Source organism: Cyprinus carpio, chromosome B16 (genome assembly GCF_018340385.1).
Source record: "Cyprinus carpio isolate SPL01 chromosome B16, ASM1834038v1, whole genome shotgun sequence".
NCBI classification, from domain to species: Eukaryota; Metazoa; Chordata; class Actinopteri; order Cypriniformes; family Cyprinidae; genus Cyprinus; species Cyprinus carpio.
This window is the reverse complement of record NC_056612.1, coordinates 14,778,932-14,901,450: the sequence shown is the minus strand read 5'-3', so window position 1 is coordinate 14,901,450 and position 122,519 is coordinate 14,778,932. Positions and strand designations below refer to the sequence as shown.

The 122,519-nt window shown below is 37.9% G+C and overlaps 11 protein-coding genes across 16 annotated transcripts; 6 read left to right on the top strand and 5 right to left on the bottom strand.

Moving 5' to 3' along the window:
* The first annotated feature begins 3,025 nt into the window (after positions 1-3,025).
* On the top strand, positions 3,026-10,143 carry LOC109074224 (maternal B9.15 protein-like). Its single transcript, XM_019090298.2, has 5 exons — positions 3,026-3,204; positions 6,250-6,430; positions 7,620-7,757; positions 7,901-8,198; positions 8,374-10,143. Exons 2-5 carry the CDS (start codon positions 6,258-6,260, stop codon positions 8,566-8,568), a joined length of 804 nt encoding a protein of 267 aa, XP_018945843.1. The 5' UTR covers positions 3,026-3,204; positions 6,250-6,257; the 3' UTR covers positions 8,569-10,143.
* An 805-nt stretch (positions 10,144-10,948) lies between these two features.
* Positions 10,949-38,254, top strand: LOC109074210 (intermediate conductance calcium-activated potassium channel protein 4-like). Its single transcript, XM_019090269.2, has 9 exons — positions 10,949-11,851; positions 15,130-15,225; positions 18,211-18,665; positions 19,052-19,187; positions 23,227-23,337; positions 32,875-32,996; positions 35,916-35,985; positions 36,328-36,494; positions 36,570-38,254. Exons 1-9 carry the CDS (start codon positions 11,567-11,569, stop codon positions 36,571-36,573), a joined length of 1,446 nt encoding a protein of 481 aa, XP_018945814.1. The 5' UTR covers positions 10,949-11,566; the 3' UTR covers positions 36,574-38,254.
* Positions 38,255-39,724: 1,470 nt separating this feature from the next.
* LOC109074217 (histone-lysine N-methyltransferase PRDM16-like) lies at positions 39,725-47,975 on the bottom strand. 2 transcript variants are annotated; one of them, XR_006156702.1, is made up of 3 exons: positions 47,568-47,875; positions 47,347-47,462; positions 39,725-40,706 (listed from the first exon to the last, which is right to left on the bottom strand). XR_006156702.1 is itself a non-coding variant. In XM_042740970.1 (3 exons), the coding sequence occupies exons 2-3, from the start codon at positions 47,434-47,436 to the stop codon at positions 40,299-40,301; spliced, it is 498 nt and encodes a 165-aa protein (XP_042596904.1). In that variant the 5' UTR covers positions 47,437-47,462; positions 47,917-47,975; the 3' UTR covers positions 39,725-40,298. The 2 variants fall into 2 exon arrangements, 1 of the variants encoding a protein (XP_042596904.1); XM_042740970.1 differs by lacking the exon at positions 47,568-47,875 and adding an exon at positions 47,917-47,975.
* A 7,396-nt stretch (positions 47,976-55,371) lies between these two features.
* Positions 55,372-65,829, bottom strand: LOC109074206. 2 transcript variants are annotated; one of them, XM_042740968.1, is made up of 6 exons: positions 65,717-65,829; positions 65,096-65,287; positions 64,757-64,880; positions 64,538-64,653; positions 62,592-63,398; positions 55,372-58,062 (listed from the first exon to the last, which is right to left on the bottom strand). In XM_042740968.1, the coding sequence occupies exons 4-6, from the start codon at positions 64,625-64,627 to the stop codon at positions 55,747-55,749; spliced, it is 3,213 nt and encodes a 1,070-aa protein (XP_042596902.1). In that variant the 5' UTR covers positions 64,628-64,653; positions 64,757-64,880; positions 65,096-65,287; positions 65,717-65,829; the 3' UTR covers positions 55,372-55,746. The 2 variants fall into 2 exon arrangements, with proteins under 2 accessions (XP_042596902.1, XP_042596903.1); XM_042740969.1 differs by lacking the exon at positions 64,757-64,880.
* Positions 65,830-66,358: 529 nt separating this feature from the next.
* Positions 66,359-71,433, bottom strand: smg9 (SMG9 nonsense mediated mRNA decay factor). Its single transcript, XM_019090248.2, has 13 exons — positions 70,915-71,433; positions 70,295-70,369; positions 69,946-70,174; positions 69,079-69,176; positions 68,879-68,991; positions 68,669-68,780; positions 68,496-68,591; positions 68,172-68,257; positions 67,715-67,821; positions 67,475-67,582; positions 67,272-67,397; positions 66,985-67,126; positions 66,359-66,825 (listed from the first exon to the last, which is right to left on the bottom strand). Exons 1-13 carry the CDS (start codon positions 71,056-71,058, stop codon positions 66,747-66,749), a joined length of 1,515 nt encoding a protein of 504 aa, XP_018945793.2. The 5' UTR covers positions 71,059-71,433; the 3' UTR covers positions 66,359-66,746.
* A 1,740-nt stretch (positions 71,434-73,173) lies between these two features.
* Positions 73,174-75,257, top strand: LOC122139922 (urokinase plasminogen activator surface receptor-like). Its single transcript, XM_042740277.1, has 4 exons — positions 73,174-73,222; positions 73,915-74,061; positions 74,159-74,272; positions 74,408-75,257. The coding sequence occupies exons 1-4, from the start codon at positions 73,174-73,176 to the stop codon at positions 74,614-74,616; spliced, it is 519 nt and encodes a 172-aa protein (XP_042596211.1). The 3' UTR covers positions 74,617-75,257.
* Positions 75,258-76,724: 1,467 nt separating this feature from the next.
* On the top strand, positions 76,725-78,743 carry negaly6 (neuromast-expressed gpi-anchored lymphocyte antigen 6). Its single transcript, XM_042740967.1, has 5 exons — positions 76,725-76,815; positions 77,015-77,128; positions 77,206-77,352; positions 77,455-77,565; positions 78,251-78,743. The coding sequence occupies exons 1-5, from the start codon at positions 76,767-76,769 to the stop codon at positions 78,460-78,462; spliced, it is 633 nt and encodes a 210-aa protein (XP_042596901.1). The 5' UTR covers positions 76,725-76,766; the 3' UTR covers positions 78,463-78,743.
* Positions 78,744-79,549: 806 nt separating this feature from the next.
* Positions 79,550-94,044, bottom strand: ywhabl (tyrosine 3-monooxygenase/tryptophan 5-monooxygenase activation protein, beta polypeptide like). Its single transcript, XM_019090238.2, has 6 exons — positions 93,886-94,044; positions 91,505-91,810; positions 87,611-87,734; positions 84,202-84,365; positions 83,957-84,052; positions 79,550-80,624 (listed from the first exon to the last, which is right to left on the bottom strand). The coding sequence occupies exons 2-6, from the start codon at positions 91,796-91,798 to the stop codon at positions 80,565-80,567; spliced, it is 738 nt and encodes a 245-aa protein (XP_018945783.1). The 5' UTR covers positions 91,799-91,810; positions 93,886-94,044; the 3' UTR covers positions 79,550-80,564.
* A 5,155-nt stretch (positions 94,045-99,199) lies between these two features.
* Positions 99,200-101,699, top strand: LOC122139980 (serum paraoxonase/arylesterase 2-like). The gene is made up of 9 exons (XM_042740954.1): positions 99,200-99,359; positions 99,530-99,600; positions 99,865-99,920; positions 100,045-100,210; positions 100,379-100,505; positions 100,597-100,797; positions 100,913-100,994; positions 101,205-101,333; positions 101,491-101,699. Exons 1-9 carry the CDS (start codon positions 99,283-99,285, stop codon positions 101,650-101,652), a joined length of 1,071 nt encoding a protein of 356 aa, XP_042596888.1. The 5' UTR covers positions 99,200-99,282; the 3' UTR covers positions 101,653-101,699.
* Positions 101,700-102,727: 1,028 nt separating this feature from the next.
* On the top strand, positions 102,728-105,912 carry LOC109074161 (serum paraoxonase/arylesterase 2-like). Its single transcript, XM_019090219.2, has 9 exons — positions 102,728-102,879; positions 103,104-103,174; positions 103,459-103,514; positions 103,644-103,809; positions 103,998-104,124; positions 104,210-104,410; positions 104,543-104,624; positions 104,816-104,944; positions 105,116-105,912. The coding sequence occupies exons 1-9, from the start codon at positions 102,803-102,805 to the stop codon at positions 105,278-105,280; spliced, it is 1,074 nt and encodes a 357-aa protein (XP_018945764.1). The 5' UTR covers positions 102,728-102,802; the 3' UTR covers positions 105,281-105,912.
* Positions 105,913-110,831: 4,919 nt separating this feature from the next.
* si:dkey-56f14.7 (engulfment and cell motility protein 1) lies at positions 110,832-121,699 on the bottom strand. 4 transcript variants are annotated; one of them, XM_019090183.2, is made up of 8 exons: positions 121,561-121,699; positions 118,664-118,679; positions 115,485-115,609; positions 114,398-114,510; positions 113,465-113,572; positions 113,157-113,236; positions 111,937-112,014; positions 110,832-111,552 (listed from the first exon to the last, which is right to left on the bottom strand). In XM_019090183.2, exons 2-8 carry the CDS (start codon positions 118,667-118,669, stop codon positions 111,340-111,342), a joined length of 723 nt encoding a protein of 240 aa, XP_018945728.1. In that variant the 5' UTR covers positions 118,670-118,679; positions 121,561-121,699; the 3' UTR covers positions 110,832-111,339. The 4 variants fall into 4 exon arrangements, with proteins under 4 accessions (XP_018945728.1, XP_018945734.1, XP_042596889.1 ...); XM_019090189.2 differs by lacking the exons at positions 118,664-118,679; positions 121,561-121,699 and adding an exon at positions 117,426-117,947; XM_042740955.1 differs by lacking the exons at positions 118,664-118,679; positions 121,561-121,699 and adding an exon at positions 117,271-117,397.
* Between the last annotated feature and the right edge of the window lie 820 nt (positions 121,700-122,519).

Sequence of the window (122,519 nt, the reverse complement as noted above, 5' to 3'; positions counted from 1 at the left end):
GAAATCTCCACTCCTCACCACAGCTACTCTCAAAACTCCAACATAACAGAACTAATTATAAATTCCAATATAACACAAAAGTAAACAAAAAAGTCACCCTATATAAAAACCCATGGGTCCGGGCCCATGCAAAGGATGCTTGGAACTAGAAATTAGAAAAGTTTTTGTTAGCCTAATGCCAGCAAAAAATATTAATATAGTCCCAACATAGTTAAATTTAATTTTATAAATTTAAGTGGACTGCAAGTAAATAACAAAATGTTGCATTGGTTATTTTTAATATTGTGCTGTTCTGTCATTTGATCTGGGATTTGCTGTTTCACAACCCCTCTCACCACTGGAACTGACCTGTGACATTTTTTTTCTCACCACTACCTGTACCCAGAACATAACAATGTATAATTATTACAAGCAGTTTCACAAAATATTCTCATTTAAGCACATGTAGCTCATTACAGTTCTTCTGTAAATACACAATGTTAAGACCAAAAGAGCTTTATATTGTGTTGATAACACTGAGCAACCCTTCAAAAGTAATAAAAATCACAGTCTCACCTCTTTGATTGCCCTCACCCAGAGTAACAAGGACAGATCACACCTGCACACATTATCGCCACATAACCAACGAGGCAGATCTTTGAGCACACTGCAAACATAAACAACTATCGATCTTCTTCAGAATTGGTGAGAGCTGAGGTGGGATGAAAGGCGGTGAAAAGACAGATAACAGAGATAACAGAGGTCAAAGAGAAGTGTGCTGCAATCTCTTTCACCTTCATTACAGAACCAAACTGGCCCTTCAAACATAACATCATTACCAAAGTGGGAGAACAATCCCATTAGGAACACTTCACTCCTAATGTAGACAAACTGTTCTTTTGCCCAAGGACAATCATTACCTGGGGGTGTGAGGGGCATACACAGGGAGAGTGTGTGTGGCTGTGAAGAGGTAACTGTGCATGAGAGGATGGTATGCTTATACTGGTGCCGATCTTGAAAGGCCATCGCTATCGATTGCATTAAGCTTGCTGGGAGCCCGAGAAATCAATACATTTTTAAAGGCGAAGCAACTAGCAGAGAGCATTTGTTTTTGTGTGTTTCAGTAATATAAATTGATTCCAAAGTGGCTATTTTTAAGAAATAAAACTACACATAATCAAATAAATATTATTAAAATTCTACATAAAAATATAATTTAAAATGCATTTTACAATTAAAAAAAATTAAATGTTTTTGTCTGAAATTATTTATTTTTATATATATTAAAAAAAATAAAATAAAAAAAAGTTATACACTGCTTTCAGATTTGATGTCCCAGTGCAGAAATCTTATATTGCCACAAAGCTCAGCCTGGGCAACCAAAAATAGCCATGTGTACAAGCCCTCATCCATAACTTCCTCTTGATCCTTTCCCATGGCTGAGAAAAACCGTTTTGAATATGAGGTTATATGAGTTTGTTTGCCTTGGTAGTGATAAGTTAAAGAAAAAAAGCTCAAACTACTTTTCAACCACAATTGTTGTGGATAATAAGCCAAGGACTTGTGGACAGCTGGGAGAGCAAGAAAAAAAAAAAAAAAAAAAAAAAGTACCAGATATTAAAGGTAAAATGTGTCATTTCTTCGGCATGTTGCCAAACTGGCACAAATTCTGACCAAACTGAAGTATTATTTGCTAAATTTGCAAAAAATTATGACCAAACACTCCCTGTGTCTGCCATTAGTCAGTCATGCAGATAGCCCTGCCCCAAACTCATTCCATTGGCCGAGCCACTGTTGCTGGGCTGGTTGGGATGCACAAACAAACAAAATGTTTTGATAGCGCCACAGTGTTTAGACTTTGGGGAAATCAACCTACGAATGGCCAAAATGTGACATTCAAGACACATTTCTGTATTGAAGAAAAATTTATCAAATGCAAATGAACCAAGTGCACAGGTTTTCTTCATTTATGATTCACATAACACCAACCTCTCAAGGGCTGAGGTGCCAGGTCAAAGGAATGCATCACACTCTTAATTTAAGAGGGACGCCAAATCACCCATGGCTCTTTGACCAAATTAATTGCTTGTTCAAAGGCATCCGGGAAAAATCCAATCAGTCTACCAGCTGAGGACCGGAATTACCCCCTGACAAGGAATCTGGAGCCAAGAGGAAAAGACAATGGAAGGAGGAGAAAATGAGGAGAAATCACACTGTTTAACAATTTTGTTCTTAAATTCCTGTTACAAGCAGAGGCAGAATGATTATTCCCCTGGCGGCACTGTCAGTAGAAACTGAATATTGGTAATGGCCTTCTGATCTATCTACTTTCTCTATTTAAATCTGTGTCCACCCCTCTTTCTTTTAGCCATAATTTCCTCTTGATTTAGCATCTGGGACATGCTGTAGCCTGTGATCTGTCTGTGACTTTTGTTTGAACTTAAACTGACTGACTGTGACTGCAAAGGAGTGCCTAGAAAACGGAGTGTAACGTTTATCTCATGCTGTTTTCTAGGCTGTTCTTTAGAATTCAAATCATCAGGACATTTTCCATTTTCTATATAAGCAAGCTGAGCTAACACTTACAGGTTGATGAACATGCTCTTACATCAGATTCTCACCCAGAGAGCAACAGAAAAGCAGCATAAATGAGGAAAAAAGAAAGAGCAGGGATCAATTCTGCCATCTGCTGTACATCAGATGAAGTTCACCCTCATATACATACATGTACAGTAGCCTATATATTATTCACAGCCTTTCAACCAGTATTTTAAATAACCTTTTATTATTATTAAACTAATCTAGACTCTCACAGACGTAGCACACATAACGTAGCATGTGTTCTTACGACGTCTTCTTAAAATCCTGGCTAATTGGATTATTATATTTTACACTTACTTCCTAGTACACTAGCTCTGACCATATTTGGGCTTTCAGTGACTCAGCGTCATAATAACAGACATGACTGCTTGTAGTCGAAACAATGTAAACTGTACTTTATGGACACGGAAGTGAGTCATATGCGAATCGCTGACGGTAAAATGACGTGTTTGTAGGTCGACCGTGCCCAACGCGAATGAAGAAACGTGGAACACTAGTGTACTACTACAACAAGGAAGCAACGTGCTTACTCGGGTTATTAGTCTGTTCGGATATAACAGTTTTGAGGAAATATAACTGAAGAGAACGAAAACATCCAGTCGTTTTAAAATCAGCCGTATATCGGTAAGAAATTACTTTAAGAACTGTAGTAGATACATTATAGACAATAACAGTTAAAGTTTTTCTTATTTTTTTTTGGAGGTACATGAATTAAGTTGTTAAAGTGTCAAAACATAAATGTGATGTATGTAAAATGTTAAAGTCCGAGTATCACGATCGTACTTGTTACTGTAGTTGGATAACACCGTTATTACCATTATATTATATTAAAGAAATACATTATGTTTGGAGACACCATATTAGTTTTATTACTCTGTATGTATTAGCAATGTTTAGTAAATATATATATCTATAATATATAGGCCTATGTGTAATAGTGAGTACAGGCCGTTTGTGTTTGTACATTTTCTTTAGTGTGATGCTAATTTTCCCAATAGTTTTAAACATGGTTTAAATGTTTTATTGTACTTTATGTTTAAAAAGAAAGAGTGTTTTGTGCATTTATTAAATTAATTTATTTTCGCTTGGCATAGCCTACCAGCGTGATGACGTCATCGCACGCATCTCATAGTAGCCCGCGCGCCAGTGATGCTCATTCGTAGTAAATGCAGAAACGAGAAGCCATCACAAATGCGTTCTTCTCTTCATTGTCTTGTTACTTACAGGTAACTGCAAAGTATAATGCAAAACACATTTTCGATTTAAGCATAAACATTGTTAATAATAGGAGAACGAGTTGTGTGTGTGTGTTAACGCAGCTGTTTCATTATATGAATAGTGAGTCATGAGTTCTTCGTGTTGAGCACATGGTTAGCATAAGTGCCCCGCGATTAGCGCAAAAGTCCTTTATAACTGGTTAAAGTATAAATACTATTTGAATCTATAAGAGATAATATTGTTTCACGTTATGAATTATCTCTAATTTACATACGTGGTCATTATTTGGCAGTGATGTCTGTAAACTGTGTGTTATGCGTTACAGTTGAGTGAATGTAGATGAGCGAATTTCATATGTCTCGTCATTCAATGTAATACATAAGATAACAAACGGAGTGTATGTTCTTTACTGAGAATATGGATTAGATGCTGAATATATTTTACATCATCATTCTCATGTTATTATTTTAGATAAAGGGTAAAGTCTAGTGGAAGTGTAATATATATAAATGATCAATTAGAGTGTCACGTTAGCAATTGTAAATGCTGAATATGCAAAATGTTAAAGTTGTGATGTTTATATTCAGGCATTACTATGAAAAAGTTGTATGTGTATTGACAATGAAGTGTCTTGAACAGTTGTAATATGCATAGTTTTTTTTTGAGAGATTCGTAGTAAATGCAGAAACGAGAAGCCATCACAAATGCGTTCTTCTCTTCATTGTCTTGTTACTTACAGGAGTACTACATATACATACAGTATGATTTGGGAGTTTCTTATTAGGAATTTCCGATGATGCACTTTCCCAACCGCTTGCTTGAAAATCTTCAGTATTGCGTGTGGTGCGCGTGTAGCACGTGACCGTGTTCTTGAGTGGGTTGCGCTTTTTACTCCTTTACACAGTAGTTTTGCTCAGGTTTTTTAATAGACCTATCAGTGTCACCAGACTAAAATAATAGAGTAGAATATTTGATTATTGTTAACATTATCCCACGACCAGGACAAGCGATTTGGAAAATAAATACATAGACAGATATATTGTCTGGAAAATTGCTTTTTGCCCAAAAAGGTCCATACTGATTCATGCTATATAGACATATATAATGGAGTGACATCCGTTCAGAGTCCATTTATAGAATATGCCATTTATTTATTTATATCTCCTTTTATCATGCATACTTCAAATACAACCTCTCCTCTTCAAAATAAATTGTCATACATATCATACAGTATGATGTTTGTGTGATGTGTCTACCATTAATTACACAATTAGTCATAGCCTAGACAAAACTTTCAACATCTGTTGACCTGCTCACTTTATACACAAGTCAGTGGCTATTTGCAGTCCATCTCAACCCGTGCTTATGACATTCTGCTTTACGTAATTTGCAGATTCTGTCACAAGTAGCTCAAAAGTTTGACATGTAGGTGGAAAATAGATTTGATCTGAGCTCTGTTTGAGCCCTTTGTGCATTGTTAAAGAGACTTACTCTTGAATGAGTTATTATTGTGTGACTCAAATCAGCACTCTGACTAATGCTTGAGTACATTCACAGCATGTTGCTCAAAGGTTGCCTAATGCAACAATCTCAGTCTCATGTTTGGAGTGGCAGATACTTGCTTATGGTTTAATTAGTGTTATATAATTTTTATCGGTTAACCTGATTTTTTTTTCTTGGAATTAACAAAGACTTGTTAATGAGCTCAACTGTCATGTTTAGACTAACATGATTCACAAGGTAAAAACCAAAGTTTAACTTGAACAGTAACTGTTGTTAATTGTAGAATAAAACATTTATTAAAAATATCTTCTTTGTGGTTTTATTAACTAAAAAAAAAATAATAAAATAATAAATTCAGTTCATGTCATGATCATTCTTTAAATTCCTTCAATATAAAATCCTTCAATTCATAAAAAGTTAAAGAGTGGCCTTAGTCAGGTATATCTTGTTCAGCAATATAGCATTATGATAATACTAATTTGATAATACAACCTTCAATGTGAGTCTGAAGGATGCATGTTTATTTACACTTTTATGTGTCTAAATTTGCAACTGTAAACCTTATTTAGCAATATGCTGTTGGAAAAAGAGTGACTCTTTTTCCTAATTTGTATCTTATTTGCCTATAATGCAAATTAGGCTGTGGCATTCTATCAGTATAACACGTCTTCACACGTGGAGTTCAGTAACAGCTGACACAGCTTCAACAGGTGTCAGAGGAAAGAGAAAACAGTGCTCAGGGAAGTTCCTCTATCACAGATGCCAATAGAGATGACCTATAAAAGTGTAGGTGTTTTAGGTGTGGTTACGCATGAGATTTTTTTTTTGTGTGTGTGTGTGTGTGTGTGTTAATATTTTTGGTAGGTGACTAGAAACTAATAGGTATCCTTTTTATTTGTTTATTTGAATGTAAAAGAAGCCTAGAAGAACACATTTTTTTCTTTACAGTGGTGAGAATGAAGAAGGAAGTGAGTGCTGGAGTGAACTTTCTGAAAGGTTTGGTAGTGGAGCGTGGAGGTGTGGATCAAATTAAAGCCAAACTTTTCGCTGCTAAATTACAAGAGCTTCTGCTTAAAAAGTTCACAGGCCACTGGTACCCAGACAATCCTTGCAAAGGACAGGCGTACAGGTAAATGAAGAGCATTTACTGATTTAGTATAACTTATTATACTATTTTATAGGAAAGTTATATATTCTAGTTATAAGTTATATGTGACCCTGGACCATAAAAACCAGTCTTAAGTGTGAATTTTTCGAAATTGAGATTTATACATCATCTGAAAGCTGATTTTTTTAATTTATACATTTTTTTTGGTTTGTTAGGATAGGATAATATTTGGCCGAGATACAACTATTTGAATATCTGCAATCTGAGAGTGCAAAAAAATAAATACTGAGAAAATCGTCTTTGAAGTTGTCCAAATGAAGTTCTTAGCAATGCGTATTACTAATCCAAAATTAAGTTTTGATATATTTATGTTAGGAAATTTATAAAATATCTTCATGGACCATGGTATTTACTTATATCCTAATGATTTTTGGCATAAAAGAAAAATCGATCATTTTGACCCATACAATGTTTCTTTGGCTGTTGCTAAAAATATACCCCAGTGACTTAAGACTGGTTTTGTGGTCCAGGGTCACATATATTAAAAGAGTATTGTTTTGAATTATGATGTGTAATGCACTGATTAACACAATATTAAATAAATCTTTAAAAAATAAAATTTTCTCAGTAAATATACACTACTGTTTAAAATATTAGGGTCAAGGTTGCATTTTTTTTTTAAATACAAAAAAAAAAAACAGTAAAAATAATAATATTGCAAAGTATTATTACAATTTAAAGTAACTGTTTCCAAATTGAACTTGTTTTAAAAAAAATTTATATTTCTGTGATCGCAAAGCTGAATTTTCAGCATTCATTACCCCAGTCTTCAGCATCCCATGATCCTTCAGAAATCGTTCTAATTTGCTGATTAGGAAATCAAGAAACATATTTTTTTTTATTATCAAACAGTTGTACTTCTTAATATTTTTTAAATTGAAAGTGTGATTAATGTTTCAAGAATTCTTTGATTATTAGAAAGTTCGAAAGAACAGAATTTTGTTAATGGAAATCTGTAACATTGTAAAAGTCTTTTACTTTTGATCAATTTAATGCATCCTTGCTGAATAAAACATTAATTTCTTTAAAAATCTGACAGTTTAATTTGTTGTATAAGTGGAAATTCATACTCTACGTGAGGTAATATCTGAAAGATACAAACATACATAGCAGTCATTCACAATATGACCCTTTTTTATTCCCTACTCAGATGCATCAGAATAAATGACAGAATTTCCTGTGATGAATCAGTATCACAAGCGTGCATGGAGAGCGGCTTAAAGCCAAGTGAGTTAGGCTTTCCTCGGGAGATCACCATCTGGATCGATCCATTGGAGGTGTGTGTGCGGTAAGTAGAATATTTCTGTGAAAGGCTTGTTATTTGATCAATTAAAAAAGACTGTTCTGGCCTTTTTATGAATGATTATACTTGACACGTTCTGTGAGAACTTATCACTAAAAGTAATGGTTCACATTAATATGTTCCTGCAGGTCTGGAGAGAATGGCAGATATTTTACAGTAGCTCAGTTTACTGATGTGGAGAATGAGGAACGGGACTTGAATAAGGATGATACTTCTAGCCAAGTGGATTCTGTGAATCTGGATACCTCTGACTACCACTCAGCAACCTCATCTGACTGCGGCTCAGCAGTCTCAAGTGATACAGAAGAGGAGGTGAAAGAGAACAAAATGAAAAAAGTAGAGGAGAGAAAAGTGAAGAATACAATTCATACAGCAAGATCTAAAGCAAGGGAGCCTAAAGGGCCATGCAAGTTTACTCCAGCTCAGGTAAATACCATTATGCGTTGCTTAAAGGGATAGTTCAACTTCAGTTGCTACTGAAGGTCCCTTTAAAGTTCACTTCAGCAAATTACACTCAGTAAAAAAGGTAGAAAAAAGGGCAACTTCTGCAATTAAAAAAGTAATTAAACTAACATTGTTAAACATTTTCTGTCATTAACAGATCCCTGGCCCGACGTACTTTTATAACCCTGCACCGATGTGGCCCCAGTACAAGAAGAAGAGAGGCATGTTCTTCACGACTGTATGCGCACCGGCACCTTCTCCATTGTTTGCTTACTATGTCGTACCCAAAGCCCCTCCTCAGTTCATTGTGCCTCACGCTACCCTCCAAACCTGGGGGACAGTGAAAGGGTAACCAAAACCAGTGTATCTATAATGTAAGACATATCTGCCAGTCTGCAGGGAACTTTATAGCTTATTAGAATGAAATCATAAACTTGAAATATAGTGTCTAGCATGTCAACTATTTAACTTTTCACTGATTTTGGGCTTATAAATTCAAATGAACTTTAAGCTTTTCATTTGACCTATTCTGCCATTATTTATTTTTTCTTTGTGTTTTTAGCTTTAGCTTTTTATGTGCTAAAATTGGTCAATCAATATGTTTAAACTTCTCTTGCAAAAAACACTGGCTCTGTTATTATTTGATCACAAACTGTACAGACATTATTTCTCAACTTTGCCAAAGTTGGATTACAGCATACTTGAATTTTTTTAGTCAAAGATATGGAAATCAAAACTTTTCCAGTAGCTTCTATAGTGAGTTTTTTATTGTTTTGTTAACTTTTTATTCATAGAACACTTGAGTGATATTTAATGGAATAGAATTGTTTTGAGTGAATGTAAATATTCACTGAAATACTCAATGGACGCACATTCCCAAATATTACCAGCAGCTCAGGTGTAATAGTTTATGAAGTTACCTCTAAAACAACAAGCATCCTATACCTTTTTTATTAAAAATAATCTCATATACTGAAGCCAAAGAGTGCTGTGCGGGTGAGGGTTCAAATTAGTTGCTGCTTATAAAGTTCCTGACTAATGGGAATTCACCTTTAAGAATAATCTTATCTGCTCAAGATGTAGAGAGGACTGCATTAAATGATGATAATTGTACTGTAATGTTTTCCAATACCACTAGGTGGTAGTATACATTGCCTCAAGCCATAATTTCATTACAAGCCATATTTCCACATTTCATTATCTTAATATTTAGATTGTACATAACAGATTTTCTTCTTGTAGTATTTTTTTTTTTGTAAACACTGCATGTAAAAGTGTACAGTGTCATCTCACAATTGCTGTCTGGGTACCAGCAGAAATGTTTTAATAATCTGCCTTTTTAGATTTGACCTTTGCTATATCATTATTATTATATAATTTAATTGTCTGCAGTTTTGTATGTTAAACTTATAACCTGTGCTATGTTTACAAAATGTTGCCTTTTTTGTCTTTAAATGCATATTTAATGCTTTCTTTCCCTGTAATCTTTAAAATGATGTTTTGCATTCATGCAATCACTGTAAATATTGTTTCTGCTTTAGCAAAAAAGTAATGAGATATGTCCAACGGATGTTACAAATATATATTTTATTACTAAAACAGTAACAGTTTTATTTTTTTATTTGATTATGGAAAAGTATAAAATTGTTCCTGAAGTTTATCGATTTTGCTGATTCTGGATGTAACCTATTCCTGAATTGTGCAATTCACAGTATTCTTCATAGACTGAAAATGAACAAACACTGACTTTTAAACCTTTTGTTGAATCTTTTCATACTCTTTATGGCCTGATTGAAGAATGAGGAGTTTGGGGATTCTCAAGAAGGCCTACTGTGAAGGCTAAAGGTTATAGGATGTCTGTAAGTTTTTTAAAAACATTCTAACCTCTGAAATTAAGCCAAATATATGATGGAGACATCCTAATGTACATGGGCTCCTAGACTGAATTGGACTAAACACTTATTGGGGTGGTTATTGTAGTTTCTGTGCTACAGGATGCCCTGGCGGAAGGATCCACATGGGGCTAGTGCGTCACATGGCCCAAGGTCATTACGTCATTCCTAGAGGAAGACAAGCAAGGATTTGCACATAGAAATAGAATCTGCTTCAGTTCATTGGCTTTGAAGAAGGTGGATTGTAAACGAAGAGGAGAGAGCAACAAACCTCGTGGCCACTCATGTTTAGTTTCTGAGTTCCTGTCCCTCTAGAGTTCATTATGGAAGTGACAGTTTAATATTTCATTTTCTGAATGGTCTACTGTATATAGGAATCTAGTTATCAAATGCTTTAAATTAGCTGTCAGTGTTAAACTAACAAACAAATATAAGCCTATATCAACTGTGGTGGGCAGTGCAGTAGTTGTTGAGGTCCACCTGCAAGCAAAGTATGGTCTGACTATGGTTTTTAAGACTTTGAGTCTTAAAATATATATTCCTTTTATATACACGTATATAGTTTAACTGGTGTTTTGAAATGTTTCGATAGGCTAGTAGAGGTAAACATAGCACAATAAGCTATTATCATTCCAATTCAATGGGCGGTGCACTAACATGACTAATGCCGTCAGTATTTATCACTAACCTAAAAGAAATATGTTTTGTGTACAAAGACTAGTATAGTAACATCACGCGGGAACAGATCGTTCCTTAAAAAAACATATAAGACATTTTTTTTTTTAATTCAACCATAATTGGAGCACTGGACCTACAGTATAAACAATTAACTAAACCGTTAGTCTTGCACTAAACGGGACTCCCACTAGAGGTACCCCCCTGGACAGATTTGCCAGTGTCTATATTGACTGTATTTTGTAGCTCAAACGTGCTGAGAGCGCAAATATGAGCTATTAAACACTAAGTTCGAACACTCGTATCGTTAAATGTTTGGAACTTCACTCTGCCATATAACTTTTCAGATCAGCATTTCCACTGATCTTGGACTGTAATTTTTTTAGAACACATTGCCAAAAGTTTGAACGATAGTTTCCTGAAAGAAACATTAGCTAATGACAACAAACGAAGAAAAAATGTATGCCACAATCATCATATGAGGCGACACCACTTTTAAAGAAGTTGATCCAGTCCATCCACAGCATACGTAAGAGCGCTACTTCAGAGTGAATAGTTTCAGAGCGCCTACCCTCAGACACAAGTCAAATGCTGAGGCGCGTAACCCTGTAAGTGGAAGCTCGCAGGTAGGAGAGCGCATTTCGGTCTTCACTCTGTGCTTTGAAATAGCTACTTCTTGATTTCAGCGTGCTATGCCTTCCGAGATTTTGGTTGGAGAGGGGGAAGTACAGGATGGAGAACAAGGCGACTGATGTCTGTATGGGCTGAAGACAAGAGCGCGCTATGGAGATGACCGCTCGCCTTGCGCACTTTGACACCAAGGTGGATGGCAGAAACTGTGATGGACTTATCAACCACAACGGGGAAACGATGGAGATAAGAGTCCCGCTGTCTCACACGGTCAAGAGACTCAGTCCGATCGAGGGGGGAAATCTTTACAGACTGCGTGACAGAAAGTTTCTTTTGGAGGACAAGAAGCGCCTCTGCGCGTGGGCACTGGGAACCGCGACGTTAGGCATTCTGCTGATGGTATTACATGCTGAGCTGTGCCCAGTAGTGTATCACCCAGTAAGTAGATCTATAGCTATAATGAAATACTGAAAAAATTGCGCTTGAGACAACCGAGTGGTGAATATAATGGATGGAGCATCAGTTTTGAGTTCTAGAGAGTAAAATGGTATTCAATAGAGAGAAATATCACCCAAATTTAGAAGAAAAGACAAAAAGATTAATTAAACGTTCCAAAATTACGCCTGGTTGAAATATTCATAGCTAATTTTAATTTTAATTTAGTCGTTGCTGAAATAAGCAAAATCTTAACTGTTTTGTTACACTGTAAAAAGTGGATACATGCACTATTGCTACTTGATTTAACCCTTGAAATGACTTTCAAATTAAAATTAGGCTGATTAAGTGATCTATTAAATAATGTTTCACTTTTAAAACAATGTTTCATTTAGGGAGCTCGAGGACCCATACGGGATTGGCCGAACTTATACGGAAAAACACGAGATACTCTTCGTTAACTTTCACCAATCAAAAAACCCTCGGGAACTTATTCTGAGGTCACTGCGGGTCGTGATACACACAAATGCCTTTATACATCAATAGAGTTCCGTTCGTTTCGTTCGAACCCATGACCTTGATGTTGCTAGCACCTTGCTCTACTGTTTTATGTATGAAACAGTTACGTATATTTGGGATTTTATTTAATAATAATAAAAAGGGTTAATATATCCCTGGAGCCAGTTTCACAAAAAAATTATTAGGAATACAATTTTTATTAACTGCCATTTTTATATTTTGTTACATAAGTTTGTCATAAAAAAAACAACAAGAAGGAAACAAGAATTACCCTCAGGAACATTCTTACCAACGCCTTGGAATTTATCTAAAGATAATTCCTAAACTTTTTTCTTTAGAACCTTTTTTTTTTTTCTTTAATCCGGCCCTTAGAAAGCCTGTCATCTTTTTTGTAAGGAAAAAAAAAAACAGATTTTCTTAAGAAAATATTTGAGAAATCAGAGAGAAAAAAAATGTACTTAGGAACATTCTTACAAACTTTTTGGAATTTATTTTTAGAAATTTCTTAACTTCATTTTTCAGATTTTTTTCACTTATCTGGCCCCTGCTCTGATTTCCATTTTATAAATGTATGAAAACATTAATTTGAAGACCTCAATAAATGTATGTTATATTATTATGAAAGGAATCTGAATGCATCAGCTGTTTTTAAACTCTCTACCCATATTTACAATGGTTACATGAGTGTGATAGAAAATCATTACTATTTAAATTCATTAACAAAAGCTTTTACATCTTCTACATTTAGACCTTTATAAAATGCATTACTATTCGTTTTTGCAGCCTCACCCTGTATAACAGTCAACACGGGTGACTACAGAGTTTTAACTTCTTCACTGTCAACTAATCAGTGTTTTCATCTCTGTTTTCTTGATTCGCTCTAACAAGTTTCCTCCAATTATTTTTGGACATATTGCTTAAAAGTTTTTTTTATTTTATTATACCACTTCAGACAATTTAGAGAAAGAATTAATTTACGCCTCCACAGCATACTGCAACCATGACAGTGTATTTAAACTTACCATTCTCATGGAAACCAAGTTATACAGGAAAAGCAGCTATTTATGCAAGTTTTTCCACATTTGTCCCCCTCCCTTTGTGCTGCTCAGACTGCCTATTGCATCTTTCCACACCATTTAGTGCATAATTAGCGCCTGTTTGAATAATGGATTTGAGTGTTGACCTCAAACAGGACATAAGCACCATGCTGATTTTCACGTGCTGTCCTGTCCACATACCATGGCGATTGAAGTGGGCAAAACAAACTTTAGCACTACCCCCTGTAAATTGTACTTACTGTTTCCTTAATGTTGGTGTGTTGCATTCACAAACTTCAGGATGGACACAAAATTATTTTTTGAAACCAATATTTGTGAGATACTGCATATGCAATTCAAATCAACAATGCAACAATATAGTATCACTATAAATGGTTTCTATAGATGCTTTAGACTTTGGATTTAAAGGGATTGTTCACCCAAAAATGAAAATTCTGACACAAAAGAAGATATTATAAAGAATGTTGGTAACCAAATGGTCGATGGTCTGCAGTATTGGGGGGGGGGGGGTCTATGAAAGTCAATGGCTACGAGCAACTGTTTGTTTCCCAAATTTCTTCAAACTATCTTTTTTTGTGTTCAACAGATAAAAGACACATATACGGGTTTGGCACAACTTAAGGGTGATGACAGATTATTCATTTTAGGGTGAACTATCGCTTAAGAATAAATTGAACAGAACTGTACATGAAGTTGCCAAGTCTTTATACAGCCCAAAGCATGCATTGATTGGGTGTTTAACCTATGCAATGGAAGTTTCCTCCCTAAGTGCACCTGGTCTTATTAAACAACTTTCGTTATGCCAGATTTCACTCTATGAAATGTGGTCTTTCAAGTTGTTAAATTTACCATTGATGTCTTTATGAAAATACATGGCCAAGCAGTTCGATCTTCTTCAAAAGGTCAGACTCATCTTTAGTGCATAGAATGATATGTTGGCCACAGAGGGGTTTCACAGAATTCCAACTGATGCAGGACACCTTGCTTAAAACCAATACTAACAAGGAACCTGATCCATGAAACTATCATACTATCATTTTATCAGAATATAATTTTTGCCCATTTTTGCTCATGAAGTTGCATAGCAATGCATATATTTGTTTTATATTATTTTCATTGCATTGGCATGGAAAAGGAACACATGCTAACAGAACGATCTTCCAGGCACGATAATTCATTTAAGCTTACCATTCTCTTGGAAAACAGGTTATGCAGGAAAATTGGCTATTTATGCAAGTTTTTCCACATTTTGTCTCCCTCCCCTTTGTGTTGTTCACACTGCCTACGGTCATATTGCATCTTTCCACATCATTTAGTGCATAATTAGCGCCCGTTTGAATAATGGATTTGAGTTTTGACCTCTAATGGCATATAAGCTTGATGCAGATTTTCATGCGCTATATCCTCCCCACATAACACGGTCAGTGGAGTGAGCAAAAGCAATCTTAAATAGGATTCTAAAAATGTTAAATTGCTCATTGCGTTCCATATCTTTCAAAAGAAATCACCTGCCTTACTTTATTTAAACCAAATGTTATAATTAAACAGAGGAAATTACAGTGTAATACTGTAACTTTAGACTATTAATTGTTTATCAGTTGTATTAACTAGCATTTTTCAGTTCTTACATTGAAAATTAGTATGACACTGTCACCTTTTTGTATAATTCACTCTCATTCTCTTTGTTTTGTCTGTTCTCTCCAGGGATCCATATATGCCCTTTCCATAAATGGTCTCATCAGTTTCTCCACGGGGTGTTTGCTCATTCTCATCATCGCCTTCCATTATAAAGACATCAGAGTAAGTGTTTTTGTCCAATCTGAATCCACTGACTCACCTCTTTTTAATGTATGAAGAAATTACTCGTAAAGGTACAGTTCACCAAAAAATGACAATTCTGTAATCATTCACTCACTCTCATGTCGTTCCAAACTTCTATGACTTTATTCCTTCTGTGTAACACAAACAAAGATATTTTTGCCCATACAATGAAAGTTGACTTTGATTGCACAGTCATAAACAATTGAAATATTCTTTCAAATATTTCGCTAGTAAAACAATCTCGCAATTAACATTTTTCAGTGAACTATATATAGAAATTCTTGAAGGCGTTTAAAATGATTTGGTACAATTGTTGGTTTTGTTTCTTCTAGTTCTTTGTTTAAATGACACACTAATTACAATGGAATGTCATTTGTTGTCATCTGTGTTAACAACTACAAAAGAAAACAAATACAAGTACACATTGACATGTGTGAAGTCATGTCCTTATGAGAGGCGTTAAATAGTGTAGCTCAGTACACTGGAAGATTCCTACCCTTAACAATTACTAACTCAACTTCTTTAGTAATTTATACTGGAAAATATTAACTGTAGTTACAAACTGTAATACAAACTGTAGTATATGTTGCCTTGGGGTTAAGCAAGAAAGAATAATTACTAAATAGAAAATTTAATGATGCCAGTGAAAGAAACCTGACTAAATTTGAACAGCATCAAATTCAGGAAATGTTTCATAGCGGTGTATATGTGAGTTATGTATATAGGTAAGGAGGAAGTGTTGTGAGCAGATGGGGCTTATCTGAACTCCTCACAGATTTAGAAATATGGGGCTAAGGGGACTTCAAGTAAAAAAAAAAGTTGGTCAGTTACACTCCACTTTAGTTACACTTCAATTGATCTATTCCAGAATTGCACGCAAACTGCATTGCAATCATTTCCCAAAATGTCATTCGTGTGGAATTTTTTATGAGGTCTGTAAAGAGGAGAAAATACTGTATCAGTCAGATCAAGCTCACTGTTGGTGATGCTCGAAATATAGGAAGACAAATATGTGGGTGTTTATATGAATGTATCTCTGAGAGGAGCTGACCATCTTCAGAAATGTTTCAGTGGGATTTACTTTTCATCTTACCGCCGTATAAAACATAATAAAGTAGTGTTTATCAGCACAGCTGCTTTGTTTACAGCGGTAACCAAGGAAATGCTGTATCACTGCCGTTCCATAAGCACCACCTGCTGTCAGAGAATAAATCTGCATTTTCATTCAGTCCGTCTGCTGTTTTTGTTTTGTGCAGGTGTCTTATGTAGCCTAATTTCACAAATCTAAAGTCAGACCATTCTGTTTTTGTTTTAAATCTTGAAATTATACAATCTAATTCAAATAAAAAACATCTGACCATGCTACATGTATGTAGCACTACTGTCTTTTCCAAAAAAAAAAAAAACATTTCCTGTTGTACCAAAATTTTATCGAACCATGACCCAAAAACCGAGGTACGTACCGAATCGATTTCTGTGTACCGTTACACCCCTAGTATATATTTATATGTAAGTGTGTTTAATGTAAATGTTTGTTGTCTAAAATCTGGTGTACTTTGAGAAAGCATGACATTTTGCCAAAATCCCCCACCAGTCTTAAGTACCTCAGCACATGTCTCCATCGGCCCACTCCGCCAAGACATCACCTGCTTTTACATGGTCTCACATCTCTCTCAGGTCAGCCCAACCCCCACCCTATTCCCTGTGCCCGACGAAGCCTCAACTGTGTTCCCATTGGACTCATATTGCACCCCTCACTGTAAGGCCTCATTCAAGGGACAAAATCTCTGACTGCCTGCAGCTGGATTAATAGCATAACTCCTATCAAAGTAAATAAATGTAAGATTTCATATGGGCTGATATATTCAGTGTTGTACACTATACTCCAGATTAAGGGCAATGCTAGTCTTGCGTTGATTAAGGTCACTTTTGAGTATTAGTTGTTTCAGTTGTGATTCCTATCAAATCGGGAATTTATGCAACCACATGTTCTCAGTAGCAAATTCATGCATTATAAAGACTTTCCACCAGTGCAAGTGCATTTCTAAGAAGAAAAGTCTTAATTGTGAGATATAAATTCAAAGTTACAAGAAAAATATCAGAAAAATCACAATAACATTTTTCTTTTTTAACCTTTATTTTTTCTTTAATCAAGATTGTATATATTAATATATTGACTCGTCTAATATTTTTATTTTTAATGTTTTTTGTTTTATGGCTTTAACGAAGCAAAAGCAAAACCTTACTAACACTACTACATTTCTATTGTGATTAGATTATAGTATGATATGGTTAATTATGTTAAAGTTTAGAGTTAGTGTATTTTGTGCAGTTTAAGTATTATGAATTTTCCTCTCTAAACCATGTCTTTTTGCCACAGTAAAGGTCTGTTAATTTAAAATGCTTAAATGTTTGATAAAAGTACCTAGAATTCCATGTCTTGACATCACAGCGAATGACCTCATGGATGAAGAAATGTTTGCAGTGCAGAGTGACAAACGTTTTCAGATTATGCAGCAGCTGGAAATGGTACAATAAGTGTAGCAGGAAAATGTAAGCAACAATCACAATTACAACCGAAATCTGGTCCATGTACTTTTCAAACCGTCTGTTGTAATCCAAGACGACTGTTGATTTATATGGTGTTACTCATTTTCAGCTCTAAGTCATGTTTAATATTTTTTGTGTCATGTAATTAATGAGCCATGTATTTGTGATTTATGGTTTCGAGTAGTTTCACTGACACGCTTGTCCTTCACAAGCAAAACAGTTTACAGCTGGACGTCCTATCAGGGAGGGCAGGGCTGTGTTTGTTTTGGCCCCGTTCTTACAGTGAATCAAGAACGTCTTGCTCACTCTCTCGTCTCTGCCATACTTTGTTAATCATTGCTTCCTTACGAGATCAATCAAGTGATTCTCTTGTTGATACACATGCTGCCTCTGTTTTTCTTTCCTTTCTTCAAGCTTTTCATCATTGACCACAACCAGGTGGACTGGCGCATTGCCATGACCAGTAACCGGGTGCTTGCCATCTCCCTGGAGCTCGTTGTCTGTGCTATCCATCCCGTGGCTATCTACCTGAGGCCTGATATGGAGGACAGACTCGGGGGAAAGCCGGAGCAAAATTCCTCCACCCCCCTCTGCTTGTCTTCCAGTCACAAAGAAGTCATGCTGGATGTGGAGCTGCTGCTGTCGGCCCTCATGTTCCTCCGACTTTATCTCGTGCACAGAGCCGTCCTGCTACACAGCAAGGTGCTCCTCAGCGCCTCGTACAGGAGCATCGGCTCCCTCAACAACATCAACTTCACCTTCCGCTTTGTGCTCAAGGTGCTAATGAACAAGTATCCGGCCCGCACGCTGCTGGTCTTCATTATGTTCTTCTGGCTCTCCGCGGCTTGGATGCTGCGACTGTGTGAAAGGTACAGAATGTACAATTATTTGTAGAGAAACACAAACACTTATGCAACAATATTTATTATGCTTTTTCCATTCGCTCATTAGAAACAGCTCATTGAGTGTTATCATGCTTCTTCTGATGTTGATGGTCAATTTGAGTTGTGGTCATACGGTTCTTACCAATAGATTTATTTCAGGAGCAAACAAATTGCTCTTCAGCACCAGCTCATTACTGACTGTCAAAATTTGAACAATACATTCTAGTTCACTTGTCACGGCAAGGATGAGTCATTCATTAGCACTGTTGTCTTTTCTGCAACAATTTGTTTGAAAGTTTCAATCAGTTGAAGTTTTGCACAATACATGTCTTTCGTATATTTACATAGCCGCTCTCTGTCTCCACCTATAGGCAGCAGCAGGTAGAGACAGGTGGCATGGACACCGCACTGTGGCTCATAGCCATCACCTTCCTCACAGTGGGATATGGAGATGTGTCCCCTCACACCAGCTGTGGCAAGGTGGTGTGTCTCTTCACAGGTGTCATGGTAAATATAACTTTCTTTGGTTTAGTAAAGAATTAAAATATGTTAAGCATTATCATTTGACGTTGTAACTCATATGTATCATTTAGGTACTAAAATGTACACTTGAGATACTAATATGCACCTTTTAGTGGTAAATAAAGTACAAAGGTGTACCTTTTGAAAAGGTAATTCCCCAGTTACAGCTTTTGTAAAAAAAAAAAAATTCTGAGGGTGATATGCATCGGTAGTTCCTGACTATTACTGAAATAGTTGCAGATGCAATGAGAATTTAGCCTGAAAACTGTGTGTGTGTGTGTGTGTGTGTGTGTGGTTTAGTCAGCTATATTGGTGTACAATATGTATGCAATATATAATCACAACAAGAAACATAGTGTGAGCCATTATGTCTGGTTCGTTTTAATAAGTGAGTCAAAAAGATTCACAAAACAGATTCAGACTCGCTCGTGAGCTGGTGCCTTAAATCAGAGTCACTTAGTCAGTGAATCGATCAGAGTCGTTACTGAGCTCACAACTGACTCCCTCATGAGCCATTTTCCAGCTTTGTCCTGTTAGACATTAACTGTAACTGTGCAGCATACCTTAGATGAACATTTTACTGACCTGTTGATCACATGATAACGTGTAATTAAAGATACATAATCACAGCATAGTTCAATCAATCAATAACAATCTTAGCAAGTGTGTATTTGGCTTGTAAGTCATTTGTCTCCTAAATGGCACCCACCTGCACTGGTGTATTAGTGTCTGCAGTTGCTGCAGCTTCTGCTTCATCACATTTAAAGCATTGTGACTGAGTTATTAGATCCACGTCCATCTGGACACACTTTTTGTACAGTTGCAGCTGTTCTTCCACCCTTCCTGACAGCGACTCTGGAGTCCAAAGGGATTTCAGTGATGCTCTGCTGGCAGGCGCACTGATTAAGGATAAAGATTATAATTTCAATAGAATCACAGTCTGTGACATCTTTCGGCTGTGTAGTCACACGATTAATATACAAGGTCGTCTGAATTACTAATAAAATATGCATCAAATAATTTTTTGTTTGTCATACATTGTACACTGAAATCATATCTTTAAGGCATTGTGAACATATTTTAAAAATGCTTTAAATATGGACCCTCAGGCTTTGTGTGTGTGTGTGTCTGGGTGTATCTGAGCACAGAGTTCAGTAAGTGAAGAAGGGAGGGAATGATTTAGCAATATGATACACAGATTGTTTTGTCTGTAAACGAAGTACTTTGGTTACACCCGTACAAGATCATTTCATACTGAATGATTGAAAATAGCCTATAGTCGATACATATAAATTTAATGGCAAAAGTTCATAACAAGAAGCTTTATTAAACATTATTATTTTATATTTTATATTATTATATTTTAATGAAATATATTATTATATTATATTAATATAAATATTAAAATATATTAGTTCTAAGTGTCAAATGGCAGTTTTTATTTTATAATAAATTAAATATTTGTATTAAAATTATATAATAAAAGTGTTTGGTAACACTTTATAATAAGGTCCCATTGCTAACGCATTTACTAACATTAACTAACAATGAGCAATACATTTGTTGAGGTATCTATTCATCTTTGTAAACGTTAGTGTACAGCTTTTGAATTCAATAATGTATTTTTAAACGTGGAACATAAAACATTAACTGAGATTTATGAATGCTTTAGTAGTATTTTTCATTGTTAGTTGATGATAACTATTGTAGCTAGCAAACAAATGTTTACAGTGACAGTAAGAGCGCATGTCAATGCGTGTTGTGCCATATGTTCCTGAGGGTTAAGTTTCCAGCCTCTCTCTGACTCAGGCAGCTGCATCGGCACCGGACTGTCCACCCTTCTCTTCTCTCCATCCCTCATTTCCGATCAGGACAGATAAGCCGGCAGGATAGGAGCATGGGGCTCACACGACAGGAGCATGGGGCTAAAGCCAAACCCAGACACCTCCCTGACACAGTGGAAAATAATCCTTCACTCCTCTTTCTCTCCCTCGCTCAGTGTTTTTATAAGCTTTCCCCGTTTTTTTAGGGAAAACTTTCCACCATTGCCATTTTTAGGTGGTTTATAGCATTTGGCGCCACTAGATCAGGAGGGTGTGCCAACCTGTGCCTAAGACTTGGAAAACCAGAAAAAAGTTTCCTAATCCAGTTGGAACAGTAAAGGGGTGTTCATTAGTGTGGGATAGCCCTCTCACCTGTAGCTCGTTCAGTGGGAGCGTTCAGCATGCCTGGCTTCCCATGTCAATGCCTCCTACCACTTTCTCCATATAAAGATGAGACTTTAATGACTTTCCAGTGTCAGGATCAGCTTCCATTATCACCTGTTACCTATCAAGTGGAAGTGTGATGGAGCGTCTGTGTGTTTGTCTTGCATCCAACACCTGCTCTGCAAAAATGTATATTCTTTATTAGTAATTTTCTCTTGTTGCCCAAAAAGATAAATATAATTGAGTAACTGAGGGAGAAAACTGTTATAAACAGGGTTATTTTAACTAAAACTAAAACCATAAAACATTTTTTTTTTACTTAATGCTTAATTGAAATAAAACATAATAATATTAAAAGATTTTAAAACAAAAACATAAACTTATTTTATTTCAGATACATTGATGTATTAAAATAACTAAAACTGAAATAAAAAAAATGAATAAAAATGACATAATTAAAAACCTAAGTACTAATTACTAAAGTACTAATTATATTATTACATAATACAATTTTGTAATAAAATTTTACCAAAAACTTTATAATTAAAATTAAAATATATACTAATTCAAAATATGAATAAAAACTATAATAGTATCTCAATCATACTAAAATAACCCTGGTTATAAATGAGAAATAGTTTGCTTTAAGCTTAAACCTTATTAAATTTCATAAAAAAGAAAAAAGGAACAAACAATTAGATAATTGGCAATTGTATAAGAAACTTAATTCAAGCTAAATTCTCTGAAAACATTTGTTAATAGCTTCAAGTCTAGTCAAGTTTAATTATAATACACATTGTTTCATTGCAGCTACAAAACACTACGATGTAAACTTTAATCTCTTTATGCCTTTATTGTTGCTTTTATCAGATGCTTGCCAATAAAATAGTTTGCATTTTGTGACGATAGAAGCAATCAAGATGTTGGGATATGCTATTGAATATTGTTTTTTCCATGATTATGTTGTATATATGCAAATGCATTTGGGCATAATTATATCCAGTTTTATAATAAAGAGTATATACTGTTTTGCCTCCCAAGTAATTTGGTTTAAGTATGCTTGAATATTTATAGTGCTTATGGGGTGTGGACAGTTCAAAAGATGAATGCGTATCTCCAATTATTAGATTATAACACAGAGGAATTCACACTGTCTGCCAACAGAATAAAAGAACATTTGGGAGAATTATGGTAGTATTACAGATTTTGCCCTTTGAATTGATTAATTCTTGCTTACTAAGATGACCGACTAAGGGAAGTTCTGTAATTAAACTTCAACATTTTCCTTGACTGCTGTAAATAATCAACTAGGGAAAAACTGTAAGCCTTCGTGTTTTCAGAACTTTTAGTTAATACCATGAAGAAACCTTAAAGCGATGCTAACTATACTTTCTCTCCATAACAACTAACTGGCTCTCTCTTTGTCTCCCTTTCTTTATCTCTCAATCATTTTTTTCCTCTAATGCAACAAATTAAGGAGTTCAGGTAAATGAACTGTTTAGTGTAAAATTACATGGAAACATTCTTCATAGAGACATACACTTTCTTCAGTATAATACTTTATTTTATTAATGGTTTAAATTGGTATGTTTTTTCTTTTGGAAAAGCTTTCCTAATTTTGAAACTGATTTGAATCAAATAAATGCAATTGTATTTCATTCCCTCAAAAAATGATTCATACACTTGCTACGAAGAATCTTTGTGGAATTCTGTGTACTCTCTTAATATCATTAACTCGGAATACTTTATGTCTGAGTACATGTTTGTGATAATGAGACAGATGGTAACCATGCTCGTGTCTATGTGTTTGTTGTCAGGGTGTGGCATGTACTGCTATGTTGGTAGCCGTCATGACTAAGAAATTGGCGCTTAACAAAGGGGAGAAACATGTGCATTTCTTCATGATGGACATTCAGATCTCCAAACGGGTGAGCAAGACAGACCACCACATAAAACACCCCATAAATGGCACCCTTTCAATTCTTCATTGTCTTTTTGTCAACACCTATGTGTGCTGGGTTATTTCCTTAAGACCGATTTCATAGTCATAAAAAAGATACGTTAATGATAATCAGACTTAGCTTAGCCATTTGGGAATACTTAACTTAATCTTTAAAAATATGCCTCCGTTTCGGATGAGAAACATAAAAAGCAGTGACCCGAAGGATGCAAACGCATGGATGGAAGCAGCGTTATTTTCCACATCGCACGCGTGTTATGATTTCGGAGGCTTTTTAGCATATCATTTTTTCCTTAAATAGGGAATTCCAAATAGCAGCACAGTGTGGGAAAATGCTTAGGATGGCCAGGCAGAGACGGCCGCTGAGCTCTTAATAGCCGACAGAAGGCGTCAAAGGGAGGAAACAATCAGGTCCCTGTCAGGAAAACTTGTGTCAGTCCATGAGAAGTTTAACTCAGGCAGGAAATAAGATGCACTGATGTGTGTCCGTTAGCATGTGCACTGGAAAAGAGTGAAGGAGAGAAGGTGCTGAGGGTCGGATCTTGATGCAGAGATGGGTAGGCGGGCCTCTAACAGGATCCATCTGTTTTCTTATCAGAGGAGATACCTCAAAATAAATGCATAGAGGAAGATGGTAGATGCTTAGAGTTTCCACAAATGGAAATTAAATCAGACTGCTTTGAGAGATCAACAACTGACAGGTGTTTCTGAAAATATATTTACATTTGATTAATTCCCAGCACTGAAAATATACGTTTTCAGAGTAATATTCCAGGTTTTAAGCTTGTCGACAGCATATTTAACATAATATTTCAGCAAATATTATGGTAACACTTTACTTAAAGCCTTTATGTATAATGCATTATAAAAGTATTTGTAATGCATTAGACAATCTCATGAATAACTGTAATTACAGTTAATACATATAACACTTTTAAGATAAACACTGAACAAAATTATAAAAGCAACACTTTTGTTTTTGCCCCCATTTTTCATGAGCTGAACTCAAAGATCTAAGACATTTTCTATGTACACAAAAGGCATATTTCTCTCAAATAATCTGTCTAAATCTGTGTTAGTGAGCACTTCTCCTTTGCCGAGATAATCCATCCACCTCACAGGTGTGGCATATCAAGATGCTTAGACAGCATGATTATTGCACAGGTGTGCCTTAGGCTGGCCACAATAAAAGGCCACTCTAAAATGTGCAGTTTTATCACACAGCACAATGCCACAGATGTCGCAAGTTTTGAGGTGGCATGCAATTGGCATGCTGACTGCAGGAATGTCCACCAGAGCTGTTGCCCGTGAATTGAATGTTAATTTTTCTACCATAAGCCATCTCCAAAAGTGTTTCAGAGAATTTGGCAGTACATCCAAATGGACTCACAACCGCAGACCACATGTTCCCTTTCAGTCGGTCACGTTCGAAAAGTGTTTCAGAGAATTTGGCAGTACATCCAAATGGACTCACAATGCATCGCGAATCGCCCTTCGAGTGGTACAAACGCGAGCAACTGGTACGCGGAAAGTACCTTGGTATCTGCGGGATTTGCATCGGCGCGAGCTCCGCCCCGCACAGGCCGATTTGCGTCTTTTGAAAAGATTTCTTTCACAAAAAGATTTCGGGCCGATTTGCGCTTTTTTTCATTTGGGGTGCGGTCGATACATCGCTCCTCGTGACGGTCACGATCGCTGTGTCACGTGTCTGGGCTTTCAGCACGCTGAGACTGCGTTCGTGGATGGCTCATGTTTTCTCATTGCGGGGACATGACCATCTCGGCGTTGAGATCGAGACTCGATTACCTTAAAAGGTATAGAGTCCCCTCTGCCACACCCCGTTCTAGCTCTTCTCGTAAGAGGGCTACTTCGGCTGGTGGCCAGGGTGATCTGAGGGTTACGGTGTGGGCTTCCCCGACGAGCCAACCTCCTCGGACCACACCCCCCTCACATACGCCGCAGCCGGTTGAGTTTCTGGATGAGTTTGCTGGACCCTCTCAGGCTCCTGACATCTCATTCGGGGCTCGCGAAGAGGACCGTATGTCGATTGCCGCATCACAAGGCGGGCTTGAGTCCTCGGGAGATGAGGGTTCGGTTGCGTTGCCTCCCTCGGGAGTGCCAGCGTTGTCCGAGTCCGATCCCGAGCTGATGGCCGTGCTTTCCCGGGCAGCGGAGAGCATCGGACTTGAGTGGAATCCTCCGCCCTGTCCCGAGCGCTCGAGGCTGGATGATTGGTTCCTGGGGGCTGCTCGTGCGGATCGCCAGCACCCCCCTCTGGTTCCTTTCTTCCCGGAAGTGCACCAGGAAGTAACCAGTTCATGGAAGGCACCGTTAACTGCCCGAAACCGTTCTGGTACTTCCTCCGCCTTCACTGCCCTAGATGGTGGGGCGGCCAAGGGGTATGCTGGGATTCCCCCGGTGGAGCGTTCTGTTGCGATGCAACTGTGTCCACAGAGCGCCTCCGCTTGGCGTGGGGGTCCCAAGCTGCCCTCCAAGGCCTGTAAGTTCTCATCCACTCTTGTGGCCAAGGCTTACAGAGCTGCGGGCCAGGCCGCCTCTGCCTTGCATGCCATGGCCTCACTTCAGGTCTATCAGGCCAAGCTGCTCCGGCAGCTGCACGAGGGCAGTGCTGACCCAGGGGTTTTGCAGGAGGCGCGCACTGCTACCGACCTCGCTCTCCGGGTGACGAAGGTCACTGCGCGCTCCTTGGGTCAGGTGATGTCCACTTTGGTGGTCCAGGAGCGCCACCTATGGCTGAACCTGGCAGATATGAGGGAGTCTGATCGGGCTCAGCTCCTCAACTCCCCGGTCTCCCAGGATGGCCTCTTCGGCGACTCGGTAGAGAGCTTTGCCCAGCAGTTCTCTGCCGCCCAGAAGCAGTCTGAGGCCATCAGACACATCCTGCCCCGGCGGCCCACTGCTGCTTTTCACCCCGCCGCCGGCGCAGCCGCCGCAGCCTGCTCGTCGCCGAGGGCGCCCCCCTGTGGCCTCCTCCACTCCCGCTCGGCCACAGCAGCAGCAGCTTTCACCCCGGCCGCAGCGAGGAGATGGCCGCAGAAGGGCGGCGCAACCCGTCTCTGCCCCTAAGCCTGCCAAACGCCAGGCCAAGCGGCGTTCCTGAGACGGGCGACCCGGAGTTGGAGACGTCAGCTCGTCAGGAGATGGTAGCAGGACCACTCCTTCCCCCGGAGGAGGGCCGGGGGAGAATCCTTTGTTCTCATTTTCATTTTGTTCCGCCACTGGCCCTTCGGCCGGTGGTACCCAAACCTTCACTAAAAGAGCTGTTTCCTCTACCTCCGGGTCCCAAGAGGCCACGAACGACAGTTGGCGACGTGCTTCCTCGCCGCTCTCGTTCTCCTCTCCCCTTGCCAGTTTCCATGCAAAGCCGGTTCGAGAACGCTTCGCCTTCTCATGCCCTCTTTGCTGCTTGGAGTCAGACGAGTGCCCGCACTCCGCCCCCGCTAAGGGACGCTATGCCTCCCATGCTGGGGCTGTCTGCTCCACCACGCTGCCCCACCGTGGGTACGCCTGTAGTCCCCTTGACCCCGCTGGTTCGGTTTCTGGGAGCCTGGCTAGAGCTCCCCAGGCCTTCCCGCTGGCTCATCCGGACGCTCAGGCTCGGCTACGCGATTCAGTTCGCCCGGCGTCCCCCCAGGTTTCGGGGTGTCCCGCGCGACGATGGTGGGCAAGGATGCACCTGTCATGCGCGCGGAGGTCGCGACCCTGCTGGCAAAGGGCGCGATAGAGCCGGTCCCTCCAGCCGACATGAAGTCCGGCTTTTACAGCCCTTACTTCATAGTACCCAAGAAGACAGGTGGGTTACGGCCAATCCTGGACTTGCGTGTTTTGAACCGAGCTCTGCACAGACTCCCGTTCAAGATGCTAACGCCCAAGCGCATTTTCGAATGCATTCGTCCGATGGATTGGTTTGCAGCGATCGACCTGAAGGACGCGTACTTTCATGTCTCCATTCTTCCTCGACACAGACCGTTTCTTCGGTTTGCTTTCGAGGGGCAGGCATATCAGTACAAGGTTCTCCCATTCGGGTTGGCCCTGTCTCCCCGCGTCTTTACGAAGGTGGCGGAGGGAGCCCTGGCTCCTCTCAGGGAACAAGGTGTCCGTATCCTCAACTACCTCGACGACTGGCTGATCCTAGCTCACTCTCGAGAACGGTTGTGCGAGCACAGGGATCTGGTGCTCAGACACCTTGCCCGACTGGGTCTTCAGGTCAGCTGGGAAAAGAGCAAGCTCTCCCCTGTGCAGAGGATCTCTTTTCTCGGTATGGAAATAGACTCGGTCGCCATGTTCGCGCAGCTTACAGACGAGCGCACGCAGTCACTGCTGAATTGCCTGAGACAATTCGAGGGCAAGAGAGCGGTTCCACTGAAACTGTTTCAGAAGCTCCTGGGGCATATGGCGTCCGTGGTGGCAGTCATACCGCTCGGGTTACTCCATATGAGACCACTTCAGCACTGGCTTCACGACCGAGTCCCGAGATGGGCATGGCAACGGGGCACGCTCCGAGTGACCATCACTCCGGCCTGCCGCCGAAACTTCACCCCGTGGTTGGACCCCTTGTTTCTACGGGCCGGCGTGCCCCTACAACCGGTGTCCAGACATGTTGTTGTGTCAACAGATGCGCTCTGCCACGGGCTGGGGTGCCATGTGCAACGGGCATGCTGCATTGGGCTCCTGGACAGGACCCCGACTTCAGTGGCATGTCAATTGCCTCGAGTTGCTAGCAGTACGTCTTGCTCTGCACCGCTTCAGGGGTGTGATGTGGGACGGGCATGTTGTGTTGGGTACGGACAACACTGCGACCGTAGCGTACATCAACCGTCAGGGTGGTCTACGCTCCCGCCGCATGTCGCAACTCGCTTGCCATCTCCTCTTGTGGAGTCACAAGCATCTGAGGTCGCTTCGTGCCATTCACATCCCAGGCAGGCTCAATCGTGCAGCCGACGAGCTCTCACAGCAGCAGTCTCGCCCCGGGGAATGGAGACTCCACCCCCAGTCGGTTCAGCTGATTTGGGTACACTTCGGAGACGCTCAGGTAGACCTGTTTGCCTCTCCAGAAAATTCCCACTGCCAGTTGTTTTACTCCCTGACCGAGGGCACCCTCGGCACGGACGCCCTGGCACACAGCTGGCCGCTGGGCCTGCGCAAGTATGCGTTTCCCCCAGTGAGCCTTCTTGCACAGACGTTGTGCAAGATCAGGGAGGACGAGGAGCAGGTCCTCGTGGTTGCGCCTTTTTGGCCCGGCCGGACCTGGTTCCCCGAACTTGTACTCCTCGCGACAGCCCCTCCCTGGCCAATTCCTCTGAGGAAGGACCTTCTTTCTCAGAGACGGGGCACCCTCTGGCACCCACGTCCCGATCTGTGGAACCTACATGTGTGGGTTCTGGACGGGTCACGGAAGGTTTAGGTACCTTGCCACCACAGGTGGTAGCTACCATCACTTCAGCTAGAGCCATGTCCACCAGACACGCCTATGCTTTGAAGTGGAACCTCTTCGTCACTTGGTGTTCTTCACGGCGTGAGGACCCCTGGAAATGTCCGATTGGGTCAGTGCTTTCCTTTCTTCAGGAGGGGTTGGAACGAAGGCTGTCTCCTTCCACCCTCAAAGTCTATGTGGCCGCCATTTCGGCTCACCATGACCCTGTTGAAGGTAAGTCTCTTGGGAGGCACGATCTGATCATCAGGTTCCTGAGAGGAGCAAGGAGGCTTAACCCGCCTCGCCCTCAGCAAGTCCCCTCTTGGGACCTCGCAGTGGTTCTATCAGCACTGCAGAGAGCTCCCTTCGAACCCTTGCTCTCAGTAGAGCTAAAGTTTTTATCTTTGAAAACTGCTCTCCTGACGGCTTTGGCTTCGGTGAAGAGGGTCGGGGACCTGCAGGCATTTTCATTTGACGAAGCGTGCCTGGAATTCGGGCCGGCTAACTCTCATGTTATCCTGAGACCCCGGCCTGGGTACGTGCCCAAAGTTCCCACCACTCCTTTTAGGGATCAGGTGGTGAACTTGCAAGCGCTGCCCCTGGAGGAGGCAGACCCAGCCTTGGCACTGCTCTGTCCAGTACGTGCGCTTCGCACCTATGTGGACAGAACTCGGTGCCTTAGGACCTCAGACCAGCTCTTTGTCTGTTACGGAGGCCAGCAGAAGGGAAAGGCTGTCTCCAAGCAGAGGTTATCCCACTGGATAGTGGATGCCATTGTCCTGGCTTATCAGGCTCAAGACCTGCCATGCCCCCTAGGGGTGAGAGCTCACTCAACTAGGAGCGTAGCTTCCTCCTGGGCGCTGGCGCATGGCGCCTCGCTAGCAGACATCTGTAGAGCTGCGGGCTGGGCGACACCTAACACATTCGCGAGATTTTATAATCTCCGTGTAGAGCCCGTGTCCTCCCGGGTACTCGCCCCTTCGGGCCAGTAAGGACCTGCTCGGTGTCAATCCGCTTGCTGCGCCATTCCACTCCACGGACTGGATGCGTGCGCTATTCCCCTCAGGTGAGTTCCTCAGTCGGAACCCTGGGTTCCTCCAGCACTGTTGATGTCCAACACTTGCGTACATGCCCTTTGGTCAGCCCTGTGTGGGACTAGGTGCCTCCATGTGTTGTGATTCCCCTCTTCTGGGTAATCCCACGTGTGTATCTCCACAGTAAGTCTCTCTGCAGCATGTGTCTTTCCCTTGGCAAGCCCCTTGCCAGCTCTGTCGTTGAAACTTCCACCCTGCGGGCTGGGTACCTCAGAGTTCTTATGTATCACCGCCTTGGTAGATACCTGCCTTCGGTAAGTCCTCCCACGGGCAGGCGGCCTGCTAGCATACATCCAGCTGGAATATGCTACCCAGTGTATTCTGTACGAGCTATAGGCCGTCACTCGTGCTGGCCTCACGACAGGGTGCTATCACTCACAAGGGTCGCTGGAAGACAGCCATGTGGCGTTTTGTAAGGGACCCCATTCGTAACGTCGAACGTGACCGACTGAAAGGGAACGTCTTGGTTACGTATGTAACCCTCGTTCCCTGAGGGAGGGAACGGAGACGTTACGTCCCCTTGCCACATCGCTGTTCCGCTGAATGGCCGGTTTTCTGGCTCGGCTCCTCAGCGAAGAATTGAATGCGAGTTGCTCGCGTTGCTCCTTTTATACCCGCTTTGCGGGGCGGAGCTCGCGATGCAAATCCCGCAGACCAAGGTACTTTGCGTACCATTGGCTCGTTTTGTACCACTCGAAGGTGATTGGGCTCTCGGGCGAGATCCCATTCGTAACGTCTCCGTTCCCTCCCTCAGGGAACGAGGGTTACATACGTAACCAAGACGTTACCACACCATCCCAGGAACTCCACATCCCCGCATCCTTACCTCCAAGATCGTACAGGGCAGATGGCAGACAGTGTGTATGGCGTCGTGTGGGTGAGCAGTTTGCTGATGTCAACGTTGTGGATCAAGTGGCCCATGGTGGTGGTGGGGTTATGGTATGGGCAGGCGTATGTCATGGACAATGAACACAGGTGCATTTTATTGATGACATTTTGAATGCACAGAGATACTGTGACGAGATCCTGAGGCCCATTGTTGTGCCATTCATCCACGACCATCACCTCATGTTGCAGCATGATAATGCACGGCCCCTTGTTGCAAGGATCTGTACACAATTCCTGGAGGCTGAAAACATCCCAGTTCTTGCATGGCCAGCATACTCACCGGACATGTCATCCATTGAGCATGTTTGGAATGCTCTGGATCGGCGTATACGACAGCGTGTTCCAGTTCCTGCCAATATCCAGCAACTTCACACAGCCATTGAAGAGAAGTGGACCAACATTCCACAGGCCACAATCAACAACCTGATCAACTCTATTCAAAGGAGATATGTTGCACTTTGTGAGGCAAATTGTGGTCACACCAGATACTGACTGGTTTTCGGACCCCTCGTACCCCCCACTACAGTAAAACTGCACATTTTAGAGTGGCCTTTTATTGTGGCCAGCCTAAGGCACACCTGTGCAATAATCATGCTGTCTAATCAGCATCTTGCTATGCCACACCTGTGAGGTGGATGGATTATCTCAGCAAAGGAGAAGTGCTCACTAACACAGATTAAGACAGATTATTTGAGCGAAATAGGCCTTTTCTGTACATAGAAAAAGTCGTCGAACTTTGAGTTCAGCTCATGAAAAATGGGGGCAAAAACAAAAGTGTTACGTTTTTTTTTTTTTCATTGTATTACAACTCACATTATGATTAATAATAATGTCCTTTTATAATAACCCTTTATAATGCATTATACACAAATGCTTTAAGTAAAGTGTTACAAAAATAACTTTTCTTTGTCCATCATTTTCGGAATTACCTGTATAGGATCTGTGGAAAGCTGACACAAATACTTTTGGACAATTTTTATTTAATTAATATTATTTTAATAATTCAGTTAATTTATTAAATCATTTTAATATTTAATTTATGATAAAAAATAATTTAAATGTACAGTTTATATACAAGCTAAATGTAAATACATATATTATTTAAATTATTTTTTCTTTTTATTATGATGATGAACTTCAAATTGAAGTGAATGTGGCCCAGTTTTGCCTCACTTACTTTTATTGTGTTTGTCTTACTGTAGACCAGCTTTTGATTTGATGTTTTTAAGAGGGGCAAGTGGAAATAGTTTTTGTGGTAATCAACATTATGACTCTAAATGTGTTGATTGAGTTTAACTTGAACTGAGCCCAGAATATTCCTTTTATTCATGAAGGTCTGAACTTATGTTTTTAACTTGGCAAAAGCCATATCCTGTCACAGGGTGTGTGTGTGTGTGTGTGTGTGTGTGTGTGTGTGTGTGTGTGTGTGTGTGTGTGTGTGTGTGTGCATGCCACGGGTCCTACTCATCAGGCCCTGTGATGATTTACCTTGATGATACTTTAAAGGAAGACATCTGGACACAGTTGGACACTCTATTAATAACCACAAATACACAAAATTGCCAGGGAGCTGGTGACATCATTATGAGCAGGTCTTCAACAGGAAGACACACAGACAATAATAGAATCAAAGAAAGCAGAGAAATGTGTGATTAAAAAAAGCCCTTGACTGTCCATAACCCACATCTTCATGATTGCTATTCTCATCCTCAAATCACACTCAAAATAACCATTACATTTCCTTTCCGTTCCCGTCTTTCCATTTTTATTTTCATCAAGGCCGCCCCCTTAATAAACTGCAAGTTTCCTTACATCCTGTCCAAATTTTCTAGTAATACTCTGCTGTGTTGTAATTTGTCATTTACCCAATCACATCACAGTCATTGTTGATTATAGTTAAAGAGTGTAGTTAAACAGACAGCAACTTGTACAGTATAGTTTAAGACAGTGTTTGATCAGCCATCTTCTGAACAATGTAAACATGCAACTATTTACTTAAGGAATGTCCTACAGACTGTCAATAGACTATCATTGTAGAGTTATGATGGATGGATTACTTATTACTCTAATCAAATTCTCTGTGACACAGATCCGGCACGCAGCAGCCAACGTGCTAAGAGAATGTTGGCTACTGCATCGCACCACCCAGACAAAAGACAACAGCGGAGAGCATCGTCACCACCAGAGATGCCTGCTGGAGGCCATCCGTGTGTGAGTGATCCATTACAGCCAGCACTCAACCATTACACATCATCCTTAGAGATTCTCTAGCAGAGAAAGACAGAGGATCTGTGGATAGCTGACAAAAAAAAAAAAAAATGAGCAGTTGAAAAACAATTAAAAAAAAAACAAATATATAATTAAATATTTTTTTAAAAATTACTATTATTTTAAATTATAATGTAGATAGACAGATAGATAGATAGATAGACTGTTCCTTAAATATAATCAATTTAACACCTTTTAAATGTATTAATATATAGCCTATAATTTAATAATTATATATATGTGTGTGTGTGTGTGTGTGTGTGTGTATTTATTTTATTTAAAAATACACCATTAAGCAAACATATAATTTAACACATTTAAAAATTATTATATTGAATTAATTAATTAATTAAAAAATAATTAATTTTGCTGTATATTTATTATGTATAGCATTATACATATTTTTTAAATATAATTTTATTATTGTGACTTGTTAAAAATATAAAAATATATAAACATAAAATAAAAATATGCAGTATATATATATATATATATATATATATATTCAGCATATAATTTTTATATATTTTATATATTCATTTTTATATATTTATATATTCATTTTAATTAAAATATTTTATAAAGTTTCATATATATATATTTAGATAAAATATGTATTTTATGCAGATTTTATGGAATTTTATGTATTGGACTTTAGAGGAATAAAAGATTTTTAATTCCATATGTGGACTTTTTAATAATTATTAACAAAACAGAAGTCTATATGTTTTCTTAATTTTTTTTCAGGTATAAATTTATATGTATGATAAAGTACACATTCAGATGCTAACTGTACGTCAAGCAGCTCATCAAAACCATTTTGTGTAAATAAATATATGTAGAGGAAATGCTTAATGTGTTTGATATATTAAACATGAGATATGACAATAAGCAAACTCATGCAACAGTTAACCAATTAAACATCTGGCCCATCACCTGCTGGAATATTTTATTATTTAAGCACATGGTGATAGGACACTGATCATATTCCACTTGGTCATCATGACTTGTCAGTTCCACAGAGGTCACTTTATGCAGTGCGAAGCAGCTTGGATACAATGTGGTCTTGTGATTGTTTATCTTGTGGTCATTGCGAGAATGGCAGTTTCCCCATCTCTCAGCTGATTGTTGACCGCAATTTTGTTTACAGTAAGTCCTGACATCTTCCTGCAGATAAGGGACTGATTTTGGGGAGAGCGGTTCAGCTGGCTGCAGTTCCTTTATGACCAGTGAATAGGAAGTGGCGATGTGTGAATTTACACAGCAGCATTTAACATTGTTAATGACTACAGGAATCTGGCTCTTAGAATGTTCCATGTGTATGTGTATGAGATCCGTTAGTAACCGTGGATGGCCGTAAGGGTGGAGGGATTCTGACTTCCTTTTTTACAGTTAGCAGAACCACCAAAAATGCTCTGGAAAGAAAGTGGGTGCCACAGTGACAGCTAAAACAGCATGCCAGCAAGCAGACCGCCAAATTTAGGAGGTCATTCTGGTTTGTGATTTTTGGTCTGTTCCCTTTTTGCTCCCATGACACATGGACACTGGTCATTTCTGCATGCTTCAGCAGTTGCTGATGGTTCCCCTGCAATAACCGGTTTCCGTTTTGGTTTTTTGGGACTTTATTCAAAGACATCAGCAAGTAGGCCTACTGCAAAAAATACACAAATGCTAAAACTTACATTACGAGAGGTCACAAAATTCAGAATTTAACTGAAATGACCTTAAATGGCCTACTTGAATGCAAAAATGTTCCAATAATATTCATTTGTTCATTACCATAAAAAATTCAGTTGATCTAATTACATATAGAACTAATGTGTGTCTATGTGAGAAATGTTTGCATGCATGGATGTACAAAAGAGGCCTATCCAGTGATAAAATCACTTTTTTGAAAAAGCTAGAAAATGATAATTACAAATAATAATAATATCTATAATCATGTCACAAATTACATTTCTGACAAATACAGGGAGTGTCACTGAATTGAATAATACTGTAGATAAAACTATTTAAAATTTAATTGTTGATTAAAATAAAGTAAAATAAAACAAATATTCACTGAAAAACTTCCAAATAAAATCTTAAATAAAAATGTGAAATGTTGCCTTGGCAACTAACTGAAATAAAATGATGTGACATACAGCCAAGTATGGTGACCCATATTCAGAATTTGTGCTCTGCATTTAACCCATCCAAAGTGCACACACACCGTGAACATGCACCTAGAGCAGTGGGCAGCCATTTATGCTGCGGCGCCCGGGGAGCAGTTAGGGGTTCGGTGCCTTGGTCAAGGGCACCTCAGTCGTGGTATTGCTGGTCTGAGACTCGAACCCACAACCCTAGGGTTAGGAGTCCACCTCTCTAACCACTAGGCCACAACTTCCCCACATGAGAGTACTAAAATGAGAGTACTAAGAAATTTTAAAGCAAAACTGTAATAAAACAAGTTAAAAAAAAAAAAAAAAATCTAAATGACAAAAGCATGTAACAAAATTAACAAATAAATAGATAATTCAAATACAATAATTACTCTAATATTATCTAATTATACTAAAATAACACTGTTTTGACACTCATTAAGAACAGTTGCTAAAAATATTATTTTTATATGGCCAGCAAATATAAATGACATTGCTGATTTATGTGAGATTTATGAAGACTACATGGAATATTAAGTAATTAAAGGATTATGGGGTGGAAATATTACACAAAAAACACACCTTTAATCTTTTTTTTTTTTTTTGCATTCTGGGATATCTAAAGACTGACATCTCCAACATATAGGAGAAACCAAGCTGACTAGAGTTCTGTTAAAACTGTTTTACCAGAATGCAATGCATTTTTTCCTGTCTCAACTAGATTTCGTCACCTGCGATTAAAGCAGAGGAAGATAAGGGATTATGCCAGTGAGATGGTGGATCTCTCGAAGGTAAATCAGACACACATCAGACTCATGTCTAGGTCTGTTTGCCTGAAAAAAGAAGTATTCGCCTAACCCAGACATATAAATGTTCAGTGAAACCATAAAATCTCTGTAAAAACTACCTTAAGTCTGACAGCATCTTGTGTGATACTTATAGCTGTGCGCATAAAAAGAAAAACAAGACTGTGATGTTTCAGAAGCTATATCTCCAAAATATTTTGAGTGAGAAATATGACCAAATTTTGAATGTGTTGTGATACTGTTTAATATGGGGGGGGGGCATCTTACACTCACAAAATACAGCTAAGACCAGGATATTATCTGAAAATGGCCTTTGTCTTCAAACAGATGCAGATGATCATGTGTGATCTGAGTGAAAACTGGAACAGCTCTTACCATGAGCTTGAGCAGCGAATCATCTCTATGGAGCAGAAGCTGGACGAGCTGGGACGCTCCTTCCAAATCACCTCTGAGCTGCTCACACAGGCGCTACATTGCCGCAGACTGGACCACAGGTAATGCCGTCAAAAGTTTTATGTGCTGGACCTAATCGAATAGGTTTATAAAAGTCTGGATCTAATTCTATACAGGTGACCTGTGACATCTCTCTTGAAGGCTAATATAGTCTTCATCTTCTGAGTGTTCTTCAATCAAGCCTCTTGAACTGATGGAGGAACTTTATGATGGGGATTAACTTCAAAGGGATTAAGAGCAGCAACAACCATAGGAGACATCCTTTTATTTTGAACAGACTTTCTGTCATGTGTATTTATGAACACTTCCTCAATGCTACAGACATGAACTTATGAAAAGGCTATTTTGATTATTTTAAACTTTTGAGTTTCAGTTTATGATTGATACCGAAACTATGAAATGGAGATTCTGGTGTTACATTAAGGAACACATTAAGATTACTTGTAACTCAATCGCACAGGCCTCGGTGTGATTTATGTCAGTGTGGTCACAGAAGGAACGTGAAACTGAAAAAATGTGAAGAAGAAATTACCAGTCTTTCTATAGTTCCTGTTCCTAGGTGAGACTGGGGAAGTTAGTCTTAATCAAACTGAAGAAAACACCTTAACTTCAGAAGTTCATCTCAGAATTGGGAAGTATGAATCATGCTGAGCAACTTGATAATAACTTTATGACTCTAATTTGATACACTATTTTTCAGTTATGTGCGTACAACCTGGTAATGACACATTGATGAACGTCTTGTAACTTGCTGGCAACTTTTTCAAAGGTAAGTCAGATAAATTGTCGTTATTAAATTGTCAAGGATAAGCCAGACTTCCTCACAGACTATTGCCCTTGTACACTGATATTTTTAGAACAACCCTAATTGAACCAGAACCACCTGCACCCACAGCACCCCAATAAAAAAAATCTGGGAATGACTTGAATTTCCATCAGCCCTTTAACCTGACAGGGCATCTGTTGAATTACGGCATGTGGTGGCTCTAATGACACCATGAAAAGGTTTTGCGTAGTATGGTATCCAGAATATGGGTGTAACAGAAAAATCTTTATTGCTCAAGCCTGTAGTAAAGTTCATTAAGACCAGAGGCTGTCAGTCCTCTCTGGTATCTCCTCCTGGTGGACAAAAGTATGTGTTACATGTTTGGCCATCATCCCTGTGCTTGTCCTGTATCGTTTGTGATGAATAATTTCAAAAGAGACTCAATACTTAGATGTGTTTGCAGTATAATGATGATATGATGGCAATGGGAATAAGAAAAGAGGTCAGGTCTGTTCTATTTAGGTTTTTATAAACAAACAGGAACTTCGTCTTAGTTTTACTGGTGTCTTCGCATATTTGAAACTGCTGGTATGAGGGAAGCATATGAATGGCACATGACTCATTATTTCACCAATCAATAACTGTTGCTGCTTATTCAGGAACATAGTGAAGCAAACCAGAACTTTTTTATCGCTTTAGAATCAAGATAAGTTGATCAGGAATTCAGTTTTGCATGTATTGTGAAATATACATAAAAAATGTCAGGAGATAATGACGGATAAACGTTTACAGCATTATTTTTGCACATTTTAATAAAGCCATCTCATGTTAACATAATTTTGTGTTTTTCCAACTACATGATGAAGAAAACGCTTTTAAAAAACCACACAGAACACTTTGTGTATTTATGTAAAAAATGTTTTATTACAAATGGGTTAGAATGAATCATTGCCTTACAATACAAAACCCCTATAAAAAATTTAAAAAGTGTATTTGTTTGGTCATTAATAAATGAGAGCTTGCTTAAAATACTCCCACTAAGCATTCTTTCAGTAGTCACATCCATCTTATGATGATAGAGAAAAAAAAATCTATATCTATATAAATTATAAAGTTAAATTATACCAGTGCTCACATCATATTTCTTATGATATAAAACGTATCTTTAGGGTTAAAATGTTACTATTTGTGCTATTATGGATTTGGACTTAAAGATGCACCACTGTTGACCACATAATAATACAGAAAAATCAATTAGGGCCAAAGAAGAACACAATTTGCAGTTGATTGAAAGGAGAGTTTTCAATCGTATGTGCGTCTCATTTACACAAACAATTCAAACAGCGAGTTTTTTCGAGTGGGTTTTGAAAGTTTCGAGTTTTTAAGCATATGCCACAACAGTGCAGATTTTTCCCTTCGAATGTATTTCCGCACCGTGCACAAACAAATCGGACTGACTCCGCATGCTGGACCTGGTGTCTCAGCAAATGCAGCTGCCTTTGGAACGACCTTCCGCACTGACATCTGTACAATTTTGACCCACGGTGTAAGTAGTGGTGACACACCTTCAGAGATGGTTGTCTTGAGATGGCACCACAGTGGCAGCAGGGGAAGATGGTTTTGAAGTGCCAGCTCTGCTCAAGTCGCTTCTGCAGAGCCAAATCCCTGCTTTGGTTCACAAACATGGCCACTATTTGTAACGGAGCCTGAACCTTGGCAGGAGGGATCTGTGGCTGGTTGTGTTCAGTAAGAGCACTGACCAGGGTGGGACAAGTGACTGAGGTCATCAGCGGGACGTTTACAGGTAGGGGCCTAATATTAGCCAGAGGCGTTTGTCTCAGAACAGGCCTGTTGGCTGAAACTAGACAGGGTGCTGAGACATTCACTGTGGGTGAGAAGGATACAACGACTTGACTTGGAAAAGGTGGATTGGAAGGGGAAGGGATACGAAGAGTCATCCTGGCCAGATTTGGAATCAAGGGATGCACTACTGAAGGTATATGGACAGGAACTTTTGGATGAGCGACACAAGAACTTTGAGGGAAATGGGGCCTGATAAGAGTTTGTGGCACAGCCACAAATTGTGGAACAAAATCATCTTAGCAGGAACAAAGGAGTTGTCTGAAGCAATTGCTGCAGCGTCAAATGTGGAGGATCAGGGGCTGGGGAAATTTTATTCACTGTCTGAGCTATTTTGATCATTTTAATAGAGTTTTGAATGGTGTATAAAGCAGGAGCAGAAGGTCTTATTTGACCGGATAAAGGTAATTGGGTTACGAGGGTGGCTGGCAAGTTCATGCCGCCTGTTGGTCTTCTCAAACAGACATGATTTTTGAAACTGTCCAGTCTAGGAAAAACACTGTGGCAATATGCACAGATATACCCAGCTGCGGGGTGTTTTTCAGTCGTGTGCTTCAGCAGCAACTCTTCATTCTCACATACCATGTTGCACAGACAACAAGCAAACCTCAGTTTGTTCCTGCAATCATCCATGTCCTTCTCCAAATTAGCGAATTTGGCGATTTCTCTGCTGTGTCAACTGACTCTAGATTCCTATTTGCAGGTCTTTTACTGTCGGGAGTCTGTTTCTTTCGTCTCTTTTTCTTTCGGTAACGGCTATAGGAGCTGCTTCTTGAGTCACTGTCATCAGTTTCTGAGCTGAAGTCCTCATCCGGGTTGTGCGCCGTGTCACCAGGGGGTAGTGAATCAGTGTTGACATCGTCATCAGTGTCAGTACTTTCGTCATCCTCCATCAGTCCAATTTCCTCCTCTGTAGCCACCTCACAAGCAGCAGTTTATCCAAGCCCAACCTCATCCTCATTCTCTTCCTTCAGTTTAAAGCTTAAATGCTCTTGCTCTGATTGATTCAAAGGGCATGAGGAAAAGCTGAAGCTATTGCTTTGTTTATCAATAATAGGCAATCTTTTGGTTTGTGTTTTGATGTGTGACACTTGATTTGTGGAGTTTGTATCATTGTCGATGCGTTTCTGGATGGCATTGCAAGTGTCATTTGTAAGTGCTTGATCTGAGACACAATATGAATGATCCCTCAAGGTTATTTTTCTCATATCAGTGTATCTTATGTTCTCTTTGATGCTGATTTCTTCTGTCTGTTCCATTTAACCACAGGTTTTACCTCCATTGCGTCTTTCCGATGCTTTTCCATATGTCCATTCAGATTCCACGTGCACCTAAAGAGAGTTCTGCAGATTCCACACATGAAACTTTTCCTTGGATGGGCATTTTTTAAGTGTAATGCCAGTGACATAACACTTCCAAACTTTGTCCAACACAGGTGGCAAGACACCTCAGCTGTGTGCGTCTTGAAGTGCTCTATCAATTTATTCAGTAAGGGGATGTTTTCACCACAAACGCAGCACACAGAGCCTTCCTCACTTTTAGGTGCCAGTGGTGCCATGTGGTCATCCTCATCACTGGAGTCTTCTGAGAAACCTTGTAGTGGTGTAGAGATGATGTTGTAATAGCCCTAAAAACAAAGAAAACAATCCTGTGAAAACTGGTAGTTTATGGAGTGTACATTTCATAAAACAGCATAAAACAAGGAGGGGTTTCACTTTAATATAATATTAATATATTCCCTAGGGATGTAAAGATTACTGGTTTGACGATAAATTACGATAAAATTCCCCACAGTTAGTATTACAGTTTCATATTTTTATTAGGGGCGAAGCACCGAAGGTGCGTAGACACCTATTGTATCCGTCGGCGTTCTTATTCTCGTACCGTTTCCGTTTCTTCTGCTATTGAGTCTATGGCAGCCCATAGAACCACTTGTGGGAAAGTTGTGAAATTTGGCACTCTGATAGAGGACAGTCTCAACATTAACCACAGTAAATTTGGAGTTTCTAACTCAAACTCTCTAGCACCACCACTTGTCCGGAGATTAACACATGTTTATGCTAATAACTTTTGAACCGTAAGGCACAGAAGGAAAATATTTTTTCCTCTGAATCCTTGGCTTATGCCGAGTTGAAAGAGCTCCAATATTTTAAAGTCATAAGGTTTTAGTTTTTTTCACTAATTTTAACTTTGTAAAAACCTACTTTTTCGTACTCGTCCTAAACAGTTTGTCCGATTATCAACAAAAATTGGCTCAGATCATCTTCAGACCATGGTGGCAAAAAGTTATGGAATTCAAGTTGATTAGTCAAACCATTCTCGAATAACGCGCAAACGAATTTGACGAAAAGCATGCAAAAATGGATCTGAGGCTGTATCTCTGCAACGGTTTGGCGTATTGTGACCAAACCTGGTGTGTGTTATAACAAGCATGACCTGAGAACACCTGCAGTGTTTTGAGATATGAAAGGGTTTTTACAGTGTTTTGAGATATGAAAAATGCATATTTTTGCTTATACCTTCTGAAGGGTTCGGCCAAAAATCACAAAACTATATTTTACGAACGCATTGACGTATTGTTACGAAACTTGGTATGGGTCATCAGCACGATGCCCTGAAGGAGCCTGAGATGTTTCAAGCCAGCGCCACCTAGTGGTAAAATCAAATATTCACATGCTTATAACTTTGGGTGTGGTCGACTTATTTTCACTGGAGTCACCTTTTGAGACTCGTGAATCCTTGTCATGTCCAGTGATACCAAACATGGCAGGTTTTGCCTTTGGCCGGTGACACACTGGCTGCGTGGCGTGAGCGTCGCGTGTCTGAAGCGTCCCAGAAGCGTGGTGGCTGCCTCGCGTTTTCTGTGTCTTTACACACCAGAACCGTGCCTGGCGCGGCGCTGGCGCGCTGCTGCTGTAGAGGGAGACCGTTGACAGACCAGGCTCTGTCTTCATGACAACAATATCAACTTTTTTTTACACACCTACACCTACGCCTACTGATAAAGGATTATGTTTGACAGGTGCAATATTTGAAAATCGATAATTATTTATTTATTTTTTAAATTACATTTATATCTGAATTTATGTCAACCTATAGACTTTCAAATATCAAAATATAATGAATTCATATGTATTTGTGTACAAAATGACATATAAACACATTTTCCTACTATATTTTGCCTGGAAACGCTTCCAACACGTGCGCGTGTCGCGGTAAAAATAGGCGTCGGTTCTATTTCTAGCATGCACGCATTTTCCGCGCGTCTCACGCAGGCGGTCTGTAAGCTCTAACCTGTTAACATGGGAGCCGAATTAAAAACCAACACGCGACGCGGCTGAGACGCTTGCGCCACGCATCCAGTGTGTCGCCGGCCTTAAGGCCCGTTCACACCAAGGACGATAACTATAAAGATAACGATAAAGATATAGTTCTAAAAATCGTTTTCAGTATTAAAGAACAGCAGAGTCCACACCACAACTATAACGATAAAGACAAAGAAAAACGATATCGTTGGAATCACTTTTAAAACTATTTTTTTTTCCAGCTGATAAACGATAAAAAATTGACAGCCAATCAGAATCCATCCTGCTGTAATGAGCTCGAGAATTTAAAGCGACAGAAGAGCGTGCGCTTAGAATAAACAGAAGATATCGTTCGCTGGTGTGGACGCTAATATCGTTATCTTTATAGTTATCTTTATAGTTATCGTTCTTGGTGTGAACGGGCCTTTATGGTTTGTGCAACGTTGCATTTTAGCACTTTAAAAACATTTGGCAATATCTTAGAAACCATTACTCCAATTGACACGAAACCACAGTAGGATATTCGGAAACATAGCTTGCCAGCAATATAACAACTTCCACTTGCCAAAATTTTGATAGTAAGTGGCAAAAAAATTAAAACAAAGTCAGCCATCAATTATTTTTTCTGTTCTCATATATAAAAATATCTATAACTCCAAAACAAAATTAGATATTTTCATCAAATGTGACATACATATGTATGGGTATCCTCTATGGACACATAAAAAATTTGGTGGGGTTGTGCCTCTTGGTGGCACTATAATTGAACAAAACATGAAATTGCTATTGACTACAATAGAGTATTATGATATATATGCTATATTTTACGAAAACATTGGTGTACCATTACGAAACTTTGTATGTACCATCGAGACAATAACCTGAAAGTACTGAAAGTTATAATGAAATTTCAAGTAAATGCTAATAGCTTTCTGTGAATTTTGCCTATTGTCATGAGACTGGTATTAATAGATTCCTTGGGTCATGCTGAGAACAGTGATACCAATGTTGCCATAGTCAGTCAAACTTCCTGTCTGCCATTTAGATTTTCTTTGAAAACCTACTTTTTTTTTAACTCCTCCTTGACTGTTGGTCTGATTTTCACCAAAATTGAATCATATTTCATCTTCAGACCATGCTGACAAAATAATGGATTTTGTGTTAATAGACAAAACTGTTTTCCCATAACACAACAACGAATTTGAGGCATGATGCCAAAATGACACTTGAGGCTGTATCTCTGCAATGCCTTGGCATACTGACACCAAACTTTGTGTGTGCCATTGTAAACTCACAAAGAACCCACCACATCCATTTGTTAAAGGGGTCATATGACGTTGCTAAAAATAACATTATTTTGTTTATTTGGTGTAATGCAATGTGTTTATGTGGTTTAAGGTTAAAAAAACACATTATTTTCCATATAATGTACATTATTGTTTGTCCTCTATGCCCCGCCTTTCTGAAACGCCAAGCGCTACTCTACACTGCTCAAAACTCGTGTTTGAATCATCATTGGCAAATTATTTAAATATAAAAAACGTACTTACAGGCTGTTAGTCAAAAGCACGAGACTGTCCTTGCAAAGTTGGAATTGCCCCACTTTATAGAAACAGCCTTTGTGCCACAGACGCATTTTAGGCTAGTCTGCAGGTTCAGGAAACAGTCCTCATCCTCCATAAAATGCGCAGCACACATCTGAATGTTTGGGTTGAACTGTTCTGGAACGGTGTTGTAAATACAACTTAACCACTGATTTGTAGTTGTGTCCTCTTTTGGACCAAGAGCTTGTAACACTCCAAAGAGAAAGGAAAAATTTAAATCTCATCATATGACCCCCTTTATCAACGCCACCTATTGGTCAAACATGATAAGCCAATAAATCATGTTACTAGAGGTTATATTTATGATTTTTCAGCCATTTTGACTAAAATCATCCTAAAATTGCTCAATTACTTATTTCTGCTGTTGGTCTGATGCTTGGTTCCTTAGTGCTAGGCCCCGTAATTTCTGCTTGCAGCTATATTTATAATTATAACCATAACAGATTACAGCGATTTGAACAACTGAGGATAAATAAATACTGTCCAGCATTAAGCAAAGTTTTATGTAACAGTCTCACATGTGCACAGCACGCAGAATTGTTTCGTTTTGTGTGAAAACCTTTTTTTACAGTCTATGGTGAAAACACTGCGGAAAAGCTGGGAGGTTCTAAAAGAGTGCTAAGGGAATTATACAAATGAATATATGAATGAACTAATCATATGAATGTACCTATGAATACACCTCTGAAGGTACTGACTGTCTTCAGAAAATATTCAATGGAATTTTGTTTTCATCTTCGCTCTATGTAATAGTAGTGTTCTTAATCGCACTGCTGCATTGACCACGAAGTTTACGGAAAAAGCTGTAATTCAGCTTTTCCATAAGCGCCACCTGCTGTCAGAGAGTGGATTTACAGAGACTTTCATTTACATTCAGCCTGTGTACAGTTTTTTTTTCTGGCCAAAAAACGGACCGAATTTGCATGTCCTGCTGTAAATTTTGACCGGTTGATGAAAAACAAGCTTATGTGGATTCTACACATTTACACAATTCAGACAAGTTATCTAGAATTATTTATGGAGCAGAAAAAAATACATAAAATAATTTATTAATCAATTATCATTTTGATTTAACCCTTTTCTTCATTTAAAGAAAAAAAGTTGGTCACTATAATCGTGATAAGAAATTTTCATTCTATTACATCCCTAATATTAGGGGGGATGGCGTTGACATCGTCATCAGTGTCGGTACTTTCGTCATCCTCCATCAGTCCAGTTTCCTCTTCTGTAACCACCTCAAACAAGCTGCAGTTTCTCTGAGCCCAACCTCATCCTCATTCTCTTCCTTCAGTTTAAAGCTTAAACGCTCTTGCTCTGATCAATTCGAAGGGCATGAGGAAAAGCTCAAGGTATTGCCTTGTTTATCAATAATAGACAATCTTTTGGTTTGTGTTTTGATGTGAGACACTTGATTTGTGGAGTTTGTATCATTGGTGATGCGTTTCTGGATGGCATTGCAAGTGTCATTTATAACTGCTTGATCTGAGACACAATATGAATGATCCCTCAAGGTTATTTTTCTCATATCAGTGTATCTTATGTTCTCTTTGATGCTGATTTCTTCTGTCTGTTCCATTTTAACCACAGGTTTTACCTCCATTGCGTCTTTCCTATGCTTTTCCATATGTCCATTCAGATTCCAGTGAAAGTGACGTGACATACAGCCAAGTATGGGGACCCATACTCGGAATTCGTGCTCTGCTTTTAACCCATCCAAAGTGCACACACACAGCAGTGAACAAACACACACCGTGAACACACACCCGGAGCAGTGGGCACCCATTTATGCTGCGGCGCCCGGGGACCAGTTGGGGGTTCAGTGCCTTGCTCAAGGGCACCTCAGTCATGGTATTGAGGGTGGAGAGAGCACTGTACATGCACTCCCCCCACCTACAATTCCTGCCGGCCCGAGACTCGAACTCACAACCCTTGAATTGCGAGTCCAACTCTCTAACCATTAGGCCACGACTTCCCCCATATTCCACATTCCACGTGCACCTAAAGAGAGTTCTGCAGATTCCACACATGAACCTTTTCCTTGGATGGGCATTTTTTAAGTATAACGCCAGCAACATAACACTTCCAAACTTTGTCCGACACAGATGGCAAGACACCTCAGCTGTGTGCGTCTTGAAGTGCTCTATCAGTTTATTCAGTAAGGGGATGTTTTCACCACAAACACAGCACACAGAGCCTTCCTCACTTTTAGGTGCCAGTGGTGCCATGTAGTCATCCTCATCACTGGAGTCTTCTGAGAAACCTTGTAGTGGTGTAGAGAAGATGTTGTAATAGCCCTAAAAACAAAGAAAACAATCATGATGGGGGGGGGGTGCATAATGTAAAGGTTTCACTCTAATATAATATTAATATATATTACCGTTTAAATTTGGGGGATGGTAAGTCTCTTTTTTTCATGTTTTTGAAAGTTGCTTATCCTCGCCTTGAGTGCATTTATCAAAAATACGACAATACAATACAATACAATAATATAACATTAATATTTTGAAATATTCCTCTGATGGCAAAGCATAATTTTCAGCAGCCATACTCCAGTCTTCAGTGTCACATGATCTTTCAGAAATCATTATAATATGCTGATTTGCTACTCAAGAAAAATATTTTTCAACATTGATGATAATAAGATGTGCTGCTTAATATTTAATAAAAAGCTCAAAAGAACAGTAATAGAATTTGTTTTGCAACAATGTAAAAGCCTTTTGATCAATTTAATGCAAACTTCTGAATAAAATTATTTTATATATATATATATATATATATATATATATGTAAAATTGACCCAAAACTTTTGAATGGTAGAGTATATATATTCAGCAATATTTGTATTTTTTGTCATCTCGTTTCCTAGTGAAAATGATATGCATGTAAAACAGAGTCACCCAGTTGTAATGATAATCTCTCTGGAGCAACAGGTCTAAATATTTAGTTTGAGGGCACAATGGCACAAAGAGCAAGATAGTAACCATAGCAACCATCTTTTTGACTGTGCATTCCAACAGAAATATATGAACAGATCCCTAAACTTGTATAAATAACACTTCTGACATACCACTACCGAGAAAACCAATATAAAAATGGTTTCAGAACAAGGTGAGTAAATGCCAGTCCTATTTTGCTTTTTGTTTTTGTGCATGACTGAGATGGTCAGCAGATGTCAAGCATGTCATTCAGTTGCAATTCAGAAAGTCTTTTGCTAGAAAAACACTTTTTATACAGCAAGTAACTGCTTAGTACAAATGAGAGCGTCAAACCAGAATCTGTGTGTTTCACTGCAAGCTCACTGAAAGAGATGTGTTTTTAGACGTTTCCCCATGTAGGGGTAATTCACTGCACCACTTACATGCTGTTGAATACCAGTGACACCACCTTGCTGCAGCTGTACTTTGGCTCCAGCAACACGCTCCACCTCCTCGAATGGTAAGATTTCCATGACAACTTTTGTGCACCTACGTCAGGCTGAAACAGTAAGAAAAAACTATAGGTAACCAGCACACACACACACACAAAAAAGGTGCAACAATATTGCACTCTACCTATACATTACATATACACCTGCATTACCGTATCATGTACAACTTATTAGTGTCTTTTCCTGAAATATAAAATCAGTTTGAATCTTGTTCCAGAAACTTTAGAGGGTGTGGTCTGTGGTTGTGCAGTTAGACATTTTTTCAGTTTTTTTTTATTTTTTATTTTTGTCAAAGTAAAACAGTGACGTTATGTCAGGCAGATATCACAATTTATTAAATAATAAATGAACTCTCTTAACCTGTATAAACAACCTGACATTTAAAAGGACAAGATACAAGCTAGTGCCAGACCTTTCATTGTAGCATGTTTCTCACACCTTTTATAGTATGTAAAATTAGCTGAAAACGAGAGAGACCTACATATAAACGCGTATACTTACAATATAATGAGTTCATTAATAATTTTCGTGTTTTGTTGCTGGCTCCTCCCACAAACATGTACGCACGTGCGAGACCGTCTTCTAAATTCATCCGGACAACAAGTCTATGTACTGTGCATGCGCAATAAATTTATTTTCCCTTTTACACGTTGTTTTGTTGTTGATGTGAAGTCATGGTGTGGGAACACCTCTCGGTGTGACGAATGTCTGAAGCCCTATACCATCCCGCCAATCCTATTGGCCAAATAGCGCTTGGCACCGCCCTACGCATGCGTACGCATCGTATACCTGAGTGCCGCGCGCTATTTTGCTCAGATTTCATTTCCTTCAGGAAAGCAAATCATCTGTGCCCTAGGAATCATCTCACGTTCTCAGCGGTTTTCTTCGAGCAGTGTTAACTCCTCTTCGCGGACACGATGAATTTTCGGAAGTGTAAGGAACCGTGTACCAGGTTCATCACGAAGGGAGACACTCATGAAAGGTGCGTAGTGTGCTTGGGCTTACATCACGCACAGGCAGCGCTTAGTGGCCTTAGTGGATTTACAGCCCACCCAGGAGGCATATGATGCTATCTCCTTCGGTTGTGGACAGTATGACGACGACGTCTTATCCACCGTGGCCTCGGAGTCTGAGGACTTCATGGCTGACGCTTGCAGCCCTCTCCCTCCTAGCAGACAGGAGAAGTGTGTTTCCCCCTCCTACAGCGAGCTGTTGGACGTGGTTTCTCGCGCGGTGGGTAAGCTGGGACTGGATTGGGAGGTTGAGAAGGCCGAGGCCCAACCTTCATTGAAGCTGGACGACCGTTTTCTGACTAGTCGTACACCTGCGCAGCCCCGAAGGCCCTTGCCTTTTTTCCCAGACCTCCACCAGGAGGTTTCGAGGTCCTGGAAACAGCCTTACTCGGCGCGCATTACTAACGCTGCGGCTGTGGATTTCGCCACCATTTCTGACATGGCGAAGTTTGGGATTTGTGCTTCGCGTGTGGTTGTAGAGACTGTCGCGTAACATCTCGAGCCTAATTCGGCCACGGCATGGAAGTCTCGTCCCCTTCTTCCTTCTAAGGCATGTCGAGTCACGTCCAGCCTTGTCGGGAAATCCTCGCATCGCTCCACTCTATGGCGGTCCTCCAGGCCTACCAAGCGGAGCTCTTAAAGGAACTCGACGAGGGGGAGGGTATCACACCCGAGGCTGTGAAAGAGCTGCGGCGAGCAACGGATTTGGCGCTACGCGCTACCAAACATACTGCTCGAGCAGTGGGCCGTTCTATGGCTGGATTGATAACGGTTGAGCGCCATCTCTGGCTTAATCTCACCGACATCAAAGAAAAGGACAAATCTTTTCTTATGGACGCCCCTGTTTCTAAGGACGGTTTGTTTGGAGAGGCAGTCACTTCGGTGGTGGATAAATTTAGGGCAGCGAAACAGCAATCAGCCGCCTTCCGCCAGCTGATTCCTCGCAGGCCCAGGGAGATTGAACGGCGGCACCGCCAACGAGTTGCCTCACGAGAAGAGCCTTCACCTATGGCGCCCCCTCGTAAGGATTGGGGTCCTAAGGTTTTTCCACCGGCTCGCCAGCGACAGCGAAAAAGGTTAGACCTGAGCTCGTTCGTGGGCCCCTAATAGCAGCTCCTGATATTCTCGCTGCTTGCCAGGGACTGTGCCCTCCACTAGAGAGCGCTGTTGGACCGTTTTTGTGCATCCAACCCTCTCTCTGCAGTCCCCACGCTCAAACTTTGACTGTCTCGCCGCAAAAGGTGCCTCGAGCAGCATTGGATTGAGCTACCATGTCGAGCATTCCCTCAGACACTCTGTGCAATTCAGCCTTCAGAATCCGAGGGACGGTTCAAGGGTCTGGCAAAGACGGCCCGTTTATGACGGCTCACACAGCCGCCGCTTTTTCGCTAGCGGCAGAGCCCGATGTTCATCTTGTTGGATTAATTCCTGCCGTGCACACGCTTCAGGATTATACACAACGAGACGCAACGACTTTGACGCATGCGCTTCCCCTGCTTACGGACACTGCGAGCCTTCCGTGCCCGGACATTTTAACGTGTATGAAAACGTTGCAGAAGGCGGAAATCTTGAAACCACTGACGTTATTTCGGGCCGCGTGGGAACGCTTGCCTGGCATTTCACAATGGGTGTTACACACAATTCGTCACGGATACACCATTCAGTTTCGAAAAGGCCCGCCTCCTTCGCGGAATTCTTCCCACGGTTGTGAAGCCAAAGGAAATCGCGGTGCTGCGGCAAGAGATGTCAGCTCTGCTGAGCAAAGGGGCTATAGAAGAAGTACACCCCTCTCAGATGGAGTCAGGTTTTTACAGCCGCTATTTTGTTGTACCAAAAAAAGGCGGCGGTTTGCGACCCATTTTGGATCTACGCCATTTGAATCTTGCACTCAGGACGAGCAAATTCAAGATGTTAACGGTAAAGTCTATTTTGTCTCAGATTCAACCAAACAACTGGTTTGTCACGATCGATCTGAAGGATGCATATTTTCATATTCAGATCATCAAGAGACACAGGAAGTTCCTCAGATTCGCTTTAGAGAGCAAAGTGTATCAATACCGCATTCTCCCCTTTGGCTTAGCCCTGGCTCCCCGAACTTTTTCGAAACGCATGGACACAACTCTGGCCCCGTTGCAGCTCCAGGGTGTTCACTTGTTGAATTACTTAGACGATTGGCTGGTGTTAGCACAATCGCAGACTCAAGCACACTCTCACCGGGATCTTGTGCTGAATCATCTAAACAGCCTGGGCTTATGCACGAATTTCCAGAAGAGTGTTTTAATTCCCTCTCAACGGATAAACTTTCTGGGAATAGACTTGGACTCTCGCGCGATGACAGCAAGACTATCTCTCCCGCGCGCTCAGTCTCTCGCGTCATGCGTGCGTCACTTCAGTGTAGGTCGCACAGTGACGGTGAGTTTGTGCCTCAGACTTTTAGGTCTAATGGCAGCGGCATCCCCTGTAATCCATCTGGGCTTACTTCATATGCGCCCATTTCAGTGGTGGACGAAAAGCCGGAACATTTCACCCCGTTGTCTTCCGCATCGGACGATTTCGGTGACACGGAGGTGTGTTATGTCAATAAGACAATGGATGTCAACCGAATTCCTTCTAGCTGGAGTTCGGCTGGGGATTTGTGCTTCCCGAGAGACTGTCACGACGGACGCGTCTTTGACCGGTTGGGGAGCTGTTTGTCAAGGGCGCCCAGCTCACGGAGTATGGACGGAGACACAACGCAGTTGGCATATAAACAGGTTGGAATTACTGGCGGTTTTTCTAGCTCTCCATTATTTCTCGAATCTGCTGATCAGCCATCATGTACTACTCAGGTCAGACAACATAGCGGTTGTGTCGTATCTGAATCATCAATGAGGATTACGCTCTCGCCCCCTGTGCGCTGGTGAGAAATATTCTTCTTTGGTCTCAGAACAGATTTCTGTCGATCCGAGCGGTTCATGTACCCGGACGTTTGAACTTCGGAGCGGATTTGCTATCCAGGCAGACTCTAGAGCAGGGGGAATGGAGGTTGCCATATTAAGCCTTTTATTGTTTGTATTTGGAGGAGTGGGATTGTTCTTGTTGGGGTTGAGTATGAATTTGCATTTGTGGTTTTTGGTTTTCCCTCCATCGCCCCTAGGCTTGGATGCGTTAGCTCACAATTGGCCCAGAACCAGCTTGTATGCTTTTCCCCCGATTCGTCTAATTCCAGCTGTGTTATCCAAGATACGGCTGGACAGAGTGGAGCAGCTGCTGCTGGTGGCTCCGTGGTGGCCCACAAAGCCGTGGTTTGCGGATCTGGTCAGTCTGTTAGCGGGCTCTCCATGGGAGATTCCCCTCAGACAGGACTTACTATCGCAAGCACAGGGAATGATTTGGCACCCAAGGCCAGATCTATGGAAGCTGTGGGCGTGGCCTCTAAGCGGAGTGAGTTAATATGTCCCGGTCTTTCTGTTGAAACCACCGAGACTATAATGAATTCTAGGGCAGTTTCTACGAGACGCTTATATGCTTTCAAATGGAAACTGTTTACGGCCTGGTGTGGAATTCGTAATATGGATCCGGTTTACTGCCCAGTGGCTTCAGTACTGGAATTCCTTCTAGACCGTTTCTCTGATGGAGTAACGCCAGACACTCTGAAAGTTTACGTGGCAGCCATTTCAGCTAACCACATATATATAGATGGTGCTTCAGTGGGCCGTCATCCGCTGGTCTCTTGTTTTATACAGGGTGCGCGACGGCTGAGGCCTTTCCGCCCTGTGTGAGTTCCTTCATGGGATTTATCCATTGTGTTGCAAGGTTTATCAGGGCATCCGTTTGAGCCCTTGGAAACTATACCAGATAAAATCCTGACTTTAAAGACAGTTCTTCTTGTGGCTTTATCCTCCCTCAAGAGAGTTGGGGATTTACAGGCTCTTTCTGTTTCGCCCTTGTGCATGGATTTTGCACCAGGCTCTGTGAAAGTATTGCTGCAACCGAGGCCTAGTTATGTCCCTAAGGTCGCTTCGAACCCTTTTCACTTTCAACAAGTGGTCTTGGAGGCTTTACCCCCTGCAGAGGTGGGGTCAGGAGAGCTGAGTCTTTGCCCTGTCAGAGCGCTGAAGACTTATGTTGATCGAACAGCCCCATGGCGTGAGTCTGACCAGCTGTTTGTCTGTTTCGGACACAAGAATAGAGGCCATGCTGTCACAAAGCAACGCATGTCCCATTGGTTGGTGGAGGCAATATCTTTAGCCTATGAAGCGCGCGGACTCGCTTCGCCCTTAGGAGTTAGAGCTCATTCCATGAGAGCAGTGACTTCTTCACAGGCTTTTCTCAGTGGATCTTCTATGGATGATATCTGTGCTGCGGCAGGATGGTCCTCACCGAGCACTTTTATCAAGTTTTACAGTCTGGATGTGAGGACGGCTCCTGGCTCCCGGGTTCTCTCTGCTTGAGCAGATGCTTCCTTGGATCCCAGCTATCAGGTACGTCAGGCGTTATGGTATAGGGTTCCCATACGGTGATGTCACCGCAGCATCGAAGTGACCTATGAAAGGGAACATCTCGGTTACGTATGTAACCACGGTTCCCTGAATAGGGAACGAGATGCTGCGGTCCTGGCCGTTCCATACCTTGATAGCGTTCTTCTTCAGTTCATGAAATCTGAGCGAAATAGCACGCGGCACTCAGGTATACGATGCATACGCATGCGTAGGGCGGTGCCAAGTGCTATTTGGCCAATAGGATTGGCGGGATGGTATAGGGCTTCAGACATTCGTCACACCGAGAGGTGTTCCCATACGGTGACGTCACCGCAGCATCTCGTTCCCTATTCAGGGAACCGTGGTTACATACGTAACCAAGATTTTTTTTTTTTCCTCCATATAGCTTTCTGGTTACAGGTGTCTTTTGTTAGTCTAGAATACGAATTTATATATTTAATAAACAATACTTTTATATAAACCAACAATTAATCACAACTTATTTTTCTAGTATTTTTTCCCCTATATCATACATTTCAGTGTACAGTGAATGTTATCTTGTAATTATAATATCTCAGTAATAATATCTGATAATAAACAATATTTTCTCAAAAAAAAAATAGTATGGACCAAAATTAAATTTACATTTAATCATTTAGCAGACGCTTTTATCCAAAGCGACTTACAAATGAAGAAAAGAAGCAATCAGACCAACGAGAGAACAACAGTGTACAAGTGCCATGACAAGTCTCAGTTAGTCTAGCACAGAACCCGTAGCAAGGTTGTTTTTTCAAGAATAGGATAGACAAGAAAAGGTGAGTGCTAGTATTAGTTGGTCAGGTGCTGGCGAAAAAGATGAGTCTTTAGATGTTTTTTGAAAATGGGTAAAGACTCGGCTGTTCGAATTGATATTGGGAGGTCATTCCACCAGCTGGGCACAGTCCAGGAAAGGGTCTGTGAGAGTGATTTTGAACCACATTGGGATGGCACCACGAGGCGCCGTTCACTTGCAGAGCACAAACTTCTGGAGGGCGCATAAGTTTGAACTAGTGAGTTTAGGTATATTGGTGCCGTGCCAGTGGTCGTCTTGTAGGCAAGCATCAGTACCTTGATGCGAGCGGCTACTGGTAGCCAGTGTAACCTGATGAGGAGAGGAGTAACGTGAGCTGTTTTTGGCTCATTGAAGACAACCCTCGCTGCTGCATTCTGGATCAGTTGTAGAGGCTTGATAGTACATGCAGGAAGGCCTGCCAGGAGAGCATTACAAAAGTCCAGTCTGGAGAGAACAAGAGCTTGGACAAGAAATAGTTGGGTGGCTTGCTCTGACAGGAAGGTTCTAATCTTCCTAATGTTGTATAAGGCAAATCTGCAGGACCGGGTAGTTGTAGCAATATGGTCTGTGAAGCTTAACTGATGATCCATCACAACTCCTAGGTTTCTGGCTGTCCTGGAAGCAATATTGATCAAACTCTGATTAAACCACCTAGCAAATAAAGATGGGTCTGACTACATCTTTTATTATTTAAAATTTCATTAAACACAAAATTCATGCTGTAATTGCATCTAAGTTACAAGTTTTTGTTCAAACACATATCTGAAAAGCAACGTGTGCTGTCATACCATTTTATTTACATAAGCCGAATACAATATGAAAATCAAAGGCTTCTGCACATTTTTACTGTATAAAGAAAATGTTTACATCACTGAATCTTTGCATATTATCTTTTGTAATAACAATGAGTTTAACACAAGACTGGATGGACCCTGGCAGGCACCTACTAATTTTCATAGAACAACCAATGCATGCACAAAACCACAAAGGACTCCGCTGCTGTGATCCAGACCTCACAGGAGAAGATGGTTAAACCTCACTCAGCGCTACTGCTTTTCTGTGGCCCAGTCTTCTCTTTGGGAACTGCCTCTTGTCTGAAATCATCTGAGCAGGAGCCCAGTCCTCTTTAACAATTAACTCACAGGTATTGTGAGACCATCGTGACTATGACAGTAGTCAGCTATATTCAGAGAGCGCAGATGATTTCTTAACACCATCTGTTCTGTTGTATGTAGTTTTTTATAAACAAACAGGAACTTTGTCTTAGTTTTACTGGTGTCTTTGCATATTTGAAACTGCTGGTATGAGGGAAGTATATGAATGGCACGTGACTCATTATTTCACCAATCATTAACTGTTGCTGCTTATTCAGGATCATCAGGAAGCAAACCAAAACATTTTTATTGCTTTAGAATCAAGATAAGTTGATCAGGAATTCAGTTTTGCATGTTGTATTGTGAAATTTATATAAAGAAAATGACGGATAAACGTTACAGCATTATTTTTGCACATTTTAATAAAGCCATCTCATGTTAACATAATTTTGTGTTTTTCCAACTACATGATGACAGAACACTTTGTGTACTTATGTAAAAAAAAAAAAAAAAATTATTAAATTTTTTTTAGTGTGTATTTTTGTTTCTAGAAGAAAAATCCATATTTTTTTTTTTTTTTAAAGTGTGTTCTTTTGGTCACTAATAAATGAGAGCTTGCTTTAAATACTCCCACTAAGCGTTCTTTCAGTAGTCATATCCATCTTATGATGACAGAGAAAAAAAAATCTATATCTATATAAATTATAAAGATAAATTATACCAGTGCTCACATCACATTTCTTCTGATACAAAATTTATCTCTAGGGTTAAAATGTTACTATTTGTGCTATTATGGATTTGGACTTAAAGATTCACTACTGTTGACCATATAATAATACAGAAAAATCAATTAGGGCCAAAGAAAAACACAATTTGCAGTTGACTGAAAGGAGAGTTTTCAATCTTATGTGCGTCTCATTTACACAAACAATTCAAACAGAGACAGATTGTGAGTTTTTTTGAGTGGGTTTTGAAAGTTTCGAGTTTTTAAGCATATGCCACAACAGTGCAGATGGCCTTTTAAACATCTGTCCACAGCTACAGTCAAAAGCCGCCTTGCATTTCTTCTTCACACACTGTTTGCCATTTCTATGCTTTCGTTTGTGCCAGGTCAATTTATGGGCCCCTTCGAATGTATTTCCGCACTGCGCACAAACAAATCGGACTGACTCCGCATGCTGGACCTGGTGTCTCAGCAAATGCAGCTGCCTTTGGAACGATCTTCCGCACTGACATCTGTACAACCTTGACCCACGGTGTAAGTAGCGGTGACGCACCTTCAGAGACGGTTGTCTTGAGACGGCACCACAGTGGCGGCAGGGGAAGATGGTCTTGGAGCGCCAGCTCTGCTCGAGTCCCTTCTGCAGAGCCAAATCCCTGCTTTGGTTCACAAACATGGCCACTATTTTTAATGGAGCCTGAACCTTGGCAGGAGGGATCTGTGGCTGGTTGTGTTCAGTAAGAGCACTGACCAGGGTGGGACAAGTGACTGAGGTCATCAGCGGGACGTTTACAGGTAGGGGCCTAATATTAGCCAGAGGTGTTTGTCTCAGAACAGGCCTGTTGGCTGAAACTAGACAGGGTGCTGAGACGTTCACTGTGGGTGAGAAGGATACAACGACTTGACTTGGAAAAGGTGGATTGGAAGGGGAAGGGATACGAAGAGTCATCCTGGCCAGATTTGGCATCAAGGGATGCACTACTGAAGGTATAAGGATAGGAACTTTTGGACGAGCGACACAAGAACTTTGAGGGAAATGGGGCCTGATAAGAGTTTGCGGCACAGCCACAAATTGTGGAACTAAATCTGTCGTCTTAGCAGGAACCAAAGGAGTTGTCTTAAGCAATTGCTGCAGCGTCAAATGTGGAGGATCAGGGGCTAGGGAAATTTTATTCACTGTCTGAGCTATTTTGATCAATTTAATGGAGTTTTGATTGGTGTATAAAGCAGGAGCAGAAGGTCTTACTTGACCGGATAAAGGCACGACAGGTAATTGGGTTACGAGGGTGGCCGGCAAGTTCATTCCGACTGTTGGTCTTCTCAAACAGACATGATTTTTGAAACGGTCCAGTCTAGGAAAAACACTGTGGCAGTATGCACAGATATACCCAGCTGCGGAGTGTTTTTCAGTCGTGTGCTTCAGCAGCAACTCTTCATTCTTACATACCATGTTGCACAGACAACAAGCAAGCCTCAGTTTGTTCCTGCAATCATCCATGTCCTTCTCCAAATGAGCAAATTTGCCATAGCTGCAAAAGGGAGAATCGGACTGAAACCCAGATTTCTCTGCTGTGTCAACTGACTCTAGATTCCTATTTGCAGGTCTTTTACTGTCGGGAGTCTGTTTCTTTTGTCTCTTTTTCTTTCGGTGACGACCGTAGATGCTACTTCTTGAGTCACTGTCATCAGGTTCTGAGCTGAAGTCCTCATCGGGGTTGTACGCCGTGTCACCAGGGGGTAGTGAGTCAGTGTTGACATCGTCATCAGTGTCGGTACTTTCGTCATCCTCCATCAGTCCAATTTCCTCCTCTGCAGCCACCTCACAAGGTGCAGTTTCTCCGAGCCCATCCTCATCCTCATTCTCTTCCTTCAGCTTAAAGCTTAGATGCTCTTGCTCTGATTGATTCGAAGGGCATGAGGAAAAGCTCAAGGTGTCATTTTGTTTATCAATAATAGGCAATCTTTCGATTTGTGTTTTGATGTGTGACACTTGATTTGTGGAGTTTGTATCATTGTCGATGCGTTTCTGGATGGCATTGCAAGTGTCATTTATAACTGCGTGATCTGAGACACAATATGAATGATCCCTCAAGGTTATTTTTCTCATATCAGTGTATCTTATGCTCTCTTTGATGCTGATTTCTTTTGTCTGTTCCATTTTAACCATAGGTTTTACCTCCATTGCGTCTTTCCGATGCTTTTCCATATGTCCATTCAGATTCCACGTGCACCTAAAGAGAGTTCTGCAGATTCCACACATGAAACTTTTCCTTGGATGGGCATTTTTTAAGTGTAACGCCAGCAACATAACACTTCTAAACTTTGTCCAACACAGGTGGCAAGACACCTCAGCTGTGTGCGTCTTGAAGTGCTCTATCAGTTTATTCAGTAAGGGGATGTTTTCTCCACAAACGCAGCACACAGAGCCTTCCTCACTTTTAGATGCCAGTGGTGCCATGTGGTCATCCTCATCACTGGAGTCTTCTGAGAAACCTTGTAGTGGTGTAGAGATGATGTTGTAATAGCCCTAAAAACAAAGAAAACAATCCTGTGAAAACTGGTAGTTTACGCAGTGTACATTTCATAAAAAAGCAGAAAACGGGGGGGGGGGGGGCATTGCAATGCTTTGACTTAAATGTAATATGTAATATAATATTTAATATTATATAATACCTAGGGATGTAACGATTACTGTTTTGACTATAAATCATGATAAAATTCCCCACAGTTAGTATTACTGTTTCATATTTTAATTAGGGGTCAAGCACCGAAGGTGCATAGGCACCTATTGTATCCGTTGCCATTCTTAAGGCCCATTCACACCAAGGACGATAACTATAAAGGTAACGATAAAGATATAGTTCTAAAAGTCTTTTCAGTATTAAAGAACAGCCACACCACAACTATAACGATAAAGACAAAGAAAAACGATATCGTTGGAATCACTTTCAAAACGATTTTTTTTCCAGCTGATGAACGACAAAATATTGACAGCCAATCAGAATCCATCCTGCTGTAACAAGCTCGAGAATTTAAAGCGCCAGACGAGTGTGCGCTTAGAATAAACCGAAGATATCGTTCGCTGGTGTGGACGCTAATATCGTTATCTTTATAGTTATCTTTATAGTTATCGTTCTTGGTGTGAACGGGCCTTTATTCTTCTTCCGTTTCCTCTAGTGTTGGGTCATTCTTGAATGATTCGTTCATCTTGAACAAATCTTTAATGTGACTCGGGAAGAACGAGTCATCCCGGGGATTGATTATTCAGCATTGCATTAGTTCAGTCAGGCCACGTTAGTCACGCTTGCATCAGCTGACAGTCAGATGTTCCTGACGTGTACCAATCCAGTCTTGACACCTATCACATGCGGTCTATTTAAATTCCCATTCTTCAGCGTCTCTTCTGTCGCATCACTGCTTGCAATTAACTCCCTCCTCCAACCCCAACTCCACCAACTGAACATGTAATCCAGTCTAACTTTGTTCTTTCTTTACAGTCTCTTCATTGGAAGCAGTCTCTATCACATTTCCTTTACAACTCATGTAATTGTGAATTGTAATATGTATGCATATAATGGTTCTGTTCTGTACCCCAGGGGGTTTGTCTTGCTGCTCTCCCCGCTCTGTCCAAGCATGGCTGCATGGACGGGCGTGTGGAGTCTTGCCCAGAACATAACCATACCGCCAACACTAACTGTATGCAATATAATTGTCATAAATATACTTGACGGAAGTGGTCCTGATTGAACGTTCAGTCGTGCATGCGCAACATTTCGAGTCATTCGCGTGACACCCATAAGTTTAACCAATGCAGTCTGAGCCGGAAAGAGAATTGATAATAACCAACTCTTTTTTACCTTTGATACAACATTCAGTGTTATGGAAAAGAACCATCATGACAGAAATTCACACATTTATAAACTGTAAGAAGTAAAAAGCTACAATTTGAGACCAGAAATGCATCACATAACTGTAAGAGTAAATAATAATTATAATAATGATAATACTACTACTACTACTAATAATAAATATGCACCCGTTTGAAAGGAAATTAACTAATTTCTCTATCCAATGCTGTCACCTCACATGACAAAAGACAAGAATGAACGATTCAAAAGACTCGAGAGATGAATAATCAATTCTCTTTCCTCAGACTGCATAGGTAAAAGTTTATGGGGCTGTCACGTGATGAACGAACGACCCAAACCCAAAGACTTGTCATATAAAAGGTGAGATAAGCTTATCATAGACTGAAGACCTAGGTAAACAATCAATCTTTTCTGTGTCTTATAGCATTATAATTTTGTATTGTTTTGTAGTGTGATCAATGTTTGTGTTAGTAGTAGACGTGTTAGGGAAGTAACAGGTATCATTTTAATTATATTTTGCTAAAATGAATGAAATGATTTGAAAAAAGATTCGTCAATTTTGCTGAATGAGACTCATAGGTGATCCAAATGATCCAAACTTCCCATCACTAGTTTCTTCCGCTCGAGTCTATGGCAGCCCATAGAACCTATTAGGCGACTATCTTAAAGGGGTCATATGATGCTGCTAGAAAGAACATTATTTTGTGTATTTGGTGTAATGAAATGTGTTTATGCAGTTTAAGGTTCAAAAAACACATTCTTTTCCACATACTGTACATCATTGTTTCTCCTCTATGCCCCACCTTCTGAAACGCGACGATTTGTACAAAGCTCATCGGTCTGAAAAGCAAGGTGTGCTGTGATTGGCCAGTTCTCCAGTGCATTGTGATTGGCCGAATGCCTGAAGCGTGTGACGGAAATGTTACGCCCCTTAACATACTGTGATGCCCTGTCCGGTCGGAGCAACGAGACATAAACCCATTATAAACATGATATAAACATGATTTCTAGTCGTGTCCTCTTTTGGAAGGCCAAACAAAGTAGTTTTGCTTTCTTAACGAAACAGCGTCACACACCGCGGCCTTGATTGAGCGGAGGCCGGAGGCCTAGAGTGAGCCGAGGCCGGCTTGAGAACGGCGTGGCCGACAGATTCTACAAAGGAGCATCCGGCGGGCTTGCGGTAACCACTTGTGATGACCCCGGGCTGGACTCTGCTTTGTCCATGGTGAAAGCCGATCCGGCGATCCACAGTGCAAAGTTGATGTATTTCCTCAGCGACCAGCACGGATCAGCCCCAGGCATGATGAAGCAGATATCGTCCTCTTTTGGAAGGACAAAACAAAGTAGTTTCACTTTCACAGTGAAACACACAGCATGGTGGCGGCGGCTACAACAATAATACAATGAGAATAAAAGGGACGCCTTCTTTCTTTGGGTGAACATCTGGGCGGCGTTATGCAAATCTTCCCACATAGTGACGTAGAGATGTGCGGGCGTGTTAGAACGAGCCGTTTCAGGGGGGTGTAGACAAGTCTTAACTTTTATAAAGAATATCTCTTTGGATTTTAGACTTTAGTCTTTGAAACTTTACAGATCTTCTTTATGCACCAAGAGCTTGTATCACTCCAAAAAGAAAGAAAAAATTTAAAACGCATCATATGACCCCTTTAAGACCATGAATTTCGCCGCCGAGAGGCTGAATAGAGGAAACTGACGCGCTTGCTGATAATGATCATGGATCCAAAGATTGCGTTTTGTAGATTTTATTTGCATGAGAAACAAACAAGGTTGTGTGTCCAATACATTCTATAATTATTTCACTGGCATACGAAATGGTGTCCAAATGTCATGATAAACGGCATTAAACAGCGTAAAAGGCTCTTTAGCAGTCAGCAAAAATAAGACTTCCTCCGTCACCCCCTCTCTTACCCAAACACATAGGTGAACACATGATAAATTCTTACTACTTCCGCCACCACCAGTGGCGAAAGTGTAAGTACACATAGAAAACATATCCTTGTGTCACGGCTGACACAGAAGAGCCTAAGCTGCTTGCGTTCAGCGGATATTGAGAAAATTGTCAATATGACAAAATTTTCATTTTGGGGTGGAGTATGCCTTTAATCGCACTGCTGCTTTGACTACGGAATTTATGGGAAATGGCTGTAATTCAGATTTTGCATGAGCACCACTGCTGTTAGAGAGTGGATTTACAGAGACTTACATTTACATTCAGCCTCTGTGCAGTTGTTTTTTCTGGCCAAAAAACGGACCGAATTTGCATGTCCTGCTGTAAATTCTCACTGGTTAAAGAAAAACAAGCTTATGTGGATTCTACACATGTAAACAATTCAGACAAGTTATCTAGAATTATTTATGGAGCAGAAAAAATAAAATAATTTATTAATCAATTATCATTTTGACTTAAACCTTTTCTTTATTTAAAGACTGAAATGTAAGGTTTACTGTTTTATGAAAGTTTTTCAAAGCTTAATTTGAACATTTACATGAGATATTTGAACATGCTATTAGATCAACTGTTCTCAGTCATGTTGTCATTTAAATCCGGACATTATTGGTAAATGTTATTGTTTTAGTGATTATGCAAACATTTCCAGTAGGGCTGCAAGATTATGACAAAAATCATAAGTGTTGATTATTCCCTTGAAAATGTAATTGCGATTATTAATTACGATTATCACAATTTTCATTTAATGATGTTTATACCATTGTTTGATGCAACTGCATGCCATATTTTTATATGAAAATAAACAAGCTGAAAACACTCTAACTGAAAAAACTTTAATGCTTTTATTAAGTGTATTAAGCCTCAAATGTCAAATATACATCAGATTGGTTTCTTTAAATTATATTTTTTTAAAAAAGGAAAAATATGAATGGTATTATAATTTTATACTAAAACTAAAACAATGGAAAAACCCTTAAGATAACATTTAGAAAGAAAAAAGCATATCTTAAGCGTGCAGAATAACATAAGTGGACTTTGAACAATTAATTGCTGCTTTGAACGATTACGTAATTGTGGCATCCATAATTGTAATCGCGATTACCAAATTCGATTAATTGTGCAGCCCTAATTTCCAGCCCATTTTAACAATATCGATTTAACAATACTGATAGCCATGATAGTTTTGGTCACTATAATCGTGATAAGAAATTTTCATACCGTTACATCCCTAATATTAGGGGGGATGGCGTTGACATCATCATCAGTGTCGGTACTTTCGTCATCCTCCATCAGTCCAATTTCCTCTTCTGTAACCACCTCACAAGCTGCAGTTTCTCCGAGCCCATCCTCATCCTCATTCTCTTCCTTCAGCTTAAAGCTTAGATGCTCTTGCTCTGATTGATTCGAAGGGCATGAGGAAAAGCTCAAGGTGTCATTTTGTTTATCAATAATAGGCAGTCTTTCGATTTGTGTTTTGATGTGTGACACTTGATTTGTGGAGTTTGTATCATTGTCGATGCGTTTCTGGATGGCATTGTAAGTGTCATTTATAACTGCGTGATCTGAGACACAATATGAATGATCCCTCAAGGTTATTTTTCTCATATCAGTGTATCTTATGCTCTCTTTGATGCTGATTTCTTCTGTCTGTTCCATTTTAACCATAGGTTTTACCTCCATTGCGTCTTTCCGATGCTTTTCCATATGTCCATTCAGATGCCACGTGCACCTAAAGAGAGTTCTGCAGATTCCACACATGAAACTTTTCCTTGGATGGGAATTTTTTAAGTGTAATGCCAGTGACATAACACTTCCAAACTTTGTCCAACACAGGTGGCAAGACACCTCAGCTGTGTGCGTCTTGAAGTGCTCTATCAGTTTATTCAGTAAGGGGATGTTTTCACCACAAACGCAGCACACAGAGCCTTCCTCACTTTTAGATGCCAGTGGTGCCATGTGGTCATCCTCATCACTGGAGTCTTCTGAGAAACCTTGTAGTGGTGTAGAGATGATGTTGCAATAGCCCTAAAAACAAAGAAATCAATCCTGTGAAAACTGGTAGTTTGGTAGTTTTAGATTTGTTAATTTAGTAGAAGAGAGGGAGGGGGTTTTGGGTTTTATATTTTATTTATATTTTTAATATATATATTACCAGTTAAATTTGGGGGATGGTAAGTCTTTTTTTTTTCATGTTTTTGAAAAGTTGCTTATCCTCGCCTTGAGTGCATTTATCAAAAATACAATAATTTAATAATATTTTGAAATATTATTATAATTAAAATTTAAATGGTAATTTAATTTTAAAATGTAATTTATTCCTGTAATGGCAAAGCTGAATTTTCAGCAGCCATACTCCAGTCTTCAGTGTCACATGATCTTTCAGAAATCATTATAATATGCTGATTTGCTACTCAAGAAACATTTATTATCATCAATGTTAAAAAAAAGTGCTGCTTAATATTTTTGTCAAAACCGTGATTTTTCAGGATTCTTTGTTAAATAAAAAGCTCAAAAAACAGCAAAATATTTTTTTTGGTGACAGTGTAAAAGCATTTTGATCAATTTAATACAACCTTCTGAATAAAAGTATATGTATATATATAATTGACCCAAAACCTTTGAATGGTAGAGTATATATATTCAGCAATATTTGTATTTCTTGTCATCTCGTTTCCTAGTGAAAATGATATGCATGTAAAACAGAGTCACCCAGTTGTAATGATAATCTCTCTGGAGCAACAGGTCTAAATATTTAGTTTGAGAGCACAATGGCACAAAGAGTAAACATAGCAACCATCTTTTTGACTTGCATTCCAACAGAAATATATGAACAGATCCCTAAACTTGTATAAATAACACTTCTGACATACCACTACCGAGAAAACCAATATAAAAATGGTTTCAGAACAAGGTGAGTAAATGCCAGTCCTATTTTGCTTTTTGTTTTTGTGCATGTGCATGACTGAGATGTCAGCAGATGTCAAGCATGTCATTCAGTTGCAATTCAGAAAGTCTTTTGCTAGAAAAACACTTTTTATACAGCAAGTAACTGCTTAGTACAAATGAGAGCGTCAAACCAGAATCTGTGTGTTTCACTGCAAGCTCACTGAAAGAGACGTTTTTAGACGTTTCCCCATGTAGGGGTAATTCACTGCACCACTTACATGCTGTTGAATACCAGTGACACCACCTTGCTGCAGCTGTACTTTGGCTCCAGCAACACGCTCCACCTCCTCGAATGGTAAGATTTCCATGACAACTTTTGTGCACCTACTTCAGGCTGAAACAGTAAGAAAAAACTATAGGTAACCAGCACACACACACACAAAAAAGGTGCAACAATATTGCACTCTACCTATACATTACATATACACCTGCATTACAGTATCATGTACAACTTATTAGTGTCTTTTCCTGAAATATAAAATCAGTTTGAATCTTGTTCCAGAAACTTTAGAGGGTGTGGTCTGTGGTTGTGCAGTTAGACGTTTTTTCAGGGTTTTTTTTCTGTCAAAGTAAAACAGTAACGTTATGTCAGGCAGATATCACAATTTATTAAATAATAAATGAACTCTCTTAACCTGTATAAACAACCTGACATGTAAAAGGACAAGATACAAGCTAGTGCCAGACCTTTCAGTGTAGCATGTTTCTCACACCTTTTATAGTATGTAAAATTAGCTGAAAACGAGAGAGACCGCCATATAAACGCGTATACTTACAATATAATGATTTCATTAATAATTTTCGTGTTTTGTTGCTGGCTCCTCCCACAAACATGTACGCACGCGCTAGTCCGTCTCCTAAATTCGTCCGGACAACAAGTCTATGTACTGCGCATGCGCAACATCTCTTTTTCGCCATATCCGCTTGTCAAGTCTGACGTCACGCATCAGCGCATCCGGGTCCAAACGCTGTACGTATGATGTAAAAAAAAAAAAAAAAAAAAAGAAAAAGTTGCTACTTCATAAACCTCATTTTCCTGTTAACTAAATATCATATTCATAAATGTAAATTTTCTAAATGCAAACCTCTTTTTTTAAGATTCAAACTTGAAATGAAAATGTATTTTGAATCTATTGAGTTCTCTATGTTTAAGTTTAAAAGCAATAAGAACAATTTGCTTAAGGACTTGGCACTTCCTCTGGACTGAAAGACTGAATGACCCTGGACTTTTGTTGTATTGTTATGAGTTGACAATGATGACAATTGTTATTGTTTTTTCAAGCATTGAATTAAAAAAATAAAACGCTGTACGTATGTTGTACCACTAGAAAACAACAAACGGTACTAATTTACACACACAATGTGGTGTAATACTATCAAAAAATTATCATCATAACCTTTATCTCCATACCGAAATCCCAGATGGCCATACAGTGATTTATCTTTTGTAAATCGTTAAAATATTCGTATCTTTGATGCCGTGAGCACTGAGACTGTAGTGGACACTGTAATTTAAAAAAAAAAAAAAGTTTAGCTTAAATGTGTAATATGAATAAATAGTGCTCAAAAACGGCCGTCGAGATGGTTTTCTCAGTTGAAACGATTGGACGCTTGGAACCGGAAACTGCGTTCCTTACGTCACGACAAGCGGATAGCTTTCTGGTTACAGGTATTTTTTGTTAGTCTACAATATATATTCATTGAAGCTATGTTGATGAAACACATTTAATGTACAATACATTTATTCAAACCAATAATCAAATGATTTTCTAGTAATTTTCGTGTACAGTGAATATTGTCTTTTAATTATAATAAGCAATAATTTATCATGACTTTGCAATTAAAAAAATAAAATAAAATAGTATGGACCAAAATTAAATAATGCAATATTGATCAAACTCTGATTAAACCACCTAGCAAATAAAGATGGGTCTGACTACATCTTTTATTATTTAAAATTTCATTAAACACAAAAATCATGCTGTAATTGCATCTAAGTTACAAGTTTTTGTTCAAACACATATCTGAAAAGCAACGTGTGCTGTCATACCGTTTTATTTACATAAGCCGAATACAATATGAAAATCAAAGGCTTCTGCACATTTTTTACTGTATAAAGAAAATGTTTACATCACTGAATCTTTGCATATTATCTTTTGTAATAACAATGAGTTTAACACAAGACTGGATGGACCCTGGCAGGCACCTACTAATTTTCATAGAGCAACCAATGCATGCACAAAACCACAAAGCACTCCGCTGCTGTGATCCAGACCTCACAGGAGAAGATGATTAAACCTCACTCAGCACTACTGCATTTCTGTGGCCAAGTCTTCTCTTTGGGAACTGCCTCTTGTCTGAAATCATCTGAGCAGGAGCCCAGTCCTCTTTAACAATTAACTCACAGGTATTGTGAGACCATCGTGACTATGACAGTAGTCGGCTATATTCAGAGAGCGCAGATGATTTCTTAACACCATCCCAAATTCTAGCCGCATAATGAAACCTGTAAGAACAAATGCACTCATCCATTATCATATATATAAAAATATTATTTAATACTTCCTTCATTTAAATATTTATTTTAAATTGAAGTAAAAAGGTACTCAAAGATTTCAGTTCCAAAAGGAAGAACAGAAGCATTATGTGTCAGGGTGTGCCTTACCAGTTTTTCTCAGTAAGGATTGTGTGTGAGAGCTGACTGCGGGACATAGCCAAGATCTGACTGCGGAATTTAGAAACCAGTGAAGAAAAGCTGGGATGCCCTCTGTAACCAGGCAGCAGAGAGAAAAGAGGGGGACCTGAACCTGGTGCACAAACGATACAGATCCAGTGCAAATCAAGTTAATTCTTAATGGAAAAAGTTTGTGGAAAAGTCCATCATAATTTTCATCATTTTAAAAGAGCTACTTGCGTGAGCTCTCTGATAATATGTGCTATAAAATAATAAACCTGCTCTTGTCAAAGCATCTTCCCCATCATTCTCCATCATAGGTAAGAGGAAAAGATTGACTTCTGTCTCCAAATAATCTCGATTCAGTCCTGGGAATATGTTACAATCCAGCATGGATAAGGTGCCTACAACAGGAAAAAATGTTAAACACCAAATCATGTGGTGTTATGAACATGTTTACTGTCATGCCAAGTGGACTTACCTTTATATTTTAGGTGGGAATGCGCCATAAGCTTGTCAACTGCCTTATGCATCTTCTTCAGATTCCGTGGACAGAACTCCTCCCTCCTTGCTTTGTTCTGCAAGAAAACTATGAAAACAGAAAGAAAAGACATGCATTAAAGTCTTTGCCAGCAGATTCATACATCATGAACGTGAAAGCACAACCCAATTATAGCTCAGTAAATGATTCAGGAATAATGATCATTAATAGTTTTCTGACCTATGTGAGGATAATACTCAGAGCCATCATCTGCCCCTGAGGAGCCGGTGCTGTCATGACTGGCAGATGGAGTCGAGGGTTTCAGCATCTCGGCAGTCTGCAGAAACCTGCTTACAGACTCAGCTGTTAGTTTTATGCCACACACAGCCTCCAGTTTCCTTTGACCATGACTTTCTGTAATCCCTAAGATCATTTATCGTCTATTTATTAACTATGACAATTGGAGTATATAGCATAAATACACATTACCATTCAAAACTTTGGGGTCAGTAAGATATTTTTGTGTAATAACAGCATATATATATATATATATATATATATATATATATATATATATATATATATATATATATATATATTAATGAAAAAAGTAAAAAGAAGGCTAATGAAAGTGCTTAAATCTTATGGTGATTTATTTCCATGTTATTATTATTGAAACTTACAATGCCGTCATTACCTATATAAGTTGATATCAGTGAACCAGTCCTGAATCACAATCACAACATGGCATACGGTAAAGAGGAAGGCAGTGATCTGCAGAGACTAAACCAAACAGTTGGAAAAAAGGGAGAATTTCACTTTAATTAAATCTACAGAATATCTTTTGTCAAGTAGAATTATCAGAATATTCTAAAATAGTACATGGCAAATAAACTTTAGAATACTATTTGTAAAAGTCTATGTGACAATTATTAATATAAATACATGGCATGTGTATTACTAATACACAATATTATGTTATATTCAAATACAACATTATTTGCAAAATAGTACATCTCACCTGCATCTCCACATATGTATGTGGGAGACTGTATTCCGGAGGAAGCTTGCGGTCATTGTTAATGAGATGATCCAAAATAGAGGGGCTTAAAATTGGCTGGAGATGAAAATGACTATTAGAAAACTACATGAAAACAGAAAACAGCACAGTTTTGTGTGACCCTACAGTCTGACCTGCGTGTCCAGAAAGATGACCCTCTCCTGAGTGATGTAGAAATCGATTCCACTGCTCTGGTTCCCAGCTCTCTCCTTGATTTCCTGCGTCTGAGCTCTGAACACATACGCCCTGTTTAACAGAGAATCATTAGGTGAAATGCAATAACAGTGAAGTGGAAAGGTAAATCAGTTGGTGGAAACAAATCGGGATGTTGATGATGGACTAACCTCTGGTCCTCCTCAGGGCTGTTTGCAGACAGGAGAGACATGATTGTGGACTTGCCTGTGCCTTGTAGCCCAATAACCCCAACTACTAACATATCCGTCTGGTCTCGCAGGTACTGATACATAAGAAACACACATTCAGCATACATTCACCTGACTGTTATGCACCTATATAGAGCAATAGATACAAAACATGCCCTAACCTCCATAGCGCTGTCACACCAATTCATCTGGTCATCCACTAGCTTAATGCTGTGCTTCATCTTCTCAGGGGGGAGGAGCTTAGTCTGGCCAATCACAGCTGAAAAATCACATGGTAAAGTATGATGATCGGTTAATCACAGAAAAAAAAATCATGATATAAAACACCCATAATAGCGGTTTAAATGAACTGTTCACACAAAAATGAAAATTTGCTGAAAATATACTCACCCTTAGGCCATCCTAGATGTAGATGAGTGAATTTCTTTATCATCATTTCACTTGCTCATCAATGGATCTTTTAAATGGGCGCCGACAGAATAAGAGTTCAAACAGCTGATAAAAACATCACAATAATTTACTCCAATCCCTTAATGACTTCACGTAATGTGAAAAGCTGCATGTTTGTAATAAACAAATCTATCAATAAGGTGTTTTAAATTTTAGTGAAAATCCCTGTTGTCTTCTTACATCCAAATCCACTGACATATTTGTTTACTGTTTGGATTATGAATTTAAGTTAAAATGTCTTAATGATGGATTTGTTTATTAAACACATGCAGCTTTTCGCTTCACAAGACATGGACTGGAGTTGTGACAATTTCTTGTGGATTACTGTGATGTTTTTATTAGCTGTCTGAACTCTCATTCTGACGGCACCCATTCACTGCAGAGGAACCATTGGGAAACAAGCGATGTAACGCTAAATTTCTACAAATCTGTTCTGATCTTCTCCATCTACATCTTGGATGGACTGAGGGTGAGTAAATTCTTTAGCAAATTTTCCTTTTTGGATGAACTATTCTTTTAAAGCTTATGTGTGTAATTAAAAGATATGTTAAGGAGCAAAACGTGAGAAAATAACTGACGATCCACAGCTCCACCGGATGCAGCTGAGCCCATGCCTCTGTTCTGGATCTGATACACAGGTTGGGTCGGCCGCTGGCCTTCCCTCTCCAGTTTGGCAGTTCCTGCACCTGAGACTGAAGGAGCCACATCAGGAGGGTTCCCAGGCTTCCCCCCTTCATCTCTGGTTTTAATGAGCATGATTGGCTTTTCCAAAGATGGGGCTCCACTTGCTGGCACACTTGGTTTGGACTAAAACCAAACAAAGACAATATTATGTCTCAATACTAAATACAAAACAACCCAAAGCAAGAATAAAACATTCACTTGAATTGTTTGCTTGTGTAGAATAAACATGAATGATACACATACTCGCTCTCCAGGAGGCTTAGCAAGGATAATGGGAGTCTTCTGTAGAAGAGGTCCTGTGGGTTCCTCGCTGCCATCCTGAGAATACATGACAATAATATCATGCAGCTCAACAATTCAGTCAATAAAGCTCGGGTTTTCAAACAGTGCTAGGGGGTCAATGGAAAATGTATGAAAAACTGCAATAAATATAAGATTTAAATAAATAATATATATAAATGAATAAATACTACAAACTTTGATTAAAATGATTAATTCTAAATTGACTAAAATAAATAAAAACTGATTAAATAAATAAATAAACATCTAACAGTGTAGTAGAAAAAAGTGAGTAAAGAAGAATGTCACAGAAGCAAATCTGTAATTCTATACAATAGAAACTAAATGTTATACTTTAGATATCTTTATAGTATTAATGTTTTCAAGGTATAAATTTGGTCTTTATAATTATAAAAAACACATACAGTAGCTTTTAAATTTTAGGATGGGGTCCTTCGCAGGAGGATTATATTTGGCATCTAGGAAATCTCTGCACTAAAGCATTATATGTTTTTGTCATCATTCAAAAACCGTGTCTTATGATGATGCTGGAAGGCAGCTCATGTTTCGACACAGATTCTCACCCTGCGCTCACGGGGAACATAGTCTCGATCTCGACTGGGTCCGGAGAGGTTTTGAGCAGGTGGTCCCGGGTCTCGGTCTCGCCGTCGCCGCCTCCTCCGTCCCTGTCCGTACATCCCGGGCTGACTGTGACCCGACTCCGACATGACCGATGCTGGACACCACTGAGCGCGGGACTTCTTACTCTTAGGGCTATTCTTGCAACACTTTTAGGAAGGTTTCTTAACGTTCAAAACGATTATTTACCATTCTAATGCTTATTAAAGCCGTAGCATTACTTATCAAAACATGTTCATGACTATTAGCTGAATGTTTTGGACTGACGACAGCCAAATTACTAATGAATGAATGAGTTTTAGTTTAAATATCAATGTCGACGTACACGCTGTAACTATGTAGCAAAATAGTTCATTTATCTTCTTTTCGTAATGTAGTAGTATTTCAATAGATGTCAGCGAGTATCATTCATCAGGTACCAGACTGTTGTGTGAACGAAACGGTACAAACCCGAAAAGACGCCGATGAGAAAACGCAATTTCGCGTTTTGGTTCCGATCATTTGGTTCATAAAATCGCATGGCAGTCAAGCTATACAAAACTATATCTGTATTAAATAAATATAAAGTAATTTTCTAACAATATAATTGTATTATTGTATTAGCTGTACTTTATTTGATCAGTGAGCACCAACATTATATCATACATAGATATCCTGTATCTGCTTCAGTTGGTTTCATCGGAAACTTGTGTACACCTGTATTAGTGTAAGAATGTCAGTATAATTGCCATTTTGTAATAATTTTGTAAGTAGTCTCTTTTGGCCAGTAATTTGATTACATGAAGTTTTACCATTTATAAGGGTCATTTTTTTTTAAATTGAGATTAATATCATCATCTGAAATCTGAATAAATAAACTTTCCATTGATCTATGGTTTGTTAGGATAGGACAACATTTGGCTGAGATACAGCTGTTTGAAAATCTGGAATCTGAGGGTGCAAAAAAAAAAAAAAAAAAAAAAAAAAATTGAGATTATCGCCTTTAAAGTTGTCCAAATGAAGTTCTTAGCAATGCATACTACTAATCAAAAATTAACTTGTGATATATTTACAGTAGGAATTTTACAAAATATCTTCATGGAACATGATCTTTAATTTTTTGGCATAAAAGAAAAATCAGTAATTTTGACCCACACAATGTAATTTTTTGGCTATTGCTACAAATATACCGTGCTACTTATGACTGGTTTTGTGGTCCAGGGTCACATATAAATAAATACATAAATACGTAAATAAATAAATGTAACAATGGGAAAATAAAGTAATTAATTAACTTTATCTGTATCAATTTTCACTTAATTTTTAATCCTTAAATACTGTAAAAACTGTAAAAAAAAAATTTTTTACATCAAATACTATCTATCTATCTATCTATCTATCTATCTATCTATCTATCTATCTATCTATATTTTAATAATTAAAACTTTTTGACATTAACGATTAAAACTTTTATTTTCAAGATTCAATTGCCATCTTTTTTAAAAGTAAAGCTAAAATAAAACACATAGTGAAGATAGATAGATAGCTTTAGGTAGTCATATGATACACTGAAAGTCTCAGCATCAGTCATTCAAGTATCATTCCAAGACAAATTTGTTTTTTAAAAGGTCAGCGTCACAGAAAAATGCAAAAATAGGTAAAAACTACACATGTAATATAAATTTGCATTGTTATGAAAATGTTTTTTCTGATACAAGCACAGTGGTGTTTTCTTAGTGCAATTAATGTTATATTGACACTGTTAACATATATATAGCTTCTGTGGAACACACAATTAAATGTATCATTGTTTTTGTCCATAGTGTATATATACACATACACTAGAACATATTTAATATTTCAAGTAAAAACGTTAATGTGTTAATATGTTACAAACAAACATTAATTATCATCAGCTCAAGCACTATTATATTTGCACATTAATATTAACTAGAATTAATAAATGTTTATTGTTAGTTCCTGATGCTACATTAACTGATGTTAACAAATTGAACCTATAGCTTTTCCTAAACACTTTACTTTTCCTCCTTGAGCTCAAGTTCAGACAGAGGACATTGCCTTTTGAGGATTCTGCTTAACAAATGTAGTTTCTGGATGAAATCAGACAGTGCTTAATGCTCCTTTCTACAATGCAAAACAGACCTGTGGAAATGCATATATAAGAACTCGTGCTGAGGAGCTGCTATCCTTCAGCTAGTCCAGCTATGGCGCTGCACATTACTCTGCTTCTCACCACTGCTTTTTTCTCCAAAGGTACAGTGCAGGTTTATTTTAGCATCTTAGTATATTTTGAATTAGTTTTTATTTTTATATTTCCTGTTTTCATTTGAATTTCTGTTATAGTTTTAGTAATTTTGTTTTCTTATTTTAAATGGCTAATTATATTATATTATATTATATCATATTATATTATATTATATTATCATTAACTTTTATTTCACTTTTAGTTTATTTTATTACATCAAGACAAACTAACTGATCATGTGAAATGTGGCCTTGGCAACTAGCCGAGATAAAAAAAATATTTTAATATTTTAGGTTTAAAGTAAAAAAAAAAAAAAATGGTTATAGTTTTAGTTTTAGCTATCTATAAAGAGTTTTTATTTTAAATGTTTATACTATTTGTTTCTAAATGTTAAAATCAGATATAAGATACAAACTGGTTTCCTGTTTAAGATTGGTGCTTTCTTTGCTAACAAATCATGCTGACACCAAAGTACTGATCAATGCATTATTTACCTTATTTTTCAGCACTGGCAATAAGTTGTTATGGATGTATACCAGATTCTGCTGGAGCATGCACAACAAATTGGATAACCTGTCCATCCCGTTGTGGCGCCATAACCACAACCGTATACGTAGGTAAGAAATAAGATGATCATGAAAAATGCGTAAATGGTGTTAGGGTTTGGTAATTGAAGGGGGTTTTATTTTGGTCTTTGTAGACAGCAAAAAAGTGGTAAGCAGCACTGCAAAGACTTGCGGAGATCCTGTTTCGTGTGTTAATGGGAGCATGAATTCTGGACAAAGCAAAGTGACCTTCAACTCCCAATGCTGTACTACAGATTACTGCAACAATGTATATGCACCAGGTACTTCGAATATAAGATTTCAGTTTGAGGTCTTGACATTTTATAGATATATATTTAGAAGTTTATTTTAAGTCATGTCTACATATAACCTGTGCAGAATTGCCAGTAAAGCCTCTAAATGGGAAGAAATGTTTCACCTGCAATGCCACTGCAGACTGCACACGTACAATGGCTTGTGAGGGTGATGAGACTCAGTGCTTTATTACAACAGGTGAACCTTTTATTATTATTATTATTAAATAACCCTTATTTTTATTTAAATCTATACATAGACTGAATGGCAGTAATTAGCAGTTTTTATTTAGGGCTTTAAATGTCACACCAGCTCTTCTTTTTTGTCTCTCAGCTGAGGTTGATGGAAAGAAGGTGACCACGAAAGGCTGTTCAAGCAAGTTGTTCTGTGGGAATGGAACACAGGTGCTGGGATTACGTGTACAGTCCTATGGCTTTGGTGCCAACATGACATGCTGTGAGGGAAACCTGTGTAATGGTGCTCAGAGCTTGAGAGTTTATTTCCTGATGCTGGTACCACCTCTTTCTCTATTTATCTTCTGATATATGCCTCTTTCAGGGTTTTGTTTTTAGTGTTTTGCTTTTAAACACTTCTCTCTAATGTGTGTTCTGGTATAAAGATTAGGCCTGTTTCTATAGTTTTATCATTTAATTCTAAAGCAATGACATCTAGGCCTATGCATTTTTTACATTTGGTTTAAGTGTGGGGCCAATGAACATGGAAGCTGGTTGAATGAGCCTTAGGTGATCCACATCAAAATAAAAATAAATTAATAAAATCCATCTAAATGGCCCTTTTCACAGACTGTGAGATGCATTTCCACAGTTTTTAACCTAATGTAAATCTAAGGTTTTTATTTTTTTGTAAAATTCGTATTTAAAATAAAAATCATTGTACATTTATGAGACTAATATATATTTTTTGTTATATCTATTTGAGCAAATTGGAAACGCAAAACACTGTAGAAGCGTTGAGCCCGGAATTCATTGAGGAGATGGGGACCTCTAGTGGTGGTGAAGGGGACTGTAGTAGATGTGGAATAATTAATAAAGATGCTTTGCTTGCTCTCCAGACTGTTTTAAATTGATCTTGTTTCTTATTTGTGTATCTTTATGTATAAATCTATGTCATATAACCTGTACAGATAGTCATTTAACTATCCTCAAGTAAATGGTTTCAAAGCATCGATTATTAAAACTATCTATAGCCCTTATGTTTAATAATGTTTTTTTTGTAGTTTGATTGTAGTATCATTGTTTTTTTTTTCGGCGTAGTAATTACCATTTGTATAACCACAGTTTTACCACAAATACCATGGTTAAACTATGGTTAATGTATCAAAACCATGGTTAATTTGTGGTTGCCATAGTAACCATGTTTATTTATTTATTTATTTATTTGTAGTAAAACCATGTTTAAGTTTCATAAGGGAGCTTCTATTGGCTTGCTTGTACATTCTGGGTTTAAATAAGATGATGTAAAATTATTTTTAAATGGGACATATCATAAAAAAAATCCTTCAATATTTGAAAAAACAAACAAACAAACAAACAAACAAACAAACAAACAAAAACAATACTGATTTAAAAAGGGTTCAGAAAATAAAAGTGACAATTTCCATAAGAAAATGTATGTGTAAGAAAAAAACAAACTGTCCTAACAAACTGTGTCCAAAATATCAGAAGAGAGACTGAAGAAGTTTATGGATTTGGTTGACCTACCAACGCTGATCTTTGTTGCCCTAATTATAGACCTATTACTTTAAACTGCTATGATTGTGACATAATTTGATAAAGAAAGATTTCAGTGCAAGCCTGTAATGAAAAGAATATAAATATTTCCTATTTTTAAAATAGTTTTGTTTTTTAAAAGTCTTATTATTTGAATTAAAATGTTAAAGAAAATAATTCAAATAAAGATGTACAACATTAAACTGACATGAGTTTGTTTGTTTAAATTAATTATTATTACTACTACAACAGAAGTCACAGAGGTACATCAATAACTGTCTAGGATAAAGGGGGACCTTGTAATCCAAAAGGCTGAGAACCACTGCTGCAGTTCATTTAAAATATTCATAAAGTATTTACTAAATATTTGAGACACAAAAAGTAATCCTTAATTAGACAGAATTGTGTTTGTGATAATTAAACCCTGATTTATTTCCTGCTTTTTGTTTCATAGCAAAATAAATGTAACAATTATACAATAAGCAGTTACATTGTTTACACTGCACCCCATCTATACAACAGCATTTTCTTCCTTGTAATTTCTAAAACCTAATTTCTATAGTCTGTAATAGAGATAAGCTGCAGGCCATGTTACTACAGCACACTTACATTAGCTTCAGAGAATAAAACTACTCAGTTCAGGTCGAGCATAAGCTGTTATTCCCTCTTTTTTTCCCTCCCACTTCTTCCCTGTACTGCCATATACATTAAAAATACGCCATAAAACATTCATTCTCTATATTTCTCATTCTGTATATTATCATAACAGTATCAATCAATAAACCAATAATTTTCAAGTTTCTAGTTTCAATATAGGAACTTCAGCTGGAAAAATTATGACACGCTGGCAACACTTTTTTTGAGGGACAGTATCAGTTTCAGCATGTTTTATGTTTCTTCAGAGGCTGAGAGATGTAGTCTCCTGTCCCTCCCTTCTCATCTCAGTCTGAACTCAGATCAAAATGGCACAGCCTCTACTCTTTGTTCTCATCAGTGCACTTTTTTATAAAGGTAATTATTGGAATTTTTCTTCACGCATTAGTTAGTGTTAAGTATGTTTGATATAATTTTGTAGGGTTTTCTATATTTACTTTGCATTATATCATACTTTTCAGAACTGATATGCTTTGGCAAGACTTTTCTAAAAGGGTTAGGGGGTATATATTTATTTATTTAAATTTGTTGCGCTTAAAGATTTGTTCATTTTCAGTAAATTCCCTAACCTGCTATCAGTGCATCCCTGAGACCTCAATTAAATGCACTGAAACTAAAGTGGAGTGTCCTGTTGGTCAGTGTGGGACTATGAGAACCACATCTTATATGGGTACGTTTTGGGCAGATTGAATATTTGAATTGAAATAATCATTTTTAAAATGAGGCTGATGTAAGTTTCTGCTGTAGGAAATAACACATTGGCTGACATGATTATGAAGAACTGCTCTGAAACTCATCAATGCGTGACTGCCTCTGCAAACTTTGGAATTACAAAAATAGTCATTAACAATCAGTGCTGCAATACCAACCTGTGCAATACCCAGACTGAACCAGGTAAGTTTAACACACGACCAAGAATATTATCATGTGACGATAAAATGTATTAATAAAATCAGACATGACTTCCAGTTTTGTAACTTTATGCATATTTCATAGAATCACCCAAGATGATCCCAAATGGAATGCACTGCTACACCTGCAGCGGAGAAGATTGTGCATCAGCTTTACCTTGTGTAGACAAGGAAGATCATTGTATCGAGGCAACAGGTAAGATAAACAGAGCTCTAACATTTATAATACTTACAAACTACACATAATGAACAGGAAGGTTAATGGTCTTTTTTTAAAGAAAAATCTAATTAGATTGTTTTATATAATAAATAATATAATAATACATTATTAATTAGATTTGTATTTTTATATTACGTATATCCTAAATACATGCTGTACAAAGTAGGCCAGTTTACCCCAAGACATTAATATTTTCAAGTGTGAAACAAATGTTACTTATGTTTCTTGAGCACCAAATCAACAGTGATTCCTGAAGAATCATGTGGAACTGAAGTCTGCTTGAAAATGTAACTTAAAATAAAATAAAAAAATTAAATACATTTTGTAAAAATATTTCACATTTTTATAGTTTTTACTGTATTCTTGATCAAATAAATGCTGACGAGAAGTTAATTAATCTTAACAGCCCCACACTTTTGAATGGTGTACATTCTACTGCATTAAACAACTTTAGTTCATTTTAATTGTTAAATATGAGATATAATATGAGCCGAAGGGTATTTCTGACATCAACATGTCACAGGAGTCGAGTGCTCAGCGCTGCAGGCAATGAAACTGTGTCATTTTTCAAAGTCTCACTGCCCCAAATGAGATTCTTTTGTCTCAATGTTGTTTTAAAGGTTTTGTAACAAAAAAATTTCCCATTCTTCATTTTCAACAGTCTTTAGTGATGGACAGATGATGACGATGAAAGGATGTGCGACCAGAAGTTTTTGTATGGGTGACTTGTCCACCAAGATCGGCCAGTCCAGCATAGCGGCGGACCAGAGCTGCTGTAAAGGTCATCTGTGTAACAGCGCTCAAACAGCCACTCCGAGCCGCTTCTTTCAGCTGGGGATTCTCATGTACGCCATACTACAGACAGCATTTTGAGCTTTCAAGTGTCATGATTCTCTGAGGTTTCAATTACTATACTAAACTATAATAAAATCCAGCCAACATTCTTGCATGCTGGTTATATCGGTTAAATGATCATCTAAATATATATATTCTTAACGCCTAATTCTAGGATGTGAGTATTGAGTGCATGTCAAGTTGCTAATTTTGTATATACTGAAATTTTCATTTAGCCATTTTTGCCTCTCTTTAGAAATATTCAATAAAAACAGACATAAAAAGATTTAGCAAAGAATGGCCAGTAACTGTGACTTACTCTCCTGATATATATATATATTTTAACTAACATATCTTTTGTCTGAACAACCTATTCCTGCGAGACTGGTGTGTAACAGTATACAGATGTTTACTGATTATATTTTCCTTTCAAGAGGGTGTAGATTTAGGTTTCTACATAGAATGTAGTTTCAATACACTAATATTTGTTGCACAAATCCTTACGCCTCGGGCCTCTGAATTTTTGTGGACAAAGGAGATGAAATCTGATGATCTCAAAACATCTCTTTGTGTTACATTTCTTTTTGGGACATTTACAAGACAGTAATATATATATATATATATATATATATATATATATATATATATATATATATATATATATATATATATATATATATATATATATATATATATATATATATATATCAAAAGTTTAGGGTCAGTGAGACTTGTTTCTTTAATGCATTTATTTGACTAAAAATGCAGTAATATTGTGAAATATTACAATATTATATATATATTAGACAATATTTGTATTTTCTACAAATAAAATATTTTTGTAATATTAAAAATATCTTTAAAATCTCTTTTGATCAATTATTAAATGTTATGAAACTTATTACATTTTTAAAATAAATAAACAAAACACTGACCACAAACTTTTGAATTACAGCATACCTTACATTTTTCCCTGATGACTATTTAAATGATTATGATGACTGATGACTATTTAAATCTGATTTACATGATTTTACATATCCTAATATGGTCAGACACATTACATTTGAACTAAAATAAATAATAATAATAATAATAATAAAAACACCACCACATAGTAAAATCATTGTGTTAAATTATTTTTTAATCCACTGACATGAAATAACATATTTTCCCTCCAAATAACATTTATGCTTGGGTGTTCTGTATGAAAATTCCAGAGACATGACACAAAGTTAGCCAGCCCAACATTACTCCCTTTCCTCCCCATATTAACTACTTCATAGCCACATGCATATTAGGCAAGTATCAAAAGAAATTAATGGAAAAAGGACAAATAAAAAACAAAAACAAACCATTTCCTGGAGAACTAAATCACACTAGTATTTCCTACTGCTCTGCTTGTACAGTCATACAGTAACAGTATCAAGCAATATGTGCTCTTTGTTCTTAGGGTCCTCTATACCTCGTAATTAACAGGGAATAAGTAAATGCCATTTGCAGGGCACCAAATGCCTGGAATAAGAAACTTGAAAGTGACATACAATGGAATGTAACTTCTTTTTTGCCCATCATTTTGCAGGACGTGCGAGCGAGCAGTTCACTGTATGACATGTGACGCTGCCATTGCTTCTTACCTAGCTAAAGACTAGCACTGCTATCCTCACCTCTACTCGAAGACGAGGGCTGTTTATAATGCAGACGCTTAAATTGCAGGTGTACATAATGACCATGACAAATGACTCAACAGAGATTTACATACAGTATATGAATAACAAAAGGGATTTAACTTGCAACTTTGCATGAGCTGAGAACTTGCCTCACCCGCATTTCTTCCACACTACTGCAACAACCTAGAGCTCCCCAAGGAGAAAACAAGGTTAACAGCAAACAAACCTCATCCCCTCCCGGTCCCCGCATCCCAACGCCCACCCGCCCCATATTTAACCCCTCCCACCCACCTCCCGTTACACAAATCCTTAGAAAAAAACCCCACAATGACAGGGAAGGGAGAAAGCAAGGAAGGAGCGAGAGTAAAAGAACTAAAAGAGACAGAAGTTGATGATGAGGTGGTCTCAGTGTTGATGGTGAGCTGGAAAGATGGCAGGTGAATAACAGGGGAAGGACGGACAGAGCGAGACTCAGTTTTCTCGGCCCTCCTCGGTGTCCTCGCCGTCACCCTGGTTATCTGAAGTCCACAGCTGTGAAACGGAGGAAAGGACACTAGTTAGTCATGAACATCTCAACACCTGCTCCTAGTTAGTCATTAACTAAGCAAGCTACTTAAAAAAAAAAAAGAAAAAAAAGAAAAGAATGAATGCTAAGACACTTTCTTCGAAACTAGGGCTAAAAAGTAATTGCGCAATTTTTTTTTTTATTGAATAAGCGCTTTAAACCGCTGATAAATAAGACTGATAAAGCAAATAAACCATTTAAAGTCTTTTATAACAATGGTGCTGGCTTAAAAAATCCTGTTCTCAGCTCTAACATTAATAAATGATTATCTGGTGTAAACATGCATAATATGTCAGAGTAAATGTGTGTCATAAAATGGTTTTGTACTGCTCCTTAACCTTTGTGCGACCTTTTGGACATTTTTGTCCTTTTCAGTTTTGTTTTTTTTTTATCATTTTGCCTGTTATTGCCAGCTGCATAAATTTTGGCACAGGTGTGTATTTTTATTGGAATTTTAACATTTAACCCCATTTCCTTTAATAAATCTATTTTGCACTAGGTACAAAAAATTGTTCCTCTCAGGTCCTTTTGGACAAAAATGTCCCCATTGAAACCCATTAAAACTGCTATTTTTAATCACAGTGCCATTTAACTTTAAAATGATACAATTTTTGTTAAAAGGCTTTCATTCTGTTGGCAAGGCTTCAAAATTAATTTTTTACCAGACGGTGCCATTTCTTCATGTTTGGCCTATAAAGCAAATACTCGCTTTATTCCTGTTTTCTGCTTCTGCATATTATAGAGCCAATTGGATAAATAATGCAACTATAATTGTGTGTGTGTGTTGGTATGGATGTCAGAGTGTGGTTTTATGTGTGTCATAAAAAAAAAAATTGTGTGCGTGTGTACTTGTAAAATTTGAGAGAAAAACTCCACTACAAATCACAAATCCAACCACTGTGTCCACCAGTGGAGCTGCAATTGAATATTATGGGGAATGTTTGGTACTGTGTAGTTTTAATATGTTATGGGGTGATGACTTTTTTTGGATGTAGGTGTTTTATTTGGGATGGATATTAGTTAGATTTATGGCTTTGACTTTCTAGCAGGTTTATAGCTCAACATGTTTCATAAAATTTATATTTTATATAAAATATTGTTCATAAAGCATTTTCATAGCCTGGGTGCCAGCCCGAACCCCGCCCACAACATTTTTTGGACGGGAAGTTCGGTCTGGACTCGATCCGTTGAGGAGTAATTATGCTCAGCTCCCAGAAGGCCGAGCCAATGAAATTGCCAGGGCGGGCTTTAATCGATGATGGACAGGCTATTTGCGGTTACGTAAGGTAGGGCGTCTTGGAAGGGGTAGGCTCACAATCTCTTTTCTCTGAAGCCTCAAATGAACACGCTTCTTCAGCCTTGTCTCTTTCGTCGTCTTTCCATTTTTTAAAGTTAGTCAAGTCGCGTTGCAACCGTGTAATAAAGTTGAGACAGGGCCGACAAATGCAATAAGATTTATTTTCATTATTGTCGAGATCTAATCCTAAACAGAGAACTTGTTCGTATATACATGCACCTTTTGTGTTTCTCTCAAAAATGTTATTCGTGCTTGTAAGTACTTACAACAGCGGCAAAGATCGTTTACACTCATAACTTTCCTACTTCTTCCAGTTCCAGCGTGCGTGCGTGCAGTTGAACTCTGTTGACAACTATGCGTCGCTCAACATACGTCACTTACTGCGTTGTTCTGATTGGTTGTAGGTCTATCCAATTGAGCGCAGATTTTTTTTTTTTACTGGTTCGGTTAAGACACGCCCCATAATTCAAGTGCAATGGAGCAGTATCAGACTCACATTCTGCCTAGAATATGAGTATGACGAAGTCAGGCTAGCATTTTCATAAACTTAAACATCTACAACTTTTTTTTTTTTTTTTTTTTTTTTTTTACTTCAACAATAATCTGCCATGAGTCTTCTTTAAAATGTGACCAACCTTACATGAAGTAAACATGAAATAAACTTCGCAAAAATGCATAATTTATTACATTTTTATTCGACTTACAGCCCTGGTTTAAATGAAAGTGTCTTTCAATTCTTTTTTGAGGTAACTTGTGCACAATCTCACTACATAAAAATATATATGAGTATGTGTATGTATGTATGTACTGTATGTATGTGTGTATATTTTTTTTACACACGTATTTGCCTCATTGTTTTTATATAATATATTTTATGTATTTGTATATATTTTTTTATATATATATACACACAAATATACATTTTAATGAATACATACATATATATACACATACATACACACACACACACACACACACACACACACACACGCTAGGGGTGGAACAGTTCAACTTATGGTTCGGTTTGTATCACGGTTTTAGAGTACCGGTTTCAGTATGTGCTAAGTTTAGGGAAAAACTATAAGCAATAAATTTTTTTTAAAAAAGAAATTAAAATCAGGAAAATAAGATTAATCTATCTATCTACAAGCAACAGCACAAATAAATACAATAGAGTAAAGAGACAAAAAAATAAATAAAGTGTAAAGTTAGGTAGGTCTAACATTAGTTTTTTAGATACAGAAATTGATTGAAGTATTAAATGTAAAATAGCACTGCATATTCTACAGTATAATTTAAAGATGATTCTTTATTAAAGTTACAAAAGCTATTCAAACAAGAGCAGTGAGTGATGAGACTCTGTAAAGAGAAGTGGATCAAAATCCCTCCTGAGAAGTGTTCAAACCTGGTGACCAACTACAAAAAAAAAAAAACCGTCTTATCTCTGTACCAAGTCATGTTTTGCTTGGGGATCAAATACTTATTTCACTTGAAATGCAAATCAATTTCTAACCTTTATATAATGTGTTTTTTTCTGGATTTTTTGGTTGATATTCGGTCTCGATCTGTTAAAATAAACCTACCATATAAAATGACAAACCTTGATTTCATTGTAAGTGGGCAAACTTACAAAATCAGCATTTTCCCCACTGCACTATGTGTCTATATCCTATAGTTATAACATTATACATTAGCTATAACAATGTTGTAATCAGAATGATTTATTCCAGCTGATGAATGATAAAACATTGACAATCAATAAGAATTCACCTGACTTTAGAGAGTCCGAGGATTTAAAACGGCAGATTATGTAACTCCAGCACGTTTACAATAAACAGAATGTTATCCTCAGCTGGTGTGGACACTAATACTTAGCATTCTTTGTGTGAACAGGCCTTAAATCTATCAGTGACCTATAGTCCACAAAAATGCCTTTAGTAACTGGACTAAATGAACAGGGTAAATTGTCTTAATTTAACCTGCTACTAAAGAAAAACTCACTGTCAAATTGTCCCGCAGTAGCTGCATGATCAACGTGCTGTCTTTGTATGATTCTTCATTCAGTGAATCAAGCTCTGCAATGGCCTCATCAAAAGCCTAGGAGAAAACCAACATCAACCAAGAACAAGATGTGTGGTAAGTTATGGGCATATGATGATAATATTTTGAATTGACAATACAATTGTGGGTAACACTCTTAATATTGTTTATTAGCCTGTGTGCGTGTGGGTGTGTGTTAACCTTACCGTTTTGGCAAGCTTACAGGCCTGGTCAGGCGCGTTGAGAATCTCGTAATAAAATACGGAGAAATTGAGCGCAAGGCCCAGACGAATGGGGTGTGTGGGCTGCATCTCTGCCTTACTGATTTCAAAGGCATCCTTGTAGGCCTCCTGTGAATTGCCAATGATAGCTGGAGATACAAAGAGAAAACTGTGTGAATGAAGTTGCATATTTTCAAGATTTGATGATAATTAAACAACATTTATATAATAAGCTTAAAGAATAAATTGTGTAACTGTTTATATTATAGGGCCTTTCCCACTGCTGGAACCTTTTCATAGTACCAGAACTAATTGTGGAACTACCCACTTTTGGGCGTTTTCGCACCGCAGGAACTGGGTCTGGCCCTCATGTCTAAAATGTCACTGATTTCAACATAAACTTGGTACTGAATTGTTTTATAAAAGCAATCTCACACTCACACCTAATGTGCTGAATATTTCAACTTGAGTACAACTTGTGTGATTTTGCTTTATTCTTTCCCTGCAACTTTGAATTAATTCAAAAAATAAAATTAAATGAGGAATAAGCAACAAAAAGAGAGATTTTTCAGACATGAACAAACACTTCTTGCTGTAAACCAGTGAAATTACTTTTTTTCACTAGGGGGAGTTAAAGCACAAACTTTCCAGTTAGGACAGTTCAGTTAGAAAGTGTTAAAAAGCTTAGCACTAGCTACTTTTAATAATACACTTAAGAAAAATAAAGAGAAGAAATCATTCTGTCAGAATTGAGCTATTCTGATCAACCAACAAAAGACAAAAGAATGAAACTATATTTACAATTTATTATATATTACCTATTTAAATCTTCACAAATTAATTTTATTTTGCCATTTTTAATAGCACTGCCATCCTGATAACTGCAATCACTCATTGTAAAATATTTCTTAGCTGCTTATAACACATTTTTAGATCCATTTCCTCTGTAGAAGGCAAGTCTCTGCTCTGCTTTCACTATGTGTCACTACAACATTACTTGACAGACATGAAGAGCCACAACTGTTTCTTCAAGAGGCCGTTTCTGCTGCTAGTAGACACAAATCTCTTAATAAACCAAGATTTTCAGAATGTGTTGCTAACAACTTAGCACTAGGTATAAGATTTCACAATGTTAGAATGATGTAGGGTCTTTCAGTCAACACCACTGTACCAAGAGTACAGTGACTACTGAGGATCTGATGGCTTCAGTGAGACAACTGAATCAATATAAAAAGGGAATTATATTCCATTTCCTTCTTAACAAGACGGAACAGGAATCCGACAAGCTGTGAAGCAGCTCTGGAGATCCACCCACACACAGGCTCTCATTCATTCAGTAAGGTGGGTGGACTCACATGTCTGCACCTGTTCCAATAAAGGAAGGAAATCAGACTGCTAACCGTTTCCCCTGTAGACCTAAAGACCCTCCTTTTATTATTTTCTCTCTCTCTCTTTCCCATAACCCTGAGAGCCTGTCAACCTCCTGGCACAGGAAGGCTGCCGCAAGATTCTTCCTGTTATGCACACTGCGGCCCCGTTCCTTTCTGACTCTACCAAGACAGACAATGAAGAGCAAACCATTTCAAGGTTTATATAGTATCTGCTTTAAATAGAATCAGCCTGTGAACGGTGTCTGGTAATCACCTAAAACGTCAACTGAAATGTTTGAGGTCAGGAAGTTTCGGTATATATATATTTTTGAAAGTCTTATGCTTACCAAGGATGCATTTATTTGATTGAAAATACATCATTTTTATATTGTGAAATACATTTTTATATTGCTACAATTTAAATAGCTAATATATCATAAAAATTATTTAATAGAATTTAAATGTAATTTACTCCTGTGATGGTAAAGCTGTATTTTCAGCAGCTATTACTCCATTCTTCAGTCTCACATGATACTTAAGAAATCATTTTAATATGCTGATTTGCAGCTCAAAAACAATTGTTATTTATCATCTCATAATAATAATAAAAATAAAAAAAAACAGTTGTTCTGCTTATTATGGAAACCGTGAAACATTTTTTTTTTGTTTATTGTTGGAGTGGTGAGTTTTTTAGAAGAGCATTTTTTATTTGTTGTAAAAAAAGTAAAAGATTTTTCTGTCACTTTTGATCAAATTAATAAATCTTTGCTGAATAAGAGTACTCATTTTTCACTGAAGGAGGCAAAATTTATGAATGGGTCACAACTAATCACCAACCCCCAAAACAGATCCTCTTTAGAGATTTCCACCCCCTCACTTCCTCTCAAGCTTGGCTTCGTGTCAACATTTTGCGGAAACGTTACATTTTTAGCAGAAGTTTGTTCATAGGCAGGTGGTGGAGACTAGTCACTACCGCAGCTTAAAGAGCCATACAGCATTGTTCAAATGCCTACATCATTAACAGGCTTCCACAATCTGACGTTGTTAACCGGATTTAAAGGGATACTCAACCCCAAAATGACAATGGTCATTCATCACTTACCCCATGTCATTCCAAACCCATTAAAGCTTCGTTCATCTTCAGAACACAATTTAAGATATTTTGGATAAAACCAGGGAGACTTGTGACTGTCCCATTAACTCCACGTCACCGTAGAGCCATTTTGGAGAATATCAGCTGACTGCAGGCAGCTTACGCTCTTCTGTGTCAGCCGCACTGCATGGATGCGCTGTTTTCTTTCAAATCTACGCGTAAATACATGTAGAAAATGTATCCTTGTGGCACAGCTAATACAGAAGAGCTTAATCTGCCTGCGTTCAACTGATATTCTCCAAAATGGCGCTACAGTGATGTGGAGAGACAAAGAGGAGACAAATTGTTGAATAAAGTCAGTATTTTTGTTTTATTGGTATACAAAAAGTATTCTCGTCACTTCATAACATGACAGTTGAACCACTGATGGCAGATGGACTACTCTGACGATGATTTTCATACTTTTCAGGACCTTGAGAGTGTAAGACAGTCACAAGCCTCCCGGTTTTCATCCAAATTATCTTAAATTGTGTTCTGAAGTCGAACGAAGCTTTTACAGGTTTGGAAAGACATGGGTGTAAGTGATTAATGACAAAATTTTCATTTTGGGGTGGAGTAACCCTTTATTTTTATAGGGATTTAATGGTGTTGGTAGATTTAAGTGTTGATATTTTTAGTACATTTAAATTTACGTAATTCACCTCAGAACTTTTAACATTTAATTGAACATTCAGAATATATTTTGTCAATAAAAGTCAATGAAGTCCGAAACAAACAATTCTGGACCACAGTAACTTTCAATTTAAGGACCAAAAAAGGGAAAAAAGAAGAATAAAGTCATGCAGGTTTGGATGGAACAACCTGAGGGTGAGTAAATTTTTGGATGAACTTTCCCTTTAATATTAAGGATAGACTTAAGAGAATGGCTTACTGCTTTTCTCCTCTCCCACAGCCACCTCCGCTAAGTAGCGATAGTAATCGCCTTTCATTTTCAGATAGAAGACTTTACTTTCAGCCGGGGTCGCCTTTGGGATGAGGTACTTGTCCAGAAGAACCTGCAACACACAGACAAATGAAAAAATCCATATTAGTGGTCTGTCAAACGGTTTCATGTCCTGGTTTCAGTGTGGTAGTAGGAAAGGGGGAAGTAGTCCGGAGTAGAACAAGAGTCAACCGTAGTAAAGAGATGAACAGATAAGATAGAGCTCTGTAAAACACGTTTGACGACGTGTTACAAAAAAAGAGGCCCAGGTGAAACCATGAAACCTCTCGAGCAAAATGTGTCCAGCACCAGGATGCAATTGACAGTAAACACCCTTCATAGTAAAAGACCCTTCACTTAGTCCCAACAATGTGGTTTCTAGAATTTCAGCATTCTGGCCATTTTTAGACAACAACCTTGGATTGCCTTTAGGGCTGACAGAGGCCCGACGGCAGGACTGCAGTTTCACAGATGCTTCTGAGACTTTCTTCTTGCAGGGAGGGAGGAAGGGGAGAATGGGAAAATTGACTATGCTGTGTGAGCTAGAGCTCGTGGAACTAGGTCATTGAGCTCGCTGGACTTGTTCACAACACGACTGGCCTGATTGTAGCCACCCTGAACAGAATCACAGCCTTGTCGTTGCAACACAAGCATCCTTAAACTCTCCAATGACGACCTAAAAAACCACCTTTAATGATGGAGGAAGTCTTATTGGAGCAAATTGATTCTGTCAAGGTCACTGTAATAAATATGGAGCATATATTCTCATCTCATAAGTCTGTGACCTTGATAACATCAAAGGTCAAAATCACAGGACTTTATAGGTGCAAAAGATGCAGGGATTTCCATAATCAGAGGAATCGTTTAGGCATTCCAATTCAAATTAGTCATTTAGCCTTGTTAAGTCACGTCACTGATGAACCAATGACCTACTTGTGCTTTCAATGGTGGGGAGCAATGCATGGCATCAGAACACAATTCCATAATGTAGCTCTAAGCTGACAGACACAGTTATGGGTTTGCATAACCATCTGCTTCCCCATCGTCTTTATCAAGTTGAGAAATGTGGATGGAAGATCACAGCAGCTTGTGTCAGTCAGGTGAGCGGTTTATCTTTTCATTTGATGCATACAAAGTGATAAAATGTGACTTGCCAACCGCTACTCACCACCACATCCATGTAAAATAACACAATATAAAGCTATGTTCACATTACCAAAATTTCGGTTATATTTTGTGAAAAAAAGTCCACCGTTTATTGTCATTAATGTAGTGATGAATGAAGCTCAGGTCAAACAGAAGTCACTTTCCAATCAAGAGTTTTGTGAATGTGTGTGACTGTTGTGAAATCTGTGTGGGGAAATATTTCTTCCTCATCCAAAACTCCCATTTGGTTGGACTGCTATTGAAATGACTGAAGTTGGCCGGATTAAAAAAAAAAAAATCACTGAGCTATAGTAAACGTGACCACACCATAACTATGTCAGACAGAAGTAAGTAGTTTCTTAATATACTACATAAAGAAATGCAAAAGAACAACAGTTTCTGAAAGGAGATGGAAAAGGGGAATTAAAGAGCGAAAAACATTCAAAATTTAAACATTTCAGCCCTGATAATATTTGCCCATCCAACAGTAACCTCTGGAGATTTCTGGAAATGCGTCCTGACAAGGCATGACACAGTGACAAGAGAGGTTACATTTTTCCTGTCATTTCATTTCTATTGAACCAAAACTCCTTCTTCGTGTATATTAAACATGGAAAAGAAAGAACTGAATGTGTATATATTAGGGATGTAACAATATCAAAATCTCACGGTATGATAATATTAAGATATGAAGCCCACACAATACGATAATTATACATTTAAATGAAGACAAATTAAGATTTGGAAAAAAAATGAACATTTTGTACATTTTAAAGTTTTCTATCTAATGCACTTTGTGAGTTCAAAATTAAGCACTCCAACCCATGTTCCTAAGAAAATTTAAGTCAGAAAAAGAGTCTTGAATTGACTTGCACCTGAACTTTAAAGGGGTCTCAACCCTCTTTTTAGGTGTTATAAACTGTCTTAGTCTAAATTACATTCACCCTGGTGTTTTAGAAGCCATACAAATAAGAATATAATAATATTATACAACAAATTCTTAATTTGACAGAAATTATGCTGGAGTAATACTGACTGAAGTAAAAAAAAAATGTTTTTTTTGCATTATGAGTGTGAAAGAGAAATACATGTTCATGTACTTTTCTAATTGGCTGTGATTTTGTTGCACTGCACAGCATTTTTGCATTTTGCGTAGAGAAAAAAAAAAAAAAAAACATTTGCCACTAAAATCTTGTCCTATCCTGTCTGGTTAGGACGTAGTGTAAGGGTTTTAAAGTACTAAATAAACATTAAGATAAGTAGGAATTCAAATGACATCATAGTCCTTTCGTTCTCCTAAATGCAAAAGTGGTGAAAGTAAAAAGCCCCTTTGGCTGTAACGTGGAGAGCTACAGGTCAGTAGCCCCAAAAAACAAGAGCTCAGCTTCTGTCATTATGGGATTAGAGGTGACTCAACTTGTGCGGTAACACAGCCCTGTAGCCTTCAGCCACTTTCATGCTATGTGCACACAAAGTCAATTTATCCCCTCCCTTCAAACACATCAGGAAGCCTGGCCAAAATACTTATTCTACTTTGGTTTGAGCTCATCGTCACCAGGACCTGATGAAGAAGAAAGATAAGAAAACAAGTACTGTCCTAATGAAAAGTCGTGCTCATCTACAAGCAGCTGTAGTTAAGTGTTGTACTGTGCCCATGTTTGCTTCACAGCCACATTGTGGAGTTCAGCCGTCCTCATGCTCTCTGGAGGCCTCTTCACTTCCCACACCTCAATACATAGCCTCTTCTCTCCCACCCAAGCAGCTGCTAAAAGCTAATTAGCAGTCTCTCTCACTTACTCAGACACTGGCCGAAGCCTCAAAGTGAGTATGTTTCTCAGGGGACTTCACTTATGGCTTACTGAGTTGAAGTAGACGTAAAACTCATGTCTTCTGTAATGTTCAAGGACTTGGTGATACGTTACTAGCACAACTCAAGGGTTTTTACACTGGTTGAACTTACCAGTCTATTGGCTATCATTACTTAAAATGTGCAAGCTATTTAATGTTAACTAACTGACAAATAAATAAATATCCAATATCCTATTTTACTCAAAAATCAATTGCATAACAGAAGTAAAGTGAATTGCCAACAATGATTCACAATGACTTTCATGTATAGACACATTTCACCCTAAATTCAAATATCACAGCCTTGTTGTGAACCCACTTTCTGTGTATGACCTCCAATTCAAATTATACTGGTTTACAGGCATTAGACCAGATGGAGCCTGTAGCAAGCAAAACGCTCTAGCTTTTTGGGATCTCTAATTCTTCCCAAATGGCACAAGGATACATTTTACAGTCTGCACAATGTAAGACAAGTGTTTAGGAACCTCATTACATAAAGTCTATGCAATGTGAATTCCGTGCTCTACAGAATCTACATCAAACTGTCATTTCTGTAGGCTGAAACAGAAGTTAAATAGACCCTGACCCCTTAAATCTGTCATCAGGGCTACAATAACTGTCCCAAGGTAAGGACACCTGTGCATGCATTAGAACAAATGAGATCAGGCCTGGACTAATAGGCTTGGCTAAAAGAGGGCCTTGCTCATGATGAGTAATTAACGCAAGCAGGATTATCAACCTACGTTACCCACCAACACTTGGAATAAAGAAACAGGGACAAGAGCAAATGTGCGTATCCCTGGGTAAGAATAAAAAGGATTGGGATTATCTCAGTTGTAAGATCCTTACCAGTACGTCATTGCAGATCTCCTTCAACTCCTTCTCGATCTTTTCCCGATATTCCTTGACCATTTGCTGCTTCTTATCGCTGCCCTCCGTCTTCTGCTCGATGCTGGAGACCACTCTCCAGGAAGAACGGCGGGCACCCACCACGTTCTTGTAAGCCACCGAGAGCAGGTTGCGTTCCTCGTTAGACAGTTCAATGTCACCCTCAGTGACAGACTTCATAGCGGCTGCCATGTCATCATAACGCTCTGCCTGCTCGGCCAGCTTGGCTTTTTGCACCAGCTCGCTCTTGTCCATGGCTGCTCAGTGCTGGGGAAAAAGAGAGTTACAGAGTTCAGTCGGACACCGAATCTGATTTATTTAAGGTGTAACAGGCTACCTACAAACCTACCATGAAAGTTTAGTTTTAGACAAAACAACTTTAAATGAACTTGAAGAGCTTTGCACAAACAATATTATATATATATATATATGGACACCGAATCTGATATATATATATATATATATATGCACACACACACAAATATATGTGCTGTAATATTTATCTATGGTCAGTTTGCTTCATCTGTCCTTTTTTATTTATTTATTTATTTATTTATCAATTTATTTATTTATTTTTATTATTGAATCTATGCAAGAACACTGGACAATCATCCTTGGGGAAGTGCTGAAAAAAATTCCACAGCAGTGAATAAATTTTGTTGGCATATCACAAGATGTGCTGCCATGCTACTCTTCTGACCATGCACATTATATAATACCATGCATATTATCTAAATAAAATGTACATAAATTTGTTTTCGTCATTGTACAACATAAAATCTACAACAAACCGTCAAATCGGTGATATCTATGCGCACCATTACTTTCATCTAAATTATGGAAAGCCCTTAGTGTAATATCAAAAAGTGAAAGCACAAGAGAAACGGAAGTAACCAAAAAGCACTTTGCAAACATCAAATGATCTGATCAAAAATTCTAGCTGCCAAAAAAACAGCGCAAAAAAAAAAAAAGTTGTACCATAAGTATTTGCCCTCCAGGGGCGCATTACACTGAAGAAATATGCGGATGTGCTGTTCTCGACAACCACGCCCAGTTCCCATAGCTACCCATTCACGCACTTTATATAGTATGTCTTAACGGGATGGTTCACCCTCAAAAGATGAACATTCTGTCATCTTGAACTCACCCTCATGCCGTTCCAAACCCGCATGACTTTCTTTCTTCCGTGGAACACCAACAGAGATGTTTGGCAGACTGACAGCTTTGGTCACTATTCATTTCCATTGTATGGAAAAAAACATGCTCAATGTTCGTCAAAGGCGACTGAAGCTGTCAGTCCGTCAAATTCTGATGAACGCGTTACACGAAAAACAGTTAAGCGGTTTTTGACATAATGGTAAGTGAATAAAGACCATTTGGAGTAAACTATCCCGTTGCCATGCGCTAAAATATCCGTCGCTGTCTCACTGAATTAGGTGACTTGCTGACTTCACAAAGCTTAACCAGCAACATCCGACTGCAGCCGTGGGACTTGTTTATTACGAATGTTTCATTGTGCAGTGCATACAAGCAACAGCGCGGCCCGCACTACATCAAATGCGGCAGGCTGAAATGTCATGGCGACATATTTTGCCGCTGCTTTCAGGTTAAAAGCAAGTTAGCTTGTTGGCTAAGCCATATGCTGAAGGCAGGTCTGCCCTGCCCATCTCCATGGCTGACTGACCTCACAGCAAAAAAAAACAAACGCTGCTATCTATAATGTCAAGAACAATACCAATGGGTTGTAAAGATTTGCCCAAGTTCTGTGTCGATAAGACTGATAAAGCAAATGGAGGCGATGTGTGTCAGGCGGGTCTCTCGATTACAAGACATGCTGGAAGCTCGTCTGATAATATCAACCGAGCTGCCAGAAACCATAGAAGACAGATGGAGGGTCGTTAAATGTGTTACCATGACAGGAGCAAGTAGAGTTGACTGAATTAACAGTGGCAGAATTGAGGACTCGAATGAGAGAAAGACTTCGTGTTTTAGCACCAAAATACACCGAAACATTATTTTACGCATAGACCCACACAGAAAGCTGCAACTGATGACCCGATTATGATCTAAATCCTACAACGTGCCATTTTAGCCATAATCTTTAAATGAAAGCTCGACCACATCAGATAACATATCAAGAGGAAGAAACAAAAAGGGGCGGCCTAGATCTGCCAAGCAGAGGCTTATTGTTCATTTTCAGCACGTTAGCATCACTAGCTATTCAGTCATGTGCCTTGCATCGTCCATCGCCGTTTGAATGTCATTTCTCATCGCAAATGATAAAACAGCAAAAACGGGACCATTGCGCATGGGATGTACCCCAATCTGGCGGATTCTCTTACCTGAGTGTCTGGGAATAACGACGGTCCTGTCGGAGCTAAGCTAACCGCGGCTCACAGCTGATTCTCACGGCGGTTGAGCTAATCCACGGGGTTTCCCTCCAATCAGACCAGCCCCAGGAGCCGAGACGAGGCTGGGCCACGTGACGTCAAAGGTAACCAAGGCGACGGCTGACTTCAAGTTGTCTGTGATTGCACGAGAGCCAGTTCGTGATTCAGTGGTGCACCATTTTCCCTCCACTTTTCCTTCCATGTCCTCAGCCCGTCTGTTTCCATAAATTATACCACCAAGGTCTATCCGTTTAGGTTGTGTTTCATCATTATAATGTGACGTTTAACTCCGAAAAGAACATAAAGTGTATTATTAACTGCGTAGGATCGCGATGAGTACATTTGTTCCATGTTTACAAGATGGTTGGATAGCTTATGAATGACAAATGTGACCCTGGACCACAAAGTGGTCATAAGTAGCTCGGGTATATTTGTAGAAATAGCCTACAATACATTGTATTGGTCAAAATTATAAATTTTTCTTTTATGCCAAAAATCATTAAGATATTAAGTAAAGATCATGTTCCATTAAGATATTTTGTAAATTTATTACCGTAAATATATCAAAACTTAATTTTTGATTAGTAATATGTATTGCTAAGAACTTTATTTGGACAACTTTAAAGGCGATTTTCTCAATACTGTAAATTTTTTTTTTTTTTTTGCACCTTCATATTCCAGATTTTCAAATAGTTGTATCTCGTTCAAATATTGTCTTATTCTAACAAACCACACATCAAAGGAAAGCATATTTATTCAGCTTTCAGATTTTTTTAGATGTATAAATCTCAATATATAAAAAAATTTACACTTATGACCGTGTTTTTAATTTTTTTATTTTTTTCTGAAAATCATGGAATGGCGATTGTGAAGAGACCATCATGAGCAAAATTAGAACACAGGCCATACTAAGCTTGCTTGGTAGAAGAGGAGCTATTTCTGCACTACTCCAGTTTGTTTACATGGGGAATGAGTCTATTTTCTACATTGTCACATGTCCTCCCATCAGATATGAATTTAGTAACCTATTTTGGGGCAAAACTCTGTATTATTGGTGTAAGTTAAGTCCACAGTGAGACTGAAGCATTTGTACAACCAGCAGTTTCATCTGAATGTGAACAGTGATTACCAAGTTTGCTCTGTAACTAGTAGGGCAGGTTTTTCAGTTTTCTTAAAGCCACACCCCAGTACAGCACTCAGAGAACGAAAGTTCAAAGTAACGTGAGAGAGTTACAGACTTAGGTAAGCTGTGGCTTCATCTGACTTTATGGTGTGGTTATGTTAGTGCACTAAAAAGAGAAAACTATGCAGTGAACAAAATCAGACAAAATTCCAGTCTTCTTTGCAAAGACGTAAGATGCCTTTTCCAGAAATGCTTCTGTAGCTTGCTATTGTCAAACACATAGTTTACTTAAAAGTATTTCACCTTATGCTTATGATATAATATCTTGATGACAGGAATACAAAGGCTCCTGACACCACCGAACAACACATTTAAGTACGCTGATTTGCATATTAGTGTTCACAGCTGGCAAGCCTTTGTCTTGTTTTTTTGCTGTGGAAAGAGTCAGTCAGCCTAGATTTGTGACCCTGGACCACAAAACCAGTCTTAAGTTAAATTGAGATGTATACATCATGCTGAATAAATAAGCTTTCCATTGATGTATGGTTTATTAGGATCAGACAATATTTGGCCGAGATACAACTATTTGAAAATCTGGAATCTTAGGGTGCAAAAAAATCAAAATACTGACAAAATCCCCTTTGAAGTTTTCCAAATTAATTCTTAGCAATACATATTACTAATCAAAAATTAAGTTTTCATATATTTACAGTAGGAAATGTACAAAATATCTTCATGGAACATGATCTTTACTTAATATACTAATGATTTCTGGCATAAAAGAAAAATCGATAATTTTGACGCATACAAGTTTTTTTGTAGCTAAAAATATACCCCAGCGACTTAAGACTGGTTTTGTGGTCCAGGGTCACATTTAATATTTCTAAAGGAACTAGGCATGGGGTGCCCTTATCTCCATACCTCTTTTTGTTAGTAAGTCAGCTTCCTTCCTCTTATATTATATCAAGCCCATCGCTGTTGTTGATAGAGAGATAAAAATTACACAGTTAGCCAGTGACACTACTCTCTCAATTCAAAATGAGAATCAGATATCTGTGGCAACTGATTTCATTGGTGAATTTTCAAGAGCATCTGATTTGGGGTATACTTAAATTTGGCTAAATGTGAGCTTATGGCCATAAAGGAATGTCTAAAACTAGCTATAATTCCCTAAAAGAATGTGGTTCAATATTTTGGAATATTGATAACAAAAGACAAGAAAAGAAGGTGCTTGCTAAATTTTAGTCCTATTATTGAAAAAAATTAAAAGAATTTAAATCATTGGCTTATAAGAGACCTTGGCTTTCTTTAAGGGGCAGAGTTTTAATTACAAAGGCAGAGGGTATTTCTAGACTTATTTATGCAGCAATGGCTTTAGTTTACATCTTGAAAAAAACTATGTAAAGAAATTGACAAAATATGTATTGACTTCATATGAAAATGGTGGCTTAAATGTTTTGGACTTTGCAAAATTAAATAATACATGTAAGGTTAATTGGCCTAAACAAACTGTTAAAAATTCTGATTCCATTTGTTGTTTTATTCCCTCTATCAAAATGCATCAATCTCATATTCTGTCTACTGTATAATTGTTTATATTATGTATAATGTTTATTGTTTATACCATGTATATTGATTGTCACATGTAGTTTGAGCTTGTTAATAAAAAAACAAAACAAAAAAAACATGAACAGTAGGGTAACAAAAATAGAGTCAGTCAACCAATTGAATGTCCCCATATGAAGACTGAGGTAAAACAACAAGGTTATGTCTTCAAACCTATTTATTCAGACATATTTTGTTTTATTATCAAACACTAAATAGTCATGCTACAGAAATCTCAGTTACTTTACAATGTTAATGCTTTGGGTTAGTTGACATGAAAGTTCAAGCAGAGGAAGCAGTGTAATTTGATGAACTTCTTCTGAAATTATATGTAACATTTTTAAAATAATAATTATGCATGTTTTTATGGCCTCATATTAATTGTGGCATGCTATGTATGTACATTTTTTTTATCAAAAATTATTTTAGAATGATTGTTCATGCAGTTGTATCAGAATATATATTAACTAATTTACTTGTTATTGTTGTTATTTTATATATAAAGGATTAGAAAGTTCAACATATGGTGACTATGATTTTGCTCCACACCATACACATTTCTAGGTTATAAAGCACTGTTTATGCACTGTAAATTGGTAAGCCTGACTGTGAATCTTCCTCGGAAAGCACACATGAAAATAACCTCTTTCAAATTATTTAGTATGTCACATTTAATCCAATTTTGTCACTTTTAAGTTTGCCCAGATTCTGCTTTAGAGGTTCTGTCATAACTTAACATTCTATTAATATTGCTGCAAACTTGCTGAGCTATACTAACAGAAAAGTCTGCACTGGTCACAGCCACAAATAAATAACTCAAAAATCTAATTTACAATATGGAAATTATTTTAAGCGAATTAATATGAAAATAATGTGTAATAGTGCCGACTACTGACCAATCAATGCTACTACAGCGGCATATTGCTTCACGAAAGCCCTTTGAATAGGCCGCATAAATACCTTCTGCATGAAATAAAACATCTCAAGGTTGGTTTGCATGCGCATAATAAGGGGAGGGAAACCACAACCGGGAAGCACGTCCTAGAACGGGGTCACTGCTAAAGTACACGTTAATTAAGAAAACGAAGCTGGGTCAACTGAATTAACAAAGTAAATTTAAAAATAAATTGCACTAGAGAGGGTGGGCTTTGAAAGAAACAGGAGGTTGCCAGATATCACGATTAACAAGCAAAATAAGCGAAAATAAGAAAAAAAAAAAAAAAAATGCCATTGATCAGTGTAGAAAACATTTAAAAATTTAACCAATGAATAAAAATAGTAAATCTCTCTCTCTCTCTCTCTCTCTCTCTCTTTGTAAGCACACCTGAAAAAGGGCACATTGCGCATCAGTAGGGAGAGTAGGGCAGTGGCTGGTAAAGGCAAAATCACGGAACAAAGAAGAAACAAACTCCAAGGATTATTTACAGCACGTTTCAAACAGAAGATGAGGATATTTGACAGCTGTTTTTAGTATTTGGTCACAATTTATTATGTGAGCATTTTGGAAATGGTCCCCCAAAACCAACTGTGCATTTATGTAGTCCATAATAACAGCCTAATAAACAAATAAATACATACATTTAAAATGCCCCTATTATGGATTTTTAAAAACTACCTTGCATGCAGTGTGTAATACAGCTAGTGAATGAAAACATCCTGCAAAGTTTTAAATCTGAAAGTGCACACTGTATAAAGTTATTGTCTCTAAAGAGTCGATTCTGAATCATTGAAACAAAATGATCATTGAAAAAAAAAAAATCATTGAAAAAAAAAAAAAAAAAAAAACGAATCCCAAGCCGTTTCATGTTGACGTCAACATGAAATATTAGCATATTGGCCGTCCACTTGTTGCGCGCGCAGCTGTGTCCGAAATCGCTCACTCGTTCACTAATTCCTATCGGCCTAGTGTATGACAGTTGAGTGGACTATATAGTAGTGAACGAAATGTATAAAGATGTAAATGCCATTCAAACGCTCACGCTCCCCTCTCTCTTCCAGCTCGTTGGTTCTCTGCAGTGGATTGTGAGAAATAGTGCTTCAGCGAGGGCGCAGCCTTCTAAATGAGACACATCGGTTGTATCATAGACATAAATATCTATGGGTTGTACACTTGAAATCAGAATGCACTGTAGTGAAAAAAGTAGTGAACGAATGTAGAGAATGAAGTCGTCCCCTAAGTGGATAAGGAGCAGTTCCGGACACAACAATTCATTCTTTGCCACTAGGTGCCGCTTTTGGAGCGGTAGAAATAGCTGTTTCCCCAGTAACAGCTGCGATCACAAACCATTACAGGCATGATGAAAATCGACCAATCCACGAGGATTAGCGTCACACAAAGGAGGGATTTGGAAAAATTCATCTTGAGCGAATAGTTTGGAAGTCCTTGAGCAAATAAGATAAAAAAAAAGCATATTATAAGATAATGATGGTGCATGTTTTTTGACCTTGCTTGCATGTCAACCTGTTGTTGGGGACTCCCAAAACCAAAATATGTACCTTTCATAACCCATAATAGTGGCACTTTAAAAAACACGTCCAAATGAGCGTATAATGAGCTGACATGGCAACACAAGAGGTTTAATAAAGTTCGTGCGCTGGAGGCAGCGCGAGAGTTAGACAGCATGGGTAAGTTAGCAGTACTCTCGCTGTCTTTTGCAGCTCTCGCAGTTTTGATCGGAGAAAGAGTCATTACATTAAGGTTGGTTGATGTGTCCGATCGTATTTATATTTTCTTTGACTACACGCTGTTCTGATCTTTGCTGCTACTTATTGACATATAAATTGGTGTTTGTATGTAATTACTGCACATGACAATAATCATAGCAATATATATTATATATGACTATATATGTTTTGTCTTCTTTACAGGCATTTGATACTTTACCACAGAGAACTTTCCCAGAACTACCTTCCGAACTGTCACTATGTAGAGGGCATAGGTAAACCCTGTATTGATTGCCATGTTTTCTGGTCACGTGTCGTCATTCCATGGACTGAATTTACCAGTCTGTACCTAATGTATTCTTATTTATGCAATTATAAATGCGAGGAAAAAAGGAGTAGTGTAGTCTAAGTTTTTAGTGTTTTGCTTTTATAATTTATTCTGTAACTGAGTTTCCGTCACTGATTTGATGATCTGTAGTGTATCATATATTTATTTATTTATTATTATTGTTATTATAATTTTTTGCTATTTTAAACAGAATGTGGGGCTGAAGATATCACAATACTTGAAAATGGACTGGCCTTTCTGAGCACTGTATGTCATAAAACCAAAAGCACCTGGTTTTGAAGTTGAAGTGTTGCTGTTAAAAGTTAATTATATACATTTGACCATTAAAAAATGCAACTATGTTTTTAAATGCAACTATATTTATGCTTAGTGCGTGAAGCATCCAGACTTACCGTCCTATTCAGATGACCCTGGAAAGATCTACACCCTGAATCTGTTGGATTCTAAAATTAAAATTAAAGCAACAAACATCAAGGGAGACTTTGACAAAGACTCTTTTAATCCACATGGAATCAGCCTATACACAGATGACAAAGGTTTGCCCTTTTTATTCAATTAATGTATACATAAACAAGTCTATACTTATATTGATATTACATAATTTTACCTACACAAACAAGAAGTAGTTATTGTGAAATGTTAAAACTATATTAAACGGATGATTGTGAATGAACCTAAGTGTATAAATTCTTCTCACACGACAGATGGTGCCGTATATCTATTTGTTGTTAATCATCCTCAAGGCAAAAGTCAAGTGGAGATTTTTCGATATGATGAGGATGAAAATGCTCTTCAGTACATCAAGACCATCAAGCATGAACTCCTGCACAAGTATGTGCTCCGTTAAACCACAATATTGCTTTAACATAGGCTACCCTAGACCTAAAATATAAATTACAGTTTATTTATCTGCATTTGTTAGTGTGAATGATATAGTCGCTGTGGGGACTGAAAGCTTTTATGCCACCAATGATCATTACTTCACTAATGGGATTCTCAAGCTTGTGGAGCCGTTTCTGTCTTTGCCCTGGTGTGACGTCGTCTACTACAGCCCTCAGACCGTGCAGGTTGTGGCAGGGGGCTTCTTGCTCGCCAACGGCATAAATATCTCCCCTGACAGAAGGCAAGTTTCAGGAAAAAAAAACAAGATTTGCATATGCATGTAATATTATCAAATAATTTTTGGCATAATCATGTCCTGTTTATATGTTATTAATACAATTAACCTGTCATTTCAGGCATTTGTATGTGGCAGATCTTCTAAAGCACAAAATTGTTGTCTTGGAAATACAGAAAACCACTGTATTGTCTCATGTAAAGGTAAACACCAAACTACATGAAATGTTCACCTTTATTTTATCCCATACAGAATAATTTTTCATAGATTAAAGTATAGAATTTCAGCTTTATTGTGTTAGCTTCAAATAAAACAACAATTAATCTATTTAATAGTAGTTTTTTGAATAAAAATAACAACAACTACTCTGACTGCTATTGCTAATATAATGGCTTATTCATTTTTCTTAACAGGAGGTTGATGTGGGGTCACTGTGTGACAACATTGAGGTGGACCGTGAATCTGGAGAGCTATGGCTGGGCTGCCACCCAAACGGTCGCAATTGGTTACATCAAGATCCGAATGATCCACCTGGTTCTGAGGTGTGTGAATATATATATTGTAGTGTTTAGTGCCCATGCTCAAATACGATGAGCTGTCATGTTCCCATGTCTTTCCCCTTTCTCTTCCCACTGTTTCCTGTCTACTCTCAGCTGTCTCTGAGTTACAAATCTGTAACATACCCATGTTCTCCTATAGGTTATCAGGATTGAGAACATTCTCTCTGAAAAGCCCAAGGTGACCCAGGTATATGCAGATGATGGCAGTGTGATCATTGCTTCTTCAGTGGCAACCCAATATGGAGGAAAGCTGCTCATAGGAACAGTTTATCAGAAAGCTCTGATCTGTGACCTGAAGTAGTGTATATACTTACTGGAAAGAATAAATATTGGCCCAGCTGTTTGAAAGATTTTGTCTGAATAGTGTTATTTCAGAGACTACATATTTGCAACACAAATCAAAGACAAGACCAACTAATAATATATAGGTAATAATTAACTTGAAATTTCAGTTGCACCTTTTGTACTGTAAAGTGAGAAAAATCAGTTCACACAATAGGCCTATATATTGGGCTTGACAGACTGCTTGGATTGATTATAAACTCTTCGATCTATCTACTAGATATGAGAGCTTAAAGCAAGAGTTAAACTTCACTAGACTCAGCATATGTTCTCAATAGCTATCATTACTTGATTGTGTAATAATATATAGCCTATATTATCAGTTTGTGATGTCCATGCAACACAGAACCTTGACTAACAAACTCCCATGGCAATTAATAACTATTTTAAAGGTCCATAGAAGGTATGAAAGTCATCAGAATACTCCATCTGCCATCAGACGTGCAATCTGGGTTATATGAAGCAACGGGAATACTTTTTGTAAACGAAGAAAACAAAAATAATGACTTTATTCAATAATTCCTTTGTCAACGTTCTCCTCTGTGTCTCTCCATATCTCCGTATGCTGTGTATGCTCTTCTGTGTCATCCGTGCCACAAGGATGCGCTGTTTCTACATGTATTTACCTTTGATTTGAAATAAAACAGCGGATCCTTGTGGTGCGGATGACACAGAAGAGCATAAGTGTAAGTGATAATGACTAAATTTTCATTTTGGGGTGGAGAATCCCTTTATGGCCTACTTAAAAAAAAAAAAAAAAAAAAAAACACGTTTCTGTACAAATTATATCTTATGAAAGTAATCACTACCTCGTAAAAAAGTTACTTTTCTCTGGGATGTCTAGCATATTCTGAGTGAACTTTACAAACAATTTTCATGTCAATCACATCTTGGCTGGTTTGACAGAAATAGAAAACAAACAAACAACTAAATACAATAGCATGTAACCAATAAGCAGAACTGAATTCTGGAAATTATTCCCAAAACAAAAACCACGAGTGTGCTTTTATGTATTTGTAGTACAAAAAATCGCACATAAAAAGCGGACATGGCAACACTGAAGGGTTAATAATGTTTGTGCACTGGAGGCAGCGCGAGAGTTAGACAGCATGTGTAAGTTAGCAGTACTCTCGCTGTCTGTTGCAGCTCTTGCAGTTTTGATCGGAGAAAGAGTCATTACATTAAGGTCGGTTGATATGTGCGCTCGAATTTATATAATAATGACTTCCGATTACTTTTATTTGCATACCAAACTTTATAACTTTTGCAGTAAATGTTTTCTTCGAGTGCACGCTGTTCTAATCTTTGCTGCTACTTACTGACATATTAATTAGTGTTTTTACATAATTACGGAACATGACAATAACCATAGGAATATCTCTTAAATATGTAGTTTTGTCTTCTCCACAGGCATGTATCACTTTCCTACAGAGAACTCACCCAGAACTACCTTCCTAACTGTCACCATATAGAGGGCATAGGTAAGTAAACACTGAATTGATTGCCTTCTTTTCTGGTCAAGTGAAAGTTTGCTGGACTGAATTTACCAGCTTGGACCTAATGCCGTGCTACATATTCAATTATAAATGTGAGATTCCTGTAAAATAATGTTTTATTGGTGAAGTGTAAGCTTTGCAATGTTTTGCTTTTATAATTATTCCTGTAATTGAGTAAAGAGCACTTGAAGAAGCATATGTGTAGGTTTCTTACACTGCAAATGCGGATGTAGTGGTGATCTCTAGTGTGTTATTTTTGTTTTAAACAGAATATGGTGCTGAAGATATCACCGTGCTTGAAAATGGACTGGCCTTTCTGAGCACTGTATGTCATAAATTCAAACTCATTACTGAGTAATCTCATGTTAGCAACAGGCGTTTTTACTATTTTACTATTAATTTGACAATTAAATGTAACTATATTGCTAAACATGTTCAAATAACTTAAACACAGGGCTTGAAATATCCAGGCTTACCATCTTATTCAGATGACCCTGGAAAGATCTACACCCTGAATCTGTTGGATTCTAAAATGAAAATTAAAGCAATGAACATCAAGGGAGACTTTGACAAAGACTCTTTTAATCCACATGGAATCAGCCTATACACAGATGACAAAGGTTTGCTTTTTTATTCCAATAATGTATAGAAAAGTTTCATTCCTTATTGAATTTTCTATGCTTATATTGATGTAACATAATTTATAATACCTACACACACAAGAATAGTTATTGTGAAATGTTAAAACCATATTGTGGACGATTGTGAATGAACTTTAAAAAGAGTATCAATTCTTCTCACACGACAGATGGTGCCGTATACCTATTTGTTGTTAATCATCCTCAAGGCAAAAGTCAAGTGGAGATTTTCAGATTCATTGAGGATGAAAATGCTCTTCAGTACATCAAGACCATCAAGCATGAACTCCTGCACAAGTATGTGCTCCGTTAAACCACAATATTGCTTTAACATACCCTAGACCTAAAGTATAATTCTAGTTTATTTATCTGCATTTGTTAGTGTGAATGATATAGTGGCTGTGGGGACTGAAAGCTTTTATGCCACCAATGATCATTACTTCACTAATGGGATTCTCAAGTTTGTGGAGCCGTTTCTGTCTTTGCCCTGGTGTGATGTCGTCTACTACAGCCCTCAGACCGTGCAGGTTGTGGCAGGGGGCTTCTTGCTCGCCAACGGCATAAATATCTCCCCTGACAGAAGGCAAGTTTCAGGGAAAAAAAAACAAGATTTGCATTGATAAAAGCACAGCATAGTGTAATATTACAATAAAAGCATTACTGTTTAATTATGTCCTGTTTATATGTTGTTAATATGATTAAAATTTAATTTCAGGCATTTGTATGTGGCAGATATTTTGAAGCACAAAATTGTTGTCTTGGAAATACAGAAAAACACTGTATTGTCTCATGTAAAGGTATACACCAAACTACATAAAATGTTCACACCTTATTTTTTTTAAAAATCTATTTAAGTATAGAATTGTAAGTTGTTTAAGCTTCAAACACAACAAACTTAAAACAATTTAATAGTTTTTTACTTAGTAGAAAAAGAGAACTACTCTGTCTGCTATTGTTAATATTACTGCATGGTAATTTTTCTTACCAGGAGGTTGATGTGGGGTCACTGTGTGACAACATTGAGGTGGACCGTGAATCTGGAGATCTGTGGCTGGGCTGCCACCCAAACGGTCTTAAATGTGTATTTCATGATCCAAATGATCCACCTGGTTCTGAGGTTTGTGAATATATGTGTTGTGTAGTGTTTATTGTCTCTATGCTCAAATATGTTGAGCTGTCATGTTCGAGTCTGGCTCACATCTCTTATCCTTTCTTTTCCCACTGTCTCCTGTCTTATCTCAATTGTCTCTGAGTTACAAATCTATAATATAACAATGTTCTCCTGTAGGTTATCAGGATTGAAAACATTCTCTCTGAAAAGCCCAGGGTAACTCAGTTATATTCAGATGATGGCAGTGTGATTGTTGCTTCTTCGGTGGCAACCCAATATGGAGGAAAGCTGCTCATTGGAACCGTTTATCAGAAAGCTCTGATCTGTGACCTTAAACTGTGAATATACTCACTTACGGGGAAGAATAAATATTGGTTCAAGTGTTTGAAAGAATTTGTCAGTATAGAGTCATTTTAAAGGCAACACATAACAAAGTCGAGGCCTTTTGTTGGGTAAAGTTTGAAAAATCAATCCATACTATATAAATGTGGCTTAACACAGTCTGATTGGGTTGCAAACACTATCTACTAGATATGTGAGCTTGAAGTATTACTTGACTTAGCATATGTTCTTAGTAGCTGTCTGACACTTGATTTTTGAGTTAAATATATATACATCAGCTTATAATGTACATGCAACACAAATAAACATTTACCAGCACACTTTCACTGAAATTTGCAAACAATTTGTGAAAATGGACAATGGTTACTAATTCGTATGAATTTGTATTTTCTATATAACAGCAGGGATGCAGAGCACATTAGTAAGGCTGCTATATGCAGAGCGGTAAATAAAGTGTGCTTCACTCTTGTGCTCTTTCTGAGAATTTTTGTGTAGTTTCCCGAGCACAAACCCATCAAAAATGAAGCTGACTACTGTATGGAATAGAATGATGCCAGAAGGAAGGGTAGTTTGAGATAGGCCTAAATGTCTAACACCACCACAGCTGTTAAATAAACACAAATTATTCACAATTTATTTGGCCATCTTCATTTCTTACAAAAACAAAAGCAACAGTTATTATTTTTCCTGCTGGATTTTAATATTCTTCTGATACTTGGTATTGTAGCCTTTTCATCTGTACTTGATTATTTTGCAAGCCTTCTTGCTGTTGGCTCAGTAGAGGTCAAATGTTAACTTCATTAGGCTACTCTAATTAAGAAATGCGAAATGGAAAAACAGCATTCTGGAAAAAACCGCGACTTCCCATCTAAAAAGATAGACTGCTACTTTAACACGCTACTTCTGTGTAAAGTCCAAGGCGCGTATAATCAAAGACTATAGAATACGAGTACAAGGCACGATGTTGCCAAGTCCGTGATTTCCTTGCGGCTTTGGGATACTTTTGACACCGTGTGGTTGAACTAGGTATTGCAATCCGAGTTCAAAATAATGGAGAGGGTTTTTTTCACCATGCCCATCCTCCTCAGATTTTACGCACACGCAGGTTGCCAGATTGACGACACCAACAGGAACGAGCGCACTTGATGATGAATGAAATAAAATACTCTGTGTTTCCCGGTAACTGGCAACCCGGGGTGCAGAAATATAATTGGGTAAACTGGCAATGGGCGGGTTTCACAAACCAAAACAAAGATTGACATTCCGGCCCGGAACGCACATTCAGAGGAGAATAACTGACTGTAGCATTGTTTTTCAGATAAACAAGTCTATCAACTTAGCATGTTTTTTAAATATCTGCAAACATATTATGGTATTTTTATGCTTTAGTAGAGTCAAAATCTTACATACAGCACCTTTAAAGCGATCTCCCCGGAACGCTATTTTGACAAAAGTGGAGACAGAGGGGAAACATTTGAGAAAAATGCATTTGGGTTAGTTTTTGATTAGAAATCGGATGGTTTAGTTTTGCAGGCCTGGCAACCCTGAAACATTGAGAAGAGTTAATGTTGTTTACGAGCGTTTCAGACAGCATGGGGAAGTTAGCAGTTTTCTCCTTAGCTGTTGCTCTTGCAGCTTTCATTGGAGAAAGGCTCGTTGCACTTAGGTTGGTCGATATTTCCAATCGCTTTTATATAACGATTGCTTTGAATGTCAGGCTTTTCAATTGCAATAAAGGTTTCTTTGACTCAACACTTTTCTAACCTTTGATGCAGGTTTTTTTTTAAGTTACTTATGCAAACTTTTAAATAGTCACGCAAACGATAATAAATGAGTTTAAATGTAATCCTCTCCAGAGGCATGTATTGCTTTACTCCAGAGAACTTACCCAAAACTACCCTCCTAACTGCCACCTAATAGAGGGCATAGGTAAGTTACATTTTATGCTTAGGTGTCACTTGCTGGTTTAAATAGTGTAGTGTTCTTATGTTTCAAACAGTTAAAATAAGGACATTGCAATGATGTTATTTCCGTTTTCAACAGAGTATGGAGCTGAAGATATTACCATACTTGATGGATTTGCTTTTCTGAGCACTGTATGTCATAAAACTACTAAGCATTTTGATTAGTTAATCAGATATATGTCATTATTAATTGTAAGGAGTAAGCAGTCCTAGTTATATTCAAAATCTACCTCTGCTGTGCAGCATGAGGCTAGAGTTGGATCAATATGTTAATGATGTCTGTTCAAATGGTAAATGCACGTGGTCATGTTCCTGGATCAACCTTACTGTACAAAAACATAGGCCTAACCCTAACCTTCCCCATAACTTATCCCAAAAATCAGAGGGAAATGATAGCTGAATAACAAGGGTGCAACCTAACCCTTGTTGTAAGCCTAAAACATACATTTCCTGTAAATATATCCCTCAAAAATGATTGGTTGATTGGGATGTTGTTGCAGGATAGACAAGGATGTTGAGCCAGGAACATGCTGTACTTGGTGAAATCACGTTCACCAAATGCACACGTATTAAGCCAGCAGCTAATTATACTAAGTTTAAATATTGATGGATACTGTTTGCGTCAAGTGTAAATTGATACAAACAGAATTACTGTATTCATCTTGAGTATCTTTTTGTATTCATACAAAGAGTAAATTAAAGAGATATTTGTCCTAAATTGTCTGAGAAGGTGGACAGAGTGAGTGAAAATAGCCTCATGCACTTTTTGTAAATAGATGCCGGTCACAATGTCCTATAGAAATTGTGATGAATTAAAAACAGGGCTTGAAATATCCAGGCTTACCATCTTATTCAGATGACCCTGGAAACACCCTGAATCTGTTGGATTCTAAAATGAAAATTAAAGCAATAAGACTTTGAAAAAGGCTCTTTTAATCCACATGGAATCAGCATGTACACAGATGACAAAGGTTTGCCATTTTTTATGAAATAAAAAAAAAAAATTCTAGCATTTATTTGGGTTGCATGCGGTTTACTTACTTTTTTTTAATGTTTCTTGATTCCTTAGATGTTTTAAATGTTAGACACGTATGAATGCATGACATCTAAAACTGGATTTTGTTGTAATACGGCTTTGTGTAATGTACTGTAAGTAACTACAAAAATATTTTTAAGTTCCCTTGTGAAATGTTAAAACTATGGAAAGCTGGCCACCTTGTGGTCAAAGGACATTTTACAATGTCAGTTTGATTCTCACTTTCAAATCCTATATATAAACTTTTGATAGAAGTCTAAATAAGTTTCAATTCTTCTCACACGACAGATGGTGACATATACCTGTTTGTTGAGAATCATCCTCAAGGCAAAAGAAAAGTTGAGAGTTTCCGATTTGTTGAGAATGAAAATGCTCTTCAGTACATCAAGACCATCAAGCATGAACTCCTGCACAAGTATGTGCTTATTTCTGTTTATTTCAAATATTTCTGTAACTCTAATCCTGATCAGAAATTAAATTCGTGTTTATTTATTTGCATTTGTTATTGTGAATGATATAGTCGCTGTGGGGACCAAAAGCTTTTATGCCACCAATGATCATTACTTCACTAATGGTATTCTCAAGTTTGTGGAGCCGTTTCTGTCTTTGTCCTGGTGTGACGTCGTCTACTACAGCCCTCAGACCGTGCAGGTTGTGGCAGGGGGGTTTCCATCTACCAACAGCATAAATATCTCCCCTGACAAAAGGCAAGTTTTAAAAAAATATCAAGAATTTTCATTGATTAAAGCTCAGTATAATATAATTTATATATAATCACATAAAGGTAAACACAAAATTTTAATATTTGTATCCCATAATAAATATTATGAGTTTTAGCTTTATTGGATGTGTTAGCTTTAAATAAACAACCATGAAAGCGCATTATGGCAGGTTTTTTAGGAGAACACACTCCTAAGTCCTTTTGTTGGTTAAAGTTTGAAAAATCATTCCATATGGTATAAATTTGGCCTTACACAGGCTGATTGTGTTGAATTGGGAAGAATAAAATATTTGACTTGGATAGGGCATATAATTTCAGATATTAGCTTTTCAACAAAGAAATTAAAGAGTGGACAAGCTAATAATATTTGGCTTGTTGATCCATAAAATGTCAATTAGTGCCAAAATTTTTCTGAGGTGACATGCTGTATCATTTGGGTAGAGTGAAACTTGTAGTTTTGAGTTAACTTAGATTTGATTTTACAATGATATTTTAATAGTATATGATCTCAATGAAAATTAATAATTTATGATCATTTACAAGTGAACCTTATATCAATATACCATCAAACTGATAGTTTGATACTAACAGATAATACTGTAATGTGTTTCAACTATGTGTTGAAGTGTTTTGGATGTCTCTGCCTCACACAGGATATAAGAAATTAAAAAGGGGGGTTGTACTTTAGGTTTGTGTTGTTCCTAGTGATAAATGAAGCATCAATGTTTTTTTTTAAAGGCTGGCCATTTTTGATTGTTAAAACCAAGAATGCCCAAATTGTACCTTGTAAGTATGAATGAGTGAGATTTTGTGCAACTCTGAATATATTAGAATGCAAACTATATATTGAAGAAAAGGAAGGCAGTGTAGTTGTCACATGTTTTGAAAGAGAAATGGCATCCAACTAAGCAAGTTAAAGGCCTTTTTCTTAACCCTTTAACTGTCACCCCCCATTTTTTAAAATAGGCATTAAAGTGCACTGTCCAAACTTAAATTGTTGTAATTTATGAACACTTTGGAATATAGACCTAAGGTTGGTCTCTTTTTAAAGAAGAAAATTAACAGATTTTGGCAAAAGTGGAATCTTTTCAAAAAATTAAAGTATCAAAAAGCTACAGAAATTTTAAATGTAATGTGGATTTTTTTCGATATATTAATTTTATTTTATTTTATTTATTATAAATATTTTACATAACAGGTTTTACTCTAAAATTGGAATAAAATTAAAGCCTTGTGTCTAAATACAGTTGATATGAAAAAAATTGAGGTTCCTGTGATATTTTATTTAGGGCGTCATACCACAAACAGCCACTGGGTGCCATCAAAACTCCTTTGAATTTTGTTTAATGATTTTTTTCTCTAGATTTCTCTGTCAATTTTGAAATTCCAAATTCCAAAAATTCCAATTATGGAATCCTGAGACTCAGACCTTTCCAATGATATGTTTGTTGCCAAGATTATAAAAAGTTTTGATTCTAAAAGACCGTAATGCATTTTGTAATATGACACTTGACACTACCCACTAAGGGGGAGGAAACCGCCATAAGATTTTAAAGTACCATTTCCATGGTAACGCAATGTCCAATTTCAAAATGATATTCACAGGATGAATGTTGGGCTTTTAAGCTTTCAAATGATATATAATTTATGATGATTGCTAAAAGATTATATAGTGAAAAAGGACAACAAAAAAAAAAGGGCGCCAAGCGTCCCACAGGTGGGACGGTGTCTGTGTTCAAATCCCTTGCTACTAAAGCATGACTATAAATTCAGATAATTGTAGCTTATGTATATGTGTGTGTCTCTATATGAGGAACAATATATTTTTGAACATTGTAAATAATTTATTAACTGACACTTTAATGCTGAGTGTGATTTAGTTAAGTTGATTACTCTGGAATCATCCTTCTGTTCAATGATTAGCACATTTATTTGAAACAGTCCTGTGAGTTCTGTGTATATGTCCATGACTTATGGTAGCTTCTGATTTTTATTTTACATGATTATGAAACAAATCAATTCTCAGTATTTTCTGTTGATTTGCATTTTACTTACACAAAATGTTATGCATGATACCAAGTTCAGTGTTCATTAAAATCGACGACGGAAAAGAAATGTTAGTGTGAATTTTTCTTCTTTGTAGAACAGTAAAGTTATGAGAGGCATTTCAACGACATAGAAAACTAAGCATCACATCATAGTCACAATCTAGAGGAAAATTTATGATTCTGTCCATAGGAGAGGAAAAACACTAAACAGGAATAGCAAAAAAAGACAAAAAGTGAGCACTCCTTACTTACAGCTGATTATCAGCATGAGTAAGGGCTTTATTCCAGTCTCAAGTGTGCTGCTGACTAAAGTCGTAAACAAAGTCGTAAGTGCTGGGCACTTTGGGAACAGGAGGAGGGACGTCAGGAATCTGAATGTTTTCGAGGTCCAAAAGGCGAAGTTTCAGCTCCATAGTAACCAGAGTGTCCATATCTGATTTTGTGAGTTCACTTGTCATCTCTTTTCCCAAAAGAGCATTCAAGCCATCAGTCCAAATGTTGTACTAGTGAGAATAAAAAAAAAATAGTAAGGGAGTATTATTAAGCATTCAAGCAGTGCATGAGTGATAAAACAACTGATATCACAGTATTAAATAAATACTCTTAATGGCTTTGATGTCCACATGATGAGGTGATGAAGAACAAATGTTGTTTATCTTTCCATGAAACCAAAATAAATTCTATATGACTGTCCTGTGCCCTATTTCATAAAACAAGTTTACCAAATAAGCCAGGCTTATTTCAGTTAGTCTTGACTTATTTTGAACCAAATCAACTGACTGACAATAAGTTAGACAAACTGAAATAAACCTGGTTTATTTGGTAAACTTGTTGTTTTATGAAACAGGCTCCTGGCCTGGTACATGCTGTGATATAAGCCTACTCACTTCATGCTTGTCCGGAGCAATGAAGTTCAGATATTCATCAGAGTTATGAAGAATGGAAAAAGCCAGCTCCAGGAGCTCCTGAAAAGCAGACAAAGAGTACCTGACCTCACTTCCTCTCCCACAACTCCCAGTTGAACTTTACTACATGTGGCTTTGCACAACAGATGGCTTCTGTCCCGCTACAACCTCCTCCAAAAGTCACCCAGCTGGAGTGCTGAGTTTCCAACAAATTCAATTTAGAACTATAAAGTGCTGATACTGAACAAGTTTTTAAAATAGGCCTAAGTCTTAAGAGAAGAATATACTTTCATTTGTTACAAATTTATCGGCAAATGTGCATCTTTAACATGAATGATAATGACAAAAACGTGCTTAATTTAAAAAGGACAGCAGACATCCATGAAAATAAAGCACTTGCACTGATGTAGATTCAAAACCCTTTCATTAAAAGAACCGATTCATACGACTCAATTTATGCGAGAATTCAACAGTAGTTCGGTTGTAGGATTTTGACTCAAAAGAACCTGTTCATTTGAGTCAATTATTCGTGAATCGGACTATGCAGGCAACGTTGATTGTTTGTTTTTGCGTGCGGTCCGTGTACTCAGAAGTTATGTTTTATTGCAATAAAGCAGACTGAAAACTTCAACAATTCAGGTAAAATATGATTTCTTTGGCCGTATCTACGGCTCTGGTCGTAAATGACTAGGTGTGTCAAGATACCTACAAGATATTCTCATATCATTACCTTGTTGCCTACTGTTTGCTTTGACTATAAACAATAACTCAGCTGTAACTATAAACATATAATTCTTTTTTGAAAGTTCAGAAAGACAGGTTGACATGGATGTTTAGGGAACATTCATACAGAACACTTTAAGCAGGTTAAGAACAGCTTTAAATTTACTCCATTAGTCCTTTATCCGTACCTAACCACTAGATGGCGTCAGTTTGACTTCATTGGAATCGCTGGAATAATTGCTTTCAACTGTTGATGTACCTGTTTGAGGCCACTGTACTCTTGCATTGTTCTGTCTAGAGGTGGTTGTTGTTGTTTTTGACTAGTTATTATCTTGAGTTGAAGCTTGTCTCTGCAACATTTTTCAGTAAAATCAGCCTGCCTTGCGTGCTCTGAGTTTGGATACTCTACACCTTGTCCTGTTCTGTCCTGTCCAGTCCTGTCCTGTCTTGTGAGCTTAGTTGCAATAATGAATTCTTACCTTATTCTTAAGTGCTCCTTTCTCCCTTATGTGTGGGCAGTCTTTACCCGTGACTACTGCTTTGATATCTGCTACTGTCACTAGAAGTAGAAAAAAAAAATGTTATATAGAGTTTGCAAAGTTAGAACAGTAGAAATTATGTTCTACTTTACTATGAGCATCTTAAATACGCATGTTTAGTGCTAGCCTTGTCCAAGCTTGTGGCTCAGTATGGCATCAACAATCAATATGATTAATAAGCCATTATAGATTAAAAACAGTCATTTTCATTTACGTTGTCCATTATAATCAAAAAGTGTGCTGCTCACCTTTCTCCTGGAGAGAGTCGTGTGATATTTGTCCTTGTGAGAACTCCTCTATATCTCCATAGTGTAACACTTTGTGGTTTGGTGAAAGACGGCAATACCAGAACTTGTCTAGAGGAGATGAGAGATGGATACAGATAAGAATATGCATGTTATGTACCGGCTGTTTTCTTGCATCTTGCTTTTAACTGTCCTCATAATGATCCATTCCAATTAGGTGTTATAGGTTTTTTTTCCTCTCCATTAGCAGGTCAACAGCACTGTAAATGAACATCTGATTTTAATTAAAGCAGCAGTGACCCGAGAAAATCTCTTTTGATTAAAAGCCTCATTAAGTCTGTGCTTGTGGCTGCCCTTTCATGCTGAATACTTGATGAATATTTCATATCAATAGGTTTTGAAATAAACATGATTAGAAATAAAGAGGTCACAATAATAATATAGATTTCTCTTCTTTTTTTTTTTTTTTTTTTTTTTTGAGAGAGAGAGAGAGATACAATGCAGCATTTGTATATAGGCTGATGTTGTGTGTCCCATATACAGAATGAGATTATCTTTTTAATATATTAATATCCTTAAGTTGTGCTTTAATATAATGCAGTATCAAACAGACCAAGCATTAGGATACGGTACTCAGGGGAACCTATAAGCTTGTGATGCCCTATATTTGAGTAGATTATTGAAAATGTGTATAATATGAATAGACATTAAGCCATAGGAAGAGTTCTAATACAGTGTCTTTCTTTCAACTTATGTATAGCCAGTATCAATGAATTCGATGTGATGTTTTTGATAGTGGTAGCTAAACATTATGTCTATGCAACTGTGATCAGACCCATCAAATGGCTTTTCTGAAATTGTAACTGCATCCATGATGCATAAATAAGTTTACCAGTGCACATGTAATTGAATTCTGATTTTGAATGAGTAACTGACCTTGTCTGCGACGAGCACTGATCTTCCTAAAGCATGTGCCCTCACACAGGCGGTTCAACCTCTGCTGTTTAATCAGCTCGATCACCTCTGGCTGGAGCTTCTCTCGGAGTTCTCTTTAGAAATTGAAATCAGACACATTACCTTGAACCAGCAACAAACCAGTGGCTTGTTTTTCCATCAATAATGCACTCTTTCTTTTAAAAACATAAGATGCAGTAGAATGAAAGAAGAAAGCAAGATTTTGAGAGACAATTTTAAAGTCACCATGAGATCAAAAGGGCCAGTTTGTATTGTATGGAATATTGCAGTGTTTGTGAATGATTTATTCGTGCACATCATTTTGAAAAATGTATACTCATGACTTTTCTTCACAATTCCAAGTTTATATCTCACAATTCAGACTTTTTCTTGCAAATCTGAGGGGGGAAAAATCAGATTTGTGAGACAAACTCAGAATTCTATTTTCCTTTTCACTGAATTGAGTTCACTTTACACTTAATTCGATTTTTTCCTGCCATAGAATAAAAATAATAGAAAAGCTAATTGTTCTCATATTCTTGACTTTTTCTTGCAATTGCGAGTCTATATCCCCCAATTCTGACTTTTATTCTTAGAATTGTGCGAAAAACTGAGGAAAAATTGTGAGGAAAGAAGTCACACTTACAGTTATTTATTTATTTAGACTCTATACTTAGGGCTCACGCTATACATAGTGCTGCATAATTTGGAGGAGAAATGTAAGAGCTGCACAATTTAGTGCATTTATCAATATGGCTATTAAATAATAATAGTAATACATATTTTTGTGACTTTTTATCTCATGTAGACTCTTCTTAATTCTGAAAATTATTATTAAAAAATAAAAAATAACAGCAATAATATTATTGTAAAATAATGAGTAGTTAATTAAAACTACAATAATATTTATGCTTGCCTTAATCTCTTTATTTTCACATTTTAAACCATCAAACTTTTATTTTCACAGCAAACTGCATGGATGGAGCCCTTAAAGCTTCTCTCTAGTTAAGCGGTGTATTGCTTTATGAGGTCTGATTGTGGTTTCTAGACTGTAAGAGGATGTACTTACAGCATTGGGCGTGATTTGGGGTCATCCTGGCTCAACATCTCTGACTTTAGCATGGGCCTGTGAGGCCTGGCACTGTCCACTGTGTTAAACTGCATTGTGGCATACCTTTTCAGTTTTTTCTCTGCCTAAAGAGGTGGAGACATAGCTCTTTAAATAATCAAATTAACACATCTTTTTGCTTTATTCATAACCTGAATTTTTATTGGCTTGAATACCTGGAGGCTTCACCAGCTGTCATTCTAGTTCACTCTGTTGAAGAGTGTTTTGTGATTTAACATCATTTGCTGTTGGCTACACTGCAGTTTATTCAGTCTTCTGTTATGTAGAACTTTATCTGTGTGGCTTAATGGAGTTTTTCTTTATCTCAGACCTTGCATGCGTTCGTGTGACCGTTGGGTACGGGTCTGGCAGGGGGAAGTGAGGAGCTCTATGGGATTAAGGCCCTGTCAGTCTAATCTCCAACAGTGCTGTGACACAGTCAGAGCCTGGGGAGAAACATGCTGACACTGGGCCAGCTAATGTCTGTATAGAGGACACATTGGTTATGGTTAGTTGCTCGGTTGCCATGTGTTTTGTCTTATTGTACTGTACGAAATATTTCCATCATTTTACAGCATCTGTTTCTGTCTGTGTAAATCGTCACAATTTCTACTCGGTTTGAGTTTTTCTTTATCAATAAGTAAATTCATAGTGGTCAAAAAATTCATTCAGGGTTTTAGCTTTGACCATCATGCCTTTTTTTTTAAATGAAAAGTGAGTTTTATTCTTTGTAGTGTAGGAGACAATGTGTTCTTTTTAATGTAATTGACACTTAAGTGTGTACTTATGCATTATTATTGCACCCTGGAAATACATTTTCATGACTCAACCAGTATCTGAAAAAAAGGCTACAGAAAGGGGAATATTAGGCACATAATAAAACAAGACCAAGTAGAATAAAAAGTGACTAAGAACATTGAAGTTTTAATATACCAACAATATTGTTATTATTACCAAAATTAACTAAACTGATTAATACAAGAATACATTAATTGTATCATAATCATAATTATTAATTTTGTGTGCTTTTTACTAGTCAATAAATTAATATTTGGCAACGTCTAAGGATTCCTTCAGGAAGTTACTTGAGACGTCTCAACTTACTCATGTTTTTATTGCAAGATCGTGCAATTATTTGATTGGAAGGATCAAGTAAGGCAATTATTAATTGTACAATATCAAATTTTATTATATTTTTTTTTTTATGAATAAATAAGTAATTTTTTTTTTATATATATATATATATATATATATATATATATATATATATATATATATATATATATATATATATATATTTGCACCATGCTTCAGATTAGTTTCATTATACAGCCTGTCCAGACAAACAGATGAGTCCTCTAAATGGTAAAAATATTTACATATAACAGTGCTATTAGTCACCAGTATAAATAAAATGATAATGGAGCCTATAATATTATCAAGCAATGAGCAATAATTCACACCCTCGCAGTGACAAGCAAAGCAAAAGACTATTGAAGACATGAGCTATAAATAGACCCCCTTCACTAAAAAGCAGGGAGTCCTTAAGAGTAATAATGAGAAATAATTATTATTAATATTATATGAGTAATAATCAGAAATTGTGTTTATATTCCAAAACACAGACACAAAAGCAGATATAATTTTAGGGTTTTGAATAGAAATGCTATCCTTGTCCTGTGATGTGTTACAAAAATGGACTGTACAGTAATTTAAAATTAATATTATTTTAAATAGATCTGCTAACCAACTCCATCCTAATCTGCTATGATCATGCAGTGTTGGCAGTAACAAAACAATAACAAAACATCACCCAGTCATTCAGTTCTTCAAGTACTCCTGTGATTCTCAGTTCAGTCAGTTAAGATTAAATACGCTCATTTAAAGGCTTTCTGTACTTACATGTCAAAGCCATGTTCAGTGTGTCAGTGCTGAAACTGCATGTGTATATAGAAAAGGATTGAACCATAAACACTGTTAGCTGGTCACAGTGTCAATGGGGAGAGAGCGAGGTAACACAGGCAACAGCAGATGCTCCTACAGCCAGAATAGTTCCCTCAAAAGTAGAAGATCCCCTCTTCTTGTGGGTATGAGAACGAGGACAAACAAAGTAGTAGAACCCAGTGTAGTATTTCCCATTGACATCTCACTGAAAGAAAGACACTGTTCTGAATCATAAGAATGCTGCTTTGCTTATGTTTATATGAGCGAACCGTACCGATTGGACAGATGCCTTCGTGGTGCCAGCCAATGAACAGCTGGCTATGGTCACATGGGTAGATCACAGAGGGAGAGCATGAGCAGGTTGGATGGGGGATGGGGGAGGACAGGACCAAAAGATAATGACTTAGAACGTCTGGCTAAATTTCAGAGGGCTTGTGCTGCTGGATATCGGGAGCACCGTCAGATACAAACAGCCGTATGAGAGTCTATGACATTTATTGTGAAAAAGAAAAGGGTGTTAGTGTTTTTGGATTTTGTTCCAGGGGTGTAGTCATTAGAATTCTGTTGTTCAGTATGTGAAGTGTGAAGAAGTGAGATTCAGTAGACCCATCGCTCTGCATTTAACCCATCCTGCACACACACAGAGCAGTGAACACACAAACAGAACACACACCCGGAGCAGTGGGCAGCCATTTTAAGCTGCGGTAGTCATTAGAATTCGATGCCTTGTCACTGTACATGCACTCCCCCCACCCACAATTCCTGCCGGCCCGAGTTCGATTGGAGTAGGCCATGACTCGAACTCACAACCCTTCGATTGGGAGTCCGACTCTCTAACCATTAGGCCATGACTTCCCAGCCTCTTCCTCTTACACTAGACTCCCATCTTCTGTCTTCTTGACATGCAGTACATATTTGAATTTGACAAGGGCACATCAGATCTGTGAGTGGAGATGCTGTGATTCATGGACTGCATCGAGTATATGTTGGTATGAGGGCAGATTAGAATTTCAAATGGTTTTGGTTAAGATAAAGGTTAGTCACCAGGTAAGGGATGAGCAGTAGGGTTTGTTTGAATATAGAATTCAGGTTTCTTTTTCTCTGCATTTTATGATGCAGGCTGGTTTATGTTTAAGCAGTTGGTTGCAATATCATTTGCTTTGACTTTCTGGAAGTGAAAATTGTCATGTACTCACCCTCATGTTGTTTCTTCTGTGGAACACAAAAGGAGATATGTAAAAAAGTAGTATGTTGACACTGCTCTTTTCTAACAGTGAAAACATACTGTACAATAATGCATTTGGGATCCAGATATTACCAAAAAGCCTCAAAGTAGTCTATAAATCCTATACGATATGCTCCAGATGTTTTCAGGTAACTTGGAATAATGTTTGGTCTTTTATTGTGCTTTTTATTTTAAAATAATTTTAAGGGCTTGATCATTTGTTTTAACACTAGTGTGCAATAGTGATTGTGGTTGATGTGAATGTTCCCCGTAATCAGGGAATAATTCCTCTTTGTTGAAAGATCCAATTATTAAACAGAAAAAGAAAATGGTGCACAATGTGAGTTCTTTTTATAATGTGAAATGGGTTATTTTTAATTTGTCAACAAAACTATGAAATCCAGTTGCCACCGTGGTTGCAGAAACCACTAGACTACCATATAATACTACAAAGAACCACTAGATGCATACTCACCCGCCGAATAAACATACACTGCCATTCAAAAACTGTAAATGTTTTTTTTTTTTTTTTTTTTGACAGAAGTCTCATGCTCAGCAAGGCTACATTTATTTGATCCAAAGTCAGTAATATTGTCACATCAATATTGTAATTATATTAGAATTAAAATATCAGTTAGTGCTGGGCGGTTTAACCTAAAAATCTGTTTCACTGTTTTTTTTAGGATTCTGGCGGTTTTATGGTTTATCACGTTTTTTTTCCCCTGACTGCCTTTATATGAATTTGAATGCATGAAACAGTTGCAGAGCCACTGCTTTTTAAATGAATGCTTTAAAGAATGTCGGAGGATTTCAATATAAGCCAAGAGGAGACTGGTTTTCCTTTGATAAGGTAAGGAAATTTTGCTTCTTTTGATCCTATAAACAAACATTGGCTTTCACGAGACTCACAGGCGCATGCGCAACGCCGACCCCATACGTCATGCTCCAGGAACGGCTTCTGTGTACAACTGTTGGCGCAAGCTAGATTGAAGTGATTATTACGTTTTGAATATGGATATTTTTCTTACAAAAACGCATGGATTCGCCAAAGGAGGACTTTGTTCACCCCAGAGCCATGTGAGACACTTTTTTTTATGGAATGGCGCTTTTCGTTTCACGTCCTTTGGACTGAAGTGATGCAACACCCTCTGACTGCAACGATAGAGCTTGAAAGACCAAAGACAATTTTTAATATAACTTTGACTGGATTCATCTGAAAGAAGAAAGTCATATACACCTAGGATGTAATAACGTAATAATCACTTTAATGTAACAAACGCCAACAGTTGTACACAGAAGCAGTTCCAGGAGCATTACGTATGAGGTCAGCTTTGTGCATGCGCCTGTGAGTCTTGTAAAAAACCAGCATTTGTTGCAAAGATAGCAAAGTTTCATTATTTTAGCAAAGGAAAACCAGTCTCCTCTTGGCTTATATCAAAATCCTCCGACATTCTTCTTTACAAATCCTCATTTTGTACTTCTAATTAGTGACCGTTGTTTTGTTTTGATCTCTCCACTGCGCTTCCGTGTTCGTCACTTCTGAGCAGCGCATGCGCAAAGCTGACCTCATCAGCCCGGAGGTGCTTCCATGTACAACTGTTGGCACAAGCTACATTAAAGTCATTATTACATTTTGAATATGGATATTTTTCTTACAAATATGCATTGATTCGCTACAGGAGGCCTTTGTTCACCCCCCGGAGCCATATGAGACACTTTTTTTTATTTTTATGGATGGGCATTTTTTATTAAACTTCTTTTGGACTGATGCATGCAACATCCGCTGAGTGACATTAAACAGCTTGAAAGATCAAAGACAATTTTTAATATAACTCCGACTGGATTCGTCTGAAAGAAGAAAGTCATACACACCTAGGATGACTTGAGTGTGAGTAATTCATGGGCTAATTTTCATTTTTGTGTGAACTAACCCCTTAAGTTTCCGAGTTGGGGGCGAAAACATGTTGGATGCAATGCAGCCAAAAACTATGGCTATGCAGCAACTGTGTATTGAAGGTAAATTAGTTTAATTTTTTGACACGTACAATAAGGCTATATAAGTAACATATATAAAATATTGTATAATTAACGATTCAGTTTACATCAACATCATAAATGGAATAAAAACAGAAAAAACAAAAACACAATTTACATTCTTTGTAGATGTAGAGTTAAAAAGTTTAATTTTATGTAGAAAAGTTAAATCACCATCTGACTAAAGGGACTTGAACGCACCTTGACCCCAACTCACGTAATACGAACTTCCCAGGAGGACTTGAATGCACCATTTTTTTGCTTAAGCACAAAATTAATACTGTTTGCACACCTGGTTTACCGTTTGAACCGGTATATCGCCCAGCACCAGGCCTAATATTACTACAATTTAAAGTAACTGTTTTCTGTTTTCATGTATTTTAAATCTTTATCTTATTTAATTTCAGCAACAATTCCTCCAGTCTTCAGTGTCACATGATCCTTCAGAAATCATTCTGATATGCTGATTTTATGCTTAAGAAACCTTTATTATTGTCAATGTTGAAAACATAATATTTTCTTTTCATTCTTTGAATTGAAAGTTCAAAAGAACAGCATTTATTTTAAATAGAAATAGTTTGTAACGTGTCTTTACGGTCACTTTTATTCAATTTAATGCATCCTTGTTGAGTAAGTTATTTTTTTTTAAAAATCTTACCAACCCCCAGTCTTTGAACAGAAGTGTGTGTGTATATAAGCATAAACCAAAATTAAATTGGTTTTAAAATATCTAGCAAGAAGCATCACATAAGACTTTCATAATCAGAACGAGAGAATCCTAAATGATATGCCACACTGATTCTTGTAGTCCAAGAAGAAGGGGGAAAAACTCACCAATTTGCAGTGTGCTGTATTGATGTAAATGTGATATAGTTGCAGATATTTCTCTACAGTGTCAGCATGTTTAATGCCCAGAAATCACCAGAGCTACACTGTTTTTCCTTTCTTTGCTTTAATAAATGTCACAGCACTGCAACACAGGTAGTGGATTCAGTTCCTCAAAAAAACAAAAACTATCTGTTTCTGTTTGAAGGCCACAATATCGTGTTCATGAGCACTTCTCCATGATGACCTGCATTAAACTTGTCAATAAGGTTTTGAAAAGGGACCACAAGTCAACACACAGATTTTGAGATATGCCTAAAAGCAGAGCTCCACAGATTTATGTAAAGCCAGGGGTAAGTTTTAAACATTCAAAAAGTCCTCACTATAAATAGGGCTAAAAAAAATTATTTTTATATAAATTCAGCTTTTGATATCTGAATTTACTTTTAGCATATACAACTAGTCAATATTACTTTTTTGATAGGTGTTTAATGAACAAGTATAGATTTCTATTTGTTCTAAGCAAAAAGTTTGAGAATATGCACAGCATGATATTCATAAACAAAGAATTCATACGTAACAGTTCCAGTAGTTCTGTACCAGTTACATTAAAAGGCTTTCATCAGCCTATTTTGTAATGCCTGGCCAGGCTGATCTTAAATGTTCTGAAAGATGTCACCTCTAATTTGATTAATGCAGGATGCAGAAACACCATTGCTGCTGCATTAATCAACTGGCCCTCCTAATGAGTTAGTCTCAAGACTTATAATAGGAACAATACTGACTTTATGTATTGCATTTATGTAAGGTGGGTTATGTAAGATTGCTGACATCTGCCAAACTGGGCACAGCTGAGCACCTCCATCTCACATCTGTAAATTTTTGCACAGGCCTGTAATTATCCTTGCTTCAGATTATGAAATCCTCACCCACACTAAAAATGTTTAACTCATTTTCTATTAATCCTG

Bases quoted from the DNA above. Each gene is read 5' to 3' on its own strand.
- LOC109074224 (XM_019090298.2), top strand. From the start codon at position 6,258: ATGAAGAAGGAAGTGAGTGCTGGAGTGAACTTTCTGAAAGGTTTGGTA. The intron at 6,431-7,619 runs GTAAATGAAGAG...TTCCCTACTCAG, and splicing joins TGCAAAGGACAGGCGTACAG to ATGCATCAGAATAAATGACA. The intron at 8,199-8,373 runs GTAAATACCATT...TGTCATTAACAG, and splicing joins GCAAGTTTACTCCAGCTCAG to ATCCCTGGCCCGACGTACTT.
- LOC109074210 (XM_019090269.2), top strand. From the start codon at position 11,567: ATGGAGATGACCGCTCGCCTTGCGCACTTTGACACCAAGGTGGATGGC. The intron at 11,852-15,129 runs GTAAGTAGATCT...TGTTCTCTCCAG, and splicing joins GCCCAGTAGTGTATCACCCA to GGATCCATATATGCCCTTTC. The intron at 19,188-23,226 runs GTAAATATAACT...GTTTGTTGTCAG, and splicing joins GTCTCTTCACAGGTGTCATG to GGTGTGGCATGTACTGCTAT.
- LOC109074217 (XM_042740970.1), bottom strand. From the start codon at position 47,436: ATGGAAATCTTACCATTCGAGGAGGTGGAGCGTGTTGCTGGAGCCAAA. The intron at 40,707-47,346 runs GTAAGTGGTGCA...CTTTGTTTTTAG, and splicing joins TCACTGGTATTCAACAGCAT to GGCTATTACAACATCATCTC.
- LOC109074206 (XM_042740968.1), bottom strand. From the start codon at position 64,627: ATGGAAATCTTACCATTCGAGGAGGTGGAGCGTGTTGCTGGAGCCAAA. The intron at 63,399-64,537 runs GTAAGTGGTGCA...CTTTGTTTTTAG, and splicing joins TCACTGGTATTCAACAGCAT to GGCTATTGCAACATCATCTC. The intron at 58,063-62,591 runs GTATGAAAATTT...CTTTGTTTTTAG, and splicing joins CTAATATTAGGGATGTAACG to GGCTATTACAACATCATCTC.
- smg9 (XM_019090248.2), bottom strand. From the start codon at position 71,058: ATGTCGGAGTCGGGTCACAGTCAGCCCGGGATGTACGGACAGGGACGG. The intron at 70,370-70,914 runs GTGAGAATCTGT...ATGTATTCTCAG, and splicing joins ATGTTCCCCGTGAGCGCAGG to GATGGCAGCGAGGAACCCAC. The intron at 70,175-70,294 runs GTATGTGTATCA...GTTTGGTTTTAG, and splicing joins CTAAGCCTCCTGGAGAGCGA to TCCAAACCAAGTGTGCCAGC.
- LOC122139922 (XM_042740277.1), top strand. From the start codon at position 73,174: ATGGCGCTGCACATTACTCTGCTTCTCACCACTGCTTTTTTCTCCAAA. The intron at 74,062-74,158 runs GTACTTCGAATA...TAACCTGTGCAG, and splicing joins CAACAATGTATATGCACCAG to AATTGCCAGTAAAGCCTCTA. The intron at 74,273-74,407 runs GTGAACCTTTTA...TTTGTCTCTCAG, and splicing joins TCAGTGCTTTATTACAACAG to CTGAGGTTGATGGAAAGAAG.
- negaly6 (XM_042740967.1), top strand. From the start codon at position 76,767: ATGGCACAGCCTCTACTCTTTGTTCTCATCAGTGCACTTTTTTATAAA. The intron at 76,816-77,014 runs GTAATTATTGGA...GTTCATTTTCAG, and splicing joins CAGTGCACTTTTTTATAAAG to TAAATTCCCTAACCTGCTAT. The intron at 77,353-77,454 runs GTAAGTTTAACA...CATATTTCATAG, and splicing joins CAATACCCAGACTGAACCAG to AATCACCCAAGATGATCCCA.
- ywhabl (XM_019090238.2), bottom strand. From the start codon at position 91,798: ATGGACAAGAGCGAGCTGGTGCAAAAAGCCAAGCTGGCCGAGCAGGCA. The intron at 84,366-87,610 runs GTAAGCCATTCT...TTGTATCTCCAG, and splicing joins TGTGGGAGAGGAGAAAAGCA to CTATCATTGGCAATTCACAG. The intron at 84,053-84,201 runs GTAAGGTTAACA...GTTTTCTCCTAG, and splicing joins CCTGTAAGCTTGCCAAAACG to GCTTTTGATGAGGCCATTGC.
- LOC122139980 (XM_042740954.1), top strand. From the start codon at position 99,283: ATGGGTAAGTTAGCAGTACTCTCGCTGTCTTTTGCAGCTCTCGCAGTT. The intron at 99,601-99,864 runs GTAAACCCTGTA...TATTTTAAACAG, and splicing joins TCACTATGTAGAGGGCATAG to AATGTGGGGCTGAAGATATC. The intron at 100,798-100,912 runs GCAAGTTTCAGG...CTGTCATTTCAG, and splicing joins AATATCTCCCCTGACAGAAG to GCATTTGTATGTGGCAGATC.
- LOC109074161 (XM_019090219.2), top strand. From the start codon at position 102,803: ATGTGTAAGTTAGCAGTACTCTCGCTGTCTGTTGCAGCTCTTGCAGTT. The intron at 102,880-103,103 runs GTCGGTTGATAT...TCTTCTCCACAG, and splicing joins GAAAGAGTCATTACATTAAG to GCATGTATCACTTTCCTACA. The intron at 103,810-103,997 runs GTTTGCTTTTTT...CTCACACGACAG, and splicing joins CCTATACACAGATGACAAAG to ATGGTGCCGTATACCTATTT.
- si:dkey-56f14.7 (XM_042740955.1), bottom strand. The intron at 113,573-114,397 runs GTCAGTTACTCA...CATCTCCTCTAG, and splicing joins CAGTGCTCGTCGCAGACAAG to ACAAGTTCTGGTATTGCCGT. The intron at 113,237-113,464 runs GTGAGCAGCACA...TTCTACTTCTAG, and splicing joins CGACTCTCTCCAGGAGAAAG to TGACAGTAGCAGATATCAAA.